General features: G+C 46.9%; 2 protein-coding genes and 1 non-coding gene across 3 annotated transcripts; all 3 read right to left on the minus strand.

Moving 5' to 3' along the window:
- Positions 1-874: 874 nt before the first annotated feature.
- On the minus strand, positions 875-72,759 carry LOC142591491 (neprilysin-2-like). Its single transcript, XM_075703820.1, has 6 exons — positions 72,756-72,759; positions 51,708-51,997; positions 42,108-42,242; positions 37,647-37,837; positions 36,674-36,869; positions 875-1,168 (listed from the first exon to the last, which is right to left on the minus strand). Exons 1-6 carry the CDS (start codon positions 72,757-72,759, stop codon positions 875-877), a joined length of 1,110 nt encoding a protein of 369 aa, XP_075559935.1.
- On the minus strand, positions 60,000-60,074 carry TRNAS-GGA (transfer RNA serine (anticodon GGA)). Its single transcript has one exon. It is a non-coding gene; the product is annotated as a tRNA-Ser (tRNA).
- A 5,241-nt stretch (positions 72,760-78,000) lies between the features above and the next one.
- Positions 78,001-118,107, minus strand: LOC142591492 (uncharacterized). The gene is made up of 6 exons (XM_075703821.1): positions 117,892-118,107; positions 112,569-112,817; positions 109,426-109,721; positions 104,517-104,754; positions 95,048-95,220; positions 78,001-78,358 (listed from the first exon to the last, which is right to left on the minus strand). The coding sequence occupies exons 1-6, from the start codon at positions 118,075-118,077 to the stop codon at positions 78,019-78,021; spliced, it is 1,482 nt and encodes a 493-aa protein (XP_075559936.1). The 5' UTR covers positions 118,078-118,107; the 3' UTR covers positions 78,001-78,018.
- Positions 118,108-144,179: the final 26,072 nt, after the last annotated feature.

Genomic DNA, 144,179 nt, shown 5'->3' on the forward strand with positions numbered 1-144,179 from the left:
TCAATCGTTAGTTTCACATGAATGCGTTCTTATACTGAAGCAGCATGTTGTTGCTTTTTTCGTATTAATGCCTAGTAAAGTAGTAGCTTTAGCGTGAAGGCAAAGCAGTAAGATTCCATAACCAAACGCCGAAGTGTACTTATAAGAACTGGCGGATTCCATAGAAACGCTGCCTATTTCACACGACACGCCAGCCGGGCAGTTAATATGTTGTTCCATTAGCCATAATTTGGATCAGGTGGATATAGAAGTAATGTCTCACCGAAGAGTGTAGATATGACTGTGGCTATATATTCATAAAAACTTAATCGTCGACCAAGACTATGTTCATTGTTTTGTTTCTGTAGCACTCACCACTCTCAGTTAATGCGATCACAAGGCTGGTTCAAAATCTAATAGGCGTAAATATCTTTTAATACAACGGGCCTTGCCAAAGTTACTTAAATTGGTGGAGGAAAATGCGGTTTGCTCGTTGCTGTTTATAGGTAGACGTATAGCTTGCCTATTTTCATTAAATAGTTGAATATATGTTTCGACTTCTCGTGCAAGTAATGCCTACCTCCATGAATAATCCAGCTCAACGACTGCAATTATGCTGTCTGCCACAGGCGACTTGTAAAACTTCCGTAAAATTTTAAAACAATCACCTGATATAGCAACAGGCCGCACCTCCCCCGCTTTTAGAAATAGTAGCACCTTGCCCATCCAAGGCGCCCTGCGGCCACTCTATGTATGTTCATGATTTCTTCCTACGCTACGTACAAAAACAGAGGGATAGGAAAACACGGGCAACCGAATGGTGCGCCAGATTTATTTGTCTGTGTTTTCTTGTCCCAGCATTCCTGCACATCGTAGAAGAAAGTATGAACAGTCCCTAGCTAGCCCCTTCGAAGCCGCTTTGCACTTCATGTACGCACCGGGGTCCATCCATATCCGCGGGCAGGCCACACAGAGGCTGACAGAAGCTTATGAAGAACACCTGCCACGGCGAATAGTCACGGTCAACGTGCAGTCCGATGTCCCCGCCCGTCCAATGCTTCGTTCGTTCGTAGCCTATCATGGCGGCCTTCAAGGCGGGCTGCCAACACCTGGCGCGATGGACGAACTGCTGTCGCACCGATTCCGAGAGCCAGACACTGTGGTTCTCGCCCGCACTCACGTCAAGGCCCTGCGCGGACGTTGTGTACTCTGAAATGACTTACAGGCGCGCAACTTTACTGGCCTAGTTGCTGTTTGGACACAAGATGAGAAACTATTCAAGGAATTTATGAAGCAACAGTAAGACAGAATGTATGGATATTTTTGTCAAGACTCAGCGGTTATTCTCCGGTAAACTGCCGATTACTAGTCGACGGGAAAATAAAGCCCGAGGTTTCCCATTTTGAACTTCACTCCCGAACAACACCATCAGTGCGTAGGTATGACGTCACGTATTTTGACATATCTTTTTCTCGTGTAAACCTATGTACAGATACAGTTACCTTTCAGATGCAGCGTAATTCTGCCATAACGACAAACAAATCCCCAGGAAACGATGTCCAAACCTACAAAATCAAGGGCAGCTAGTGCAGGATCTTACTTCTAGTGCAGGTCTGCCATATTGCGTATTTTTCGGTTTACGGGCCCTTCTCTCACCGTACGATTAGTTCATTTATCAAAGAAGCCAACCTTAACTGTAAAGAAAAACGGTGCAGGTTGGACATCCTTCTTTTGCCCTTCTCACAAATGGTGAAGAAAGGAAGACAAAGGGCCTCTCCCGACCTGTCTTGAAAATTGTGTAAAAATGAGAGAAAAGCTCATCGGTCACTTCTGAAACGTGCAATAAATCCGTCTGACCCGCTCCCTCGGAAGTGGTCTCGAGAGAAAAGCTCATCGGTCACTTCTGAAACGTGCAATAAATCCGTCTGACCCGCTCCCTCGGAAGTGGTCTGACTAGATAGCAGCCTGCCACTTACGTATTTATTTTTTCTTCAATTTAATCTCTTTTGACGACAGACCAGTTCATCTTCTTTAAGTTTGGTAGCATACGGTACCTTGCTGCAATAGGCCGGGCATACATTTTATTTTATTTACCTGGTTTATCATCGCCCACACTATTAGGTGTAATAGGTGGTACTACCAGCCAGCCACCCAGGGGAGCAATAGTAGGGAAGGGCTTTTCAAGTTTTCGTGCATAAAGCTCGAATACAGCCACGCAAGTTGATCGCAAACGTTGCAGAAGATCATCGCAATCACGAACATTGCAATTTGAGATCAATTACTGCAATTTTAATGTAATTATTAGATATTAACGAAAGTATATAAAATGAAATTCGTGAAGTAGAATACTGCTTTGTAATACTTCCCATGCATTCCAATTTCTGAGATTTTATTTTCTCCTAAATTTTCATTTTGGAATACGACACAAAAAAATTAATCTTCGTAGGTCAATAAGAGCCGGAATTATTGGTAGATTTGTAGAACACCCATTTCCCATTATTTTAGACAACTCACATAAGAAATTGGAAGTGGAATAAGAATAAGAAGTGGAAGATTAAGAAGGGGAATTGGCGATGGGTAAAATCAAAACAAAATGCACTATACTGATGGACGACTTCAATGCCAAGGTAGGCAAGAAGCGGGCTGGAGACAAGTCACTGGGGTCATATGGCATAGGCACTAGGAATAGCAGGGGAGAGCAATTAGTAGACTTTGCAGAACAGAATAATATGAGGAGAATTAGTACCTTCATCCGCAAGCGGTTAACCGAAAGTCGACGGGGAGGAGCACGAATGGCGAGACTAGAAATGAAATAGACTTTATACTTTGCGCTAACCCTTGCATCATACAAGATGTGGAGGTGCTCGGCAAGGTGCGCTACAGTGACCATATGATGGTAAGAACTCGAGTTAACCTAGACCTGAGGAGGGAACGGAAGAAACTGGTACATAAGACGCCGATCAATGAGTTACCGGTAAGAGGGAAAATAGAGGAATTCCGGATCAAGCTACACAACAGGTATTCGGCTTTCACTCAGGAAGAGGACCTTAGTGTTGAAGCAATGAACGACAATCTTATGGGCATCATTAAAGAGTGTCAATAGAAGTCGGTGGTAACTCCGTTAGACAGGATACCAGTAAGCTATCCCAGGAGACTAAAGATCTGACCAAGAAACGCCAATGTATGAGAGCCTCTAACCCTACAGCTAGAATAGAACTGGCAGAGCTTTCCAAATTATTCAACAAGGGTAAGACAGCTGACATAAGGAACTATATTGTGGATAAAATTAAGCATGCTCTCAGGAACGGAGGAAGCGTAAAAGCAGTGAATAAGTAAATATGAATTGGCAAGAATCAGATGTACGCGTTAAGAGACAAAGCCGACAATAATATGGATGAGATAGTTCAAGTGGCTGAGGAGTTCTGTAGAAATTTATACAGCACCAGTGGCACCCACGACGATAATGGAAGAGAAATTAGTCCAGAGGAATTCGAAATCCCACAAGTAACGACGGAAGAAGTAAAGAAAGCTTTAGAAGATATGCAAAGAGGGAAGGCAGCTGGGAAGGATCAGGTAACAGCAGATTTGTTGAAGGATGGTGGACAGATTGTTCTAGAGAAACTCGCTACCCTATATACGCAATGCCTCATGACCTCGAGCGTACCGGAATCTTGGAAGAACGCTAACATAATCCTAATCCATAAGAAAGGGGACACCAAAGACTTGAAAAATTATAGACCGATCAGCTTACTGTCCGTTGCCTACAAAATATTTACTAAGGTAATCGCAAATAGAATCAGGAACACCTTACACTTCTGTCAAGCAAAGGAGCAGGCAGGATTCCGTGAAGGCTACTCAACAATAGATCATATTCACACTATCAATCAGGTGATAGAGAAATGTGCGGAATATAACCAACCCTTATATATAGCTGTCATTGATTACGAGAAAGCGTTTGATTCTGTCGAAACCTCAGCAGTTATGGAGGCATTACGGAACCAGGGGGTAGACGAGCCGTATGTAAGAATACTGAAAGATATCTATAGCGGCTGCACAGCCACCGTAGTCCTCCATAAAGAAAGCAACAAAATCCCAATAAGGAAGGCACCAGGCAGGGAAATACGATCTCTCCAATGCTAGTCTCAGCGTGTTTACAGGAGGTATTCAGAGACCTGGATTGGGAAGAATTGGGGATAAGAGTTAATGGAGAATCATTTAGTAACTTGCGATTCGCTGATGATATTGCCTTGCTTAGTAAATCAGGGGACCAATTGCAATGCATGCTCACTGGCCTGGAGAGGGAAAGCAGAAGAGTGGGTCTAAAAATTAATCTGCAGAAAACTAAAGTAATGCTTAACAGTCTCGGGAGAGAACAGCAATTTACAATAGGCAGCGAGGCACTGGAAGTCGTAAGGGAATACATCTACTTAGGGCAGGTAGTGACGGCGGATCCGGATCATGAGACGGAAATAATCCGAAGAATAAGAATGGGCTGGGGTGCGTTTGGCAGGCAGTCTCAGGTCATGAACAGCAGGTTGCCATTATCCCACAAGAGAAAAGTGTATAATAGCTGTGTCTTACCAGTACTCACCTACGGGGAAGAAACCTGGAGGCTTACGAAAAGGGTTCAACTTAAATTGAGGACGACGCAACGAGCTATGGAAAGAATGATGGGTGTAACGTTAAGGAATAAGAAAAGAGCAGATTGGGTGAGCGAACAAACGCGAGTTAACGACATCTTAGTTTAAATCAAGAAAAAGGAATGGGCATAGGCAGGACATGTAATGAGGAGGGAGGAAAACCGAGGGTCATTAAGGGTTACGGACTGGATTCCATGGGATGGCAAGCGTAGCAAGGGGCAGAAAGTTCAGTGGGCGGATGAGATGAAGTTTGCAGGGACGACATGGACACAATTAGTACATGACCGGGGTAGTTGGAGAAATATGGGAGAGGCCTTTGCCCTATGGGCGTAACCAGGCTGATGATGATGATGACATAAGAAGAACTTGTCAGCTCCAGTCCATTTTAATAGTGCATAATCCATAGCCAAAAAGCTCACTGCGAGAATTACGATCTTGATTACATACTAGAGACCACTCTTATATAGATTATGTTTTCCATTTCTAACCGCGTAATAACATTCAGAAAACACACAAGAATGTAAAGAAAGATGGCCATTTCGTGGTAAGGTATTTACAAATTCATTAATATCACCCATACGGCCATAAACATAGTCTTTATTTCATAATACCGGACACAAATACGAGTACATAACAAGTACAATACAAGTACAAATACAAGTAATACATAATATCTTTAGAGAACTACCATTCATTTCATCAAAAATCATAAATCATAGCTTTCTTTAGCACTGCGCACAAGCAGGTGCAGAATCACAGCTACCTAACTGCATGCCGCATGGAACTAGCAAAGTGGGTCAAGCTATTGGCCCAGAAAATTGAATGGTGAGACGGAGTTAATCAACAGGACCGAGTTATGAGCAAAAAATATACCGACCTTTCACTTCGTGAACGCGGGTCACGCGCAAGCGCATGGCCGCTGTTCTAGTGGTTCTAAGATATGCCGTCTTGCCTGACACATTCGCATTGTGGCACGCCGCCTAGCATGCTCTTCAGGAGTTCCCTGGGCACGACAAGCCCGTGCCTTTTACCGGTCTTGTTTCAGCTAGTGCCTGCGCTTGCCCGCGACTCCAGGGTCGGTCGACTCGCGCACGACGTTCCGCTGCTTGCATTGCTGCGCAATTTGTCACGCATGGCGCTCGATCGCCAAACGAACCCGGTACATTCGTAGCGCGCACAGAGCCCGTAGCAACTGCCTGCGGAGTTGAACGCAGAACGCCTCCGGTTGAAACCTCTTTAACCTGCGTAAAGTAGGGACACTCTCCTCCGCCGCCTTCACTCCTCCTCGTTTATCCGCTCTTTCACTTTTCCTCCTCGACGCTAGGCAGCCTACACCGCTTGAGCGTAGCAACGACTCCAACATGCGCTCCTCGCCACTCCGTAGACGCTTTTCTAGCGAACATGGTCCTGAAACACCGACTCTAAAACAAACGAAGCCGGCGCGCCGGCCCACGAGATGCTTATAGGCCAGTAGCGACGCTGCGTAAGCCTCGGCCAGACCACGCGAGGAGGAGGCGGCATTCTTCAAAGCGTGTCGCTACTTTACGAAGTTTAACGGGCTTTAAAGGGAAGCTGAAGAGTCTGTCGAATTCAATAAGACGATCATATACGGATGCCGGAACCTTATAAACCATGAAGGTAAAATTTTTTTCTTTGGGGGGGGGGGGGGGGATTTTTCACTTAGGAGCGACGCAAAGGACGGTTAAAATTGCGCTGTAGCTCCGCCCCCCGTCGAGTGCCGCGCGCTGCTGCTGACGCTGACGATGCGAGCGGAGACCGGAAACCGCGGCGTAGTGACGTCAGAACTGGTGTTCCACTCCTTCGCAGTATCGGCGACCGTGCCTGACCGGGCTTATTTCTGCGTGCGTGCCGTCATAATCTGCTTCGCTCGTCCCTACATTCCTTTGTTTGTGTGTATATAGGAGTGGTAGTTGACGTGCGCAGCATCAATTGAACTTGTAGGCCGATCATGCCGGCGTTCTGTGCAGCCTACGCTTGCACGAACACCAGCGGCCGCGACGATGTTCCGATGTTCCACTAGTTCCTGCTAGACAACAGGCTTTCAGATAAGTGGGAGGCTGCTGTGAAGCGAAACAACTTCAAGCGCTCAAGAACAACAGTGTTGTGCTCTAACCACTGCCGTGACGATTACTACCGGAGTTTATCAATAACGCGTGCTTTGGGTTCTCCTAAAAAAACAATTAGCACGGTGAACGGAAGGTGCATGTTTATCTCCCACCCTTGACGCAGGTTTCATCGCCAAGCGCCGCGAATTTTCTATTCGCACGTGTGTAGTGAAACAGCCTGCATGCAGCTACCATAACGCAGTGCAAGCGTAAAGTTTGCATGTGTTGGAAAGCCTGCTCACACCAGGACGCTGCGCTTCCCTTTCTCTCGCAGACATAGAGAAACCGACCATCTCACGTAGCCGACGGACTTCGCCGGTTACGAGTAGCGTGCGGATGGAGCACTGATGAAAGTTCTATACTACACGTGCTACAACAGCCGGTAAACTTTTCCCGCGTTTAAGCCATCTGTATAGACTGTCGACAGCTTTGGGGCAGCGCACAAATGCCGAAGATCGCATCACCGCTTACGTTCTACGAGAAGGCATGCAGGAACATAACACTACAGTTGTTTGCCCGGAAACGTACTCACTGGAATGCTGAATGCAGCTTGGCAAAAGACATATTCGCCAAACATCATTTCCAACACAAGGAGATGCTAACACTTCGCCTTCGTTCGCGTGGAAAGCAATGCTTGCACCAGCATTTTTTGCTTCTTGGAGAGGCTGGCTTTTCGCAATCGGCTCGTACATGTAGGGAGTAAAGTATAAACCCCTTACAAGTGATATTGCACGCGACAGCGACAGCGCGATAAGCGAGGCGATGGCTGTCGCGTTCACTCGTCGCCTGCAAACCGAACTTCACCCGAGCGACGGCTTTGAGCGACGACTTCCCAGTATGAGAGCAGCAATATACTCGCCAAAACTAGCGTGACGCAGGCTTCATCAATTTAAGTTGATGTATTTTACTGAAGAGGGAGCATGAAATATTTTTGAAGGTCTTGCACCAGGTTCTTGCACGTGTAAAATTCAATAGTTCGCTCGTTCCGTGCGACAAACAGTAGTACTTGAGTTATGTACATCCAGTTTCGGCCTCGCACTATTGGTTAGTCGCTCATAGCATTTCCGGGCAACGAGCGACGAGTTCTAGGTTTCTAGAAATTAGCGATCGTTCAAGCGACGACCGGTTTTGTAGCTCGAAGCCGTCGCCCATCACCTCACGCGAAAATCGCTCTCGTGGAGTTTGGACTTAACGCCGAACTCCTCAGAGAAACGCAACCTCGAAATTTTCCACGACCTTCTCAGCAAAACAACACCAAACTACCTTGCACCGTGCTTCGTGCGTAGCGGCAGCAGTCGGTCCGGGCGAACACCATTCTTGACGTCACGAGGCGCCCGACCAATCACAGGCGGAAACGAGGCGCGCGAGCTGGGCGTGTCTGCTGCTGCACTGTTCGTCGAAATAAAATATGTTTGCGCTTTCTTTCGCTCAATTTCGGTGCGATATTTGAATTCAGAGGGTTGAAAACCACGACGTACTGCTGCTCTTCACTCATTTTTTCTTCCCTTTAACCCCGCCTACTTTACCTCCGCTACACTTCAGCTCTTCGTCCGTTTGTCCTTCCCAGCACCGCCGGGCGCTCCTGCGTACCTTCCCCAGCACACACCCCTCCTCTCCGCCTCCAGGCACGCTCCTCCTAGGGCGCTCGCTTCCCTCACCCAGCTTGGCGACATCCGACTTAGCTTCCCAGATTTCACAGACGGGGCTGGCGCGTCTTGTTGCACCACAATGGTAGCCAACAAAGAGGTAACAAGTAGAAAGAAGCTCGCCTTCAAGAGGAATTGACATTGATGACAGAAAGAAATGAGAAACCAGAAGCATGCAGTTATTCAGCAGAATTGTAAAGAGAAGGAGGAAAACGCATGAACGAAGTCCAGAGATAGATGAGAGGTTTCTAAATGCGTTGATCTGCATGAAACAGGAAGACACAAGCCAAAAGTTCTGAAAGCACCTTTGCACAAATTTCAAGTGAAAGCACTAGCACTTCGAACTCATTGAGAACACTTATCTCTCACTACTATTAAAGTTGTGAGAGACGAGGAACAGACAAGGAACAAGGTTTTAACAAGAGAGTGTAATGGTGCCTTCAAGAAGCCAAGTATCATTAGTGTAAAACTGCCTACATTGACAAATATTCCTTGTTTGCTCACTGCTGACCAGCTCAAGTCAGCGTCTTTATTTGATTGATTTCGTTGTGTAAGATTAACTGCAAAATGCTCACGTGCTAGCAGAAATGCCAGTAAATATTGTTAACAATTGCAGGACAGCTTCCTTGCAAAAGCCAAAGCGAAGAAGCCAGCATTCATGGAGAAGACGGGTAACATGTATCCCAGAGAGCGAGCATAAAGGCCCCGGCCAGGGCGCTGTGCCCTACTCTCATGGCTGCTTTCAGAAAGGAGTGGGAGACATGTGGCAGCAAGACTGCAGCTGAAGATTGGAGACTTCTATGCTGTGCAGCCTGCCGGGCTAAGGCCCATGTTAGCCGTCAGGGTGAAAGTATATTAAAAGATGCACAGCCCTAGAGATTCCAAACATTGAGTTCTTTGTTGAAAAAATCTTTCCAGGAAAGCCAACTTGCTGATTTTTGCAAACTGTCCAATCATTTCCATCGCCACGAGCGATGTTTCACGTGGCCTACGCCAGTTTGCGACAGAGAGAGATCCGAGAATGTATCCTGCAGTGGTATGCCAGTCCACTACAGAGAGCGCATGATGGCCGTCGCCTGTTCTTCGTCTATGGCTAATCGAAACTTGCTCCGTGGCTGCCTCATTGTCGAAAGCCAACTCAAATTTCTAAATGAGTCGTATTTGTGCTTAGGACTAAATTGTGCCACGTGCACATTTAGTTTTGGGGGCGCTTGCGCACCACGCTTGATCAAGGCAATGGAGCGGCTCAGACCGTGGCTAGACTTTATCGGCGTCTACGTCGGCGGTAAAGATATTGCCGCACCTGAAGCAGCAGACAAGATAGCGGACAACATTAGGCAGGTAATTCTTCGCATAGCATTCGCTGAACTAACTGTACGTCATATGTAGCGCCAATGAAATGTCTTCTTTAAACTGCGCGTAATTATTGCGTGTAGAGTGTACGTGTGCGTGAATTTATTGACTGTATTGTTAATTATCTATTGACTATCTAAATATTTCCATCAGCGTTTAAAGAAAAGCCACCTTGCAATTTAGATAAGCTGCAGCTAGGCGTCATTGCGACGTGCGTCATCGGCACTGCCGCTTTCAGCGTGCACGCATTGTTCGGTGCGCAGCATGGTCCCACGAACCTGTGGGCGTAGTCGCGTATTTTTTAAGAAGACTCACTTGGCGCGTCGTACAATTAATGGGGGAAATGCAACCTAAAAGCACTGTTTGAGCCAATGCACGTGTGGCCCGCGTTCATGTTTCGTTGTGCGGTGCGAGGCATGAGCAATCTTCCGCATACAGCCCCTTTATAAACCATTGTGTTTTCAGTGCAGTATTTTTTACCCCACGTCTCTTTTCATCAGAAACATGCCAAGAAGAATGTGCAACGTCGGTGCCATCATATTCTGCGACTTTTTTTTTAAATAGTGCAGCATGTCCTGGAATGTGCGCCCGGCTTAGCCAGAAAGGTATTCTGGTACTCCATTCCACCTGCCTCCATGAGGGCGAAAAATGAAGAAAGAGGCTACGCGTGAATGCAATCGCCACTCACCAATTGAAGCACGTGGCAGCTATGGCAAACATGGTTTGCATAAATTTGGAAATATGTCATGTATATGTCTGTTATATATATGATAGTATTACTGTGGGTATGCAAAAATTCGAAATTGCAAATTAAGATTGAGTAGACCTCGGTAATACTTTGTGTTATAAATAGTCAATTTTTAGAGATGACACAAATTGGTGTCATTAGCATATTAGCTTCTCACATCTAGACAGCCTTTCGTATAAACTGATGTGGGTGTTTTGATGACACTTTGATTACGTGTCATGCAGCCTTATAGCCGAGTCAGATGCGCAAATTTAGTGGCTCTTCGAGCGAGTGACCCTTCTCTTCACTGAGTCATTTCGGCGGTGTGGTGCTAGACGAACAAACAAAGTGTCATTTGGAATTGATCACAATGATGATCTATGAAGCCATAGGGGTTGACATTATTCTCAGCATTCTCAGTTTAAAGAATGGTTACTGTTTTATTACAAAAAGATACTCATGTAGAAGAACCTCTGCAATGAGAAATAGAAATGCTGTAATCCCATTAACATAGTCTATATATATTGAGCGCCACCCCCCCCCGCCAACACAAGCAAGAACATGTCCAAAATTCAGAGTAATTATTGCGAAATCTACCGAAAACAAACATTTCATGCATTCACTGATGTCTGAAAGACGCTCAAAACATTAGGAATCACGAAACATTTATCGTACTATTAGTGCCAACTTTTCTGTGAGCATTCATTTATTTGTTATTGACAAATTCCTCTTTAGGCTACACACTACAAAGCAGCGAACTGAGTTCCTAAAACACACTTGTCTGGAAGTTCATTCCACAGCGTCAATAAACCTTTCTATCTGGCAGCCTGCGAGTGACACTAATGGCGAAATGCGCTCACTCAAAATTTGCCGATCTAACCGAGGTATTAGTGTTATCGCGCTCACATTAGTGTGACCACACTCACTGAAGAATGAGCTCATCTGATGGTGCATTTGAAAAACACTTTGTCTACCTCCCTTAACGGTGGCGAGGAAAGCGCACGTCGCCTTGAAGAAGACAAGTCCATTTGTCGAAACGTTGGCTCCTGCATTCACCTTGTACACGTTTTGCTCATCTCTTAAACAGTGTGGTTTTAACAAACTTAACTGTAACAGTAAATAAATAAACATCCTTATGTGATAACTCTATAGATGTATGACGCTGCATTTCATTGAATGAACAAAAGCACTGTAGTGTTTACAGTGCGAACACAATTTCAGTTGGCGCCTGCCATAACTTTCCACTTGGAGAATTTATTATCAGAGAGTTGAACTATTACCCGAATGTGCACTGGTGCTGCAGCCAAAGCATTAGTGTAGTTATTTTTAAAGCTTTTTTTCTTTATAGTAATGAACCAGTGGCAATGACACTTTTCTTATCACCAAGGAAACCCCTGCATGTATATTCTTCGTGAAGCTTTAATGTACCAGTCATTGTTCTTGCTCTACGAGATAGGCTTAATCAAAGTGAAATGATGCTTTTGTATTATACTAGCAAGGTTTTTTAAGTAAAGAGATGTTTAAGAGGAAACAGAAGGAGAGAGCATGACCGTAATATTACTACACGTCACGAAATTATATTTGGCATGTTTATCATTTTTCGGAGTTGTGAAAATTACGTTTTTCAAAATAATAGGCACACAGTTCAAGCATATTGACGATGAAACTATCCATACGAACAACATGTCCAAATACTAATCCATTCACATCCCTTGCGGCGAGGATCCTAGGTAGCATTACAGTGGGCTAACAAGGAAAACCTCAGCATGGCGCCAAGGTTTTATCAAGGGTATATAATGCTGCTTTGAAGAAGCTAAGTACCATTATTACAAAGCCGCCTCCACTGACAAGCATTCCTTGTTCGCTGACTGTTGTCCAGCTCAAGTCAGCATCTTTATTTGATTCATTTCGTTGAGTAGGATTAGCTTCAATATGTTCATGTGCTAACAGAAGCGCTAATAAATACTGTTTACAATTGCAAGGCAGGTTCCTTGGAAAAGGCAAAGCGAGAAAGCAAACATTCTTTGGAGGAGAAGGGTATGATGCATCCAAGAGAGCGGGCATAAAGGCCCTAAAAGCAGGGCGCTGAGCCTTGCTGTCAGGGCTGCTTTCAGAGAGGAGCGGAAGTAATGTGGCAGCAAGACTGCAGCTAACTATTGCAAACTTCTATGCTGTGCAGCGTGCCAGGCTAAGGGTCATTTTAGCCGCCAGTCTGAAAGTTTTTTTAAAAGATGCACAGCCTTAGAGACCCCTGAGAGGAAGCTTGAGCTCAGGGCAAACTCCAGTTTCACTATTCAAATACATGTAAAACGCAGAAATGCTTTGATGAGATAAACACTGGATCAATTTGAATGACATTTTTGGCATGTGAGAAGCATAGGTAAACTGTAATGAACGAGCTTTTTTGTTGGCTTTCATCATATAGGTAAATTGTTGTAACTCGAGCAAGCAGACTATTTATTCATCTTGAATTCTTGCAAAAATTTCTAAAAACTTGTTTCTTTAGAAACAATCCAAGCACCAGGTTAACCAGCATCTATCTTTGCACCAAAAAAGACATGACAGTTCTGTGAACTGCATGCGTCAGAGCTCCTAGCTCAAACAAATTTGAATATGCTGCTCCTACTGCGTAAGTGAAACTGTTACGATTATGACGGTTTTGTCAAATTCTTGCTCACTAGCTAGATGTTCATCTCAGGGCAGTGTATAATAAATAAATTTTATTATCACTAGATATCTTATTGGGCGGATTTAAAAAAATGTGATTTCGGGTTTTATTGCCGAGTCATAGAGTTTTAACTTGGTACTCACGCTTTTTTCAGTTTCCTACCATTTTTCATGAAGTTCACGTCCTAAACAAAAAAGCAGCTTCTTTCTATTAGTGCATTTTTCCGCTTTCTTTTATGGGAACAAACCTATGCAGTGGTGGTCGAAAAAATTTTTTTTGTGAAGGTCTTGCAGAAATAGACGTAACTGTGATATTGAAACAGAAACCACCATTACTGCTTTAGGGAAATTGAGTACACCGCAGAATGTTGGGAGAAACATAGGTCTTTGGCATATCCAGCGAGATTGATTAGGTTTGCTTGCCGCATGCTGAAAGGTCTGGAAGGTAATATGCTTATATTTAGGTCATGTCTTCTAACCACAAGGTGCACACGTTGTCTGCATAGGTACTATTTCAAAGCTGCTTATGAGTATGTGAGACCATTAGTAGGACGGCAGGTGTACCAAGATTGCTTTAATGATATACACCGATTACCGCTAATACATGATTACTGTAGGAAAATGAAATTTTGTTGCAGTTGCTCTTTAATGGAATAGCAGAAGTAGACGAATGCTTTCAGCTTCGGTTTCTTGTAATTTAACTGTGGTTTATGCCAACGAGCCTAATTTTCTTGGCTTTTTAATGGCTCTGCTTCGGTAACATGTCAACTATTACAGAGAAATAGTGAAATATCTTTAACATGTTTAGATATAAATTGCAAATACCTTCTGCTTTTGTTAAGAAACATTCTTGATAAACTTTCTTTAGCTTTGCAACTGAGTTTGGTTTCGCTTAATTCAGACACAACGGGCTATTTGCCAATGAGACTATAAATGTAGTTATCATCATTGATTGGCAGAAAATTTTAGAAAATGAACGCCCGAGTTTCGATTGTGTTTCTTAAGTTCTTCTAAAAACATATTCTATGGGAAATATGTTTATTTTGCTTCAGCAGGCATGACAGACATTCAGCTTTGACGCACAAAAAGTTCTGCTTTTCTTTTATCGCTTACAGTATTGTATGGCCCTGCTCATCTTGGTATGCGCTTCTTATTGTGTAATGGCTTATGATAGCATATTACTTTTATCTGTATATGCATGCATGAAACACAGTCTTGAATTTTGCTATTTTGATCGTTAAATTAAAATAATGGTGATTTCAGAGCATTCTTTCTGTGTATTGTTTTGTTCTGTTTATGGCGCCGCTCTTGGAAATTACAGTGGGTTGTACTACTGAGTCAGAGAACTGTATATACAAGTTGGTTTCAGAACTTGGTTCGTGTCTGTAATTACTACCGCTGTGCTCCTGTGTATAAAGATAAGCTTTTTGACGAAAACTGAAGCTTCATCAGCTGGTGTGCTCCGCTGCGTAGCTTTAGTCTCCGCATAGCGAGTGAAGCCAGCACTGTCGTCTCAAACCACCCTTCGATGAAACAATGAAAAGGTCTAAAACACAGTTGTGAGTTTGTATTTGTGTGAACACGACAAACCCGCAAAGGGCTTGCAATACTCTCACTTTGTCCTAAAATAGCGGCTGCGCTTCTTCCCTTAGTAGGCGAATCGAATTGTTTAAATACTAAAAAACAGTGCACTTGCGACATCGCGAAACCATGCCACAGTGGAAAATGTCGACACGTATGCCAGCCATCCATTGCCCTGGCGTACAAAAAAAAACAATGGGCTTACAAAAAGTGCAAGCCAAACATGGTGTTTTGGGTATGCAATGATGCTTGGGCGCACTATTTCTAAGACTCCCCAAAATAATGAGCTGTTACATTCACTCCTGGGTGTAACGGCATAGGTGCATGCCTGTTTATGCGCCAGTCGGTGAGAAAATCTATATTCAAAATAATGTACCCCCCCAAGATGGCAAAACTACGAAAGACATTGCAAATACCTGCCATTCAAATGCAATGAGTTATGCTGGCTTTCCCTAACAGAGCTTGACTTATAAAAAAATCATTTACAAGCCCTAACATTATCAGGTACTTTTGCAAGAAATGCATAATCTGCCCCTGCGGTCGTGCAGCATAGCAAGTGATGCACATTGAGATATATTTTTCAAGTAGATGCGTAAGCTACAATATGCAATGCATGGCCAAAGTTAATCCAAGGCTTGTACACTGCATTACTAGTTGCGAAACAGAGCGCAATAAAAATATTCTTCGCATATCAGTGCCTATTACCAGTATGTGCATTTGACGGCAACTGTGGTGCCTTAGAAGCGTCTTTCACGGGGTTACCAGTTTAAAGGGACACCAAAGGTAACCTTTAAGCCAAGCTAAAGTGATAGACCAGGGCTCTAGAATCTCTAAGGCGTCAATAATATTGCGAACAGAGTCTTAATAATCGAGAAATTGAGGTAAAAGCAGGACACTATTAGAGACTCCCCAGGGAAATTCCAAGTACTTTCCCGATGACGAAAGCACTCCTCACTTAAATTCTGTCATTAGAATCAACCACTCCTTGGAGAAAACGTCCTTGTGTAGTATTATAAGACGAAATAAGGTGCTACTTGTCCACTCCTGTTTCATTTTTTAGACTGAACAACTCATTGAAATTACCCTTGACAACGATGCGGGCGGTCGAACGGTTTCGTTTACTCTCGACTCCGCGCCGCTCGCGCTTTCGCGTTTCAGTAGTCATCGCGTCGCGTAGTGTTGCGCTGGTTTTGCTGGCTCGCGAAACTCGCACAAACTGCGTGTAGCAGAAAATTCAACTTCCACGTGATGGCGCGGCATACCCGAACGGTATACGCCGCTTCACCAAAAGGTAGCTACAGCGGCGAATCCGCCCCTGTGTGCTGGCTCGGTACCGCGGTCTCTCGGGCGACGTTTAACCCAGCGACGGCAGCAAAGAGCGGTGATGGCGTATGGAACGTCACCACTCCTCCGGTTCGGTGGCGGTGCATTAGAATTTCGAAAAAGGTATTCGGACTCTTCAGATGCAATTTTCTCGTAAACGAAGTCTCTTTCTTTTTTTTTTTTTTTTTGCACGAAACAAGCGTTGCAAGGTTTCTGGAACGGTATTCAAACAGTGCAAGTCGACTTAATATTTGCATTTTATCACATCAGAAAAAAAGGAGAGATCGGCTGATACACCTGCTACGTGTGGATGACACATTAAGCGAAGTCGTGCCAGAGCCGTGCTGCAGCATTTCCGTAGAAAAAAAAAATGCCACAAGCGTTCCGCGTTTGTATTTTAATCTCTGTGTGTGGCACATACATTAAACAGAAAGGAAAACTGAAGTAAAAAGCTTCCAGCAACACAATTCAGAGCAATATAAGCTGAGAAGCAGGCAGCTAAGGTGCAGCAGGCTGCATAGCAGCTGCCAAGGTGTAGACATGCCCTAAAGAGCAAGCGGCAACCAGAACCGGCAGTTACCTTTGCTACCTTATTCCATGCAATGGCACGTACTGGTCACAATTATTACGCGGATAACTACTGTCGTCAAATAAAAATATGTAGTGGAGAGATAAAGAAGTGCAGGCAAGACGTCATTAGCATGGTGCACAGAAATTTTATTGGTTTTCGCGAGCTGTGCAGCAGCCACATGGCAGTGCTTACGTCACAAGCAACAGAACACAAGTTCAGGGAGCATGATTGCAGCACGTTTCTAACTCAACGATTTTCGCTGGTTCTGCAACCCAAAGTTCAGCTGAGCTACCTAAAGGAATCTGGAAAAAAAAGGAAAGGCTTATTGGTATGCGAGGTGCAAGCACCACTGCCGTGTTTGTAATGCGCAACAACAGGTCCCCCATCCGCCACCTGGAAACCGCGCTCTCTAGCAGGCAGGTGCTGCAGAGTGCTATTGCAATGGTCTGGTTCTGCAGCCGTTTGATCGAAGGAACTACATGCGAGTAAAACAGTACCAACACAATGATTGTAAAGCCACGCAATGAATCGATCAACTAAGCAGCAACTCCACGATCCCGTTTACTTGAGACTACAACAAAAAGAAAGCAAAACGCGAACAAGCAAGCAAAGAACAAACACACAACAAAAAATTTTCAACACACATGAAACATCCATGCACGAGTCAGACAATGGAGTAACTTCTGTTTCGCAGCATGAAATGATTTTGCAGCCTGATCCTGGAACAAAATATTTGGGACTAGCCCAGGTAGCACACAAAGTCTTGAAAACGTCGTATTAAGGGATTCAACGTCTGAAACGGATTTTTGACCAAAATCGACGCATCAAAGACGTTCCAAACAAGATAGCTTAAAAACGAGGGGTGAATACGTTTTGATAACGTTGGAAGCCAGACAGCTTAAAAACGAGGGGTGAATACGTTTTGCAAACGACTCAAAACGCCACCGCCACGCCACGGCGCGTCAGCCTCTTTAGCGGCTTCTACAATATTCAACAACCCATCAACACGATCCAACCTTGCGCAAGGTGGCGATACCGTCGTCAAATCATGTGACCAAGGTGGCCACGTGATTCGTGATGCCGGGCAGCCGGGCGAGCTGGGACATAGACGCGTCGTCATGGCGTCGTCACGTCACCGCACTCGCATTGCGCTGTGGTGTGTTTGCGGCTGTTCTGAACGTGCTGCCGCTGCCCTTTGCTATGTAAGTGTTGCAGTGTTTTGCTGTCAAGAAAACGATATTCTGTGATCAGTTTGGGTTATGCGATATGTTTGTGTGGTTTTAATTTGGAAATCAGTAGTGTTTTCAATTGTTATGTGATCAAGGCGGCCACGTTATTCGTGAAGCCGGGCATAGTTACGTTATCGCACTCGCATGGCACTATGGTCTGTTTGCGACTGTTCTGAATGTGCTACCGCTGCCTTTTGTCATGTAAGTGTTGCAGTGCTTTGCTGTCAAGAAAACGACATTCTGTGATTAGTTTGGGTTGTGCGATCTGTTTGTGTAGTTTAATTTGGAAATCAGTAGTGTTTTCAATTGGAGGGCGCGGAGTGGAGGGCACTAATCACCTCTTCAAGTTCATTGTCATGTTATGTGAGGCGCCTTTTCACTGACGCTGTAATTAAGGCGTTAAGGGCAGTATAAGGACGAAAGTTAGAGGGACGAAATCGTGCCTGTGTGTCCCTAGCGTCGGGGTCGGCCGCTATGCGTGATCCTAACAAGAAAGCATTTTGCAGAATGCGAAGAAAGGCGGCAAAATTTCTGTCTGTGCGCACCTTGCCGATCTCCGCAATAGAGCCATCATCGTGGTATTTTAGTCTCCCGTTTAGCAAGAGTGTTGCAGACAAGGGAACTGGTTCAAACAGGCTTTTTTTTAATGATTCACTACTAGTGCGGTATCCCAAAAGGTGAGGTCAAGTGCTCACCCTATTTTCTTCCCTCGCGCTACAGCGCACTGACAGAATTTTGCGTGCACCATACCGTGCTTTTATCGTTTGCGCTTCAGGTTCTCGATTGTGTTTTCGCCCCCTTTACCCACGTGATGGGTATTTCATGGTATTACCGTGTACCACATGTGTCCATATATTGTGTCCAATATATGAAACGGCCAAATTCGATTTTATTTGACGCCTCAAATGGTAGTAATGTATTGAGTCCCTTGTAGCTTTGTGCTTGTTATCAATTTTACTATTTGGCGAATGGATACAGCATGTACGCTGCATAACTCGCTTGTGCATACTGCATGCGTGAGTCGAGTATGCCCTTGGTATAAAATAACTTGTATGCTTTAGGTAGTACGATTATTTGCAGTTTGGGACATGTGTCGGAATGTACGCTGTGCGCCCTTCGCGCTTTACGGCGTCCTGCCGACTTCGTGCGGGTGCCATGTGTGCGCATGTAGTTCGCGAAGCGCTCTCGCAGTTTTTTTTAATATATATATATATATATACATGTGTTTTTTTCGCGCGCTTCGCACAACAGGGCATGTCGCAGTTCTTTGTCCTTGTGCAACACATTTTCCTAGCGTACGTCTGTGCATTATTTGGTACCGGTTTCACACGGGCCTCTTTTAGCCGCTATCCAGTCCGTTACAAATCGAATTTTTCGGTCGTGATGGCTCCTCTGCGCAAGCTACGAGAGTGAGCCAGTCGCATCGATAATTTCGATCCGGATCGGGCTTGATCGCGATCGAGAGTGGTCGTGTGACACCTGTTTTACACATGGCTCCCACATAGGGAACACTTTAAGTTCAATGCTACTGAGTGAAGAGCAAGTACATATATATGCCAGTGGTGGTATGTGGGCAAGTCTTTCTGGTGAAGCCAATACTTGTGCATTCAAAACATTTCATTTACCAGCGTAGTGCATTAATGTGTCTACTTCGACAAAATAGAGCACCAGTGCAGATATCTGAACATACCTGTCCAGGGCAGCAAGTGTGTCTAGATTGAAACCACTACCAGCATGTGCGGCAGTTCTATTTCCAGCAGCGGGACTGCACAATAATCAGTAGGGTGCTCTCAAGCTGTTTATGTGCCAACTTGTGTGCCAAACTGTGTGCCAAATATTTTTGGACGTGAAAGTGGGGGTGAATTGGTAAACATCAGTGGAACTGTGCCTGGACTTGTGGCAAATGTTTTTGGATGTGAAAGTGTGAGTGAGCTGGCAAAGAATTTGCTCTGGGCTACATGTGTTAAACGTTTTTCTCATTCAGAGTGCTTTTTTTTTACTTTAGGAGACTGGAGATGTGCGCAAAGTGTGACATGTCAGTGTGCTAATTAATGTATTTGCTGGTTTGCAAATTATTCGTTGCAACTTTATTTTTGCCAGAGAGGTACAACTTTGCCTCTTGTAAAGGGCTTTTTAGATAAAACACTTACTATATATTATGACCATTGCTTCCTTTGTTACACAAATGCAGCTTCCAGTGCATTCCAGTTTATTTCCATGTTTATGTAAGTTTCTAATATGAGGCTTGCATATTCATTTCTCACGTTCTGGAGTGGCAAGATGCAGCATTACTGTCTCATCGTTCGCTGTACTACAGTAGTGTTCACTTGTTACACTGAATCCCCCGTTTAAGTATTCTGTACTAATTTCACTTTATTGCTTTTTTGTTGTATGGTTATTTTTTCTCGCCATTACCTTCTTTGATTATCCTAAAGGCAATATTTCCAATTTTGCATTGTTCCCATTTTTTTTATTTCTGTCACAGGATTGTTTTATGATGGTATGCGGTGGTATTTCTTTTTGTGCAGTTTTCAAGCTTCTAGATGATTGGGAACATTGCTTGGAGGCAGTTACCATCCAATTCATACTCTTGCATTTTTCAGTCTACTTCTTCCATTCGCTCCGATGTCACTTCTGCATAACTCTAGTCCATCTAATAGCACGCGCACTTTACTATGATAAATTAGACACTTTATTACACTCCAGGTTTTTCTGTTCATTTTTGTATGTGTACTTGGAATTTTGTTTATGTGCTAGTGAATGTTCACTTTCGAGTTCATTACGAATCCTTTCTGCGACTTTTGTCATTGTTGATGTACTTTTATTTCTATTTGCATTTCTCACACAGTTTGTTCGAACCTTGCATAAGCATTACATTTTAATAAAGTGTTCTTGCTTTGTCACAATGTTCTCATTTCATGCACTCTTGGCATGAAGGGCTTGGTCTGGCCACCTGCCAAGACGTGGCCATTTGTTCTTTGCAGGATGTCATTCCCATTGTGGTTGTAAGCATCGTAGCTTACTAAAGGCGGTATTAAGGATTTATTATTCCTAACAGGCTCATTTTCGTGCGACTTGGTAGACGATGCGCCGGCCATGCGGGGAACAGTGCTTGGCACTGCGCCATGGCTCTTACAGTCAGCACCGACGCTTCTACTCATCTGGGGCGCGATTGGAGATCGTTGTTCGAAACGCCCGATCAGTTTCACCTCACGCGATTGGCCTAGGCCGTGCCAACGGGTGCGGCTGACGACGTCTGCGCGGCATAGGCCAGTCGCGTGAGGCGAAACTAAACGCGTGTTTTGAACAACGATGTCTCATCGCGCCCGTCACCCGCGAAAATTAGCTTCAGATGATCGTAAACCTTTCAAGACCGCTTCTAGACCAGCTTTTTGATAACGTCCTAAAAACGTTTAGAAATTGGTTACGAATAGTTTTGGCAAAGGGATTACTTGTGTCTTTCCCAATCCTATTTCTAGACCAGCTTTTCGAATACGTCTTGCAGACCTGTTCTAGATCGTCTCAAGAAAGTAATTAAGCCGGACATTAGCAGAGATATCCGACGTTTTCCCGCCGAAGTTCTCTCATTCGTGTCTTCTTTAACCCGTTTTTATCGTCTTGGATAAACGCTACGAAAACGTTACGTATCTCTTTTGTGCTACCTGGGAGGCTGTAACAGCACCTGTGCAACCACATGCATTTATCCTGTGGATACACGGATGCTGGCGCAGGAAGTGGCCCGGTGAGAGCACGCAGAATGGAATATTTTCTGTGCAAAGTTTCAAACTCACTACGCAGCATCCATTTTGTCGCTACATCATGCTCGGTATGGCCCTTTAGTATATGCAGAAGCACCAAAATGTAATAAGCACTGCATGCCTGTGCCATGGCAATCAGAATGTGCTTAAAAGCCTCTGTTTCTTGGCCTTCGTAATGTTGTTTATCGGTAAAGACATTACAAAGCTGTAATTCTGAAGGCAGTACAACGAACGGCAGCATTGCCATAAGGTCCACTCAACTCTTGGCAAATGAGAGCACGCTAGAGAGGCTGCACACTTCCACAAGCTTGCACTCAACACGTTCCTTTGCCATGGCACGCCCCTCAGGAGAGGAGTGGAAGGTCGTCTTGAAGGCATCTCGCACTAATATTGCATGGCCAGTGTAAATGCGACTCCCATGCGTGATTCTCTAAGAATACCTAGGTTCCCTGGAAGTCCTGATCTCCATTTACCAGGAACGGTTTGACCATCAGGTCCATCTCTATCAACGTCATCGTCGCTGATGATTGCGTTATCTACCGGCCTCTTACTAACGCCGATGACATTTTGTTTCTTCAGTCTGACATTCAGCACGTAATATATATATAAAACCTGGTGTAATTCATGGCTAATGTCCTTAAATGTGAAAAAAAAAACATCTCTGCTATCATTCCACCGACGTCACTCACAACCATCTTCAATATATCTAATCGGGAATGCACAAATCGCTTCAGTATCCACTTGCAAGTTTTTAGGCATCCGTTTGACGCCTGATCTAAATTGGTCTTTTCATATATCACAGGTTACTAACCAGGCAAATCGCGCCCTTGGTTACTTTCGACGAACCCTGCGACTGGCACCCCGATCAGTGAAATCCCTTGCTTAACTTCTCCGCCCGAAATTAGAATATGCATGCGCGATCCGGGACCCTCGTCAAAATAACGTTTCCACTACTCTTGAATCTGTACAAAATCGCTCAGCTCGTTTCATTTTCTCCGCCTATTCCTATCATGTAAGTGTAACTGAACTAAAACGTAATGCCCATCTCACAACTTTAGCGAACCGCCGAAAAATTCCCAGACTGTTTCATAAATTATTTTATCATCCATCTCTGAACTCCATTATCAGCCCCGCCCATCGCATTTTCAATCGCACAAATCACGGGAAGGCCGTCTACGCTCCCCCTGCCCGCACTTCTGCGCATCTGTCATTTTTCGTCCATACAGCGAGGGACTGGAATGACCTGCCAAACGCCATCGTGGATCAGATCGACTTATCGTCATTTTGATCATCCATAGAAAGAATGTACTGCTGAATTTCCACCCCCTATATAATATAGTACCCGTGTATCATATTATACCCCTTCAATGGGGCCTTTGAGGTACTAATAAATAAATAAATAAAATACTTAAAACAACTTAGGACCTCACCATCAGGTGTCTTGAGGTAGTTGTGCAGCAGTATTGTCGCCCACACAATGAGGTCGACGGTGCGTGCAGACGCAAGATGTCCCGACGTAGAATTTTCCATCAGTGAGCAAGGATGCCGAAGATGTTGCTTAGCTCGGCTCAACCTGTAGTTGAACACCCTACGTTCAGCATCAAGGCCGGAACCAGGGTATGGTCGCATGAGGTTTTTCAGTAAAGGTGATCTCTCGTCACCACCAAACACATACGGCAACTTCATTGGTGCACCTGGCACCTCGCTGTCTGGTGGAATACCGAGCTGTCCGTCGTTCAGCTTTTGCCTTATATGGCATTCTCCAAATAGGCGAGCATCACCACATGAATCATACTCGCCAATGTCCACCATGGTAAAACGATACCTGACATCACACACTGCAAGCAGGATCGTACTAAAATGACCTTTGTAGTTGTGAAACAATGTACCAGAGTTTGCTGGAGCTTCTATGCACAGATGCTTTCCATCCATAGTGCCAATGACATATGGAAATTGCCATAATGACTCAACATCATTAGCTATTTCCTGCCATTGGGCTGTTGACATAGCAAGGTAGATAGGCTGCAGCACGTGACGCAAGGCCAGGCATGTTTGCGTAACAAGTTGGCTGGTCGCAGAGCAGGAGTTGTCATACGACTTCGCAATGATTTTCATGTTAGACCCACGTGCAAGTTACCTGCAAAGGGGAAAATATGCATATATGTTTAACGCTAACAAAAGCGGGCACCATTCGCAGTTACGCGAGGCAACTAAAGGCCATGTATAGTAACCACAGAAAGTGGAGACACCAGCATGCAAGGAAATGTGCACATTTGAACACGATCAAGTGGTTTAAATGTAAAATTTAGAGAAATTTTGAAATTTTGAAAGGAATAAGAAAAGCATGAAAGAAGCAAGTTTTGCTTTGAAAATCTTCCAATAATGTGAACGAGAAAATAGAGTTACCTTCTATACTCTAACACCCAGCCAGCCGAGCCAGTGCATGGCACCTTCAGGCTCGAGTTGGAAACTTGCCAGAAAACAACGACTGTGCAGTCCCCACATTTCACGCCAAGAAATGCAACTACGTTGTAGCTATTCAACAATGTTGCCCAAATTTGTCAACGTGTCTTCTCCCGGCCATCATCCCATGACATGAAAAGGGCAAATTTTGTTTAATGTGTTGGCCCAAACATCCACAGTGACTAGTCTAGGCATTGGCCATGGCTTTTTCAGCCACTTTTTCCAGATCAGTGCATCAGAAAAGATTGACAGGCTGCCGTCCCTGTTTTTTTATTTCATGGGTTTGATCCAACTTCCACAATGATTGACGCGTATCGGGGTTGAGCTACTGAGAAAGCGACGATAGAGAAGTTCCAGTGTTACTTTTATTCACGCATGGGTAGAGATTTCGAGAGGAGCCTCGACCCTAACGTAATATGAACTGCACTTTGTGTTACCCCCCTGGTTAGTTTTTATCCATCAGCATTTTGACAGAGTATGCACAAATTATTACGAGCGATATTTTCTATCGTGTGGAGTTTTTACACACGCAAGAGAATGCAGTCAATTTCCCGCCAACGTTCGTGTGAAACCTGACTAGCAGTCCAATCTCTTACATTTTGAACACCGCCTGTGCAGGTGCCCTTATTCATAATTTTATAATGATGTACAAGACGCTAAATTACTGTACACTCTCTACAGAAATTTAAAGCACTTGGATACTCTAGCACGAGTTGAACATGCCCTAGACCAATTTGTATGCACAGGAAAGCTGACCGACTGCAATAATCAAGTATGAGCAGGCTCCTGCATGCTCCTTGACATGACCATTGCTTCGCGCACACAAGAATGAACCAGGTGCGCGGTGGAATGAGTAAAGACAAATGCTTGCTGCACCAGAGGAACTTACCCAATTTCTTTTGCAAAGGTGCTGATTTCCCGAATAGCATGGATATCACTATGGCTAGTACTGATGCCAATAAGTATGCGTATTTTGTTTAATGGCCTGGCTTGCGAAATTCGGTAACTAGGAATCCAGCCACATATTTTGTATATAACAGTTTTTTTTACTCTCTCCACTTATACGCAAAAACGCAGACTATTGCTTTCTTTCATGTTCCTTGAGATGTTTCTTTGAGGTCCCACATACCAATTCTCGAAAATCTGTCTGAGCTATTACTACTTTGCATCCATTCAATGCACCAGTGATCAGCCTATAATATTATGTATCACGGTATATGACAGCATAGCAGCCAGGGCTTGTTGGTCTTCCATCCTGGTGTTAACAGCGGAAAACGTAGACGGGAAACGAGACGAGAAGACGACACCACAAGCGCTGACTTTCAACAACATTTATTCGAAAGAAACACGGCTTCTTTATACCATTGCACACACGCGTCGCAGTCACGTGATTGCACATCATGTGAAACTCGCACTTTCTTGCACTCAAAATAGTGGCTGTACGTGCAAGAGTTCAAGTTCATTTTGTTTTGTTAGTAACGCGGACGGCGTGCTAACGCATTGATCACGAGGTCTGGCAATCTCGGCTGCCTCAATTATCTCCCGAACCAGCTAGTCATTGTGTTCTTTCAGCACGTACCAGCGTCCGAATTCTGCGGCACAAGCTTTACAGGGGCAATCCCTGACATGGATACCTAGATTCCTGTTAGCCTGCTCGACGCTAAGTTTATGTTCCTTTAGTCTCGTTTGTGCATCTTGAAGTTTTCCCTATATACTCTTTCCACATTTCAAAGCTATTGAATAGGCCACGGCTTCTGCGCAATCCACAAAACGGCTCTGGTGATTTATCGTGCACCCTTGCTGCTTTATCGGCTTTTCTGCATTAAGGCGTCAGCAGAGGCTTTTCAGTTTTTCCGGGGCAGTAAGGGCTCCATTAACTCCAGCTTTGCGCCCAATCTTTTTCAAGCGGCGAGATATGTTGTGCACGTATGGCAGGGCCACGGTCCTTCGCTTATGTTTCATTTTTGTCTTCTCGCCATCTTGCTCGCCATGGACACGCTCGAGTTTTAGGTTCTTGCTCATTTGTTCCGCAACAGACACAAGAAGGTGCGCTGGGTAACCAGCCCTAGTAAGGTGGTCAACCTGCCGACGAAAACTGTTTTATCGCGTGGATGCACGATTCCTTAAGCGCATTTGCTAGACAAAGGTTTGCAATGGTTATCTCCACTAGTTTTGAATGCGCTGATTGGAATGGCAGTGGCGCCTTGTCGCCTCTGGGTTCATAGGCCCAGCAGACTTGCCCCCTGGAGAGCTCGAGTCTGAGATCAAGGAATCTCAAAGGCCCTTGAGTAGGAACTTCGTGGGTAATGGCAAGAGGTTGAAGCGCATGACTAAAGCACGTTACTGCGTCCAAAACTGCGTCATCTTAATTTGCGCCAAAGCCATGACACAGAACTAAGTAGTCGTCAATATAAAGAAACACTGGGCCTCTTCCATTCTAGGAGTTCTGGGAGGCCGCTGGTAGCCAGACGGCAGCCAGCTAGTTCCTGTTCAGAGAGGACATGGCGTCATAGTCAGGTGGGCTGAAATTTCAAGGCGACCCGTACTTTGTAAAATGGAATGCCGGGGAAGAAGCGCCGGCGTTGTCTGACATACTGTTATGTTGCTTCACTACCCTATAATTTTTCTAGCGCTCGCCATTTATTTCCTATTTGCGAGAAAACCATTTCGCAATTAAAACTGATTAATTGCGTCGGCCAGCATTTCCCATACCTGTCGTTTCCATTTCTTCCAAGTTCTTAAATCGGATTGACATTTCTGGTACACTTAAATGAGGAACAAAACTTTGGGCTCGGACAACATCTCCTCTACCCTCTCCTTTGAGGGACCTGGGACTGGGACTGCATCTTCTGTTGCCTCAGTAAGAACTCGAACTTGCACGCCTTCTGCAACAATAAAACCAGGCTGCGCGAAGATTGAGAAGCTACATAAGCAATATCTCGATCATGAGAGGAATAGTTTACTGTACCTGCAGTAATGTAGACCGGGTGGCCGTTTTCTACGATAGGAAGTCCGTCATCATTGATTGAATTTCGGTTTCTTCGTCTCCGAGGAGCACTAGTAAAAATATCCTCCTACGTACGGAGCGAATCAAGCAAGGAATCAGAAGTTGTGACCGCGACGTCTTCGCTAATTGTAGCAAAATAGAGAGAAGTATACCACCCGTTAGATACCACCACAGAAGCCGCAAAAGGCGCCGCAACGTAGAAGCACTCAGCTCTAGCATGAGAGACACAAATACCATGTATGTGCACATAGGACGCGAATACGGAAGGAGACAAGCGCTGACTAGCAAGTTAAAAGTTCGCCGCCTCGCCTGTCGCACCATTACAAGTTGGAACACAGTTTAGAAGATAACGACAATACACGCGCAGTGAGAAAACTCTACACGTGAAAATGATCATACCTCCGAAAGCTCGCATCGACCGCGTCGCCCGCCGGCGTTAACGATGTTCGCTGTCTCTCATCATACACTTTGAGTAGACGCGGAAAAACAGGGTGACGGTAAATTTGCGGCACCGCACAGTATGAGAATGAACGTCTACAATCTGCGTGGAACACGACGACGATAACATGCATACATGAGAGCACGGCGGAGTGCAGGGATAAAAGCTTTACGGCACACACACACACACACACACACACACACACACACACACACACACACACACACACACACACACACACACACACACACACACACACACACACACACACACACACACACACACACACACACACACACACACACACACACACACACACACACACACACACACACACACAACCTCCATTGCTCGCCGCCTCTCGCATTGCACCGCCTCGCAAGGCGGTACGATGCATTAGAACGTTATAACAACCGAAGGTGACACTAGCCAACTTGCTGAGCGAGGTAAAAAGGCACTTAGCGCCTGCGCTGCGCTCCATCAAGTCCCCACAAAGATGGCAGCGAACGCTCATTGCCTCTTCTTGTGGTCTGCTAGCCAGAAAACTGCCAGAGAGCAGCCAGACCAAATCATCCTGGCAGGTTCTGGCAGCCCGCGGGTAGCCAGAACCATCCAGCCTCAGCAAAACGAACGCCCGGCGGAGGTGCGTGGCGTGGTGGGCGAAGCAACCCGCGAAAGACGAAGACGCTCTGGCTGGCTCTGGAAGCCCGCGGGTAGCCAGAAGTGGAAAATCGAAGAAGCCCACTTTCCGGACGCTTCTTCTGGTTAAGGCATACTGAAGTAACCTACCTTACTATACCTCCAGAAACGCGGCGTCGGTATAGGGTCATGTCTTGCGCCAGAACTTAGTGATTTGTATCTTGTCCAAACTGGAACTCTCCAAGGGGGAAGCCTGCTGGGCCCATGAACCCAAAGGCGGCAAGGCGCCACTGGCATTGCAATCACGCATTCAAAACTGGTGAAGAGAGCCATTGCGAACCTTTGTCTAGCAAATGCGCTTAAAAACCGTGCATCCACGCGATAAAACAAAGTTTTTGTCGGCAGGTTGACCGCCTTACTAGGGCTCGTTACCCGTCGCACCTTCTTGTGTGTTGCGGAACAAATTGTAAGAACCTAAAACTCGAGCGTGTCCATGGCGAGCAAGTTGGCGAGAAGACAAAAATGAAAGAAAAGCAAAGGACCGTCGCCCTGCCATACGTGCACAACTTATCTCACCGCTTGAAAAAGATTGGGCACAAATCTGGAGTTAATGTAGCGCTTACTGCTCCGGAAAAACTGAAAAGCCTCTGCCGACGCCTTAATGCAGAAAAGCCGATAAAGCAGCAAGGGTGCACGATAAATCACCAGAGCCGTTTTGTGGATTGCGCAGAAGCCGTGGTCTATTCAATAGCTTTGAAATGTGGAAAAAGTATATAGGGAAAACTTCAAGATGCACAAACGAAAGACTAAAGGAACATAAACTTAGCGTCGACCAGGCTAACAGGAATCTAGGTATCCATGTCAGGGATTGCCCCTCTAAGGCTTGTTCCGCAGAATTCGGACGCTGGTACGTGCTGAAAGAACACAATGACTAGCTGGTTCGGGAGATAATTGAGGCAGCCGAGATTGCCAGACCTCGTGATCAATGCGTTAGCACCCCGTCCGTGTTATTAACAAAAAAAGAACGAGCTTTTGCACGTACAACCACCATCTTGAGTGCAAGAAAGTGCGTGTTTCACATGATGTGCAATCACGTGACTGCAACACGTGTGGGCAATGGTATAAGAAGCCGTGTTTCTTTCAAATAAACGTTGTTGAAAGTCGCCGCTTGTGGTGTTGTCTTCTCGTCTCGTGCCCGTCTACGTTTTGCGCTGTTAACACCAGTACGGTATATGATGCGACCACTATATTTTGAAATGAAACGTTAAAACATAAAAGGTCCGAAGCTGATCACGTTCATATTGGGAAGACAATTCCGTCTCATGCTCTACTGATTGAGCTATACTATACCCACAAACAGCTCTTCTATGCCAGTGATAGTGGCAACATGTCGAACAAACATGCTTGAAGACGACAATCACAATTAGGCAGTGAATCTGGCAGTCACGAACATGACACCATGATATTATTTCCAGACAAAAAATGTTGAACTAATTATGGAATGACGGTTTGCGAGAGTAAGCACCTTGCGCATAATTTTTAGCCAGTAAGGCCGCACTTGTGTGCCTCTTTCTTTGTCGGTAGTTTTAAAACGAAAGCCCAGTTATATTGTTCTTATATAGCAAACGCATCTTCGGTAGCATGTGTTCGTTATATCCACACTGAAATTTACAATCTTAGGAAGTTGTCTACAGTTTCATTAACCACCAGACTACAGCTGCGCTTCACGGAGATTGAAACATGGCTGTCGGACGTGCACATATTTCCGATTTTTCCTGCCCAGAGAACATAACTTTTTTTCCGAAAAATTATATTTGGACATTTTTGCAACTATTCCACTTGTAGCCCACAAAGGAGAAATATACCATGATTCGTGCCACGCAATTTTTGACAATAATCGTCATGAAGAACATAAAAAATGCAAACATAAAGGAACGAAAGTTATCACGAATTCAATACGCCGAATACGCAATAACGCGGCTTGTACACACACACACACACACACACGTGTGTGTGTGTGTGTGTAAAAGGCCCTACATGTGTGACGCAACACCTACCGCAACGTGAATGCCATTTTCTCGCCGGACGACAAAGTGTTGCAGGTGAGCCTTTTTGGCCATATCAGTGGATCCGCCAGCCCCAGAAGATGATCAAACCTGTGGTTACAACGAGACGCTGAAACACATCCTCACAAAATATGCGAGTTAAAAACAGGCAGCGCCTGATAATAGGTGCAGGAAACGTTTGCTTATGCGGCTGACCGCGGGGGCTGAATGCGCGCGCGCTACGCCCACTAAATGCTGATTCTAACACGTGAAATGACATGTCATCTTCGCGACTCCTTGGTGATTTATTGGTCTGTGCTGTGCAATTAATGTAACGTACCAAATCAAGCCGCAAACTTACAGCGCCCAGCGCCGGTTCTTGCAAGCATCAGAGTTCTAGCTCACGGGCGGTACAAGCAGCGGTAGTACATCAACACAAACACACACACACACACACACACACACACACACACACACACACACACACACACACACACACACACACACACACACACACACACACACACACACACACACACAGACAGACAGACAGACAGACAGACAGACAGACAGACAGACACACACACACACACACACACACACACACACACACACACACACACACACACACACACACACACACACACACACACACTAAACGAAGCAGAAGATAAATGCTGGAATGTTCCTAATGCACTTACACACAATGGCTGACGAACATATGCATACCTTCCACTTTGATATTTGTTGCGATACTCCAATTTGACGCAAGGAAAGCGCGTAAACAGAACAAGCAGGCAAACTAAGAAAACACGAACATGAATGTTTACCTTTCGGCGGACATCCGGAAGTACTCGAAGAAGTAGATGCCGTCTGCAAGACGCACTTCACGGACAAGGGTGAAATATTCGCCCGACCTACGCCGTTGCTTCAAGGTCATTTAGATAGGCTTGCGATAGTTCGCCCGCCACTGCTCGTTCGGCATATTTGCGGCCACCATTAGAGATACCCGCATCCAGTTCGCCTCAGTCGTGTCGGAGATGTACGCGAATAAAAAGTGTTTTGTCGAGTTACTCATACGAAGAGCCATTCCCAACCGAAGAAGGTCCACTCGCTTTGCGTGCATCGCAGCCGACATCGCGACACCGCACTGAAAATACGCGGGCGCGATACTGATGCTGATGGCGCAGGTGCTGCCCGAGTCAAAACAGTCACTAGAGGGCAACAGGGAACAGAAATATTCTAAACATTTAGCTCGTTGCCAGGCCAAGGAGCTGCCACAGCCTTGAGTCGCGTTTTCACCTTGACGCGTAAACTTCATCTTGAATCTAGAAAAATACGCCAGTGTCGTCTGCTGTAAAAATAGTTGCCAACCTTGAACACGTTTCCTCCGCCGAATGGTTGCCAGCTTTCAACAGACCGCGTCGCCCAATAGGAGTGCGCGTGCGATCTGCTCGTGCGGATTCAGCGTTCACCTAATTTTGCGACACGGTCCGCCTTTTGGGCGTCCGCACGCGGGCTGACGAGGGCGGAACCACCATCATCATCATCATCATCATCATCATCAGCCTGGTTACGCCCACTGCAGGGCAAAGGCCTCTCCCATACTTCTCCAACAACCCCGGTCATGTACTAATTGTGGCCATGCCATGCCTGCAAACTTCTTAATCTCATCCGCCCACCTAACTTTCTGCTGCCCCCTGCTACGCTTCCCTTCCCTTGGGATCCAGTCCGTAACCCTTAATGACCATCGGTTATCTTCCCTCCTCATTACATGTCCTGCCCATGCCCATTTCTTTTTCTTGATTTCAACTAAGATGTCATTAACTCGCGTTTGTTCCCTCACCCAATCTGCTCTTTTCTTATCCCTTAACGTTACACCTATCAATCTTCTTTCCATAGCTCGTTGCGTCGTCCTCAATTTGAGTACAACCCTTTTCGTAAGCCTCCAGGTTTCTGCCCCGTAGGTGAGTACTGGTAAGACACAGCTATTATATACTTTCCTCTTGAGGGATAATGGCAACCTGCTGTTCATGATCTGAGAATGCCTGCCAAGCGCACCCCAGCCCATTCTTATTCTTCTGATTATTTCCGTCTCATGATCCGGATCCGCCGTCACTACCTGCCCTAAGTAGATGTATTCCCTTACGACTTCCAGTGCCTCGCTGCCTATTGTAAATTGCTGTTCTCTTCCGAGACTGTTAAGCATTAGTTTAGTTTTCTGCAGAATTATTTTTAGACCCACTCTTCTGCTTTGCCTCTCCAGGTCAGTGAGCATGCATTGCAATTGGTCCCCTGAGTTACTAAGCAAGGCAATATCATCAGCGATTCGCAAGTTACTAAGGTATTCTTCATTAACCTTTATCCCCAATTATCAGCACAGAACAGTTTACACCCTTTGGAGTGCCCCTGCTGATAACGCGCGTGCCGTTCGTTACTGGAAAATTCCGGGCTCGCAGCGTTAAACAAAGGAAACGCATCAAGGCAGATGGCGATTGTTGTGCTGTGGCGGAAGGGGCATGCCAAAGGGTGTAAACTGTTCTTAGAGTGGATGTTGCATGTGACGTCAGTTCCTGTCATGCGTGCGCCACTGCATTCTTAAGCAAAATTGCACCCTTTGGGTCGTATCTTGCCACACAACAATAAACGTCATCTGTCTTGTCCGCATTTGCTTTCTTTAACGCTGCGAGCCCGGTACTTTCAAGTCACGAACGGCATGCGCGTTATCACAATGACAGAGCATTCTCGACAGGAAAGTAGCGAGCGCAGCGTTTTCAAGAAAGGAAACGGAAGCAAGACAAATGGCGATTATTGCTGTATGGCAAGATACGACCCAAAGGGTGTGCAGTACATTTGTTTATTAGTGTGCCGAGCACCATCGCCCCGCTCACGGTGACTGTGATTGCATGACCGTGCGGTATATAGTGCCCTCTGTTTGCCTTGCGTTGTTGCCCGTGTGTGATATGGAGGATGAAATTTCTTAACTGTGTACCGCATGCCATGCGACCAGACTGGGCTGTTACGGCGTGAAAATTATAAGAGAAAGTTTTAGAATTGGGGACCCAAGCGGTTTGCGGAACCTAAGTAAATTGCGGGCTGCAAGTGTGAGTGCGCAGAATCCAAGCCCGTCTTGGATTCTTGCGTTTGTGTTGACCCAAGACCCGAACATCGAAAACTAACGTGGGTCCCCAGCCGTCTTGGGTCTTAAAACAGTATACTCAGCTCTTAGCACTACACAGTAATTACGCTGTTTACATGGTATTGTTTGCCCTGTTTGCTCGAAAATGCATTCTGTTTTCACTTGTAAGAAAATATTTTTTTTTCTTTTTTTGCTTCCAGGCACCTTTTAATTTTCCCAACTGCGGCGTCCTGAGTGCTCGACCCAAGGCTGTCTGCGCTTGACCCAATTCTCGACCTCTGCTGCTCCTCTAAACACAAGAGCAGCTGACGGTACGCGCCTCGGGGACCCAGAGTCTTGGGTCCCCAATTCTAAAACTCTAATATCTGAAGGCCTCGATCTATAAGCACCCGGACGCAAAGGCCGCGGCACATTAACGAGATACCTCTGCTAGGTGTCACGCACGTTGACATTTAAAATGATTTTGCCAACCACTTACGATTTTCATACCGGGGTGTTCGACTAGTAAAATCTCCGAATCAAATTGAACACAAATGCTTAAGAAAAAACGACCTCTGATTATGTAATCGAACATCGAGTATATTATGTCATTTCTAAACGGAGTGAAATATTACAGCGAAGCTGTTCCCCTCGCACGTTCTTTTCAGGGCGGGTGGACAGGAATGGGAAAATGTGTGACGATGGCTCTGCAGCAGTGGAGACGGATAGGGGAGAGGAGGGAAAGAGTGTGGCGACGGCGCTTGTCCACGCGCGTCCGACGTGCCGGCGCGGCTGCAGCAGCGGTTGCGGAAGATGCATTGAAGGTGCGGTGACCGCGGCGGCACTTGTGTCGGCGTAGTGTGGTGCCGTACGAAAAAAAAATATGCGTATGACTTCAGATTATTTGCAGTCTAAACAGCTTCGCTGGTAATCCGTCCCCATATGGATGATGCGGCCCCACGAATTCTTACGTTTGCGTGGAGCCCTTATTTAAAAAAAAAAACGCAGAGACGGTTATTTGGCTACGTAATGCCTGCATATAATGGTGTTGCGAACCGGGCGCCCAGTCCACTAACGAGCTTGTAAACAACTGCAGTCAGTCGGATGATGCGTGATCGTGCGTGATAAACACAATATTGAAACAGAGAAACAGCATGTCATTAAAGTATTCCTCAAAGGAAAGAAGCAAGATACTTACTACAGCCGCACCTCACATTTCTTAATGATATGCAAATGGAGTTAGTCTCGATTTAGGCATTTTGTTTGTGCGGTATAAAAATTCGCAATTACTATAAGGCCACATAAAATGAGCCATTCTTCTCGAGTGAATGTAAATTATTGAACAAAATTTGCCTGTACTGCACGGTCCTATACTGAAACTGTTGCCTCTGTGCGACGACCGTGGACACCGCGCATGAAATTCATTCGACAGAACCATATATTCTGTCCATCTCCCTCTCTCGAGACTCGTGCGTGCTTTTCGGAGACTCGAATATTCGAACCGACCGAAGATCCGACAATTTCGGATGCTAAATCCTGAACGAATCGAATAAGGAGCATTATATGTGTATTTGAAACTTCGGATATTCGCACACCCTTATCCTTGCGAACACGTCACCTTTGCGAACAGTCACTTCCGCAGAAACTGAGGTTGTTCAGCGTTGTTCGGTTTTGTTGATTCGTTTGGTCGCACTGCTTCGTTCTCGGCTTCGGCGACCAGTAGATTACCACGCTCGGTCTGGTTTCATTCTAACTGCACTTACTTCTCATTCGGCAGAAAAACATTGCATAAATGGCCATTCCGACGGCGCCACTGGGGAATGTGAAAGACGCACATGTCTATCGTGTGAGGATTTGAGCAGCCCGTCCTCTGCCATAATTTCATCGGTAACGTACACACCATATGGAAAAGTTCTGCGCAATTACGTGTGCGTAACTTACGTAACCGAAGTGACCTTTATGGGCACTTCACTGTGCCGTAGCCAACGCAGAGGAAGCCATTGAAGAAGGAACAAGTGAATCGAGGCGGGTGTGAAAGGCTCTCCGACGTTACGACCCCTTTCACGGAATGCGTTCAGTTACATTTTCCTCAAACGGCTCCTCACCAGGTCCTATAGCAAATTTCGGTTATGCGCTGGAAGTTCTTACGTGTCCTCTAGGCAGTGTTCTGTCGCAAGCAGTTTTGAAATCGGCTCCCATTATTAGCCGAGATATAAATATTTCAGTGCCGGGAACCCATGATTTCACAAGGCGAGCTACACTGCCATACCGAGACACTCTCTCCACTCGCACAGTCTGGCGTCCGCAAGCGAAACTCCATCCCTACGTTGTCCTACGCCGGACCTCTAGGATCGCGTGACGCCTTCACGGGCACCGCCTTCATTCTTGTTCTGCTCGGTTTTTTTTTTTTATAGCGCTGCGCACTTCAGCTGACAGCGTTGCGCGCGAGCTGTTGTGACGTCTCGTTTCGCGCCGCGCACGATTTTACACTCTGTGGGCAAGGACACATGACTAGCGGTATAATTCAGAGCTACACGAATACTGACGCAGAACAGGCGGATCGCAGAGCACGATCATGAGCTGGAACATGGTAGAAAATTGCATAGTTTCGGTACCTGCGCACGTGACTGCACGACCGTGCGAACAAGTAGACGAAGCGGAAGTGCGTACATCTCTCTTGTTTCGCTGTGAAGTAAAACAAGAAACAAGCAGACATTCCCCTTGCCATGTGTTATTATTGCTCTAAACTTCAATTCGTCAATTCAAGCAACAGATCACACAAATAACAGGTGTTGCCTTGAATAATTGTCGAAGTCACGTGTCACTACAAGCGACGTCACACTGCGGACACGACTAATAGGCCTACGGACGCGACTACGTGTCACCGTCCGGCTTGGAGCGCGATCGCCGCGAGGAGGAGGGAAAACAGCGTTCGGATTGAGGCGCGTGGCGATGTAATCCTTTGCAAACGCGATCGTTAGCGCGCATTGTATGCTCTGGGCTTGTCAGCTCAAAATGGCCATACCTGGTGAGGCTCCCTTTAAGATATGCTACTAAAAAGGTGTCCTCCAAAGGGCAGTACATCTAAGGATTTCATTAAACACTGCTGCATGGCCACTAGAAGGAGTAATGGGCAAGGTAAACAATGCGCTCGGCACATATGCGTTGCTGCCAGGACCTTTAAACTGCCTTCGACAATTGCACAAAGTGCATCACCTAGACTACAGTGCGTTCTCCGGTAAAAAAAAAGAAGCGGGGGGGGGGGGGGAGTGGCAGGGCCCTGTTTCATTAATTCGTAGGAAAGTCCTGCAAATATTCACAGCATTCATACATATGCGCGGCTTAAGAATGCTCTCACTGACCCGCTCGTCAAACGCCTTGGCCGCGAGCCGCGCCAGCGTGGCACCCAGGCCCGCGTACACCATGGCATTGGTGCCTCGGGCGTAGAACAGAGGCGCATACAGCGCCGCCGGGCTGAGCAGCACGCAGTTGGCCCAGTAGTCGTACTCGAAGGGCGGGTCGCGTGCGGCGTTTGAAAACCGTAGGATGTCGGCGCCCCTACGAAGAGAAATAAGAATGCGCGTTTGAGTGCGGCCCCGAGAAGCTAGGAGCTTCATAAGAAAGCTTGCTCGTCGTGGCGTGCCAATGCGTTACTTTATTTAGTACGACAGCTACAGACAAGGCAACCGAAAGTTTGCCCGCGCGGCACCAGCGCCGAATGCTCCCCTAGCGGACCGAGGGAAGTTTCGACGGTCGTGGCTGCGCTAGCGCGCGCCCATGTTCTGTGCGGCGGGAGCGCTCGTGCGCGTTGCTTTTGAGATGGCGGGTGCGACCTCATCAGCCAGGAAAGGCGGCACGCAACACTGCGGTGTTGTTGATTGCCGCAGCAGCCTCGAAAACGCGAAAGGTCGAACGCCGCCCGTGAAGTTCTGCAGAATCTCGGGGAAGTGGTACGAGAAGGACAGACGACAAGCATGGATAACTGCAGTGCGCCGAGGCAAGTAAGTCTCATACTCGCGCATTCGCGTGCGATATCACAAAAACTCTGGGCATGGTTTGTAGCGCTTTTCTTTGTAGTATAATCATAAGCACGATGATCAGACAAACTTATGGCACCACAGTGATAACCTCCCCAAAACAAGTTCTATAGCAACAGCCCTATATCATGAAGCACGAACTATTTCCGAACTCACTCGAAAAAAAGAAACACAAGAACGGGAATACTTTATAATATGCGAAATGGATCACATTGTCCGGTGGTATATCGAGAACTTTGTTCATAACCCTTTGTTTTATCCCTGAATAGTCCCGGTCTAGTGCATAAACGGTACGCACCGGTCAAATCTTACAGCATTGACGGTGGTGTTCGCGGCTGAAGCGTTCCGCGCAGAGCCCAGCTGCAGCCAGCGCTGCGCTTTGCCTGCGGCCAGCCAGAAGTCGACGTACGACGGTGCACGGTCGGGGAAATCAGCGTACAGCCGCGTTAACCACGCGTTGGTAATCCGGCTGCTTGGCCAGAGCTTTATCTGCAAACGAAGTGCATTTCTCTTCATGGTCTCAGTGCAAAGAAAACTATTACGGATAAGGCACTAAAAAAATTCGAGGACACCTATGCACTTCTTATCAGCTGTGAATGCGAAAGCATTAACGTCCAATTGAAGGCCGCTGAGTAATCTTTCGAATCGTGAACTCCTCGCGGGCAGGCGAACGCATTGAAGACGCTTGGCCAACGTCTCCCAGTAGCACAAGGCCGGTGCACTTCGATCTCTAAAGCAATGCCACCTTGCGTGACTGTCAGAGAATCTAATGGAGCCACCCCCGAGTAAGCTGCAGTGATTTTCGACGTCACCGCTCCCGTCACGCCAGGCTTGGCAATGGAAATTTCGGTCGACGTAGCATGATGTCATCAAACAGATTGTAATGGCGTTCTGCCTAGGAGGAGCTGGTTTAGTCTAACGGGCAAGACACTCGGCTTCTGTGTGTGTAGTCTTATGTTCGAAGTTCCCTACCATTAACGTTTTTCCGCTCGAATTCACTTTGTTTCTTTGTACAATAATTCTTTTTTATAGCGATTGCCGAGGCTTAGTTAGAATGCAGGCGAGAGGTAGCGCCCCAAGGAACGCGCGGATAACACAAGCTCCCTAGAGCGAGAGTGACGTGCGGTGCGGAGATGCCCTCATCAAACACCGGGCGCTCCAGCGTGGCAGCAGGTGTTCGCTTTCGCCAGTCTGCTGCGCCGAGCAGCGCTTGTGCTGTGGTGTCACCACCAATGGGAGTTTAGGTGCCGACTCCCTGCTACGGACGCCGGCTTTTGCGCTCAGTGGGCCATTTTAAATTTTCCAATCAAGAGCTAAGGCTGACTGTTCCGCATGACCGCAATTACATATGTAGCGCGGGTAGCTGTTTACGTCTCATGGTATTTAGGACGGCCAGGTATTATTAAAAAAATAACCGCCCAAGCACTCTGCAGACAGCGTCGACCAGCGAAGCAGAAACGTGCGGCCCTGGTGTTAATCACTGGATTATTCCCGAGGGTTGAATAAACGAAGGCTTGGTAGGCTGCCGGATTCTCGGTACGCCGTTGCTGCTTGCGCTCGGCTGCACGAGCCTGTCCTTGTGCACGGACTGGAGAAACGGCACGGTGTAGTCGAGCTCGTTCCCGGTTCTCCTCGCGGCGTTGCTGATCGAAAGCTGCCTGCTCCTAAGGAGTACGTGCGACACGCGGCCTACTCAATTTGGAACCGGGAGAGAAACTGCTGCGCGCGCTCAGCTGCGACAGAGAGCAGCGACGTCGCTACTGGCGCTGCTAATGCAACACTACCAACATAGCACAACGCCTTTTCACTCCGATGCATGAGCTAATGCTACCTGGCACGACTGACGTAGAATCTAATGGGGATGCTCCCCATTAGGCAACAGTTATTTTGACGTCACCGCTTTCATTAAGCTAGCCTTGCCAATGTAAATTTCGCGCCAGGGAGCGTAACGTCATGGATCTGGGTAAACAGGCCTTGTGCTAAATAGGTGGTGTTGGGTAATCGCGCGCCTGTATTTTTTTTTTTTTGCGCATGCGGTTGCGCCAGAGGATTTTTCGGCGTACAGGCGACCGACAGATGGACGGATGGGCGAATCGGCCAGCCAAAGTGATGGATTAAGAACTTTTGCAGCCAGGGGCTAAATTTTCCTCGGGACCCCAGTGAAGATGGCAAATATGCCAAATATTAAGACTGTTACAGGTTTCGCCTGCTGTCTCCGATTTTATTCTCAGACAAAAGGTTATATGCCTATGAACGTACATAAGAGGACATCTTGCATCTTGATATAACGTTTGCAACGTTTCTGCTTTGAGAAAACGTTCTTGCTTCTTTCTATTGGGTTGTTACCCAATGCTATTGTCTAAAACGCACGTCACTATCATTTAGCCATGCAGCTGATCACATATCCAGCAAGTACTCCACTGACATCACTTAGGAAAAGAGAGAACCACATGTTGTAAAACAAAACAAAATTTTTGTTGTGCATCGATACTTTAAACTGTTCTTACGTGTGACATACAATCCGGACGAATACCAGAAAGCGCGCGCACTGGCAGGTAAACCACTTTGCGTATGAGAGGGCGAGAGAGGAAGGTCAATCGCGGTCACTGGTCGACAAAAGGAAAAGTTCGTCTGTGTAGGAAAGGTAGATCACCTCGTCACAGCACAGATTGTTCGCTTCCATTTGGGCTATACTACTAAACCCTTTTTCAAGAATTCTTGTGGCACAATGTTCCCTGGACGAATTTTGTATAGCCAAATTTCCGACAGGCCCTGCTGAGGGACGTTTTAAAACTTCTTGAGGGACCCCTCGAGGAAACATTTTCCATGGGAGCCGCATTTGTTATGGCTGTCGGGGGGGACCCGGGGCTGCAGCCCCCCTTAGCTCAGGTTAATCCAGCCCTGGCTAGCGACGTACAGGTTCGCTGTACTATGAATGATTTTGTGCTTCGTAAAAACGCTAGGTTGCCATCATTCGCAGAAAGTCTGAACATTTCCCTCAAGTTTGAAGTTCAACCTATCTGCACATTCTGCCGTTCACCGCCAGGCTAAGACGCCTTGCCTCAAACTTCCCGCGAAGACACCAGCAATGAACAATCGAGAAACCTAGTCGGCAATGCGAAGTAAAAAAGGCGAAGCATATAGATAGCCAACAACAAAGTATTACACTATTATAGGAAACGTTTAAGTTGATCAGCATAAACTGCAAGTTACATTCCCTTACTGGCTGATCAAGCGAAATCCCACGCCCCCGTAGGCGCAATAAACTCAGTGTACTTGACCGCGAGCACTCGCGGTCACTATCAGGGTAAATATACCTGGTAGCGAAGTTTCCATAGAAGCCCATACGTTAAAACATGGCGGTTCATCGGCAGTTAATGGGCCTTAGCGCCATCTCTGAGGAGGGCGCACTTCAGGCGAAATAAAAACATTTGTGACGCCTTATCCCATCAAAAATAGCAGTTATGTCATTTTGTTCTCGAAGGCGCGAAATTTCTTTTGGTGGCCTGCCATCACAGCTGTATATTCAAATTCTCTGGCATTCGACTTGATCCGTGTCCCTAGCTTTCAGCTCGGAAATCAATGCAGCAAAAGGTCAGCCGTACTGATGTCGAAATCGTACCCCTGCAGAGAACATGCTTTCTTAGGAAGCTGACGAACGAAAGCTGTGGGTATCGAGTGCTAGTGCCATTGTTGGACTCCAAGCCTGTCGGACAGCGCTGTCGCATGAAAACAGCTACACAATTATCCGGGGGCCGTAACTCACTACTTTTGACTGAACAAGTCAAGACGCGATGAAACTACCCTCGTTATCAGACAAACGTCGACAAGCAAAACAACAGAACGTGCGAGAGGCGCATATTGTAAGAGGCGAACTTTACGAGCGCGTCTTTCTGCATACTTCAAGAGATGCATTGCATTGCAAGTGGTAGTGACGTCAAAGAACTGTTACAGTGGGCGCTGAAAAAAGATATTTATTCATAACGATAAAGTAAAATTGAGCTGTCTTTTCATGTCACGCGCATTTAAAGTTGAATAGGAAGTGTATTTTCCTTGAATTACTCTAAATAAGTGTCGTTCAATTTGCAAAACGCCTTTTTCCTTTCCGAATGTTTGTTCCCTCCTCACATAGTCGCGCCTCAATCGTTACTCCCATAACCACCCCTGCTGATGTTAGTGACAATTTGTTCTGAACAGCTTTTCGCCAGGAGCTTCGCGACCTATTGGATTTGACCTTGGTCACTATGTTAATGAGCTGGGCGCCTTGAATGAGGAGCGTGCGCGCCCGTCGCAACGCGAAGGCTCCGTGCATTCCAGCAGGCGCATGCCTCTACTTGCTGAGAATATTTGCTCCTGTATATTGCTTTTAAACTCGAGCAGTCAGTTCAGGCCCGAAACTTCGCGGATTTTTTTAAATTTTCTTTCTTTTCTTTTACTCGCGGTCTTCATGAAGCTCCATGGCATCTTGCGTTTCCAACCTACTGGTTGTTAGGGCATTGCAATGCCCGTCCATGTCACTGGACGCTGTTGTAGAGAGAGGCAAAATAAACAGACTTGCACTTCGAAACTAAGTACTTGAGCATATACTACCTATGTGTAAAGGGTATCTGCATCTGTTCCGAAAGCACAAAATAAATGAAAGAAGCGATATATATATATATATATATATATATATATATATATATATATATATATATATATATATATATATATATATATATATATATACATACAGCAAGAAAGCTCAACAGAGGCGCACCGTCATGTTGTCCAGCTTGGCGGCGATCTGCTTGGCTTCCCGAGGCACCCACGACTCGTTCGTCAGCATAGATTTCACGAGAGCCACGAGGCTGCTTGCCATGGCCTCGATTTCCTGCCGTTGACCGTCACTGAACTGCGAATGCACGCATTCGCGTATAGATTAGACCTCCCGGAATACAACGCCATGGTACTGATAAAGCTCTCACTCATCCACTCGCGAAGATCAGTGCCCATGGGCGTTCTCTTGTTGCACAGTCCAGTGCCGTCCTTCCGATAAATTTGACCACCCACGACGTAAGCACATGGCATTTCGGACGCTTCAAAAATCCACCTAGAAAGCTGCACTGACAGTTTCAGCTTCAGGTACGAATGCGAAATTCTATAGCAGTCGAAAAATACGGTTAATGCGACTGATATCGTAATGCTCTACCGCACTTTTTATTTCTTCCAGAAAGCCGAGATACTTCGATGGTAATGACCCTTGAAAAGTCGATGACTTTCGTCTGATATTTCCTAATCAAGCCATCATTCGATTGCTCGAAACTATCGCCCAAAATTAAGCTGTTCCAGTGGGTGCCATCTTGGCGCAAACCTTTTGATTGGCCCATTTGCCATATCATTGTTGTGACCAAAGGACTTTCCCAAACCGAGCGTTTCAGATTTGACCCAAGCGTTTGTGACAAGTCATTCGGCGCTCACTGAACCCGAAACAGAGAATAGATATTTACAAGTGACCTGCGCCCAGTGGATAAGACTTTGGTCTGCTGATCTCGAAGTAAGTGGTTCCATCCCGGCCGCATTTCAATGGGTTGCCAATGCAAAATGTTCGCCTGATTGGATTATGTTGAACTTTAAACAACCCGTGGTGGTCCTAATTAATCCGCATTTCTTTAGTACGGCATGCATCATAATGAGATCGTGTTCAAGCACGTCATGCAGCAAAATTTAGTTTATTTAGTACACCTTCGCGCGAGGTGTAGGAACGTAACGGTGTCTTTGTCGGTGTCCACACAGCCTTCCCAATACCGCTCAACATACTAGAACACAGTTGTTTGCTTTAGCGATTTGCTTTCCATAGGCATGTCACCCATCTGATGAATTACTCTTCCATTCGATTTGACAAGGACCTTTTTATCTGCTTTGTTACATCTATTTGGCGATCGTAATGGCGAACACAAAATATGGTGTGAAATACAAATGCACATTGTTCTGAATGGTCGTACATCAACACGGCGCTCAGTCGAGCTCATCGGCGAGTTTTGAAGCGCGTAGAGCCAGAAAGCAGCCCCGCCATTCGCTATCCCACATCTTTGCGGACTCGCAGCACGAACATATCGGGTAACGCACAAATATAATAAGCACTTCCCATTGCATGCTAAGCGCACAGCCACTAATTTGACTGAAGATCAATTTTAATCATATTCTTGTATCAGTTCAGCATCGATTCGCAATAGAAATGTGTTCGCCTGTCAACCTATCTGTCTTTCTCGTAAGAGGCTTCGATGATTTGGCGTGTTAGCATGCATTTCGCTTTGCTGATGTCGAGCGGGCTTTCAGCACCATCATTTTCAGTAGTCGTCGAAGCCCCGACTGCAATCGTTGCAGACATTCAGGTGCCGTTCTTTGACTTCAGTTCATAAAAGGGCAAACTGCCACTAGATGCGTTTTACGAACATCAGAGCATATTCGGTTCTACCACAATAGCACTTGTGACGACGTCGCTTATAGACCAGATGGATTCGACATGAATGGGGTCTAATGTATAACAAAGCTCGATTATATCTTTCAGGACTGGAGTATCGTCGCAATATATGTCACGTTTTATCTTTCTAGCGGATTTATAACGACTCTGTAGCGCTTCAGTGGTCGTGTGAAACGAACTCAACCAGTGTCGTGATAACAAATGGCGCGGCATCTCTGTGTTTATTTTCGCGTTTGTGTCCCCTCATCTTGCTTGCCCTACACTAGTACTCTAACACGTTGAACGACCATGAATCTGCCAGCAGTTCCCTGAAACACTTCAATTATCATCGCCTTTTTAAGCTCACTTTATGCTCGCTTCCTTAAGCTTCCAGAAAAACGTGTTAAATACGCATGCACTGCAGTTAACGATCCCGCACACGCACATAACACTAATGGGCTTCCACGTGCGCATCAAGGCTCCTCACATACCCTAACGCACTTCGTATGTATGTGCATAAGCACTTCTATGCCTACCCAAGGAGGCAACAGGGCTGTCCTTCTTCACGTAAGACGATCGCTTTATAGATAAGTCCCGCAGCAGCGAGCGAATTCAGCTTAGTGTGTGTGTGTGTGTGCGTGTGTGCGTGTGCGTGCGTGCGTGCGTGCGTGCGTGCGTGCGTGCGTGCGTGCGGGCGTGCGTGCGTGCGTGCGTGCGTGCGTGCGCGCGCGCGCGCGCGCGTGTGTGTGTGTGTGTGTGTGTGTGTGTGTGTGTGTGTGTGTGTGTGTGTGTGTGTGTGTGTGTGTGTGTGTGTGTGTGTGTGTGTGTGTGTGTGTGTGTGTGTGTGTGTGTGTGTGAAAACATTTATTCTAATGAGGTCCGGAAGCTCGACTTTTTAAGCCAAGGCGGGCCGCTCCCACGTTGGCACTGTCAGGCCAAGCCTTTCAGCGACATCATGGGCCCTCTGGACGGCCCTTAGTTGGTCTTGTAACAATGGGCTTTGAATCCTTTTCTCCCACTGTGTCCATTCTTCAACGAGGTTGGGGAGAGTCGCGGGACACCCCGCCAGCATATGTCTGATTCCAATGATGCCATTACATTCGTTGGAATCCATCTTAATCTCCCTCTCTGGATATACTTTATTAATAGTGTACGGTGTTGGATATGTACTTGTTTGCAATAAGCGCAGTGAGACTGCCTGAGCCCTGTTCAGTTTTGAATGTGGCAATGGAAATTGCCTGCGTCCTAAATAGCAGTGTTTGGTAATGTCATTGTATGTTATTAAATGATCTCTAGATTCCCTGGCTTGATGGTGAACGGCCAGGTTGTGACTGTCACGGTTAGCAAGTCCTCGTGCCAAGTCATGAGCAACCTCATTGAGGTTTATGCGAGTCTCGTCCACTTTCCCCATATGCGCAGGAAACCATCGGATTTCAGTTCTCATAATGCTGCCCCTCGCTTCAACGCGAACTAAGCGGCGAGAACATAGCGCACACGAAGCTACCAGCAGTCTGTGCATATCGCACGTCGCTTTCCGGATAGGCCCGCGCGGCCGGGCCATACGCTGCGGCTGCCGGAGTACGGTTGACCACGGTTGATAATGGTTCGACGCTGATGGATAAGGCGCTAATGACCGATAATGACGTCTAGTGATGGGAAAGTCATCAGCGCACCTGGCGCTGCCACCTGCGGTAGTTTGCGTCAACAGACTTTGCTCCGCCGACGGCAGCAGTTCGTAACATTGATAATACCACCAGGCTACGTGGACGTGAGGTAGTGGCACAATGCTTATGCAGAATTATACAACTAGTTCCCAAAGGAGTTTCTGCGTGAATTTCTTTCTCTTAGTTCTAAATGGATGCTTTCTTCAGCCCCAAAAGCGGATTGTCGATGCATTTCCTACTGCCACAGCACTTCCTCTTTTTTTTGATGCTACGAAATAAAGTTACACACGAACGCGCTTGGTTAATCAGATCTTTTCGTTAGACTTCCATTCCTAGTTGTAGTCGCGATCTGCACCGTGTCGACGCTGCGTGAAACAAGGAATGTTTGGCATCATGTTGTGGAGACGGCGACTCCATGAGTCTCACATGAATAAAGCATCTCCCTTTGTAAATTACGGTCGTATACCTTAGCCTTATCATTCTAAGACTGACAAAAGAGCGTAACACTTGAGAAGTGAATAAAATGTGACCACATGATTAACATGGGCTGCGAGACGATAAGGGTTCCGTAGGTTTCTGGCGCCCATGTTTAAATCTACGCGTTGTAACAGTGCCGTAGAACATTACTGAGTGTGACAAGCGAGCCTCTATAGCTACATTCTGAAGTTGCGAAGATTGGGGGAACGTAAGGTGCTAAAGGGTCTGTAGCAGCAACAACGAGGCAACACACCGAAAGACAGAGCCACTTCCGACGCCATTCACGTTTCCGCGCGTTCTCGCCGAAAGCGCGCAGTGTCCGTGACTAAGCCAGCGTCCCTGACGGCAGCCCGGCAAGTGCCGACATTGAAATAAGGGATGGGGTGACTCGACGTGTAGCGTGAAAAGTCGGTGCCTTCTCTTGCCTCGCAAGGTTTCCGATACAAGTTCCTGTTGTATATCAGTGTTTACTTCTGTTTACTTGCGTTGTTGCAACTGCATCACGTAAACAGATGCACGCTACATCTACAATACTGGTCACCACGGACTTTCGACACTTCGCGACTATTTGCTGACTACGGTGAGAATGGAATCCACCGGCGACTCCACACAAGCTTCCCCCGACCCCGCCGCGTTTCAAGGAGTCTCCGCTTTTTCGTTCCGCCTTCGGAAATGCTGGCCAGCTGATCCCCCCCTCTGGCTAGCACAAGTCAACATCCACTTCGTTGCGTCCAAACAACGCAGACAAACAACGCAGACTTCCAAACTTCATTCACCACGTTGGGTCTGCGCTTCCTCCGGAGGCTGCCGGGGAAATACGAGACCTTATTCTTACTCCGGCCGACACAAACCTGTATGGCATTTTGTCAGTTGAGCTATTCAAGAGTAGTTAGACGTCGGAAAGGCAACGACCCCAGCAGATACTCTCAGCTGAAGAACTATTCGACCGCAAGCCTTCACGGCTGTTTCGCCGCCTTCGGCAGCTCTTCGGTGATAAGGCTGCCTCCTTCGATCAAGACCTGCTCCGAGAACTCTGCTTGCAGCGCCTGGCTTCCACCGTCCGCATGGTGCTCGCCGATGCAGCTGGTTTACCTCTGGCGAATCTCGCGAAACTGCGTCCAACATCCTACACAACGCGTCCAGCTCCCTCCCTGTTCGACGTCGCCTCCTCACACATTTCTTGATCGCGGCGACTTCCGCAACAAATTAGTGCTCTTGGCTCTCCCCACCTGATCTGTAGGCACGTCGCAACGACTTCGGCCGCCAGATAGACCGTCTATCCGCGCAGATTGCCATCCTATCTGCATGCTCTCGAACCTCATCGTGCTGGCGCTCCTCGTCACGCCGACGTTCCTCATCTCGATCGCCACGTAGCGGCGAGTGCTGGTATAAGCAGAACTACGGCGCAGCCAGTCGAATTTGCGCGTCTCTCTCCACTTTCTCTGGAAACTCTGCGGTTCACCACAAGAAGCGGCAAGTCCAGCAAGGGGCTGCTTATTTTTCGTTTTTGACAAAGCGTCTGGGCTCCGTTTCCTAGTGGACACGGGAGCCGAAGTTAGCGTTGTTCCACCCTGGCCTGCATTTCCTAAGAATCGCCTATCTGCAGTTACGCTGCAAGCCGCCAACAAACCACACATCGTGAATTACAGTGAACGCGCCGTCACACTGCACATTGGACTCCGGCGCGATTTCCGATGGGTTTTTTTTTCGCAGCGGACATGGCTTACCGGTTTCTTGGTGCAGACTTTTTTCGTCGGGTTGACCTACTTGTGGATACGGCCCACAAGCGTCTCGTCGATACTGCGACACTCCTAACAGTGCAAGGTAACCCCGGCTGTTAACAGCCGGGGTTAGCACTGTTTACTAGTCACCTTGATCGGTCTATGAGTACTTATTCGACGAGTTTCCAAACATACATCTATGGTCCAATTTGACGTGTTATGTCAATCAAGCACGATGCCACGCACCATATTAACGCCACAGGACCACCTGTCCACAGTCGTTCACGACGCATCGCACCCGATCGACTCAAGATTGCCAGAGTCGAATTTGACCATATGCTCGAGCTTGGCATTGTGTGACAATCAGAAAGTCCTTGGGCATCTCCTCTGCACATTGTATCCAGGAAGTCCCGAGGTGACTGGCGGCCTTGCGGTGACTACTGCAAGAACGCCACTATTCCCGATCGCTCTACCCCCTGCCTAAGTTCGCGGACTTTAAAGCATAACTGCGTGGAGCAACCGTCTATTAAAAGATGGACATCGTCAAAGCGGATCGTCATATACCTGTCGATCCTCGGACATTCCCAAGACTGCGTCATGAGGTCTTTTGGATACCTGCGGATGCTCTTTGGTTTCCGCAACGCCGCTCAATGTTTCCAGCGTTCTGTGAACTCATTCAACCGATTTCTTCCCTTCTGCTTTGCCTACATTGTTGACCTCCTCAACTACAGAAGCGATGCAGACGAACACCTCTCACACCTTCAACAGCTTATCCAACGCCCTGCCTAGTACGACCTAATAGCCAAGAAACTAAAGTGTACGTTCGGCGTGCCTAATCTAGACTTTATTAGACATTATGTTGACCGCCGCGGCATTCGGCCGCTCCCTAACAAAGCGCAAGTCATTCGTGACTTTTCTCAGCCCATTTCCGTACGTAAACAACGCGAGTTCCTGGGAGGGATCGATTTCTATCGGTGTTTCATCCGCCGCTGTGGTCACCTGATTCGTCCATTTACTGATCTGCCCCAGGGAAACAACGACAACTCTACTCCCACCACGTGGCCTGAGAATGCGTCCAGCTCCTTCGAGGCTGCATGTCATATGGAGTGCAAATAAAGATGGATACAGCGGAAGAGACCACACAAACGACACCGGCTAAAAAAAGTTACCGTCAGTGTCGTTTTTAGGTCCTCTTCCGCTCTCCGCGTCTTTATTTCCGGTCAATATGATATGCAGTAAACACCAACTAGGCCAAACTCAAGTTCTTCTGAAGCATATCTTTCGAGGCTGTTAAGACACACCTAGCAGATGTCACCCTCCTTGTTCACCCAATACCTGACGCTCCGCTGTGTCTCATGATAGGCGCGAGAAACGTGGCAGTTGAAGCAGCTTTACAACACTGCGTTGACGGATCGTGGCAACCGCTAGCGTTTATTTCACGCAAGCTCCCCTGCACCGAAAGCAATTACATCACTTTCCGCCATCATCTGCTGGCTGCCTACATGGCTGTGCGTCACTTCAGACATTTCGTCGAAGCTCGAAGTTTATTCATCGCCACGTACCGCAAGCCGTTGAGGTGTGCCATCAAATGTGCCAGTAGCAAGTTTTGACCCCGTGAAAGTCGTCACCTCGCTTATATAGCGGAATTCGCGACCGATGTGCGGCACGTGCAAGGAGATGGGAACGTTGACGCCGATGCGCTCTCGCGCCTAGCACTGTCCGTAACTTGCACTGCAACACCAACAACTGTCCATTTCACCGCCCTGGCATCAGCACACGACAAGATGTAGGCCACAGGCCCCTGGAAGGCAACCAAAGTCCCCTGGAAGGCTCGAGTTTCGTGAAGTTACTCGTCCATCCTCCAGTGTTCCCATTCCTGCGATACGTCTAATGGCTATGCTACAACTCTTCTTCCCAGGGATTTCCGTCGCGCTGTTTTCGACACTCTGCAAAGGCTCTTCTATCTTGGCATCCGCGCCATGCAACACCTTATCACCTGGCGTTTTGGCTGGCTCGACATAGACAAGGACATGCGTGGGTGGACTCGGCGCTGTTTGGAATGATACCAATCGAAGGTGCATCGTCATACCTTGTCTACATACAGTTCCTTTCCACCACCTGCGGAGCATTTCTAAGGTCCATTTTGACATGCTAGGGCTGTGGACTCCACCAGTTGGAAACACCTACCTGCTGACGTGAATTGACCGCTTAGATGGCCAGAGGCTTTTCCCATTCCCGACATCAAAAGTGAAACTCTCGGTAAAGATTTCCTTTAAGGATGGCTGTCACGTTTCGTCGTTCCCTCTACCATCACCGCTGATTGAGGTGGAAAGTTCGAGTCGTGCCTTTGGAAAAGGATCATGGCCTTGCTAGGAAGCTCGCAGATTAGCACCACCGCATACCACCTCATCGCAGATGGCCTGGTCGAACGTTTCCACCCGACATTGAGGGCATCCTTGAGGCCGCAACCCGACACGGTCAGCTGGACAGTTCCCCGCTTCTTCTGTTGCTGAGCCTCAGAGCAACGTTAGAGCAGGACATAAAGTGTACGCCTGCTGAGCTAATAAAGTATGGCTCGTCACTCCGCCTTCCCGGAGACCTGTTCGGCCTAACATCTACCTCGCCGTTTCCCGGCCCGCCGGCGTGTTTGGTGCAGTTACGCTCCGTTCTGTGCAATCTTGGTGCCCCGCATCCTCGCCGACAACACCGTGGTTCCCCCTACATCCCTCCCGATTTCAAAACGACGACACATTTGTTTGTCCGTCATGACACAGCCTTTGGAGCGCCCATACGATGGCCCTTATCACATCATCCGGCGCAGTGAAAAGTTCCATACGCTCTATTTTCACGGTCACCACGATTCCGTCTACTGACCGCCTAAAAGCAGCCATCATTGAAGACCCGCTGCCCCATACAATTCCTGACCGCGCCATCCTTACGATCCCTGTTGCCGCTGTTCAGACTCCCCGCCGAGTTTCACCGGGCTTCTTGACTAGCTGGGGCCCTATGTAGCAGGACCAACGATACAACGCACCGAAAGACAGGACTACTGCCTTCGCCATCCGCGTTTCCCCGCGTCCAGGCTGAACACGCGCAGTGAGTGAATCTATGACGTGACTACAGCTAGCGCCTCTGACGGCGGCTCGGCAAGTTTCCGCCTTGGAAGAAGAGTTGGGTTCACTCGTCGTGTAGCGTCGGAAGTCGCTGCCTCTTTCTGCGTCATTCTGACACAAGTTCCTGTTGTAGATATGTGTACATGTACTTACGCAAGTGCATCACGTAAGCACATGCACGCTACATCTACAGGTCAATTTAAACTGACAAAGGATTCTTTCAAAACTCTACATCCTTTAATGTAGTAGTAACAGGTTGCATGTTCAAGACATAATAAATTGAAGTTTTTTTTTTCGCGCCGGAGCGGCAGCCCCTCAGCGTCAGGTTGCAGCGCTCAAAGTTCTACTTTTATTTATGCTTTTGTGCTTGAGCAAAAGTTCTTAGAAATTGCTAAGTTGGCTCTATGACTTCTTTAGAATACAACGCAGTCCATATTAATGACAAAAAATATAACTAGGCCATATCGTACGCCCTTAAAATTTATGAAATCACGGCAGGCTGTGTGGGAACATCAAAGCATTCTTTTCTGGCTTAGCAATAATTTGTCGCGGTTAGAGAGGCTCTGGCTTTGTACAAGGATGGTTTACCAATAAATTTCAGATTAGTATTCTCATTAGTGCACAATTTACTCATGATGCGGAATGCGATATCGTAAAAGTATAATGATTCTTTACCATGCACTCAAAGTTCAGTGAACACGCGCTCTTGTACCTCCCCCGCCCGCCCTAAAGCACCCGCAGGCAGCTGGAATCGACGCCCGATACTTGGTGTTTCGCTTATGCTTGTAAATGCAGCGCCGTTTTTCGGTTTTCATTTCGGGACTACACGCCCGCATTTCTCGTGTGGTAGCACTAAACAAATGGAAGTTAACACTATCCGGCCGCTCCGAAAACGACAGGTTTATGCGCAGTCGCACAAAACAGCGATCACCGCTTGCTTACCTGATTCGCCACGTGCTCGGCGCTCACGACGAGGCCGAAGCGCAGCTCGACGGCGGTGTGGCAGGCCAGCATCCTGTGCAGCCAGTCACGCGGAGGTATGGGCAGCAGGTCCGCGTGCAGCTGCAAGAACCACAGGGCCAGCTGGTCTAGCAGGCGGCCGCGCATGCTCACCACCAGATCGCCGAGCATCGACAGCAGCGCAGAGTTGTCGATGAACACCGTGTCGTTCTCACCAACGAGGACGCCTGTGCCCTTGAGCACGGACCGAAGGACTTTCTGCCATGTGGCGCCTGCGTGATCCGCCGCGCGAGCACAGGAGGTCTCCTTGCTTGCGAGACATGTGGCGCTAATCGCAAGCACGGCGAATGCTTTTTTGGATGTTTCTGGCGTTAGATTTCTAGTTAAAAAAAGCAAATATTGTTATTACAGGTTATAAAGATATTGATCTTGCCTGTTCTTGCCGGTGTTAAGAACGGCCCAGCTGAAGTGCAAGTGTTGCCAGCCAGTTGCGACAACGGGCGTCAACGTTTCCTAGAGGGCCGCCGCAAACTTCTAGCCACGGCGTCACTAAATTGCCATTGTGACTGAATGAGTTCGGCGGGCCAACTATTCTTACCGAACCCACCAACGCGGACCTGATCTGCTATGAATGGGGGAATTGCCGCGGGAACGTCGTCGAAGGCCCGTTACCACGCGCCGATCAAGACGCAAGACAATGGTTACCGGGGCGCACTGCGAGGGTCCTCTCCGAGTTCTACGAAATCCGTGTGATGTCGGTTTCGGACCGTGAACCTGTGTGTGTTTGCGTGCGCGCGTGTCTGTAAACCGTCCCGCGGAGAGGCGGCGTGTTTACGATGACTGGACGAACGTTTCCGCCACCTTGGAATCGGGGGAGGACCGAGTGTTTATAAGCGGCTGTTGTGCGGATGCTCAGTACGCTTTCTTAAGCAGTCATGTTAGACTGAGACACTCTCTCACGCAGTCGTGTTAGACTACATGCAGTTCATCAGTCTAGCATGACTGCGAGAGAAAGCACGTCAAATACTGTAAATAAACCCATATTCCTCGTTCTCGATGAGAAGCAGTACTTCCCTTCATCAACGTCCTCAGCGTGGATAAGTTGGACGACGGCATGGGCCAGCTACCTTCGAATTCATGCCGGACTCCACACTTGACAACGGATCACGAGCGATAGGATTGAGCCCCCAATCCTGACAACTGGCTGACAGCGGTGAGATGGACTTTGCGACGTGGTGCTGTGTTTTCGGTGATTGCTTGGTTCTTGCTTTGACTCTCTAGGCTTCATTTTGTGGTTGTTCTGTTTAGAACAGCAGGGAAGCTACATTGTTGAGTGTTAGCTAGGTTGTGTTTTCCTAGCTAGATTTAGCGAGCAGGACCAAGGCAGTAAAGCAGCAATCGTGGAGTTAAAGAAACTGCCGAGAGACGAATTGTTGATTGTTGGTGAGGAACTGGGCCTAGATGTACGCAACGAAATGCTAAAATCAGAATTATTGGAGCTAATTTCCGAACAGGCCAGTGAGGAAGAAATTGAAATGGGGTTTGAACTTCTGAAAAAAAAAAGAGAGAAACGGGGCAGAGAAAGAGAAGAACGGGAAAGAGAGAGAGAGAGGAACGCGATAAAGATCGCGAATTAAGAAAAATGCAACTGGAACTTGAAAGCAAACGTTTGGAGTTGTCTCAAGGAAGTGAAGGGGCTCCGGCACGATCAAGTGAGGCAAAATCATACTGCATGGACAGGCTGTTAAGGCCATTTGAGGTCAGGACCGACATAGGCTTGTTCCTAAGCAATTTTGAAAGGACTTGCGAGAAGATGAACTTTGGTCCGAGTACATGGCCACAGCGGCTGCTGTCTATGTTGCCGTGTGAGGCGGCGGAAGTAATCGCCAGACTCAGTACACAGGATGCATATGATTATGCGAAAGTTAAGGCTAGTCTCCTGAAGAAATACTGCCTTTCAGCCGAGGCTTTTCAGCAAAGGTTTAGAAGCACAGGCAAGAAAGATAGCGAGGGGTATCCGGAGCTTGCATGCGGCTTAAAGGCCAACCTAGTCGAGTGGCTGAAAAGCGCGGAAGCGTACGTCAGCAGAGACATGATCATTGAACGCATGTGTCTAGAGCAGTTTTAAAAAAGCATCCCCAAGCTGTGAAAGTGTGGGTGCAAGACAGAGGGAATGTAAACACTGTGGAAAGGGCGGCTGAATTAGCCGAAGAGTACGCAGCGCGTAGAAAGTTGAACGCCGAGGACCGTAATTGGGACAGTCGAAATGGACCGCGGAAACCATTTCCGTTCAAAAGGGGTTCCCAGACTAGACGATCGGAGCCTGTAGACATGGAGGAAAAGCCCGCAGCAAAGAGCGGAGAAACTTAACGGGGAAACCGCACAAAGGGAACAGAAAAGAAAATTCGAACCTTTTCGACCAATCCGCTGTTATAAATGCCATGAACTGGGACATATAGGTGTAAACTGCGGGAAGCCCAGTGTAGTTTTTTCCTACGTAGAGAAAAAAGACGAGAATATGGAACTTATAGGCCCATATCTTCACGACCTGCAAGTTAATGGCAAACCATGCCGAGTGCTAAGAGACAGTGCCGCCATGATGGACATTGTCCATCCGTCTTAAGTGACGGTAGATGACTTCACCGGAGAAGTAGCATGAATCAAACAGGTTCTAGAAGAACCCAGCGTGTCTGCCCATGGCCAAAGTCAAAATCAGTGGACCATTCGGGGAGCTAGAGACTGAGGCTGCAGTTTCCAAATTTTTGTCACTGCAGTACCGTTACATCTTTTCGAATCGTTCGAATCAGTTACTGCGTGACAAAGGGCTTAAACTGGGAGAGGGCATAGAACAGGCATTGACCCGAGGCCAAGCTCGTAAATTCGCGTCGCTTTCGGCTGAAAATCCACAAGCTGCTCCAGCAGAAGCAGAAAAGGGGGATAACTTCAATACCCGAATCCGAGCTAGGCCCGAGGGACAAAAACACAGTTGAGGAGAGCCTGCCAGCTGACCAGCTCAATGAGAGTGTAGCACTAGAGTGTCAAAGTTCAAGCCTGCAGGAAGAGCAAGCTGACGCAATCGCAAGCGAGACAGGGTCGTTATTATCGCCGGCCTTAAAGAACTTTGATCAGCTGTTACGTGTGGACAGAAAGTCACTGGCAGCCGAGCAAAAGAATGATGAGAGCTTAGCTAAATTGCAGCACAGAGCTAAAGAAGGCATTGCTAGGCGCAACGTGACGATGCAAGAGACAGGCGGATTGTTGTATCGGCACTACAGAGATCGAAAGGGTAGGATTCTAGATCAATTAGTCGTACCTACTACGTACAGGGAGGACCTTTTGAGTCTTTGTCATGGAAATCGGTGGTCCGGCCACCTAGGCATAAACAAATCAAAGGAAAGATTGCTTATGGAATACTACTGGCCTGGCTGTTTCAAAGACGTAGAAAACTTTGTAAGATCATGCGACGCCTGCCAGCGCTCGGGTAAACCAGGAGAGACATGGAAAGCTCCGCTAAAGGTAGTGCTCTTAATAACAGAGCCTTTCAGACGACTTGTAACAGACACGGTAGGGCCTCTACCAAAAACAAAATGAGGTTACAGGTACTTGTTTACCATGCTGTGTCCGGCTACAAAGTTTCCAGAAGCAATCCCTCTGAAAGAGCTCATCTCCACCGAAGTAGTAGACGCGCTTCTGACAGTGTTTGCTCGAGTTGGGTTTCCAGCCGAAATTCAGGCGGATCAAGGGTCAGTATTCACCAGCGCACTGACTTCCACATTCTTGCGAAAGTGCGGGGTAAAGTTAATACACAGTTCCCTCTATCACCCTTAGTCAAACAGTGTAGAGGTGGCATTCAGTGCTTAAGCGAGTTTTGCGTGCGCTCTGTTAAGAGCACAAGGAGGACTGAGAGAACTGTCTGCCGGCAACTTTGTTTGCTTTGCGAACGGTTCCACATGAAACGACAGGGTTCTCGCCAGCAGAACTAGTGTATGGGAGGACACTCCGTTCTCCACTAAGAATGTTAAGAGAGATGTGGGAGGAAAGAGGAGACAGTCCTACAGTGGGTGAATACGTGCTAAATCTGCTGGAACGGCTAAGCGCAACCCAAGAACTAGTCGGAAAGAATATGGGAGTAGCTCAAAAGAACGCCAAGTTCTATTACGACAAGAATGCGAGGCTTCGTACGTTTAACGCCGGAGACCAGGTAATGATCCTCAAACCTTCAAGAAATAACAAGCTTGAAGTTCACTGGGACCGGCCCGTTAAAGTGTTGCACAAACTCTCAGATACTAGCTATGCTCTGAAAATGCCCGGTCGCAGGAAGGAGGTGAGGATATATAACTGCAATTTGATGAAGCCGTATATAGAGCTGAGCGCAGTCGTTAACTGTACCATCAAAGACCAGGATGGCACTAGTATAAAGTTTAAGGAGGATAGGGCGACCTCCAACTCTCAAATCGACCTAGAAGTAGTAAAACATTCGGTAAGCTCGCACGCTCTAAGACCCGAGCGGCTAGATGAGCTAAAAGGGGTGTTAGGGGATTATATCGACAGGTTCAGCGATCGGCCAGGTAGAACCGAATTAATAACGCATGAAATAGAGCTGACATCAACCGAACCCGTAAGATCAAAGCCTTACAGGGTGTCTCCAAGACAGAGAGAAATTATGGAGGCAGAGATACAGCGCAAGCTAGAGTTGGGAGTTATTGAGCCCGCTGAGAGTGACTACATGTCACCGCTAATACTGGTAGAAACCCCTAACAAGGACCCTCGTCCGTGTGTTGACTACAGGAAGTTAAATGCAATCACTAGGGATCAGCTGTGCCCGATACCCAATATTAAGGAACGAATTGATGGAGTTAGCGCTGCTAAATACATTTCAACTATAGATCTCGTGCGGGGCTACTGGCAAGTTCCCCCTTCAGAAGGTGGCAGCCGCTACGCCGCATTCATCTCACCTGTAGGCACTTTTCGCCCTCTCGCACTCAGCTTCGGGCTCAAGAACGCGCCGTTTAGCTTCTCTAAGTTAATGGATATTGTCCGAAAAGACTTGCAGGAGTTCGCCCTGCCATATCTTAATGATGTAGCAATGTTTTCGGACAGCTGGGAACAACACGTATCGCACCTCAAACAGGTGTTTTCACGGTTGAGGGAAGCCGGCTTTACGATGAAAGCGGAAAAGTGCAGATTTGGTTGTTCAAGGTTACTTATCTGGGCCATGTTGTCAGCCAGGGCACGAGACAGCCGGCCAAGCTGAAGATAGCTACGACTGGAGAATTTTCTCAGCCGCGCACGAAAACAGACATTCGTTTACTTTTGGGACTTGTGGGGTACTATCAACGGTACATTCCGAATTACTCGCAAATGGCAAGTCCATTAACGGACGTCCTCCGAAAGGGAGCACCAAGCAGCGTACACTGGGATAAGGACAAAAAGAACGCTTTCCAAAGTTTGAAAACGCTATTGATTTCTCGTCCTGTGCTTTGAGCGCCAGACTACAAAAAGGAATTCATAGTTCAATGCGACGCAAGCGACAGAGGTATGGGCGTGGTACTTAGGTCGGCGACAATAACGAGAAGCATCCTATCCTCTATGCCAGCCGTAAACTAAATGTAAGAGAGGAAGCCTGCCTACAGCACTTCTGAGAAGGAATGCGCTTGTTTAGTTTGGGTCACCCAGAAGTTGTCGTGTTACTTGTACGGAGCGAAGTTCATTTTCGAGACCCGACCACTGTCCTCTGACGTGGCTCAATGAAATGTCACACAAAAATGGCCGTTTGCTCCGATGGAGCCTCACTCTCCAAGAGTACAACTACTCCGTTAGATGAATGAAAGTGTGTGGTTTAGTGGCGCAAGGGCCAGATATGGCCAAAGAGCGCCAAGACAGTGTTAGTGATTCCGCGGTGGAATGATGAGTTCTGTGAAGATGTCACTCGGCAGTAAAGGGGCCTAAAAATAGTCGCTGTAATGTGCGCAAAATCTACATGCTATAAAATTATGGCGATGACTAATGACGAATACTATAAACATTAAGATCCATCGTAGAAGAATGGTGCAAAATAGAAAATATATGAGGTGGTAAAATTGCCTGGAGCACTGCTGCCTCGCCAGAGCCCTTGAAACACAAGGGCCTAGAAGCTTGTGCTATACGAAAGAGCTATCACAGCAGCATCCTCTGAAGAGAGGACCCGCTACGAACATGTAGGGCTAATAACATGCAAGACAACATCTTCCAGAAAACTTAGGACTGCGTTGGTGTCAAATAGCGCTTTCGTACCGAGTAGCACTACAGGATGTAGGGGGATGTGCTGCCGGTATGCTAGGGAAAAATGTTTCCTTCCCTCAGATTCGCCTGCCCGACACTCCAGGAGGACGTGGAGGACGGTCAGCCTCTCCCCGCATCTACCACTGGTTGGAGGCTCGTTTCCCGTAAGTAAAACGTTATGTGTGCCAAATGTGTGTCCTATTCTTAGACGACAGAATAGGGCATCGGTCCGGTGTGATTTTGTTACAGGAGGCCAGAAGCCTAATTGTGGCTTTAATACACGCAGCTTATTATTTGTTTCCAGGTCCCACAAGCGTTGCCAGTAGTTTGGCAGTTTCCCTCTTAAGAAAGGCTTCAGGTCTGTGACAGGGACCGAAGAAGTAGGATTAACTGCATACAATGAAATTGATGTGGCCATCTGGTCCGCTGGAACGTTACCCTCGATGCCCCTATGTCCAGGCACCCAGCATATAATCACGTTGGTTAGATATATATGCTTTGCACAGGACAGAGTAGAGCTCATTAATTACCGGATTTTCGCGGTTACAGAATGACCCATCAAGGCCTTCACAACACTAAGGGAGTCCGTACATATAACTGATTTCTGGAGTTTTGATTTCTTTATACGCTTTACAACCGACAATAGTGGGTAGGCCTCAGCCGTAAACATACTGGTTTCCGGATGTAGTACATCGGATTCCGAGAAGGATGGACCGACGGCTGCATAGGACACACCGTCGCGTGACTTCGATGCATCTGTGTAGAACTCCGTGCAGGAGTATTTGTACTGGAGTTCCAGGAAATGCATTTGGATTTAAATCTCTGGAGCATGCTTTGTGACTTGCACGAAAGATATATCGCATTGTATCAGCTGCCACTCCCAAGGAGGTAGCAGTTTGGCTGGATGCATTAGGCGGAGCTCGAGGAGTGGGACATGCATTTCATCACTCAGCTCCCTCACACGCAGCGAGAAAGGCTGTCTTATGGCGGGACGATTATGAAAGAGTGTAGCATATGTCATATCGTTAAAGGTATTAAAACACGGATGTTGAGGATTAGAGTTGACTTTCAGAAAATATGTTTGGCTGATGTGTGTTCTCTGCAGATGAAGTGACCACTCATTTGATTCGGCATATAAACTTTCAATGGGACTTGTTCTGAAAGCTCCAGTGGCCCGTCGGATTCCCAGATGGTGGACCGGATCTAGCATCTTTAGCGCGCTCGGGGCTGCAGAATGAGGCTCTTGTAAAGATTCATTAAACATTTCCTGTCGCTGCCCCATGTTGTGTTGGATAAAACTTTAAGTAACTTCATTGTTTTTAAGCATTTGGCCTTGAGGTACTTTATGTGTGAAATAAAAGTTAATTTAGAATCAAGTATGATGCCTAAGAACCTGTGTTCTTTGTTCACAGGAATTCGCTGACCATACATTTCGATACTGGGTTCTGCAATGAGCCCTTCGTTTCTCGTGAAAAGCACGCAAGAACTCGTTGGGGTTTACTTTATATCCGTTTTCTTCTGCCCATTTGGACACTTTCTTCAAGCCCTGTTCTACTTGCCTCTCACATACTGTAAGGTTGCAGGGTTTAAAACCTATCTGTATGTCGTCTACGTAAACAGAATAAAAAATGGCTGGCGGTAATGAAGCACGAAGCTAGGTTGTTCATTTTCACGATGAAGAGCGTGCAGCTAAGTACACCTCATTGAGGTACACCAGTTTCCTGTATAAAAGGTCGCGACAATGAATTGCCGACTTTCACGCGGAATGTACGGTTGGACAAATAGCTTTGTATTAGGACGAGCATATTGCCACGGATGCCAATTCCCGAAAAGTCTCTCAAGATTCCATAGCGCCACGTTGTGTCGTGCGCCTTCTCCATATCGAGGAATACAGATAGGAAATATTGTGTATGAATAAAGGGAAAATGAGACATCCACCCGTTCGTAGCAATTGCTACAAAGGAAACCCATACGGGTTCCTCGAAAGAAAAGCCTCATAGTTGAAGAAAAATTCGTCCTGGTCCGGGACTCGAACCCGGGACCACCGCCTTTCCGGGGCAGCCGCTCTACCATCTGAGCTAACCAGGCGGCTAGCAGATGGCGGGGCGAAGTCGAATTTGTCGACAACACGAACGGGTGGATGTCTCATTTTCCCTTTATTCATTGCTTCTCTCCACCTTGCGGGTTTCCGCAGAACTAGTACGTCAAATATTGTGTATGTAGAAAGGCGTCGCTAACGTTTCCCTCAATGCGCACAAGGTGATTGGTTGTGGACCGCCCTTCTCTGAAGCCACACTGAAAGTGATGGAGCATATTGTTGAGTTCAAGGAAATGTACAAGCATGCGGTTAACCATTTTTTCAAAAAGCTTACAAAGAATTTGTCAGAGCTATCGGACGGTAACTTGCCGCCAAGGAAGGGTCTTTACCCTGCTTAAGAACAAGGACCACAATCGCTTCTTTCTATGTGGATGGGAGGTATACCGTAGCCCAAATAGCGTTGAAAAGTGTGAGTAGCGTAAGTTTGGTGTGAGTATGTAAGTTTCTGATCATGATATACATGACTCCATCAGGTCCCGGTGCAGTGCTTTTGCATGTTTTCAAGGCAGCTATCAGCTCAGCAATACTGAAAGGCCGGTTATAAAGTTCATTGTCAGGATTTTCGTATTATTGGCTTACATTCTTCTATTGGTTTGTATTTCAAAAAGGATTGCGAATAATGGTTTGAACTCGACACGCTCTCAAAGTGTTCCCCAAGTGAGTCTGCCTGATCTTTCAGTGTTTCACCTTGTGTGTTTACCAAATGAAGTGAATATGTTTGTCGCCCTTTTATCCTATTAACCCTGTGCCAGACTTTGGCCTCATCTGTATACGAGTTGATACCGGATAAAAACTTCTGCCAACTCTCTCTTCTAGCCTGTCGGCGTGTTCGCCTGCCTTGCGATTTCACTTTCTTAAAGTTGAACACATACTCCGCAGTGGGAGAGGCGCGTAGCAACCCCCACGCTTTGTTCTCTTTCTCACGAGCGATCCTACAGTCGTCGTTCCACCACGGGAGACGCCGTTTGCATGCCAAGCCATTTACTTGTGATATACATTTAGTTGCGGCATCTATTATGAAGACTGTAAAATTATCCACAGCAGCATCAATTCCTAACGAGGACATGTCATCCCATGAAATACTACTGAGAGTTCGGAATTTCTCCCAGTCAGCTGTATCAATCTTCCACTTAGGAGCCTGTGGTGGATATTCGTTTTCCTTAGGTGTTCGTAGCAGTATGGGGATATGGTCGCTTCTGTAAGGATTGTTTGTAACGTCCCATACGAGGTCAGGCAGAATAGAAGGAGAAACTATGCTGAGATCAATTGATGGAAAGGTTTTGTTGGCAAGACAGTAATATGTGGGTTCTTTCTTATTCAGAATGCACGCACCAGAAGAGAAAATGAATTGTTCAACAAGTTGTCCTCGTGCATATATACGAGGGTCGCCCCACAGGTACTTGTGTGCATTGAAATCGCCTAGAACAACATAAGGTTCTGGCGATTCATATATACAGGACTGAACTTCATGTTTAGTTAATTTGTAATGTGGGGATATGTAGAGCGAGCAGACAGTGATAAGTTTGTTTAGGAGAACAGCACGAACCGCCACTGCTTCAAGGGGCGTTTGTAGCTGCAAACGTTGACACGCTAGGCCTTTCTGAATAACAATGGCAACACTGCGTACTGTGTACTACGTGGTATTTTGGTTAGGTCTCTTTTGTGCGGGAGAAACATGTGCTCAGGTCTTCGGTGCGCCCCCTCTTCTGAGGGTCACGATCAAGTAGGCGGGGAAATGCGGGTGTTCCCATAGTATTTCAGCTTCTTTTCGGCAGCAATGGCGGCCACCCACCACGGAGCCCAACATGGGGACGCTGCAGGACTTAACGCGTAAGGCTGCAGGCGCCAACCGTTCATTGCCACTATAACCTAATATATTATACCTTGACCTTGAGGGCACATACTCCATAACCATAACCTTGAGGGCACATACTCAAGGTTAACCCTAGCCGCCTAGGAAAATTAGGAAGTGACGAAACAGAAGAGATGAAAGGACAGTAAAACAAAGAAGATAGGAAAGAAAAAGGTTGAAGAGGTGGACAGGAAAAGGCGACTGCCGATTTCCCCCGCGTGGGTCAGTCCGGGGGTGCCGTCTACGTGAAGCAGAGGCCAAAGAGGTGTGTTGCCTCCGCCGGGAGCCCTAAACGGTCCGAACACCCGGCATTGGCAGGGGGGGGACACTCCCCGGTTCCGGTGGCACAGGAAATTGGCGCCATCTCTGTAATGGGCGACGCAAAAATCCGTTTCCCTTGCACGGCCTCGTAGATCGTCGCGCGCACGCGCGCCGATCCAGGTGGCCAAGCCCTTCCCCCCGCTCAACTCCTCTCTCTACGCCCTCTCTCGTAATACCCTCTCAACTCCCTCTCCTTCGACTGTCTACGCGTCCGCGCCGCCGTGCCATCCCCGCCGGCCCGGCTGCTGCTTAGTCCGCTACGTAACGCTTTATTTTTTGTTATCTACTGTAATCGAGATGCGTGCGCTGCTGTGCGTTGACTGACGTGGCTAGTTTCGTCAGTTCTGTGGTCCTCGGTAGCTGTGTGCTTGTGCTCCGCGATGTTTCACCCGTTTCACGACTCGTACCGCTCGTGCATCGTGCAGTGGTGCACAAATACCTCAAAAACAAGTCCTGCAAGGTTGTTCCGGGTGCTTAAAGACAACAGGTGAGCGCTCAGACCCAAGGACATCAGAAGGCGCATGTACACGAATACAGCCCTGTCCATTTGTGTACTCCATGAGGCTCCGGACGTCGTTGCGCCTTGATTGTGCTACACTTGCCTATTCCCGGTAGAGAAAGCTGACAAATAGATGTTCCTCCTCATTGTCACCTGGTCTGTGACTTGTGTTTTTCTGTGCCAAGTCTCATTCTGCAACTTCAGTAACTTGCCCAGCTTTCCATACCGCCCTCAGTGCTTTTTCTGTGTATCACGTTCTACAAACCGACTAACAGCTGAAAAATTACTGTTAGTGTTTGTGTACTATCTCAGTAACCCCCGATGGGAAAACCGCGCGAACAACCTTCATGTGTAGGCATGATACGCTTTTTTTTTTTGCTCTGGAAAGCATGAGCATTGCAAGTGTCCTACGTGCAGATTTTTGCAGTGCGTGTTTATTATACAAGGGAGAGCCCAGTAGGTACGACTTAGTGCCTTAAGTGACGTAATTTTATTGCTAAGCATTGCATTCGGGTAGAAAGAAAAGTCGTGTTGGCCTGTTTTACCTGGTCTTTGATTGAGGAATAAGCCTTTCTGCGAATGTTTTCTATGTGCTGCTGCAAAAGCCGACTATCTTCTGTTCCCTTGCCACCGTTACTCAAGTTGTGGCCAAGTGCAAAATAATGTGATAATGTGTGTTTCAGTTTTTAGTACAATGTTATTTTTTTCTGCCATGTTTTTTTCAATTTGTTCAGCAGTAATGAACATGTCAAGCATTTCATATACTTTCGTGCAGATTTATAAGTAAGCTTTCTTTTGGTATGGCTCTCAATCAAACAATGTTAGCATTTTATTCTATCTTTCAGGTATTTTGCGTGTCATTGTTTTTGCCATTACTAGTGAGTTTTCCCTTTCTATAGTTGTCATGACTATGTCATACACGTCGTACAATTTTCTGCAATATCTTAGTGCACATATCAGGAGCTCGTCTACATTTAGGTCTTGAGGACGTTATATAAAAATCTTGTTTTATATGTGTGTACATGAAATGGCCTTCGCGTTTTCTAGCACTTTCTTTTGTTATTTCACCATCTGTGAACTCTTGTCTTTAGTACTCTTGTATATGTCATGCACCTCTCACTTTTGCTCATTTTTTGAGCGTGTATCACACCACGTTGTAAGAAAAATCTCTTTTCGGAAACGAAGTCAATAAAGCGAGACTAACCATCTGTTGTGTTGGAAGTGGAATTTTTTTTTATGTCCCGGCACATGCTGGTATAATATAAGTATGGGCAAGACTGCGTGCGTGCCAACGCATAGCCCACGGCGCACCACGCGCCAGCTCGCAAGCAATGCCAATGCGCGGCGTAGCGCGCGCATTGCTTGCGAGCTGGCGCGTGGCGCGCGGTAACAAGCGCGCTATAAAAAAGAAAAAACGCGCCGCTTACGGGTAAAAACAAAAAAAAAAGTAAGCGGCGCGCGCGGCATGGGGGAAAGGGAGTGGAGCGGGTCGGCATAATAAAAACAAAAAGGAAAGAAAAACGTTTGGGAGAGGAGGCGCCGCGCGGCTGCTGTTGCTGTTGCCATGCCAACGTAAACAATCATGTGCGCCGCCATTTTGCTTAATGCGTCGCCCATTGGTTAGGGCCGTAACTGAAGGGGACCTTGGCGCTAGCGTCGAAAGAGGGTCTGCTCGAAAACGGCCAATGGGATGTATACGGAGTGTCCCCCCCCCTGGCATTGGTTCAACCCCCAGGATCCCCCTTTCCCCGGACACGGCTAAGCCGCGCACGGCTACACGCGGGAGGGTCCGACCCTCGTGTGCTCGGGTACGTGGTGCCGCAAGACACCAAACGCCTGCTGACGCAGACGCCCCTGCGGGGCTCCGTTAGATATAAGGGAAAGTTGCATAGCAATGCGGATGGTTTGAGCAGGCTAACTTGAATTCTGCGTTTTACGGTCCCGCCTAAATTTTAGGGTTATTATTGTTAATTTTGTTAAGCCAAGAAGATCCCCTCTCATTTAGCAGGATTCCATCCATGATTGCTGAATTTGTCAGCACGAAATTGCTTCAAAAATTGGCATAGCGAAATGCAGCATTTTTTTTTTCTGCAATTATGTTTTGGTTTTTTTTTAAGCCTAGCGGGTCTAAAGTGAAAGCCAAGGTACGTCATCTCGGCGCAGAGCCGTGTTGTAGGGTTCATTTTGCAGTTGCTTGTCCTTGTTTGATGTTTTGGGGCGGCTACATCATTACACAAGTGGTTACTGCGAGCCAGGACATCACTCCCTAGCCACCAGCCCTTCTCTTCCTGCCCAGCGGTTATCAGCTCTGGACAGTCGAGACTTTCCGGGCCATGGAGGCGCTGTTAAGAACGGCCAGCTGAAGTGCAAGTGTTGCCAGCCAGTTGCGACAACGGGCGTCAACGTTTCCTAGAGTGCCGCCGCAAACCTCTAGCCACGGCGTCACTAAATTGCCATTGTGACTGAATAAGTTCGGCGGGCCAACTATTGTTACCGAACCCACCAACGCGGACCTGATCTGCTATGAGTGGGGGAGTTGCCGCGGGAACGTCGTCGAAGGTCCCTTCCCACGCGCGGACCAAGATGCAAGACAATGGCTACCCGGGCGCACTGCGAGTGCCCGCTCCGAGTTCTACAAAATCCGTGTGATGTCGGTTTCGGACCGTGAACCTGTGTGTGTGTGTGTGTGTGTGTGTGTGTGTGTGTGTGTGTGTGTGTGTGTGTGTGTGTGTGTGTGTGCGCGTGTGCGCGCGTGTGTGTGCGCGCGCGTGTGTGCGCGTGTGCGTGCGTGTGTGTGTGTGTGTGTGCGTGTGTGTGTGTGCGTGTGTGAGTGTGTGTGTAAACCGTCCCGCGGAGAGGCGGCGTGTTTGCGATGACTGGACGAACGTTTCCGCCGCTTTGGAATCGGGAGAGGACCGAGTGTTTATAAACGGCTGTTGTGCGGATGCTCAGTACACTTTCTTAAGCAGTCATGTTAGACTGAGACACTCTCTCAAGCGGTCGTGTTAGACTGACGTACTTTCTCTCGCAGTCATGCTAGACTGATGAACTGCATGTAAATACTCTAAATATACCCATATTCCTCGTTATCGATGAGAAGCAGTACTTACCTTCATCAACGTCCTCAGCGTGGATAAGTTTGACGACGGCATGAGCCAGCTACCTTCGAATTCATGCCGGACTCCAATCATGACAACGGATCACGAGCGATGGGATTGAGCCCCCAATCCTGACACCGGGTAGAGTTGCTGATTTGAAGTCCATGAGAATTATAAAACACAAACTAAGAGGAAAACAGCATAATTTCTGTTAAATGCTCCGTAAACGATCTGTAATTAGCGTTGTATGAAAACGTGTGTTATCAGTTGTCGCTGATGCCTCCTGGGGCACACTGTTGCTGTCCACCGAGGTAAACGTGTCTGAATGAGCAGTGAACGTGAGGCAACATATACGAAGGGAGAGAAATTGCATGGTTGCGTACTGTCGGTTGGTATAATAGCTTTTGTGTATATGAGCGTGCAGTGCTGGATCACAGGCAAGGTAATAGAGCTGAATTGAGCGTGTAGCGTCCGAACACCGAATTATGTCGTTGTAGTTGGGCCGATGAAGATGAGGTGTCAACGCAATGTCCATCCAGGCAAGTCCGCAGCTAGATCTTGCGCAAAATCCTTTGCTGGAACGCACGCCGCTAAATCCTCCGCTTACGCGCGTTATTGAACGAAAATACTGCTGACAGAAATCCCAAACTTGTTCGCTGCTTGCCTACGCCGGCTTCCCTCTACCTTCCACTGCTGCAGGCGAAGTAGTGTGAGCTATCGCTCCTAGGTGGCGCCGCCGTCCCACAGCCGATAAAATCCCTCAATAATTTAAAGGTACCGAAAGGCTTTGATCCAGCCGACGACGCCGGCGATAGGCTGATCGGTGACATCTGACCTTGCTCCGCCCCTTTGCCGCCATGAAAGTTCCGGCGCGCCGGGCAAAGTGCGTGCGTTTTGCCTGTTGTGCTATGCACATTGCTGCGATAATTTCGTTCCGGGAGGGCCGGAATGCCTTGTTGCTGTGCGGTTGGGTGCCGTCACCGGACGAAGGATGTGAAGTTATTTTGCATCCCGCACGGCAACGAGAACCTAACCACAAGAAAAGTATGGTTGCACAGAATTGGACGGACGGACTTTGAACCGTCGGTAACTGCACGACTACGCGAGGCAAGTAACATACAACGATACAGAGGTGCGATAGAAAATATACACGTGTGTGTGTCGAGCTGTGATGGTATTTCACTCGCCTGCATGATTGTTGATGGCCGGAGTTTGTGGAGATTATTTATTTTAGTTCGTTATGGGAGCCCGCTGAATAGCTCAGTATGGCCTAAGATGCGAGAGATAGAGAGAGAGAGATAAAACTTATGTCCTTGATGGGGTTCAGGGGTGGCGGGGGTCGGCATACTAACCCCAAATCCCCCCCCTCCTCAGACGGCGGCCAGTCTTTGCTTTCTGGCGGCGTCTTCAGCCATCCGGACGACCCAGAGCTGCTCCTCTAGGTCCAAGCTGAACAGCAATGTCTCCCACTGCTCGGCCGTAGTTATGATACGTTTGTTAGTGCGGGAGTGTTAGTGCGGTGGGTGAGGCTTTGGGGCATTGCCAGACAATATGATCGAGGTCAGCCCGGGCCTCGCACGCTTTGCAAAGAGGGGAGTATGCATCGGGGTAAATGCGGTTGTAAAGCACGGGGTTCGGAAAAGCTCGTGTCTGAAGGAGTCGCCAAGTGATGGATTGAGATTTATTCAGTGTTTTGTGTGCTGGGGGGTAGCATAACCGCTCTCTGCGGTAGTGCAGGAGAATTTCTCTGAACGTGACCATTCGGTCCCGCGCGTGACCGCGATGCAGAACAGAGGGCTGGTCGGGATCGGAAGACGCAGGAGAAGGATGATGCGCCAGGTGTGCGAGAGGTCGGGCGGAATCGTAGGCGGCTTCGTTTCCAGCCAGACCCGAGTGACCAGGGGCCCAGATGATCTGCACGAGGCGTTGCCTTGAGGGAGGAGTGTTAGAATCTTCTGCGCTTGGGGTGCTATCAGTCCTCTTGTGTAGTTACGAATGGCCGTTTTTGCATCGCTGATGATGCAGTGTGCATTGGTAGCCGCGTAGGCCATAGCGATGGCCGTTTCTTCTCCTATTTGGGGTTGCGTGGTTAATATTGATGCGGCCGCGGCGAGGCGGTACTGCGAACCCACGACTGCGACGACCGCCATGGCGTTTTGGTTGGGTTATTCTGCTGCGCCCACGTAGGTTACGTCAGCGGCTTGGTCGTAGCGCTATTGTAGTTGTTTAGCTCTTTCTGCAACATGCGAAGGACCGAAATGCCTTGTTGCTGTGCGGGTGGGTGGGTGCCGAGACCAGACGGAGGACGGCAAGAAGTTATTTTGCATCCCACGCGGCAAACAAAATCTAACCAGAAGACAAATGTGGTCGCATAGAAGTGGACGGAAAGACTGAACAGTCAGTAACTGCACAACTATGCGAGGAAAGTAACATAGAGCTATACGAAGGTGTGAGAGGTAGTATACACGTGTGTGTGCAGAGATGCGATAGTATTTCATTCGCGCGCATGAATGTTGACGGCCAAAGTTTGTGGAGATTATTGATTTTAATGCATTAGGAGCCTGTTGACTTAGCAAGTGCAGTATGACCTAGCATGCAATAGTGGGACAGAAGCACATTAACTCGCAGACAAATATCCGCATTGCGTTGCGTGCGATAATTAACAAATTTAGGCAGCGAATTCTACTTTTAGACTTTCCTGTGTTTGTGCGCGCGTTGTTAACTGCGCTTTACAATATGTCTAAAAATTCATTTCCAACTCTCAATATGTCTAAAAAGTCATTTCCAATATCCTAATCGTATTTTGTGCATTGCATATCTGAATAATATATTCCTAAGTGCCTGCATTACTATGCTTTTAAAAACAAATGCTGCATAGCCGCTGCTACTGGCCTACAAATAATAAAGTATAAAACAATATACCCAAGTACATTACATCCAACTGCGAGGTCGTTCCTTCCAGGTTTCCCTTACACTCGAAGATGTTTCAGTAATCGGCGATGCCATTTTACTGATGAAAAACACACAACTACAAATCAACATAAGAAAAACGCCACAAGCGATACACGGATTGCCAGCTAAACACAGTACAGTAATAGCTAGGCCAATCCGCGTGCGTTTCGTATAACGGCCCTCTAATCCTTACGGGCTTTAGCGGTGCACGGAGGCGAAAAGGCCTAAAGAAAACAATGCGCGTCATGATTCAAGTTTACGTGGCGACATCGCACGGTTCACGAGAGCAGTCAACCGCATTCACACACGCGCACACAACGCTCGATGTTGGTGTGCCGCGAGATTAGATCGTGCTGTCAGCCCGAACACGATCGAGGAAACACGCTGACACTATCCAAATCGCCGCTTCAGAATGTCACGACAGTTGCACTGGCTCTTAGCACTGAACCACAAAACACAACAGTCGCCGCGTAATCGTTACACGACAGACACACTCAGTGTACATGTTCTAGGCCGGCCCAAGTTCAGGTACCCCAAGTCCAGCAAGGAGGAGTGGGACTCGCGTTTGCGTAGCCTCGCGCTAGACAAGCAAACCCTGGCTGTCCGGCGTGTCCGTGACCGGGCCGGTGGGCTAGACCAATGCCTCCTTTACTAGATGCCAGCCGCGTTGTCCGTAAACTCGGTTCCTGGCCCTCTCCCTTTTCTCTCCTCCGCGAAAAGGCAACGAGCGCCACTTGTGGCGGACGTCTGCAGCCTAGATCACGTGCTTTGGCCTCTGAGATTACCATGGCGTCTGTTGCCATCTCGGAGGCCCGCGATAACGCTCGCTAACAGACGCCCGCGCATATAAAGCGCCGGCGGAGCATTCAGCCGCCGCTGCCACATCCGCCGGAAGTTGAAAAGGCAACGAGCGCCGCCTCACGGAATTTATGCTGAACTAACTTCAACTAAGGGAACCGCCGCCGCAATGGGAAAGCGAGCAACGCGGCTGGCATCTAGTAAAGGAGGCATTGGCTAGACCTTCCAGAACAACGTGGCACTAGCCGGCTGCGCGACGAGTTCGCTTCCCCGCCGGAACTGCAATAAAGTTCTTTCACACTAGTCAGCCTCGCCATTTTCGCAGCCACGCGCACAACGCCTTTCGAACTTTATTGCCATCGAAATACGGCGCGATGCCAATTTCGTGTCTCGTTTACGGCTGCACCTCCTATGACCATCCCAGCAGGGCAATGCGGATTCGCCGATTTCCGTCGGTAAAACGCGATCGACAGCGCCGTGCAGCTTAAATTAGGGCTGCACTTTGTGACAGGTATGTGTGGCATATGCAGTTTACCTCTCTGTTTTTGTCATTACTGACTCATACGAATAATCTAGACGAAGACGCAAATGTATGTTTGAGCTAGCGAAACAAACGATGTCCCAGCTCGCGCGACCTGGTTGAGTGAAACGTGAAGTGTCTATTTTTTTTCTATCGTCTCTGTGCGTCCGTCGCTAGAACGCCCGTCATTTCGCAACTTCACACCGTCCGCACTTGCAGCTTGTTAGGATCGGCCTGCAGCTATTTCAGCCCGCTGTAGGTGCGTCGATCAATCCGGGGTGGTGGCGCCCTTCAGAGAACCAGCGAGGACAGCGCTAACCAACCGTGAACTTCCTTTGGAGAACTGCGGACTACGGCAGCTCTGGAATGTAGAGGCGCCGGCTTGGTTCGGGGGTGACCACGTGATTACGCGGACGCAGGACAATGGATACCACGACGACAGCGCTGCAAAGGCCGTCTGCCCTCGAGAGAGCACTGAAACCTGTGCGGCACGTGTGTGTGAGCACTCCTCCAAAAGGCGGGTAGTCTACTATGACGTCGAACGATGACGTCGAATGGAGTGCTTATAAGCAGTGGTTGTCGGCTTCTAGCTGGTGCTCGTCGTCGTGCTCTGTGCTCGAAATGTACTCGTGAGCTTTGTGCTCGTAAGCTGTGTGCTGTATGTTCGTCTTGCGGGCTCCATTTGGGAGTCACGCATAGACTGTCTAAAAGTATCTCTTGTCTAAGATGTAAATACTGTAAATCCTGCTCGCCTAGTTCCTCGCAAGTTCCTCTCTATGACCTTCAACCCTTACAAATGGTGGCAGCGGCGACATAGTCCGACAACTCCTACTACTGTATGCCAGCGGTGGGATCGTCCGACGACTCTAATAAGCTTTATAAACGGTCAGCGAAAGCTCGTGATGTCGGTGTAGTTATCCGGCTGAGCCAAGCCCGCCTGCACTGCCGCGCTAACGTGGGAAACAGCGTGCACTGTGGAAGTAGCTGACAGTGCCAGTTAGCAATCGTTGCTGGTTGTCGTTTCGTCACTCTTGTCGGCAACAAGTAATATTTACTTTCAGAAGGCATTTATGTTCGTTTAGCGAATCGGGATGTAGTACGGTGTGTATTAGGCTCATTTTCCCATCCAGCTTCTTCTGTAGTCGAGTAGCGCTTCTGTAACTGACACATTTCAGGGGCGCCTTCGCTGTCGCCAAGGCATCTAAACTTCATACTGACACGTGTACTTGTTTATCTTTCTCGGGTGACCGCTTTTCACCGTCAAACAAATGTTCTCGCTCAGCGCGGGACACGCCCATGTGTATCGGAAGTTTCTAGAATATTATCGGTCGTTCTAGCCGCTGTGTGTCGTCGCCGAACCTTGTGTAATCTGATTACATGTATGCGCGACGCGAATGGTGTAGAACTTTCTGCAAGACACGCGGGCACCAGCGATTACTATCGAACCTTCGATAGCTCATGTATGAAAGACGACGCGCTTGTCACAAAGAGAAAGAAATTCAACAAGAGCGGATACTCCCACACAGCCTTGCGGCCGCATTTACTGTAGCGTACCGGGCGGATGATATTAACACCTTCCGGTTTTGGTTTTGGGCGCGCGCATTTTGAACGCCAGTTGGTGCACGCCAGGCCGGCTCCACTGATCGGCGCGGCATTTTTTTTATTTTCGCTTCTACTGCTAAACCACGCGCGGCCTTGGCGCGGAATCGTTGTTATTTAGTGAAAATGATTACGAACGATCTTTACAAGCCTCCACCGAATCTGTGTCAGTGCAATTTCATAAAGAAAACGCAAGACGTCTTCTGAAATGATAAAATGTTTATTTGGCTTCATATATATGCTCGTTCCGGGCTTTTTGTGCGTTCGACCAAAGTTGTGGCACCAGGTAAGCAGCAGTCGTTGCGGTACGAAGCTACACCGGATGCCATCAGCTGAAAAAAAGCAAATTACAAGCATGTATAATTTCGGTACACTGACCTAACGGGAATATTGCGTGTAGAGGCGAAACGTGGGTAAGTGGGGAATGAGCGAGATTACAGATGCATTCACTTGTACAGTACTCACGGATTGAAATAGGACATTCGGAGCGCGTGGCCGTCGCCACATGCAGCGCTGCTCGTGGGTGCCCATAGAACCAAAGTGCTGCTTTGTGGTATAGCACGCGGGGGAGAACATCCACGAAACAGAATTGCTCCTTCCGGTCGCCAACGAGCCGGCCTGTGGTTTAACACACTGCCAGTGTGGCGCTGCAAGGCTTGCGCGCCTTCGTGTGACGACCGAAATGGCTCGACGGACGATGCGCACCTGCTCGAGCAGACGACGCTCTCGTTACACGCGCTTTGGCGATGCGGCACGCATGCCGTGCGAACAAGACACGGGATTCAGCTACGAGATTGCGTCTTACGTGCCTTCGCAGATGTGATAAACATCTGCACAAAAGAATAGCTTATGTAGTGCGAACACCTGTGGAGTAGCCGACCAGAAACTGCCTTCTTTATTTCAGCCTCGAAGAGATAACTCCCGGCATTGTTGGTCGTACTGACGTCAGCAGAAGCCGAGCCACATGGAGTTATATATGGCGAACGCAAGACGCGCCTCTGTTTCAGACACGAGCAGCAATGCCAGGCATACCCATCTCGGAACGGATGCAGATTGTCTGCAGCTGCTTTAACGTAGCAACATATCGCCGATATGACCGGACGCCCCCGCTCGTCGGTGAGCAGGATTGTGCGGGCTTTCAGGATGGATGCTCGCTTGACAAATCTGCCCAGAGGACACCGACCGAAGGTGACGACCGACTCTGACGACGAGCGTGTAGTTGAAGCAGCGAGACGAAACCCAAAGATGACGGCGAAGGAAATTCGAAACGACATGGGGCTCGCAGCCAGCACACAAGTAGTACGCGAGCGCCTTTACAAGGGTGGCCTTCGTAGTTGTGTGGCGGCGATTAAGCCGTTCATCTCTTCAGAAAACGGAATCAAAAGACTGCTGTTTGCACAGGAGCATCGGTCCTGGACAGTGGAAGAGTGGCAGAATGTCATTTTTGAGGACTAGAGCACGTTCACATCAAAATGGGACCAGCAGCAGCGAGTGTGGAGGACACGAAGCACGAGTAGGTGGACTCGTTCACTAATTCGATGGTTACACAGCTTCTCTAAAAAAATCCACCAAGGTTTATCTTTCTTTACATTCCCGTAGCGCATGATAGATAGAATGTGGCGGCTAGGTATGCGTTTTCATCAAAAACTACGTTTTATATTCCGTGCACTCCGCTACCGCGAGGAGATGGCGCACGCCGAAAAACTTTTCACCGGCGCCTTGTTTCGTGCGTTGGACACAAGCAGTTCGTAGAAATGGTCACAAAAGACAGTGCATTCTGCCAACATTCAAGAGCAGGACCCCCTATCGTCGCGGTTATCAATCGCAGTGAAGTAAAATAATGTCTTCGGTTCTCTCCGCTTTCTTCACCCAGGTTCGACGCCCCTAATCTGCATCGTCTTGCAAGCAGCCCTCGATGTAGCGTCAACGTGTGGGGGTGTATTTCCAAAGACGGCTTGGGTCCGCTTGTACGCCTGGACGACCGCTTTAATGCCGCAGCATACTTAGAACTTCTCCACACCGTGCTTATGCCGTACGCCCTGGATGGCCCTCTTAAGGAACGGCTTGTTTTACTTCCACCACGACCGGAGCCCAGTTCACACCGCAGCACCCGTGGCTCGCCTGCTGGAAGACAGCTATGTGATGGTGTTGAACTGGCCTCCGCAAGGTGCGGACATGAATATTATTGAGAATGTATGGGCTGAAATAAAGAATGCTCTGTCTCGTCGGCCGCTCCACAGGTGTCCTTCGAACAACCTGTGGGCGGCTGTTCAAGAAGAATAGCTCGCGCGTTCTTTGGCCGATAGCCTCTACGAAAGCTTGCCACGCAGAATGGCCGCCGTATTCGCTGCTACGGGCGAACCAACAAAATACTGAGACTTCGTTTAAACGTTGCACGAGGGCAGGCCTGCGACGGCTTTATTTTTTTTTTTTTTTGTCGTTACAATACGGACGAAATAAACTTTATTTTCTTTTGTGCAAGTCTTGATCATGTCTACGAAGGCACGTACGGCGCTATCGCGTAGCTGAATCCTGCGTCTTAATTGCACAGCATGCGTGCCGCATCGCCAAAAAGTGTGTAACGAGAGCACTGCTCGGAAAAGGGCGGTGCGCACCGCCGAACCATTTCGGCCGGCACACGAATGCGCGCAAGCCTTGCAGAGCCACGCAGGCAGTGTGGTAAACCACAGGCCGGCTCGTTGGCCACCGGAAGGAGCAGCCCTGCTTCGTAGATGTTCTCCCCCTCGCGCTATACCACAATGCAGAACCTTGGTTGCATAAGCATCCACGGGCGGCGCTGCATGTAGCGACGGCCCATAGGGAAAGATTGGTGGCGCAAACCACCGCCCCGTTTCAAAGGGGACGCTCATAACATCCATCCATTCATTCAGCCACGCGCTTCTAATGTTCTATTGCAATCCGTGAGTACTGCACATACATTTCTTTACAAATAGACTACTCCCAAACAATGTCATAATATCTGGAGAAAACATCCGATTTTCAAGCATGCCTCCCTTCGCGGGCATTATTTCTTGGATTTGAAGAGCACAAATACAGGGGTGACTGCGCGTTTCCAAAAGAACTTTGCCTCAGTCGACGCGATGGTGCGCCAAGTACGCAGGGGTGGCTACAACAGAGGCTCTCGGACAGACAATGTTACACGCTCGCAGAAAGCCTTCTAGTCGCACTCAAGACACATTCGTGGGTGCAAAGCCTGTTTTCAGCAGCTCTGAAGACAGAAATGTGACGTTCTTGAGCTCCTCGGCGGTATCTTTTACGCGTCCTGCCGGCGCAAGCAACACACTCCCGCGTTCTTGCTCTCGGCAATCGCTCGTCGCGTTTTCGACAAGCGTGAGTGCCGAAATAAGGTATATGTTGTTGCTGGGGTATAAAAGGCGTCACAAGCTTGTCCCACTAAAATTCAGTACACGCAAAACTATAACGACGGCGGGCTTGCTTTCTTGCTAACAGCTTCACAACCCGAGGCGCGGCGAGCATGCCTCATAAGTACCCCAAAAAGTTAAGAAATGAATTACAATAATTTTTCGGGTCAGAGAATGCATCACGAACTTCTTTCTTCCAGTAAGATTTAGTACACGCGAAACTAACTGCGCCACACAGCTGAGCTGCTTTTCGCTAACTGCGCCACAACTCCGAGCGCGGCCACTGTGCTTGATCGCTTCTCGTCTTCACACCCTTAAAAAAAAAAGCACGCTTTTGCGAACTCTCTTTGTCCCACGGAACGTCGTGGAAGGCAGACGGCGGGCACGGCCGCAGCATGACGCAGGAGCGGAGCACTTCGAATACGGGACATTTTGTCTTCGTACCATCGCAACCAGGTGGGTACAGCTGAAACATATGCGGGTAACAGCGCAAACAGACGACCACAAGAAGAAAGTGCACCCCAAAAAGTAACAAAATTAGTTGCCATAATGTCCGGGGTCAGAGAAAGCGCCAAAACTTGTTCCGATAAGATTCAGTTCACGCGAAACTACGTCACGCGCCCGAGCTGCTTTACGTGACAAAGCCAGGTTCGGCGAGCGTGCCCAAAAACTACAGAAATATATTGTAATAATGCTTGGTCTCATATAAAGCGTCAAAAACATCTCCCAGTACGAGTAATTAACTCAAATTACCCAGGCCTGGACGGCGGAGCTGTTTTTCGACAACTGCCTCACTATATAGATAAGAGTTTTGTGCAGTACTGTAAGCCTAAATGTGCTTTAAGGGCCTCGCAGGCTGTCAAGCAATATTCCTCACCTTGCTGTAGTCCAGTAGTGCAGCGGTGCCATGTCGAAGTGCAGACGGAACGCAATAAAACGTCGGGAGCCCGAAAAAACGGGCTGCATCCGAACCAGACCAGTCGTCGAGCACGCGAGCTTCACATGCGCAGCCGGCCTCGCTCGCTCCTGTGGCATGTCTGGCGCATGACGTAGGCACGCGCGTCTGGCGTGCCGATAGCTTGTTGCACGGCCGTTGGATGAAAAATCCAGCGGCCGTGCTTGTTGCTAGACAACGCAAGAAAAATGAGTCGCGAAGTTCATTTATACGCAAAGCTTTTTATTTTTAGCGGGAAAGACTACAAAAAGATAAAACGTTGTCTGTAAATTCATTTCACAATCTTCTTTTTCCGATGTTCGCGTCAACTAACGGGTGCAATTGACACTAGGCGTGGCGTGTTTCCGCTTGCCAGTTTTTGCCGATAATAATATTTGGGGTTTTACGTGCCAAAACCACTTTCTGATTATGAGGCACGCCGTAGTGGAGGACTCCGGAAATTTTGACCACCTGGGGTTCTTTAACGTGCACCTAAATCTAAGCACACGGGTGTTTTCGCATTTCGCCCCCATCGAAATGCGGCCGCCGTGGCCGGGATTCGATCCCGCGACCTCGTGCTCAGCAGCCCAACACCATAGCCACTGAGCAACCACGGCGGGTAGTTTTTGCCGAGTGCCCCCACTTGTTGAATTTCTTTCTGCTTGACCCGCAGATCAGATTTCAACGATCGCCGACTGTGTTCGTCGTGCTTAAGTGTAGCCTGTTCTTGTGGGCACAAGTTCGGCCAATAAAAGTCAGTTTCATCATTCACAGTATTGCTACTGTGTTCTTTGCCGTCACTACTGCGTGACAATACCAACGCTGTTTGTGTACACGCACTAGTTCAAACAAACAAACAAAAATCCGCGGTCGACCGCTATGTTCGTACCGCGGAGTGCCCTGAGGAGATTACAGGCGCCCCACAAACGGGGGGTATCACGGATTTTGGTAATTCTGACCATTTTTTTTGTGCCTTTTTGTAGATGTAGAGACACTGTATGTGGGTAAATAACGTATGCAACTTGTCATTCTGTTGGCCTCTTCAATACCTGTGTATGTATGTACGCCTAGTACATGGCACATCATAAAGAAAAACATGCAGTGTTGAAACGAGATATTCGCTCTAAGAACTACACCTAATGCCCTATTCGAGTCTTGCGTTTTTGTGCGTACTCATACTCTTTTGTTATTTATTCATTTTACGCCACAGGTGCAGCGGTTTGGGGACGAGGAGCATGTAAAGCGTTGCCGAAGCTCCTTCTTCCAGCCGTTCGTCACGCTAAAGAAACCTCCGGATACAAAGCATTCACCAGCGGGCTCGACGGCTAGCTGACGATGACAAAATGTGAAGGCGCGTACACGTTGTTTCGGTCTTGTCTCACACGCTGCTTGTTCGGTCGCGAGTCTCGCGTGGGGGGAGACTGTCGCGGCGCGCAGCAGCGCCTGCCAGATTGTTTCTCGTGGCCACCGCACGATGGCACCACAATGCATCGCATAAGGTGGATTCTCGCGGGTTCCCGAAGCATCTCGAGAGAGCGCGAGAACTCTCTCCTTCTCGCCGCTCCCCGCGAATGCGCAGTGGTATGGCCTTCGGAACCCGGCGCGCGTAATGTAGCGACTCTCTCCTCGTCGCGGCGCTTTCCTCCTCTGTTCTCCTCGCCCGCCGGCTGCGTACGGCACGCTTTTTCTCCTGGGCTCCCGCGGACGGGCCGCAGCATTCTATGGAGGCGTATTATTTTTGCGCGCACTTATTTCCGCAAGTGAGGGCTTACCTTAAACACAGAGTTGAATAGCTTACTGTTATGGCGCCCCTGGCGCGTCCAGGTCTAGCAACGCGTATAGTGCGGCAGCAAACTTCACTAATGTCCGTGATAGCGTAACCCTAAAATGAAACATCAAATCTTGCTTCCGTGCTGCAAATATTCAGGAAAACAGCGCGAGCTGTACACATCATGTGAAAGTGTCACCTTTATAAATGTTACCGCGTTGCGAGCACATACGCGTACTTCGCCACAGCCAGGCGCTCACCAGGTAACGCGTCTGTTACCGACGCCATGAGCTTCAGGGGCAGCTTGTCGAGCCTGTTTCCCTCGTCCGGCGAACTTCGCATCGCTTCCTGAAGCTTCTCGAGCACACGGCTCTCATCCGTCAGCAGCCGCTCCACGAGGGCGTCGTCCTCTTCTTGCTGCTCGATGGCGCGGGACGCTTGGCTGGCGTTACGCAGCTGGTGTAGCGTGGAACGAATCCGCTCGCGGCCACCGCCCGGCCCGTCCTGCTGGCGTAGCTCTTTTATGGCCGTCACAAAAACGGTGGGTTCCCTGTGCGTAGACGACGGTGCAACGCACCACATGGAAACATCAATATACTCCTACGATATGAACAAACCACATTTCAGCGTGACCAAATTACGCGAACCAGAACCTACAATTGATGTTGCCTACTTATGCTTCTGCTACATCGATAGTACACGGTTTAATACAGCGCAAAATGATTGCGTGAGCTCGCGATGCAACACTAGCGTAAAGACAGACTGCACTGCGTGGCGCAGAACTAGTCTTTGAGAACAGCGAAACCGAGCAGAACGTTAACGCTAACATATACGGTGCCTTCTAGGTGCAAAAACATTAAAGTACTGGCAAGCCAAATGGACTCGAGATGTCGAGCTAATCCAAAGGTGAATGCACAACTGTGTCACTAGTGGGAAATTCGGGTGCTCGAACCGGTGCTCCAAATCGGATTGCAAGAAGCTCCAGACCTGAGCCAGAGAAAGCACGTGCCACCCGAAGGGCGGGTCGCCTTCCGCAGCAGTGAGAGTGAAGGAAGCGACGGTTCAAGGTAACTTTTGGTGAAGCCAGAGGGAACGCGGTTGTATTAGAATATACATCATAATATCCTAACAGGACTAACAGGACTATGGCTAGCCCTGTAAACATCGTTGCTGGAGCGTTGCGCAGCCGTCTCGGCGCGGTAGCGGTGGTTGGCGGAAACCGCATCCGCGTGCACGATTGAGACAGTCGCGCACCCTCTCATGTCTAGGGCAGGACTTCGTGCTTTATTTGCTCGTTTTTATTTTCGGCATTTGGTGCAATCATTCTTTTTCCTTCATTATCACCATTGTTTCATCCATCCTCCTTTTCTCTCCCACACTTTTGCACGCGCCTATACTGGATGGAATTGTGTGGTTTCTTTTTCCCTTTCTCTTTCTTACGCTTTTACTCCGCGGTCTCTGCCATCTCCTTTCTAGGTCTTATGTGCGCGTGCAAAGGGGAGCGTGGTTTTCCTTTAGAGAAGGCATTTGGTTCTCACGTATTAGTTCGCGGGTGTGGTATCAATTGCACGATATACTTTTCCGGATTGAGTGTATAGAAAACGATTATGGCTAGTACCAACGCACTCAAGTTCGTACAAGCCAACCTGGACCACACCCCCGATGCGACTAAGGTCCTTGTCGATTTCATGGTTCGGGGACGCTTTGCGTTTGCAATAGTATCCGAACCACACACAGGAGATGAACGTGCCTCGTACTATTAATAACTTCTATGCCCCAGCAAAACCAGGAGTAATGCTGCTGGCACGGGCTCCCGAATTTGACCTTTTTCCTTTGTATATCTCGCAGCACTTCATTGATATTAGCTGCGAGTGTCCAGGGCAGGCTTTTTTCATTCTGGCAACTTATGCCCCGTCTCACCGACTGCCCGACCCTATGTTGAAGCAGCTATGGCAGTGCTTTTCCCGATATTCATCGAGGACCTTTATACATGCTGGGGGACTTCACTGCCAAGCAAGCGCTCTGGGGCCCCGTTGCTGGCGATGTACGGGGGATACAGGTTGCACAGCTTGCAAGCGCCAACGGATTATACATCTTGAATGAGCCGGCGTCGCCTCCTACGTACGACGCGCCATACGCCAGTTCCTGGATCAACGTCGCGATGGTGTGCAATCGTTAGCCAAGAATGGACATTGCTGGTCGGTTTCGGATGCGGACACGGTCTCTGGTCATCGCCTACATTGAATTCCGGCTCTCCGACGCTGAAAGCGTAGTGGTGAAACGCTTAATAAATTTTGCACGCTGCCAGATCCTTCAATCTTTGCGGAGCTCCGTTTCGAGCTCCAAGTCGAGCTCCTCGGCCCTGTCGCTCGACTTGGTTGTAGCACAATTCAACCGCATTTATGAATTTTTGTGCAGAATGCATTTGCGTGTGGTCAGAGAGCGCGCTACCCGGGCGAACGCATGGTGGACTGCGCAGTTGAGCGAGGAGCGCTCGAGGCTACGCGCTATGCGCCGTCGTGTCCAGCGAGCGAGATATCCTAGGTATCGCGAGGTTTTCAGGCGTCAGCATGCCAATGCATTCGCGGTGTACAAGCGTAACATCCGACTGGCGAAGGATAGCTTTCACAAAACGCTCTGTCGCGACCTTACCGCGCAGAACATCTTGGGCAAGCCTTTCAAGCTGGCGTTAGGAAAATTCGTACCGGCGACGCATCTTCCCCCGTTCGATCTTTCACATGGAGAATCAACAGTCTCCGTACACGAAAAGTAACGTAAGGCAATATAAGTAAAAAACAAAGGACCGGAGCTAAAGCCAATGATTCAAGACGAAATGATGGGAGAACAAGTAGAACGGGACATAACGGCAGCGCTGAATGACCCAGTTTACCGCTCCTGTAGATTAAGTGTAAAGATATCCTTCGGCAGTGATTAGTATTCATGTTGATTCTGCATATTTATTTCCATATAGTCAAGATGAGGAGCAGGCAGCTCCACAGAATGAAGGGAACACAACCCGCGCTGGCTTCTTTATTGTTCCGAGGACAGTTTCTAGGCATCAGAGTGAAGTGAACCGGCCGAAAACACAAGTTACGGTCAGCAGGCCTCGAAGCGCATAGAGCGCGAGCACCAAGTGCAACGGCAGAGTGTATGCACAGTGTGGTTACGTGTCTTTGAAGACCGCAAAGCGATAGTAATCGTAATTGGTGAGGGAAAGTAAGAACGAGAGCAGGGAAGAGAAGGAAAAGGGAAGGGAAGGTAATGGAGATGAAGCATGCAGTTAACGCCGTGAGGCACGGGGTACAACCCCGCCACGATAGGCTTTGAGCGCAGGTGGCGACTAACAGATTCGCAAAAATAATATGAACGCAAGAGCAACGTGGCCGCACACGGCCACGTTGCTCTTGCGAGAGCATGTGGCCGTTGATCACCCTACTACTGACTGCCTTCCATCGGCGCATTATATAGGAGGCTTACAACATTCCCGTACCCATGGAAGAATAAGGACCTCGAGTTCACAACGACTGAAGTCGAACATGCTATCTCCTTAGGTAACTCTCGTGCAGCGCCGGGGCTGGACGGACTTACAGGCACGTTCATCAGACATTTGTTCCAGTTACACGCTCACTTCTTTTTGTCGCTATTTAATGGCGCTCTTAATTTGGACCACTTCCCCTCCTGTTGGAAGGTCGGCAGGATCATTTTCATACGGAAGCCTAGCCCTCCCCTTAACTTACCCTCTGCTTACAGACATACTGTGATGAATTCTCTTTGTGGCAAGGTTCTTGAACGATTAATAAATTCCGGGCTGTATTATTTTTTACACTCCCACAATCTCATTCATTCTCGACAATTTGGCTTTCCCCACGCGCATAGTGCTCTTCTGCCGTTTTGTGTGCTGAGTCAGCGGATGTGCGCACTCCAATCTATAATGACTCCCGCTGTACTGATTTCGGTTGATTTTATAGAATCCTTTGATAGCGGGTGGCACGACGCGGTCCTCTTCCGAAAACGTCTGAGCCCTGTCAACCTTTATCTCCTGTTTCAATCGTTCCTGACGGGTCGAAAAGTCCTGTTTCGCGCACATGCAGGAGAGGTGTCAGCATGCCCATCGATTGGCAGTCCTCACGGCCGACCTATCAGCCCTCTCCGGTGGAATGTCACTATTCATTCCCTGCTCGATCTCCCCTTCCCGCAGAGCGTCCACATACAAGCATATGCGGACGACACAATTCTTCTTATTACTGGCACTTCGCATTTTGCAACTTCAGGCTTTAGCGGAATCGGTCTTCACCTTGGTCTGCAATCGGACTCAGCAGAACAAGGTCAAAATCACACGTCAAGAATTGTTTTTTTGTCTTTTTCAATAATGACCACATTCGTACGTCAAAACGGCGGCCGTCCATTCGAATGGATGGCGTCTTTTTTTTAGTGCAACGACCACATCAAATCACTTCGTGTTTTTTTTTTTATAACAAGCCTAAGTTTTTCGCGCACGTCGATTATGTTAAAGCTAACTCTGAGGTACTGGTCGCTCGATTACTATATTTTATCCGCTTACATCGCACGCTTCATCCGGCAATTATTCGTCGGTTGTACAGACAGTTTTTGCTGCCTGCAGTTGCATAGGCGTCTCCAGTTTGGTGGCATTCGTTCTCCTGTGTCCACCTAACCCACACGCGTATTATCCGCCCAGCGGTCGCTCCTCGTAGCAATGAGAGGCGCGCATCACACGACGCGTACATCGGCGCTTCATATTTTAGCCAACTGCCCAACTTTGACTGTGGAATTGGATCGCTTGGCAGCGGAGTTTTGAGTTTTCCTTGCTGACTTCTTTGCAAGTGGCCTAATATAGCCCAGACACTGTCATGTCAAACCAAGTCGACTTCCCGTATGACCCATGGAATGACCACCCTAGAGAACAATTCCGCTTTAATTTCACACGCCTTACCCCTGATCAAGATCCCGTCCATCATGTTTATACTGACAGTGCGTTTACCACGACTTTTGTCGCTTTCGTCGCTGCTTTCGTCGCGTTTGACTTCTTTGGTCGCCTCATCCGGGTCGGCGAATTCAAAGTCGTATATGCCTCTAGCGCGTATGGCAAGGAGGTGTGTGCTTTTGATGGGGCACTTGACTACATTGCTACTTTGCACGGCACGCTTCCACTATATACACTGACCGCCTCTCGTTGCTGTTGTCTTTGTTGCGGTTACGCGGCGCGGATCAGCTGGTCCGGCAAGCACTCCTTTCCCTGCCAATGAACGGTCCTGGTCTTCTGTTATTTCATGTACCGAGACATCGGGGTGTGCCGGGGAATGAGCTTGTCGACGGGGCGGCATCGTCTGCGTGCACTACAGGTGCTCTTCGATCTGGCGCTCTATCGTAAAGATCGATCAGAACACGGTTTCATGCTATCGCTAAAAAAACCAGTGGCATCAGTACTGGCAGAGGGAGGGGAAGGGCACCTGCCTTTACAACTGGGTGAACAGTGTCCATTTCATACCTTGTTGGTTTCCCCCAAACCGACTACTTGAGCACTTTCTCACCGGGCATGGGCACTTCCTCTATTATTTCTTTATTTATTTCATACTGCGGACTTAGAACAGGTCCAAGCAGGGTGGTTAAACACAACAATACTACAATGCATTATTCAATCGAGTAGGGTGGTAAGACACAACAGTAGTACAATGAGTCAATCAATTGAAACAGGCAACAACGAGTTATTCCAGTCTGTTATAGTTCGGGGAAAAAAAGAATACTTGAATACATCCGTCCGTGCAAAATAAGGTGTTAGTGAATTCGAATGATGGTGTCGAGTAAGCCTAGACGTTGTACTGGACAGATACGATGCAGGATTAATTGGTAAGTCTCTATTAATAGGCATGGCAAGAAATCGAATACTTAAGTGTTGCCTTCGCTGCTCAAGGACTTCGATGCCATTATCACGCATTATTTGTGAGGGGGAATCATAGCGAGAGAATTCTAAATATATGAATCGTACGGATTTTTTCTGTATCCTTTCGAGACATTTAATATTTTGCTTAGTAAACGGGTCCCAAACAATACATGCATATTCATGTTTTGGTCTAATTATTGAATAATAAGCTAGCCGTTTTACGTTAGGCGGGGAGTTTCTAAGTTTATGTCGCAAGAAATATAATTTACGCAAGGCGGAAGAACAGATATTATCAATGTGTAAATTCCATGATAAGTTGTTAGTAATTGTGACGCCCAAATACTTATAATTTGTTTCTTCCTGCAACGGCAACGAACCTAACGTGTAACTAAAGGTTAGTGGAGTTTTCTGACGAGTGAAGCACAGAAAGACCGTCTTTTCAGCGTTAAGCCGCATTCCCCACGTTTTGCACCAAACAATAATAATGCCAGCTAGAGAAGCATTTAAATCAGTTTGATCGTTGGTTGAAGTAATTTCTCTAAAAAGCACACAGTCGCCTGCAAACAACCTAATTTGCACGCTGGGATGGATTGAAGTAGTAATATTATTTATATAGAGTAAAAAGAGCAGTGGCCCTAGGATACATCCTTAAGGAACTCCCGAGGTGACCGGAAAACAGCCAGACTGTTGCTTATTAACTTCCACGAACTGGCGGCGATTTGTTAGGTAGTTTGTTATTCATGCGATTAATATTTCAGGGAGCTCAAGATGTCTAAGTTTTAGTACTAATTTGTCATGTGGAAATGTATGACAGGCTTTGCTAAAATCAAGAAATACAGCATCAATTTGACCATTTTGATCGAGGCATGAGGCGAGTGCATGAATTACGGTGACAAGCTGTGTAACTGTTGAATAGCCCTTTCTAAATCCGTGTTGAAAATGAGACAGTATTGAATGTTTATCTAGAAATTCGTTAATCTGATTGGCAACAACATGTTCAATTAGTTTGCAACATGAGGATGTCAATGATATTGGCCGGTAATTTTCTAACAATGAACAGTCGCCCTTCTTGAATACGGGTACAACTCTGGCTACCCTACAGTCATCCAGTAAATTTCCAGCAAGCGACGAAGCATGAAATATAAGAAGAAGGAACCTTGCAATAGGTTCAGCATAACGTTTCAAAAAAGAAATGTTCGGAAGGTTGTCACGATCGCAAGAAGATTTAGTTTTTAAGTTAACTAGCATCGAAACTAAGCCAGGGTATGAAATAAAATTAGCTTCGGATGGGTATTATTACCTGCACAGACTCAACCTTACTGCCACGAATCCATGTGCGTGCGGTGCGGAGTGCGAGGGGAAGCACCACTATTTCCCCTCCTGGCCGCGTACCGCGCACAACGTGGCTGAGCTGTGCGCCCCCTCCTGCATTCACACTGTGACAACCTCGGAATATCCAATTTTTCTTCAGAACAAAAGGCAGCGAGTGTTGCTGTTCGGGCTAGTTCACGCCATAATAACATCTGTGCCGTTAAACCCTGAAAAGTCCGTTTTTCCGGACGCATACTCACTCCCTTTGTCCTCCCATGGCCGTTTTTCTGTCTCCCGTTGCCCCTTGCAGCTTTATTCATATTATTCATATTATTTTTGCAAGTCTGTTAGTCGCCACCTGCGCTCAAAGCCTGTCGTGGCGGGGTGTACCCCGTGCCTCATGGCGTTGTTAACTGCATGCTTCATCTCCATTACCTTCCCTTCCCTTTTCCTTCTCTTCCCTGCTCTCGTTCTTACTTGCCCTCACCAATTACGATTACTATCGCCTTGCGATCTTCAAAGATACCTAACCACACTGTGCATGCACTCTGCCGTTGCACTTGGTGCTCGCGCTCTATGCGCTTCGAGGCCTGCTGACCGTAACTTGCGTTTTCGGCCGGTTCACTCCACTCTGATGCCTAGAAACTGTCGTCGGAACAATAAAGAAGCCAGCGCGGGCTGTGTTCCCTTCATTTTGTGGAGCTGGCTGCTCCTCATCTTGACTATATGGAAATAAATATGCAGAATCAACATGAATGCTAATCACTGCCGAATGATATCGTTACACTTAATCTTCAGTAGCGGAAAACTGGGTCATTCAGCGTTGCCGTTATGTCCTGTTCTACTTGTTCTCCCACCATTTCGTCTTAAATCATTGGCTTTAGCTCCGGTCCTTTTTTTTTTACTTATATTGCCTTACGTTACCTAAGTTCTTTTGGATCGTCGGTAACGACGACCCCTTTTCTTTTATCTTTGATTGGCCTTCTGCGCCCGTTATACCTTTATGATGGTGCGGGCTTACACCCCCACAATTCTTTTCCCCTTTCTTTTTGTATCGGGCGAGAAAACAAAGCACTATGCTAAGATGCTGTCGCTGCTTGCCTCTCGTATTTGTTAGACGTACTGAAGGTATTACTAACAACTGTAAACGTTGCCGAGTCACCATTACCTTCGTGAGTGGTACAATTAAAGCACAACACAACTACGAAACAGCCAAGACATTCACCTAAATGGCGCGACCGCAAACAGCAGCGTTAGCGTATATCCTCCGACGTCGTCAGTGGGATCATTACGGGCGCTACAAGTCGGATTTCGCCTATCGGAAAGAACCAACCAAACGCAACCACAGCACTCTTTTTGGACTATACCCGAACAAGACGACTACTCCGAAACTGACTCCATCACACCACACCACTCGCTACACCTGCGCGAAGCTCCCGCTCCTGGCGACGCTCAACGGTGACAGCCAGTTGAAGCTACGAGCCCCAGTGTCTCTTTAATAATGGACCCCACTTACAAGCGGGGGCGCCCTCGACTAACCCCGCGACATGATAAAAATTGCTCCTGCGAAAACGTTATACATATTGTCATGCGACCCCTATCACCGACAACACTTCGCAATGTGTTTCCGCGCAAAAAAGTAACACGTCTAGGCTTGACTTCAGGCCATGTCATATGAAACGGGCGAATGAACAAAAAGACTAAGGCTCCGGCGCCGTGTCCACGCGGCTACAGCAAACAAGGGCAATCCATTTCGTCCAGCCTACTTCACAGCTAACCGAAAATGAAAATAGCGTACGTACGTAAGAGCACTAGCACCGTTTACGTACGGCGCATGCGCAGTCTCAAACACGCAACGCTATCGGAAACTTCATGCGTTTGCTACTAAAACTTTCTCCTATATCTCGTTTTGATGAATATGAGCCCGAACGAGGCCTTAAGCAAAAAAAAAAAAAGAAAGAGAAAGAAAAAAGACTATTTTTGAATGAGTCTGAGTGACTTGTGAAAATTTTTTCCCACCTATGGGCAATTTTCAAATCAGAACCATCGATAAAATTGTGCCGATGCCGACAACATGATAAATTTCTCCAACTGGCGCGCACCATATTTCGAACGGCTGTATATCAAGCAGAACAAGAAAAAGGGCCAGCAAACGCGCGGCCGCCGTGTTATTGGCACCACAAGGGCACAACGCTGGATTTGCGCTGCATCCCCTTGGTCACCGGACTTCCGCCTGAGTACTGCACTGGCCGTTACTTCAGGCGCAGTTTTTTCGTGCAATTTTAACCTACCTTCAAACTCGAATGTAGTAGAAAGCTACAAAGGAACTCCATATCAATTTCTCTGAAACAAAGCTCCACACTACCAACTCAAGTAAGTCATGGCCAGGCAGCCAAAGCCTATCACCTCGCTCGAGCGGGTTACTCACGCACCAGTAGCCGTACAGGCACACTTTGTTCCCCGGGCAACATTTTGCCTGCAGTAACCGCAACATCAAATGTAAGTGCGCCCGTCGACACGCTGCGATAGAAAAGAATAACTTTGTGCTAGCCCTCTTTTCAGACTTATACAATGCAGTTGATATGGTCGACCTTGCTTTGTTACTGGAAAAATCAGAGTTCTAGGATTTCGAGGTCAATTTAATAAGTTTTTTTGTTAATTATTTGAATAATAGGCTCTAGAGTGTTAAAATCCATGGCATATAGGGTAATCGCAGGTCAATTAAATTTGGTATACCACAAGGAAGTGCACTTGACCTTTTACTTTTTAACGTGTATGTGTCAGTTTTCTGGTTATGAGATATGCTGGAATTGACATCTAGACTAATACGCGGACGATACAGCGCTAGTACTTGAGGCTAGTAACTGTGATATAGGAACGGAAAACTTCCAGGCTGATATCAACCACGTCGTTTACTGGTCCTCACAGAATTCAATTACCAAAAACCTCAACAAACAAAACACGTATGTTTTAGGAATCCGTATAGAGCGAGTTCCAAACGTTTCCAAAACCATTATTCTTGCACTAATCGAATTGTTACCCTTGTAGATACGCTTATCTGCCAGTGGCACTAGTTATTAAGAACCTTGGTATTTTCTGGGATCAGCACTTGACGTGGAATCATCCCGTTATTCAGCTTGTTAGAGAGACAAGAGCCATGGCTGCCATGATGTACCATTTTAGAGGGAAATCGCCGCTTTATCTTAGGTGTTTATAAATCATTGGTAGAACCCCTTATTACCTATGGAATCACGCTATAAGGTAACTGCTCGGATTATACGGCTCAAGCTTTAAATTCTGCCATAAGCAGAACAGTTAACACTTTAACTTACGGCGCCTATTCGCAATAGGCCACAATAGAAGATAAACTAAGCGTGCTGGGAGTGTTGCCCACCCGTGAACGTTTTAGCTTCACGATAATTACACGCCATCACTACAAGACCACAGTGAATAAGGAGGTCACACTGCGCAAGCGAGTGCGCTATGTCAAACCGCGTGGTTTTACACACTACGGTAAGTGCACGAGAAGCTTCTATGTACCAGCTGTATTTGACAAGCTTGATGATGGCTTCTACTGTATTAACGGTAAAAAAGAATGTTAATAAGTATTCGAAACTTATGTGCGTCAACTGTAGTTTTTACATAAATCACCTGAACGTTTTCCTGAAATGATAAAATTTATGTTTTCTTCTCATTGTACATAAAACTCTGTCAGTATGCTCTGTATGTATCTCTGTTTCATTGCGCTATCTACAGTGCAGGAAGTTTTTTTTCGTTCTTTTAGTTTAAATATTCATATCTTATTTTCGGCGTATAAACTTGAACTGTATGCGCTAACACCGCCAGCTGCATGATCTGCCAAAGAAGAACATTGTGCTTAGGTGGATCAGCATAACTGAGTATGTATATACGCGAAGGAACAAAATTGTATCGTAAACCACGGCCCAACTTTGAGATATGGGCGAACCGGCCGTATCTCGAAGTTGAATTCCAGTCAACATCGTGAAGCTTGAGAGTCGAAGCCACTATCTTTGGTGTTAAGGTGAACTTAATTAGGGTACAGTTGATGATGGCACCAGAGTCCACGACCTTTGGCGGGAGTCGCGCCTGCGGCCTTTCGTGTTATTAGGGCGAATTAGGGCACAGTAAATTAATCTACAGTAAATTAAGGCACTCGAACCCACGACTTTTGGTGGGAGAAAACAAGTAATTCGAAATTCATTCGAATGAAACTCAAGTAATTTAGTGAATGTCTCGTGAGCGGGCAGGCTTTCGCCTTCATCCTCTTTAGCGTAAGCTAAAGTGCCTATGCCAACTTTTTTCATGTTCTTAATACTCGTTTTGCACGGGCAAACTTCAGTGCACTTTGAGCGAGCGCACTGCGTCGCTAGTGTCGTTCACAGGCTGCCACACTGGAACGCTTAGTGACACTTGCTGCAGAGCGCACTAGCCAGCGGGTGTGTTCAGCGGCGAAGGGTGTATGCAGCCTCCTTTGCAATGAGTAAAAAGTAAGTAAAGTAACATTGGAAGCAGAAAATAACATTGTTGCCAAATTCGTAACATTACAAGGTAATAGAATCTTTACAATAAAAACAGGAACAGCGAAGCACAGGACAAGCGAGTAAAGAGCACAGGACAGAGCGCTGTCCTGTGCACACTGCTAATAGTATCTGCCACACTGCAAGAAAAACAACTGCAAAAAACTACTCTCGTTCTGCGGCTGTTTACGACCCACGCCGGGTAATGGCCGCGCAGTCGCCAGGCGGAACACATCGCTTGGACTGGTACTGCCGTTGCTTGTTTGTGCAAAATGGACACGTCTTGAGCGTCCATAACTTGATTGTAAGGGCTGTTACTAACGATAACAAACTGTCTTCGGGCGCGCAATCTTAAGTTAACCGATATATGTTTAGCCTTCTGCCTCCCGATCGCTATCGCTACCAATTTGAAAGAACACGTTCTTGGGTAGCAGCGCACCGGCTAAAATGGCACTGAGCGCGCCATAGAGTTAGTAGAACAACTCTAGAGGAAAAGCTGGGCCGGAAAAGTGGGAACCTCTAGGGCGCCGCCCTGTTGCTACTGGTCAATGTGGCCAGCGCAATTACTATTGAAAGAGCTGAAAGCAAGTACAGGTCACCTTATGCTTTCTCATCTAAAAACGCATACCTGATGGCTTTATGAAGGTGGTACGTTAATATTAAGTTTACAAAAAGCGATCGCTAAGTCCGCGACTTATGTAAATCACGATGTACGCATTCTTGCAATAAAGTATGACGCGAATTTCGGTTTCGAATCTGTTTTTTGGATGCGCAGTAGTTTCGTACAGTTTAGGTTTGACATGCGATCGCGCGTCGACATCGGACGCTATGGCACACACACTCGTGCCTTGTGTGCCACCGAAGCCCCGAAGTGCTCTGGCATATACCTTCACATGTAAGTAAACAAATGTATCTCCTTGTTGAGAATATCACGCGAGTAGGCAGCTCTTGTGGTGCATCACAATCGTTTGAGAAGCGTCACAGTAGAGCATTTTTCTACATGCGGAGCGGTGTTTTTATTTGCAGGTTTCCCTTCAGTAGGAAATTGCTGGACAGGCGGACCAGCGCACCGGAATTGTACTGGCGAAGCCGCAAGCAACTCAAAGAATCTGTTTAATTGTTGCACTTTGAACAATCATGCTTCTACAAAGGCCACAGCAGACAAACAGCCTGATGCCGAGTATTTCTGTGCCACGAAGTAATCAAGAGGCAAGTGCATAATGCGGACGAAATCGAGTGCATCGAGACTTAGAACGGCAGAAAGCTCAGCTACTTGGTAAGGATTCATTATGCAAAACAGAGGTGAGGCGTGCAGACAGGACACAAGAGTAGAGAAGTGGGCGGCGCTCGTGTTGTTTGCTTGTAAATACTCTACTCTTGCGTCCTGTCTGCACGCCTCACCTCCGTTTTGCATAACGAGTGCATCAACCCACATATTAATAGCGTAGGCGTTTTATTAACTGTGCAATATTTTCAACACTTCCTTGCATGCCATTTCATATGGAATATCTTTTCTGGTCACAAATTTGTGCAGCGAATCTATTTGCATGATTGACTCCGGGCCTGCGGGAACGTTCACTTGCACTTGATGCTGAGTCTTTTACATGTATCCATAAACTGAAGATATGCACATCAGATCCCTGCGAGCATTTTCAAAATTCAATTATTTTAGACAACAGGCACATATGCAATACTGACATAATCCCGAGTACCACTAAGCAGCTGGGATACATTTTTGTTGACCATACTCGCAGGTAAAATAAGTAGATTATGTGGACAGCTCCAGCTCATTCTCCTTAAATCAGTGTGTACAAGGGGTATGCAAAGATAATTTTTTTCTCGCGCACCGATTATTTTGCTGTATAAGCAAGAGAACCCACCACGTTAGTGTAACGTATCTTGCACATCACACTAATATGTGCTTTAATTTACCAAGTGAGATGAGTTACTTTTATGGCTCATTCAGTCATATCACACTGCAAGCTGCATTCATCAATCTTCAATTGGATTTTGCAAATGTTTAATGAAACATGTTTCCCTTTTATGCAGATATGCAATGGCAAGCCCTTCCGTGTGTTCCAAAGGTAAAATTTAAGCTCTAAATTAAAGAAGATATTTTTAGTCAGAAACAAGCAAAAATGGTGAATGCAGAGTATCGAAGCCCAAGGTACAGAAATTATGAGAAGTGTCGAATGATTTTAAGGAAAGAGTCATATTTGAAAATGCAAGACTCTTTAGTGGAGGTCAAGTAAGTCAATATAGGTAGAATACTCTGCAAAATTATGCGAGTGAGGGGATGTCAAACAATGGGTCAGGAAATGCGTTGTTTTTCTGCAAAACAAAAGCTGATTGCCATTACATAAGACATTTTAGCATCATGAGACTGGTGCTTGATAAATTCAGAAATAAACCAAAAAACAAGACAAGCAAAAATAAAAAAACTATTTAATGATGCTCTCTCCACAGTGGGATAAATAAAAACAAACACATCACATCTAATGTGGACATATCAGACGTCTTGTGAAACACTAAAGGAAAAATTCAGTTTCGAGCTATGGAACTTGCCGCATAGTTGGGGGCCCTGCACTAATAGTGATAGTTACCACTGCATTTAGAAATTGAAAGCATTCGTGCAGACAAGGATGATTCTTTATATTTTTGGCTACCACTTCAAATGCCTCCACCAAGTGTTACAATGCTGCACGCAGCCATACTAAGGATCTCGCAGCAACACCTGCAGGTAAAAAGCAGAAGCAGTCGAAGTCCTGGTGTGTACTGGACACTATGTTTGAAAATTTTTGGGCAAGAAGAGTGCAAGAAGCAGACATAACTACCTTGATTTCAATAATTTCCCATTTGAATGGCCTTTTCTTTTTGCTTAGACAATGCCTACGCCTAGTCACAGCAGCTCCCTCATACAGACTCCGCAAGCCAAGAGGCCGTGGAGGCAAATGCAGGTAAGAGGCAAGAAGCAATAGCACTGGTATCGACATTCATCTAATTTCTTTCTTTTTCTTTCGTTTAGGCAGCCAGCACACCTCGAACAGCCACTTTGACTGCGGGTGTGTCACCCTAGTCGCCAAGGAAACATTTGAGGGAAAGCGGCAGGCAACGTGAACAGCCACTTCTCCATGTAAACGATACCCTTTCTCTTGGATGACTCCTTCACCACGCCAGCACACTTGTGCACAAAGATGCCGTGGAGGCACGTGCAGGTCAGAGGCAAGAAGCAGTGGCACTGGTGTCGACATTCACCCAATTTCTTTTTCTTACACTGAGGCAGCCAGCACACCTCGAACAGCCACCTTGACTGCGGGTGTGTTAGTAGATTCCTGTTGTACATATGCTCATAATAAACTTCAGTAAACTTGAACTTGATAATAAACTTGAAGGCAAATGGGACATTGATGCATTGTATTTTTGAACATTTATTGTACACATACAATATATGTTACACTTTGCAGTGCTACAGAGCGTATTTTGAAGCTTCCCCCTATATTTTGCACCTTTAATTACGTATGTGTTGTGTGGCCCTCAATGCAGTTCATGTTGTAGCAGCTGCTTTGTCTGTGTATCGCACATTGGCTTAAGCTCGTGATATCCACATACTTCTCTCACATATACAAAATAAAGTTCTATGTAGTCCTCAGTGTTACAACAAAAAATGAAAGTAAACAATCCAATCGTGGAATTGTGTTTAACACAGTGATTCCTATGACAGTTACTGACAAGTTGACAACTTGAACTGGTCAATTGGTCCATAGCCTCCTCTATTTTTCAAAAATAAAGGAGGCTATGGATCCGTCATGGCAAGGAATTGTATGTATACATAAAAAGAGGGGGGTATGTGTGTGTGTGTTTGTAGTAGGGGGTATAGGATTAGGGCGGTACGAAAAAATGTACCAACACCGTCCTCTAGACCCATTGCGTTAAGGTACCGTAACAAAGCGTATTGTGCATAAAGTTCACACAACCAACTCTGATATTACTGCACACGCCAGGCGACGCGAGCTACATTTGTCATGACGCATTCCGCGACTGCACCGGATGCCCTCCATATTATTCTCTTTAATCGTGCACACTGCACCGAGGCAAAAGAAAAATGATGGGCGCAGGTGCCGTTAAGGTATCTCGACCTTGCGAGGCTCTGCTGCGCCTGCCAGGGGAGCTGTCTGTGCGAACACTTCCTGGCACACACCTGCCTCGGCGGCCCCAACCTACGTACCGTTCTGCTTCGAGCTTTGATCCCCCCACTGTCCCTTGGGTGCCCTGGAGTTCCTGCGCCGCCTGCTTTATTATAATCTCAGGTGCTCTCCTGAGACTTCCGTTTGTAGGTTACATGTGCCCTACCCCAACTGGATCAGTGCTTATAATAATAAAAAAGCCCGATCTATCGTCGCGACGATAAATCGCGAAAGCGGCTTTTGCAACATACCGCGCCCGTGCGAAGAGAATTACGGAACGCCAACGAGGAATCTGACCACAGCTTCGAGCTCGTAACCTCGTCGAGTGACACTCCTGCAACAGGCGTGACCGCTGAAAACCGCATACCACCGGAAACTTCAACAGGATCATCCCTCGGTTGCATAACTGCCACCTGTACGGCCAACATGGACCACACCCGCACCGTCCCGCAACATAGAATAAAGAACCAACTTATAAAGCCCAAACACACGGCTGCACGCACACATCACGACAGTACAAGCGAGACGCCATGCTGCTACGCTGCTACTGTTGCCGGATTAAAACTGACTACTGTCACCAAGTCTAGCAAGCGTCTCAGGAGCTGGCAACCTCGGCGCGTAGCAACATGGCGGCGCTCTTGCGGTTCCCGATTTCAATGCATGGGCCCTATGGGTAGCTTGTCCTCTAGAGTCAGTATAGTAACTCTATGGAGCGCGCTGAAGTGCACTTTAGTTTGCCCGTGTGAGAGGAGCATAATAAAATGCGAAACAAAGAACTACGACGAGACCAAATGCGGCAAGAAAATGTTCTGTCCTTGTCGCAATTCGCCTTGGTTGGTGTCTTTACACATCGGAATAACGAGTCGGTATCTGCAACATTGCCTCTGAAATCTTGGGCCTAGCACGTTCCTCTACATTGGGTGTCTCGGAGGCTCACATATACTGTTTTAAACTCGCGCAGCACTCGCGAGATGTCACCACAATATTGCATACCGTATGGCCGAGAAAATAAGATGTTCAAATATCACCTCACCGCCCGTCCCTGGAATATCTATGACGTGTCTTCGGGCCGTCATAGAATATCGGAAAGAATTCATGATCCGAGTGAATAAATGTGACACTGGCAAGCGCTAGAGTGTAGTTAAGTATAGGTTAAGTTGATGCAAGCGGCATAGTATTGGGCACATGATTGGAGTCGCGTTCATTTCTTTTAATGGATATTGGTTGCAATACACGAAGTAGACGGTAATCCAATATTGAAATGAGAAGTACGCATGGTCCACAAAAAAAAGTTTGAGACCGGATACCTGAAGTAGAACTTGTTGCCGGTATGTTGCCTAAGGAAGGTCAAGCGGAACCATATGTCCACCGCCCAGTTGAGCGATAGATCCAGCAGCACTTGGAGGCCCTTGGACGTAGGAACAGAACCTGTCGGTTCGGGCCACGACAAGCCCCGTTCTCGCATGAATTCTATCAGGGCCTGCGAAGAGCGTACATTCGTGAAAGAGTATTGGCTTTTTTGAAACGTTGCGGCAGGATGTCGATGAGATGATATGTTATCCTTGAGAAGGCGGAACGTTCGCCGAGGGAACCATGCAACACAGGAGGTTTAAACGTTGTGCGAAAATTGTATTCATTCAGTGAGTTTCGGTATGTCGCAGCGGGCATCTAGCAAAAAAAAAACGAAAAAGAAAACTGCAACGCTGAATGTATCATCGCTGCTTCTGTGTTGCTGTTGGGAGCAAGACGACCACTTTATTCCAAGAATATCTATGCTTCATCGATTATGAAGTACTTAGATTTAGGTGCACGTTAAAGAACCCCAGGTGGTCTAAATTTCCGGAGTCCTCCACTACGGCGTGCCTCATAATCAGAAAGTGGTTTTGGCACGTAAAACCCCATATATTATTATTATTATTATTATTATTATTATTCGATTATGAAATAATTGTAAGAACGTAATGAGTGCTATCCAGAAACCATACATGCAGTTACGAGTATGTCGCCGAGAAAGGTAGACACGTAGATAAAAATAGCACCTTCAATGGCCAGAAAACGGCCACGTATATATAGTGCCAAGAACTTCTCGTGTAGTGAAGGTGGGCTTACGCTGAATCCTGCCAAATTACAAGAAATAAACAGCGAGTTTGGGAATCTACAAGGAAGCTTATCAAATGGGAAAAGCAGCCTCTACATGTTATTGAAAAAAATACATACCTTTATCAGACAGCGAGCTGTGTGCCACAGTCCAAGATTTTTACATAAGCAACGCTGTGCAGTAGTTTGAGTGTGAATATTTATTTCACCGCACATAGATATAAATTATTACGCCCTGCCATTCGACAAGCAGAAGGAGGTTGTCGGAAAGAGTTTGGGCCTCCTTGTATTGGTAGTGTTGCAAGACAACCGCCATCAGTACACAAGACAAGTGCGCGCATTACCGACGCAAATGCAAGCGTGTAACATTTACCACCATGAGGACGCTAGTTCCAAGCTAACAACAGGGCAAAGTACTCTAGTCATCAAAGGAAAGAATAATTTTATGATGGTGACATTTAGAGCAGGCAGTCGGTCAACTACTGATGACGCACCTTGTAAACCAGTTAAGTGTAAAAAAGAAAGGATTGAAGAAGCGAATGCCGGCTAGTTGGGACAAACGAGGACGACTCTCTATCGCTCTAGACATAAAACTTTAAACGCTCCACAAGCACAGAATGGAGCGTATTTCAACTCTCATGGTCGCTCACTTGCCATAGTATTGCTCAAGTTCCATAGTTACAGCGCTGGTAACCTCCTGCAGCGGGTTATATAGCACAGCTTAATGAGGTGAAAATGATCCAAAACAAAGTGATGTGAAGTAGTCGCCAAAACGTGTTGGCAGTACCTAAAGCGTCATCACGACACTTCCTGCAATCAGCAATCGATGAAATTTAGATAAGGTTTCTTTTTAGTATTGTTAAAAAAAGGTGTTTAAGCTTATTGCTTTTGAATGATTTTCAGTAGTTAGCAATAACGTTGATTATCTCGTTTATTAAGTGACAATGAAACTGCCAACTAATTTTCACATGCTAAATTTAGACCGCCATTAAATACCCGTCCATTCGTCTTTCTCTTTTATTTCTATTATCTTGACGCTGAAGGAAGTATAGACTTAGACAGCCAGTCCGAGACACATTTATACAGCCTGTTGGAGGATGTTGATGTCTGGCATGCCTGCGCAGCACCAGTAATGGCGGAATTAATTTTTGGGACAGCGCCCTTTGGAACTGCAACATAAGATATACCGCGCCAGTCAAAGATCCAAATTAGGGATACAAATATGCCGCTATAAAAGAATGTCCGAAGATAGAAGAGGATCGTGAGGGTTAAATGGAAAGAAAAAAACAACGGTAAGTTATCTGATATCGGACACAACGTCAGCCTAGAAAGGAGTAAGGGATGTGCGCACGGAATACGTAGAATAGGAGGCAGGGACACTGAATATCCCTAGAAGTCAACCTGATTCATTCCTTCGTGGCTTTATGCACCGTCACACCTTTGTGTCGCATTACCGTGGCGTTTCTTCTAAGACTAATAACACCGATAATGTAACAAACGCAGATGGTTTCTGGGAAGGAACGCATTCTCTCCTTCAGCACATCCTTCTTAGCCGGATTTGCTAATTCAAGGAACCGGACACTGCATATAAAATATATTGTGGCCAGAACAGTCGATGACATGGCGGTATCACTTTCTCATCAATTGAATAAGTCCTGAAGCAACGACAAGAACTCGAAGCAGCAGGCGAATGCCTCTAATATGCAGCTATCGCCAGGAGTCGGATTTTAGCTGTGGAAATCGCTTCAATAAACACAAAATGTTGAATCAGGTGGCAACGAACTATAAAATTTAAAGCCTGGATGTTGTTGGTTCAGCGTTGAGAGCATTATAAGATTTCCCAGCGAAAACACACTAAAGAAGGACGCAAATGGCGTTGATTGTCCAACGATAGCTTTCCTTCTGCCTTTCGTATTTTGCCCACCTTAAAAACATCAGTTGATAGACCAACGCCTTTCTGTCCGCTTGCTTCCGGCCTTAGAGTTCTTTCGCTAATTCTTATAATGTATGAAATTACTAACACTGACAGATAAGCCGGCACGGAATATTTAACCGAAAACCTTTAATACGGTGATGCATGAAAGAAAATATTTCTGTTCATAACGATGTGCCGAATTTATCACAGAAAAAGTAATACGGTAATATCTACCTCTATTGACACGCCTCACAAAACCTCGAATGGCAAGTCTACGAAAAGGTTGGTTTGAAAACCAGAGTTTATCTATAGTAAAGAAACAACACCCAGTCTGGTACGTCCAGCGCTCTTGACACGGAAAATAATAAAAAAAGTCAATGGAAACAAACGCTCATAGGTTGTTGACTCGGCGATTTACTTTTAAAAGCTCAGTGATGTCTTGCACCTCGCTGTGCGCGCCACTTCTGCCTCCTAATAAGCCGCATTGTGTACGTACCACCGGCTTTACTTCTAAGAGGTACGGGTTTCTATACGTTACTCACCCGCCATTTGCCTCAAAAGAAAGGTACGTCTACCCGTGGGAAATTGTGACAAAGTGACTGTTCAGAAGTTGCCGATTTCTCGCGCGGCCGATTTCGTGTTTCAAATCAAAAGCAAGCAGTTACCAACATAGGCTAGGTTACCTTAGGTTGTCAGACTGTGTTGCAAGACGCCAAAGTGTATCGATAGTGTTATCTGCACTGAAAGATCTGAACGTGCTGCGCTTGCATTGCAGATAACGGAAATCGAACCATGACGGACGGTGACGCACGCGCGCGCGCGCGCGCCGGATTTATAAAAAGTGGTCCACTGGAGGAATTTACAAGATTAATTGACATACGACGTATGTGTATAGGAAGAACAGGACGCCGCATGAATGATTGAGGAGGGAAACAAGTTGAAGGCATTGAAGCCCGGGTAATTCTTCATGTGAATAACTGTCACACTTTTGGAATGTGTGAATCTTAAGACGCCGCAAGGACATTTTAATTCCTGATATATCGGGAGCATGTTTATGTAAACACAAACGAGAAATTGTCTTACGATACGTCGCTATCACAGTCCAAAAGTGAAATAATGTATGTAGGCAGAACTCGCAGAACTTATAACCGAAAATGGTTTCGTCGTCGTTATGGGGCACTTGCTCATGTACCTGGATTGATGTGTTTTCTTAACTTCAAACGAATATTTCTCAGTAAGCAATTGCTCTATAAACGTTTGTAATCTGCGTGCTTCTCATTTTCGTGCAGAATAGTTCCTTCGCGATATTTATATTAGTTTCCACTATAAAATCGTAACTTTTGAATAACTCTGCATATATTTATAAAGTGTCAGATACTACATGCGTGACATACCAACAAGAAAGTATCCCGAATTTCATGTCGGTATAATATATATATATATATATATATATATATATATATATATATATATATATATATATATATATATATATATATATATATATATATATATATATATATATATAATATATATATATATATATTGTTACGGGAAGGAAGAAGCGTTCGTCTATTTACAGGTAGCTTTTAATGGCTGAGCCAACAAGCGTAGAGCATCGATCTTGCTAAAAACACTTCTTCGTCGTCTCCAAGACCACCATCAGCGTCGTCTTCTTTCCACATTACCGACTGTGACATCACCCCCGTCGGAAAAAGCACCTGATTGGTGCGGCTCATCGGTCGAAGAAAGGTAAGGTTTGAGACGGCTGACGTGGATGATGTCAGAGAGGGGTGAAGGCACCGTGGCATTCAGCGGAGACACTTCATATGTGACAGGGGTCACCTGGCGAAGGATGCGGTAAGGGCCATAGTATCGCGAGAGCAATTTCTCGGAAAGACCAACATGCCGAGCTGGATACCATACTAGCACAAGAGCGCCTGGTTCGTAGTTCACGTCGTGATGGCGCTTGTCGTAACGGTACTTCTGGCGTGTCTGGGAAGCAGACAGACGAATGCGGGCAATCTGGCGTGCTTGGGTCGCTGTGGCTATTACATCCCGAGTGTACTCTGTTGGCGAGTCGAGAGTGGTCGAGAGGAGTGTCTCGAAAGGCAAAGTCGGCTCACGGCCGAAGAGGAGAGAGAAGGGTGAATAGCCAGCTGTGTCGTGGCGCGAGGAATTGTAGGCGAACGTGACAAATGGTAGAGCAATGTCCCAGTCGCGGTGATCGGAGGAAACATACATTGCGAGCATGTCCGTTAATGTGCGGTTCAGGCGTTCGGTAAGACCGTTAGTTTGAGGATGGTAAGCGGTAGTAAGTTTATGTTTAGTCGCACATGATCGAAGTAGGTCGTCTATGACTTTGGCAAGAAAGTATCTGCCACGATCGGTGAGAAGTTGACGAGGTGCACCGTGGTGCAAGATAACGTCGTGAAGCAAGAAATCAGCGACGTCTGTAGCGCAGCTGGTCGGTAGGGCTCTAGTAATGGCATAGCGAGTTGTATAGTCCGTAGCGACGGCAATCCACCTATTTCCGTCCTCGGATATAGGGAATGGTCCAAGGAGATCAAGGCCAACGCGAAAAAAAGGGTCGGCCGGTATATCCAAAGGCTGCAGCAGTCCGGCAGGAGGCACAGCTGGTCTTTTTCGGCGTTGACACGACTCACACGCGGCAACATAGCGCCGGACGGAGCGGTTGAGACGCGGCCAGAAAAACCGTCGCCGAATTCGGTCATAGGTCCGCGTGACGCCAAGGTGTCCAGCGGTGGGAACGTCGTGCAGTTGCTGCAGTACAATCGTTTGCAGATGAGACGGAATGACGGTTAGGAGCTCGGGCCCATCGGGGTGCATGTTGCGGCGATACAGGATGCCATTTTGTAGTACGAACATGTGAAGGGATGGGTCAGACGGAGCAGAGAGCAGGCGTTCGATAATGGGGCGTAACGACTCGTCGCGTCGTTGTTCAGCGCCAATGTCTTGCAAGGCTGAGAGGGAAAGAACGCAGATCGGTGCGACATCCACTAAACCGTCCGGTACATCGACGGGATGACGAGACAGGCAGTCGGCGTCCTGATGTAGACGACCCGACTTGTAGACCACAGTGTAGGTGTATTCTTGCAGCCGTAGGGCCCAGCGACCGAGGCGGCCGGTGGGATCCTTAAGGGAGGAAAGCCAACAAAGGGCGTGGTGGTCGGTTGTAACTGTAAATGGTCGTCCATATATGTAGGGTCGGAACTTGCCCACCGCCCAAATGAGGGCGAGGCACTCGCGCTCAGTAATCGAGTAATTGCGCTCGGCGGGAGAGAGGAGGCGACTGGCGTAGGCGATAACGCGGTCGTGCCCACATTGGCGTTGAGCTAAAACTGCACCGATTCCGTAGCCACTGGCGTCAGTGCGAATTTCTGTCGGAGCGGAGGGGTCAAAATGGGCGAGAACAGGAGGTGTAGTAAGCAGCGTGATGAGCTGCGAGAAAGCAGACGCTTGTTCAGAGCCCCAATAGAAAGGAACGTCTTTCCGCAGGAGGTCAGTCAGGGGACGGGCAACATGGGCGAAATTTTCCACAAACCTGCGGAAATAAGAGCAAAGGCCCATAAAGCTGCGAACATCTTTGGCACAAGTTGGTACAGGGAAATTCTGCACAGCATGAACTTTAGCGGGGTCGGGGCGAATGCCTGACGAATCGACAAGGTGTCCGAGCATAGTTATTTGGCGGTGACCGAAGTGGCACTTGGACGAGTTGAGCTGTAAGCCAGCGGTGCGAAAAACAGAAAGAACAGATGAAAGTCTTTCAAGATGCGTCGCAAAAGTTGAAGAGAAGACGATGACGTCATCCAAGTAGCACAAACAGATGGACCATTTCAAACCACGCAAGAGCATGTCCATCATCCGTTCAAAGGTCGCCGGGGCATTGCACAAGCCAAATGGCATTACTCGGAACTGATATAGGCCGTCTGGTGTGACGAATGCGGTCTTTTCACGGTCCATGTCATCCACGGCAATTTGCCAATATCCAGAGCGAAGGTCTATAGATGAAAAATAAGTGGCACCGTGGAGACAATCCAGAGCATCGTCAATGCGGGGAAGTGGATACACATCTTTCTTGGTGATCGTGTTTAGATGACGATAGTCAACGCAGAATCGCCAGCTGTTATCCTTCTTTTTGACGAGAACAACAGGGGACGCCCACGGACTGGAAGAGTGTTCAATAATCCCTTTGGCAAGCATCTTGTCAACCTCGCTCTGGATAACTTGTCGTTCAGAGGGCGACACCCGGTATGGGCGTCTGCGAACAGGTGCTGCATCGCCGGTATTTATCCGATGCGTCACGACCGTAGTTTGACGCAAAGGGCGATCGTTCAGATCGAAAATGTCGGAGTAGGACTGGAGGAGGCCACGGAGCTGTGCGGCTTGTTGGGTGGAGAGGTCCGGTGCAATCATCTTTGTAAAGTCATCGGTCGGGGCTGATGCAGAAGGCGCAGAATGAGCAGTGGTCGAAGACGGCGCAACAGATAGAGCAGAAATGTGGCACTCGTGCGTTGGTGACAACGTGGCAAGAGACATGCCTCGAGGAACTACTTGCGGGCACTGTCCGAAATTTAGGATCGGAAGACATGTCTGATAGTCCGCAACAGAAACGATGGTGTGTGGGAAGGAGACATTGTGAGAGAGCAGGACTGACGTCGCGGGAGTGAGGACATAGTCTCCATCAGGTACAGGTGGGCTGGCTAAAACAGGGATGAAGGTTGCTGCAAGAGATGGCAGGCGTATAAAATCCGCGGAACAAAGCTGAGCTGGAGCTTGAGCAGGAAGGTCAATGGGAACAGGTAGGGGTAAGTCAAGTTGTACGACACCGGCGGAACAGTCAATCAGAGCAGAATGGGCGGACAAAAAGTCGAGTCCGAGGATCACATTGTGAGGGCAACGTTCAAGCACACTAAACAAAACGGACGTGTGGCGACCGGCGACACTGACACGAGCAGTACACATTCCAAGCACAGCCGGAGTTCCACCATCGGCGACCTGGAGCAGTCGAGTCGGAGCAGGGGTAAGTACCTTTTTCAAGCGCGTTCGAAGCTCCGCACTCATGATGGAAATTTGGGCTCCAGTGTCAATGAGTGCTGTAACGGGCAAACCATCCACGTCCACGTCCAGAAGGTTCCGATTAGTAGGCAGGGTCAGCAGAGGAATTTCAGGCCGGTGTTCTAGAGCAGCGTCACCTCCAGGAGCTGCCCCAGTTAGTTTCCCGTCGGAGAGCGGCGACGGTAAGCTGGGGATGGAGAGCGACGCAGCTGGGGCGAACGGGAGCGGCGACTATGTGGTGATGGCGATCGGCTGGTCGCGGTGGCTGGAGCGTTGTCAGGTGCGTCTTCAACTTCGGTGGAGAGTGATGGCGGGCGAGGATTCAGTGGGGAGCGGCGGTAGGCGGGAAAGCTTGGTCGTGAGTGGGCTGGCCAGGAACTTCGACAGTGGCGAGAGATGTGGCCCACACGTCCACAGTAAAAACAGATGGGTCTATCGTCATGGGTGCGCCATTCGGCCGGGTTGCGATAGCTCGGATACGGACCGTATTGGCTCCGGTGAACAGGGGCAGAGGCAGCAGACGAAGCAAAGTCAGGACGGCTGGCGGAGCAGATGGATGGAAGACCTACATTCGCAAGTTCTTGGCGAATGACCGACTGAATGAGTGACACAAGCGGCCGGGAATCGTCAAAGCACTGCGTCACAGGCGTGGCAGGAGACGCTGCTTCGATTTCTCGCCGAACGATACGGACGACGTTCTCGGAGGAGGTGGGCTCACGCGGTGGACAAATGTCTTCGCACGTCGACGAAGCTGCGGTATTAGGTAGGCGCATAAACTGTTGAACTATGCGGCGACTCTTCGCGTCTTCAAAGCGGCGACATTCGTTAATGATCTCATTCACCGTTGTGATGTTCTTATAAACAAGCAGGTTAAACGCGTCGTCCGCGATGCCCTTTAAGACGTGGCTGACCTTGTCTGCCTCTGCCATATTGTTATCTACTTTGCGGCAAAGAGCGAGGACGTCCTGGATATAGGCCACGTACGATTCAGTGGACGTCTGTACACGGGTCCCAAGGTCCCTCTTTGTAGCACGTTGGCGGCCGACGGGTTTGCCGAACAAATCCCTAAGCTTCTGTTTGCACTGGTCCCAACTCGTAATCTCTTCTTCATGTGTTTCAAACCAGACCCGTGCTGTTTTCTTGAGGTAGAATATTACATTAGCCAGCATAAGCGTGTTATCCCACCTGTTGTATGCGCTGACCCGTTCATAATTCTGTAACCAGTCATCGACGTCAATGTTGTCAATCCCGGAAAACATGCCAGGGTCGCGAGGCTGGGCCAGGATGACTGTCGGGGGCGACGACGGGGCCGCGGTTGAACTTTCTCCTTCGGAAGACATGGCGGCCAGGTTACGTCCGCTGCGGAGCTCCGTCTTGCTCGATTACCCCGCACGTCCACCAATGATGTTACGGGAAGGAAGAAGCGTTCGTCTATTTACAGGTAGCTTTTAATGGCTGAGCCAACAAGCGTAGAGCATCGATCTTGCTAAAAACACTTCTTCGTCGTCTCCAAGACCACCATCAGCGTCGTCTTCTTTCCACATTACCGACTGTGACAATATATATATATATATATATATATATATATATATATATATATATATATATATATATATATATATATATATATATATATATAGAGAGAGAGAGAGAGAGAGAGAGAGAGAAATGCATGTTGTACGAACCTGCCTTCCCAGTCGCCGTTCACGGAGGGAGCCTTGCCAGAGACAGGCTCGCAACATGGCGGTCGCCTTGCGCGACGCGGCGAAGCGCGGCGGCTGGTTGGGTCCCCTTGTGAGCATGAGGTTCGCGTCCACCACGTGCCAGTGGCGCTTCAGTCGCGTCTGGAAGCTGCGTAGCGCTGGCGGACGCTCGCGGCGGCCACAGGCGAACCCTTCGAAGTCGTCGCACGGTTGCACCGACCTTGTGGCAGACGGCACAGGGTTAAAGAGAAACTCTGAAGACGAAGACCACGATGCAGAGAATGTGATCGTATATGCGGGCTCGTAATCGCGAAGAGGAAAGAAACGCAACGCCCGGTGGCCACAAGCTGCGAGAAGCGCGGTGAACGTTACAGCCAGGAGCTGAAGCCCGAAACACGACACGTGTGAGCCATCGGCAGAGAGTGAGTGTCGTTTCTGGCTCTGCATTTTGTTCAGTAGGCACATGGTCATTGCTATGTAGAATAGCAGCCAACACAAGACAAGCCGATTGGTGTTCGCAGAAGAATGCGGCGATCTACGAGTAGCAGTGGTGAACCTCTATCAAGCAAAAGTGAGCCAAGGGTTAGGGGGGGGGGTAGCTTCTTTCTTAAAAGGTCATGTCCATGACTGCATGTATCTAAGTGTGCATTCGCGCACTCTGAAGCTGTTACCAAGATTCGGTGCATCTCCTTTATTCATACGCCCGTGTAACGGCGGCAGATTCTGCTAGTTGAACTGGCACCGACGATTACAAACACTGACTGACCGGTCAGGCGATGCGTAACGCGAATGAGAAGCTTGTACTGATTGGTGGTAGGTATGTGCAGTGCGAAAACCGACACGTGTTTCCCATCTAAAAAAACCAATTATCGATTTGTGTGAAGCTGAATCGGACGTTTCACACTTGTGTCGGACTTGTGCCATCGCGTTACAATGGCATAAGCATTGTATGCTTGTATTCGTGTTACATTTGCGTAGACATAAGACAGTTCTCTTTCTCTCTCTCTCTCTGTCTCTCTCTCTTTCTATATATATATATATATATATATATATATATATATATATATATATATATATATATATATATATATATATATAGTTTTCTTTAAAATTCAGCACGCAGCACCCGACGTACCAAAGGAAGGAAAGAGACGACGAACCTCTTGCCACTGTACTCTGACGAAGGCTGGTTCACCAGCCGAAAACGTTAAGTAAAAGAAGTCTTCCAAAAAGTTCGTGGTCTCTTTCCTGCATATGGCACGCATGCCACATATCCCATATTCTCCTATGATCCCATATTCTCGTATAAAGCGTATGAAACGTGTTCTCATATGACCATACGACACTAATGATATGTGGTATACGTCTCATGCGAGATTTTTCGGCACGGCTATGTACCACCACAGTGAGGATGTGTGGTATTTATTGGCGCAAGGGCCAGCCACGCCAAAAGAGCACCAAAAAACACCAAAATAACAAATGGCAGATTATGTGGAAACACTGCGCTTCGGCGTTTTATTTATTTCGCTGTTTTATAATTTCAGCATAACCTCAATATCCCTATTTTCAAAATGGATTGCAATGGTCGGAATATGGGTAAATATAGGTAGCACCACGTGTATTCAGTTCATTAATTTTGTGAATTAAATCTAGCCGGAAATGTGCCCAAGCGCAATGTGAGCAAGAAAGACTGTGGCTTCTCACCTTCTGGTTGCTCACTGGCTGTTGTGCTTCGACGTTTTGCATGCATGCACAGGTGCCTTCTTAATTTGGATTTCACTCCGAACACCGTTATCAGAATGGCTGAAATATTTCTCACTTTCGAATTGAACGCCTGTTGTGACACACCGCGAACACCAAACCTCCAACCAAGTGTCGTTGAAGTTGCTTTACAAAGAAGAATGGACGCAACCGGCCGCTACGACGACAAACATAGGCTTCTCTACAGAAGATGAAACTCGAACTGGCGTTCTTCGTCAGCGGTCTTGGCTCGTGCAGCTTTCATAAAGTGGCACTAGTCTTCGTGCCCAGGGATCCCGATGGTGAGATTCCCGAACCAGCAGGCACTTACGGGGCTGAGAACCTCTGATACACCTCCTTCATTCGAATTCCAGGCCTGAAAACTACTGCATGTCATACTCCGTTCGATTCAACCGGTTCCGGTTGACGCCATTTCACAGCAGCTGCACTGGTGAGGTCACGGTAAATGTGTCCTCCCTATACTAGCCCGTGGTACGTTATGTCTATGAGGCTACAGCTCACGCCATGAATGTCGCGCCATTTGTACGTGCTTTGCACCCATCGCAGAGCTGACGAAGTATCGCAGCGGTGTCACCAGAAAGGGGCATTCACTTTCAAGTCACGTTGGCCAATCAAAAAGGCGAAGGCAAATTTTTTGGCCACCCCTTTTTCCGAAGCAGCAGACTCTTGTGTTAATGTTTCGGCGAGTGGGAACATGAAACCGTGAGCTGCAGCAGTTGAATGTACTGCATCAAGTCTTCAGTCAGTCAGTCGAAGCCTCATCAGATGAAAAAAGCAGCCCCTCCTCTTTACAACGCAGGGCACCGATATCAGCGATTCCCAAACTGTTGTCACTATCCCGGCAACCTTAACACAGAAGGAAAACAGCTTGGTAGATGTGTTGAAGTAAGCAACCGCAGCCCTTTATCTAGGGCTTGCCATTAACTATAATAGCAATGACCTTAAGTCAACTGCAGAATATTCCACATCAACTTATCAGTCGTGGAAGACACTGCTTATCTTTGATAAAAAAAGCTCTTCCACCTCAATACGCTGAACCGCTACGACGAACCGATGCCTCGTCAAGCATCGTCGTTCGTTCTTTCTGAAGACCCATAGACCGTAACTCCGCTTCCAAGTATTCAACAGTGGAGAGTATGAGCGCGGTTAGGCGTCATTGACGATGTTGGTAGCCAAAAAAAGCAAACGTGGTCACAACGTTTACACAACGTAAAGTCGCTCTTTCGTCACAACCTGTCCTGAAGGCGCACCCCACCAAGCCTCCTATGCCAGCCGACAGCCTTTGGCACGCGAAAAGGCGCAGGTGCCGGTTCAACTCATACATTTGGTGCACCTTGAACACAGGAATGTCTTCGCCAACATCGGTGACATGTATATAAACCGATGTGATGACGCGAAATGATATGTAAATATTGCAAAAAATTATCATTGCGCCTCCTTCCAATTTTAGAATCCTAAATATACGAGTCTTTAGAATCTAATCTGTAAGATCTAAATTTCACTTTGACACGCTTAGCGAGAGTGTGTCGGACGCTTCCCTGTAAGGGCCCTAAACATGGTTTCGATGATATCAGCGAACCCAGGAGCACAAATTTTCGTGCTCAAAGCATTTGGTTAAAATTGGGAAGTTTAACGCTGTTCTTTCTTTGCTCCAACAGATATTATGACAAGGAATGCGCGAAAGCAAAAATAACGCAATAGTCACAAACTAATAGGGTTTTATCGAGGTCGCCATGCTCGAGGCGACGCGTCCTGCAGAGAAGCCACGTTAGGACGTTAACTTATACTATAATTGGTGCACTGAAAACTGACTGCTCGTGACTACATGTATCTGTACAGCAGCTGCACCGCATTTATGTAGACGTTATAGAAAAAAAATATGGTACCTAAACACTAACCCTTATGCACTTTAAGAACTTTTCCAGTAGAGTAATTTGAGTAAACAAGCCTATAAACTTTATAGTTTCTGCCGCAAGACTGACATGGCGCTGCTATTTGCGAGAAATGTTGAAAACAAAATCTGTCAGAAAATGGAGAATGCACAACGAAAACATATTCTTGAGATATTGCATTGCCGCTGAAAGCTAATATCCTCTTACATCGCATCGCTTTTTGGAATGACAAAATCCATGTGTTACGGTATTTTCGCACTCGACAGTCTAACTGAAGGAGCTACGAGTAATTTAGGCCCCTACATTATTCATAACTCGTAAATTTGTTGTATAATGACCACTAATGACCAGCGTACAGTACAACACAGCCGCAATAACTTTAGAAATGATGCGCAGTAGCAATGCTTAAGGTATTCGATGAAAGACTACGCCGCCGCTGCGCCATCGCGCTCGACTCCGTTACCTTCCACACAGGCGCTCTCTCCTCCTCGCCGCGTACTCTCACCAAATGCGTGCCGCGCCGCACAATAGCCTCCAATCACCCAACGTACAACGCCAACAGGATGGAAGATTCGCGGAATGATCAGTGGTGCATAGTGAGCTTCCGTGCTTATAGCACACAGACGCCTCTCGTCATGCTGGCGCTGTCATCACTCACCGACCGACCGACCAAGAGCTTCTGCAGTGGCGACGCGACGCGCATGGCCCTGGTGGCGTCAGGAAGAGTGAATTCGGGAGATGAAAAGCCCGCATGGCGAGTATGGGATTCCTTTTTCTTTTTGGTCGCTTTCCTTTGGCACTTAGTGCTGTCATGTTCGCCAAAAATGATCGACACAATATTCCGCACGCAATCCACCTGCTTACTTAAATAATGGTTCTCGAAGGTAGTTAATGGGCTACCTAAAGGTACACTCAGAAAGACTAAGTTAGGCCGTAATAGTAGAGCACGCTTGCGCAACAGCAAAAGAACAGCCACGACTAACGAGAGAGGTAGTTCCGTACGCCACAACAGGCGCACCAACAAAAAATAGGTGGCGACGACACCGTAAAGTTCCTGGCCTAGCTTGTCGTGACATGATAGATTTCCGTAGCAAATAATCTCGTTCTGCGAGTTCCTTACGCAGAACAAGTGTCTAGATTGCCTGTTTGCAATGTGGGATTCATTCATCGCGCGAGGCTGTTTCAGTGTTACCGTTTAGTCTCCATTTAAGCACCTAGAAAAAGGCGCATCCGGGTACCTGTCCATGGCGTCCAAGAGACTGATGGCGTGCAGGTTGCAGTCATCACTGCTGCACACCGTCATTGAGAAGCGCTGCTCCTTGCGGACGGCACGGACCCCGTTCAGTATCCACGCCGCGTACAGGAACATGATCGCCAGCAGCACCACCGAGGCCGCTGCTACAGCGACAGACCAGGTGCCATCCGAAAGCCACATCAGACTCAGGTGCGGCCAAGTCTTTGTCTTTTCGGAATCTCTGGCACTGGTAGCACAGCCGGCGGCAACGACATATCCAGTAGGCGACGATGGTGAGCTCTGCGCGCGGAGTCCTGTTAGCACCGAAGTATCCTAAAGCATTCTTCGGCAAAAGTGCTCAAGTTTATTTTGGTTGCATTTTCACAAATGACTGGTGTTCGGGGAAAACATTCCCTTGGGATTTGACTCAGATGGATAAAATGAATAATCAAGAGATTGAAAACAATATATTTCGGTATCTGTTACCGCAGGCAAGAGCCTGCGGTGTGTACCGATCCTACATAGAGTTCAATAAAAATGCTTCAGTATAGGTGAACTACGAGCATTCTTAAAAAATAATGATATACATATTCAGTTTCCGGCGATAGGACACACATGTGACTAATTTGTGTACGACAAAATATAAGGCGACAAAAATGCATTTAGTAAGCAGATTTAAAACGTACTCGGGGCGGAAGGCCTATCTTTCCCAAATTTGTACTAAACATTTAACAATAGGTTCTGCTCTGCCACTCAAATCTTGCAGACGCGATCGTACACAAATGTAAGTGAACAAACGAAGTGCGAGCTTTATCTCCTTTAAGCCGTTTATAAAGCTTTCCAGAATTATGTAGCCTAGGCACAATTGCACACGTTTTCCATATCTCAACCTGGTTTACATTTATCTAATCAATCACAAATCATTTGTAATCATTACAAAGGCAAGCGGAGGATGCGGCTGGAAAGCAAATTTGCAATTCACATAGAAGTGCGCCAACCAATCACTATATAAAGTATAGACATGATTATATATATATATATATATTGCAACGCACAGTTCAGTGGTGCTACTTCAATAACTGTACGTGTTGCCCGCTTCACTGCCGCTGTCTTTCGCGGGTAGCAGTAAACAACTGGACATACGCAGGAGGCTCTTTGCGCGCGTAATTTCAAATCATCTTGGGTGAATATATATATATATATATATATATATATATATATATATATATATATATATATATATATATATGCGTGTGTGTGTTACTGTTCAAGTAACGCCAAAGTTATAAAACTTGTCTGATAAGTATACTTTGACACAAACAATAAATACAGTAAAAGATGCTAGTGTGTGTCAGCGTCGCATTTTCTCACCACTCTACTTTTTTATTCGTCGGAAGTGAGTGCTGACCAATTAATAGGGAAAGTTAAGGCTAGAATCACTACCCTAAGTTGCACTTCCAAACCGCCTCACCCATGACGTCAGTGTAATATCAAAGGCCATGATCGTTACTGCGCAGTGAAAAGTCACAAAAACTGCTAGGTTCTATCTTCACTTTTAAATGGAACATAACTGGCGTCGATCCAAGAGAAAGCGTAATCGAAAACAGGAACCGTGAAAATTCAACGTACCATACGGAATAGTCTGCGACGCGCAAACAGAGGGGCTCAATTCGAAGAGACAACTGTCACGAAGGTCACTCTACCTAAATCTGATCCTGACAAGCTAAACTAATGGACTAAAGGGGCCAACGTCGAAGGTACCGTGGGAACAGGTTCGACCTCGGTTGCTCACGACTGTTACGCGCTTGCGCCATATGCGCGGGCGAAGGTGCAACATAGGAGGCGCAGCGGTGTGACATCATGGGAGGAATATCGCGACCGATTCGACCATTGCGGTTGGTCAAGATACAGTCATCAGATTCGCTAGTCTAGTCTCCTATGCTAGACGACTGTATTAAAAGCGCAGTCCTTTGGTGCAGTCAGAGAGGTGTACTGACGTGCCCTGGTGTGAACGCAGACGCTTAACATGGTGCTACACGAAGTGGGCATTCTGATCTGTAGCCAGTGTAAATAATGTAAAATATACCAATTTTACTTCATTTCTACTGCCGGCCGTACTCATCAATGTCCCGGGAAAATTCCTGGCCTAAACGCTACCTCGAGCCGCAACACGCCATGTATTACCCTTTAGCACAATTTTACTGCGAACGAGCGAGTCGACTATTCAGGGTATACGTACGGCTCCCATATTCACTAGGTACTACATATATTGTTCATTCTATTAAGACATCAGTTCGAAATTTAGCGCCAGAATTGTTGCTCTGCCCTCTTCTCTTACCCGTGTTTGTGTGCTCCTAGTCGCGGTTCATGCAGTTAAGTTCGCATTAGGTGAAGTCATGATAATCATTCCCGATATGTTCTGGAGGAGACTCGGTAAGGAGTTCTGGAAAATTCTCAGAAATGTCTGAGAACAGCACATGTGTACGACCAAATGCTACCTCCGGGATTGCCCATGCCTTCAAGGCGAAGGAGGCTTCGTCATACGCAGAAGCTATATTGTTGAGGTGCGAACTGCGAACAACACCCATATAAGCTCTCAACGGAACAAGCCTATTCCAAGACACTAGCAAGAGCCATCCTACGCCAGGAAATTTCATACTGTCCTTGCTTCTTTCTCTTGCCACTCGCGAGTACGTGCACCCATCTCCCGGTGATCCATTCTTCTACTTTCACTGACCACCGCTAAACTTATCTGCACCTTAATGACTTGCGGAACAGAACTTCTAAGTCTCACCTATACAGTCTCATTGCCAGCATTTCCCGGTGTTATCATACTTCAGCGTTGTATCTCTTAACACACAGCTTGTTCTTTTTATTACTATAAAGGGGGTCCTGCAATCTTCATTCTCCTTTCACGTTGCTGTCCTTCTGCTCTACAGGCTAGTACTGGTAGAGAGTACAGGCGAGTACTATACGTTTCGTTTAAGAATATGAGTATGGTTCAGGTAATGGGGGGGAGGGGGAGTAGTGGGTTAGTGTATTGTATTTCACGGGGTTATCAACCGGCTTACGGCCTATTATTGCAAACCGCTGTTCAACGAAATTCTGCATTCGCTGAGCCCTGCGCAAGTGCATGATGCAACGTACAAGCAGCGAAGTAGCGGTTGCTGGCTGCGTTGCTCGCCCGGGGCTCCAGCCACTGTGGTGCGGCGAGACCCACTGGGTCGAACTGGGGCTTTGCGCCGTGAAGCCCGTGGAGCTGGCCAGAAACACGCCTTCCAACTGAAGTGGTGACGCCACGATATCCGGCGTTCTTTCCGCTGTAGTGGCGCCTCCGGTACTGCTGGGTGACACCAAAGCCCGGGGCGACCTTGTGCCAGCCAACTTCGGTATGTCCTGCCAAATATGTGAATAAATTTATTTATTTATTTATTTATTTATTCATTCATTTCCTCAAAGGTCTCTGTTGAGACATTACATGAGGGAGTGGGGAGTTAGTGACAAAGAGATACTACAAATTACAAAGGGATATTTCCGATGAGTCGCTTGAATGCAAATGGTCCGCTACTTGGTGTGCAGTCGACGGGAAAAGAAGGACTGCACAGACGGACGAGTATAAAGAAAAGGTGCGTGCGCTGCGTCCTGACGTCTCATGCATCCCACCTGTGAATTCGTAATTTCCAGCAATAAAATTGCCTTTCGAAAATTCTCGATTTCGAACGGCAATGCAGTGGACACAGGCACGTGCTCATGCGGCAAATTCCATAATTAGCATCATGATCCTCATCACTATAATCCAAGTATATATCAACGCGCAACCAAGGCATCTTCAAGCGATCTCAAGTTAACCGCTTACTGCGCCAGTCTAGTCTATCTTTGGCCTACAGGTTCCTTACTCACGAGGTCACCTGTGCCGTGCAAGAAACCAAACTCAAACAGAATGAGTTTATAAGCTTTTGACGGTGCCGACACCTCAGGGCGTGGACACAAAGCGTGCTACATGCCTTAGATTTACCTTTACATACTCGCTTATAGTACATTCAACTGGTTCCTACTGCGTTCGATTGCCATGATGAGGAGCCCCGTGTAGATAGCAGCTACAGAAAGTGTACCCGAGCTCAGCGCAGAGCCGCTAGCTAGATTAACCGGTGACCGGAATCGGAAAGAGGAGTCAGTCCATTTTGCTTCTTAAGGAACATTACGGACAATCGAGGCGCCAACCAGGCACGGCAGATGCCGAAGACAATATTGGAAGTTGCCGCTGCCACATAATCTACCACCTCCAGATCTGGGTCACGTTGCCAGGGGAATTGTCATTTTATAACTTGAATGCAAAGCACGGCGTCAGAGCGGTTGAAAGCGACCAAAAGATTGCAGGAGTACCACCAGTGATATTGGTTGGCTCTCAGGCTGATGGATCTGCACATGCACCTGGCTCTAGGCTGCGCAATGATCATAAAAGGGGGCGCTTTATCGAGCCTTCCATTAACAGCGTTGCTTCCTGAAGCACACCTCAACTCCAAACCGTGCAAAAAAGAAAAGCCGCAGTTTCACCCGAAAGGCGAAGCATCGATTCCGACAGCAAATGGGTAGACGGCTACACGAAGTAAGCATAGCAGCTTTACGACCGCATAAGCTTGTGAACATTCACTTAGTAACTAAATTAACAAGCATGGTGTCACGCGCACAAAACATCAAGCGCGGCAACAGCGAGCGAACTGACCTTCGCGCTGCCTCTCCTTTCAGCGCGAACTAAGAGGTGAAAACACGGCGCACACGAAGCTATCGTCATTTGCCGCACTGTCCACATTGCAGATCTGTCGAGAGAGGGCCCGCGCGGCCCCACCGCACGCACCCGCCGCCAGAGTAGAACGCCGGTAAGTTAAACACTGCTTCCAGCAATTATTTCAAATTGAAACCGAATTACGTGGCGGGTGTCCACTAAATTAGGCGCGTTCTTGTTCAAGTTGAAGCGACACAGTCGGAGACTACAAAACAGGACAATGTGAAGATTTCAACGAAAATTGTTTGTCAGGCATCGTAATGTTACCCAGATTATTGACGTTTCAGAAACCATACGGTGTTCTTTTATTCGCAATGTTCTCGTTTAGTAGAACTTGGGTTGAGGCTCAGGTGATACTTGACTGCAGCTTCCACTGACCGCACGTACATAAATTGCAATATGAATTACAGTATGTTGTACAGACACGTTTACCGTCGACATTCCTGAACTTTACATAGTGGACATCGGTGAAAATTACGCCGGTGATGCTGCATGTTCTAAAATATAAAAAAAGACTTCTGGTCACTGACAACGTGAAAATCTTATTGACAATTACTCATCCGTGTTCCTCGTTCACACTGCCATTGTGGCATTGCGAACTATAAAACCATGGTGACCAAAATCGTCTTGTCACTGACCAAGGCCGCTACAACCAAAATTATTGGAGTCTAAAACGCGTGTTTTGCGAATAAGAGTTGCCAAAGCGATGTTTCATACGTGCCAGAAGGGCTCGACAACGAGGTAGTGCTACACGAAAATTTAAATTATGCGCAAATAGAAAAATTCATTCTACCCAGCAGCTCCGTATAGCAAGTGCCAGACCGATCGGTGGGCAGCCTTTTTCTCTTCCTTTCGCATTGAGACAGTCTCTGGCTATTAAGAAAAATATTCTATTTCGTTCGGCACAATCATGCATGTTTAATGTGTACATGTCAGTTTGACGTAGCGTGTTCTTGTGGTTTTTTGACGTCGCGTGAGAGACAGGCGAAGTGAGCGCCGCCCGAAGGCTTTTCACTAATAGCGGAGGCCTAATGCTGAAAAAGGCTTAGCATTGGAAATATTTTTTCTTTTGTTTGGTGTAATCGTGGTACTGAGTGTGTACACGTCATATCAGACTGAGAGCTTTCACGGATTTCGTCACGTCGCGTGACAGTCAGGTGAAGTGGCAGTGGCCCAAAAAATTGTTTGACCAATCATGGAGGGCTGACTGCGGAAACGGAATACAAACAGCTTGAAATGCCTTTACGGTATAGCGTTGCAAGGCAGGTGACTGCACTTTGTAGAACACGCAGAGAACTTGATACTACTTTAAAAACTCGTTTAGTTTGCTGTTTCCATCGTTTCATAGTAGAAAAATATGCTGAAACGCGTATTATCCGTTGCCGGCGCCTGTCTGAAAGGAGCCACTGGTGCTGCGAGCCTTCTCCAGACAAGTTAAGAACAGGCGCTATGAGTGAGCGGTTGTCTTGACTAAAAGCAACGAAAGGGCCCTAAAGCGTTTCCGTGTGTGAGCCTGCAAAGGCAATGGATGAAGGAAACAGTAAATTGAGGAAGTCTCTAACAATGTCAATGAAAAATAATGTTGCACGTAAGCTTGCTTGCGCAAGCTCTAACGCGGCATATAGCGCACAAAACCGAGGTAGATTTCGATAGGGAGCTAGGTTTCAATCCAAAGTACTTACTGAGCAGCTCCCTTGTGAACCGCTCGTTGAGTCAACTTGCCTCGTTAAGAGCATCTGCTGAAAGACCAGCCGTCGAATACGAGCAGCCAATAAATTACAACTGACTAGTTGGGGAAACGGGCTGCTAGCGCTTTCCAGAGGGACGCCCGACGGCTCCCTGTGGCCGAACGTGGGATAAGCTGAGGCAGATTATCGCCAGGGCCGAGTTGAGGCAGTGGATGTTCCTCCGGGACGGTGTCCTCATGCTCGCATCCGATTAAAATGTGCGCGGACAACTGGGTGGCCGTTGTTACACCAGCGCCTAAACTCGCGCCAATAGAAACAGTTAAACACGAGGAAAGCGCGTCTAAATCAAGGACGTCGACGAAAAAACCAAGAAAAGAGCCGATACAAGAAAAAACCTAATGGCACAGGCCTACATTTTGCACCTAAATCGGCATCGCTGCCGAGGCTCGCCCTATAGCGTATGCCTCCGCTGCGACGTCTCTCGCACGTGCCCCTCCACGTCGTCCCGCAGTGGATGCCCTTCGGCTGCCGGAACTCACTGGTGACTTCTGGGACAGTGGTATTTCACAACCATTCTGATTCGCGATGGTGATTATTTCTTCATGAAGCTGGTCCAGCTCAGAGTATTCTTCCTCGGTCCGGACTTTAAAGAGGTGGCACCAAGGAAAAGAAAAGTTTGCACTGTCCATTCCTGTTTGGATGTGGCGCTCTGCACTGACGTGAACCGACAAAGTGACTTACCTGCGGAAGCTTCTATCCCTGTCTGCATACTGCGCGAGCAGCAAGTCCTTGCGGTAGTTCAACACTTTTTGTCTGGCCTCTGACAAGCGCACAAAGATTTCCGCCAACCGCGCTGTATATTGCACGTTGTGCTCGAAGGCGTTGTGCTTTATCACGTCTCGCAACAAACGCAAGTCGTCGTTTTTTGGAAGAAAAAAAAAACGAAGGCGCGGAGCTGCCCTACTCATTCTGTCAACGCTTGGCTGCCATCTTGCAATGGCGATCTTGCCTGTTGCGAGATCTCGCGAGGCCTCCGCGCGGAGTTTTCTTTTTTTTTTTTTTTAGGTGCGACAGGAACACGCGCAAACTTTCGAGTATCACATACCCACGCAGGACTCAAGCAAGCCCGTTGCGTTCTGCGCATGCGCTTTGCTGGCAAGTGAGCGCTTCCATTTGCAAAGTGTTTAGGTACGTGGAAGTAAAACTTGCAGCCAAATACACTTCGCGTCTCTGTAGACCCTTGTCTGACGCGCGCGTACCTTGCATGCGCCGTAGATAGGGAACGGACGAAACCGCTAGACCTGAACGCGGCTTGAGTCTGTAACTTCTGTGGCAATGATAACGAACAGGCACAGCGTTCCAAGCAGGCACGATACCAATGGTGTCGTGTACTCATGAGGATACTGGTTTTGGCCGTATAATACATGACTTCCCGATGCAGCATAGGACAAGTAAGGCACGATGAAATGATCTAGTAGTGCGAACGGAATAATCTTGTGTCATGCCTATTTGTCATGCCCTGCCTCGTACTCCACTGTGTGGTCACGTTCATGCACTTTTAGAAGCATGCTTGTAAAGCTGGGCTAGCAGAGAAGTCAATTTTAGGCCATGTCCTCTAAACTTCTCCTAAGGCTCTATACATTATTTTTCATGTGCCGGCCACCAGCAAACTATCTAGCGTCTACTTTTCAATGCTGCATATCACGGAGAAACGAGGAAGGTGGTTACCTACGGAAAACATTGCGACACTGTAATTATACGACGGTCGCTTTCACATAAATGGAATCAGTAAAACTTTTTAGTTGGGAGCGGCCACTGCCTCGGCTTCACTCGGACTCGGCAGATCAACAACGGGCCTTAGCGGAGCAAGCGCTCGTCTTTACTGGGCCTTAGTGTTGACCTTAAGTAAAGTTTTTTCCTCCTCGGTACTTATCTAGCGTCGCGCCGTTTTCAAGTGAAGGTGAGTACACAGCCACTAGGTCCGTGTTGCGAGACTTACCAGCACCGGAGAACTCGCGACCGCATTGCCGGTGTCGGTGGGCAGGCCCTTTCCGAGCGCCAGGAACCGTCGCCAAGGGTTGTCATCGGCACTTGTCGAGGGTTGCGTCGGTTCAGAGGAGGGAACCTGAGGGAGGGCGCCCGCTGCTTCCCCCCCTGTGATAAGCGAGGGCCCCTGGGGCGACATCGCCCCGCTCTTTAGCAAAGGCCACTTGGTCTTCTGTTCTTTCTTGCGCATCGTCAAATGCAGTGAAGAGGCACAGGCTACAGCGTATCTGCTTCTTCTTCTTCTTCTTCTTCTTTGACATAGGATTGTGATGCAACCTGCACACCGAGTTCCTATGATGGCCACTTCGTGGGCGGCGCGCATCCGAGTTGCACACGAATTTGCGCTATGGCAGTTATTGAACGACGATAGTGCGGAAGTATTATTATTATTAGGTTTGCAAACGTAAAAACAATCAAAGGATATAACTCAGACTGTCATGGCTTGCAGGTGATAACAAATATCAACGATGGCAATGCTGCCCTCATCGGCCGTATTGCGTCGTAGTCTGAGGCAAAATATATTGGAACAATGATGGATAGTTAGAACCGCGTTATGCGGCATGATTCCAGTAGCAGAATCAACGTATCTTTGTGTTTGTAGTTCGTGATCGGGACTTCAGTTTGGCTACGAGTGTTTAGCGTCGACATATAAGTGTCATAGGGTCAAGGTTAGCTTGAAGCGGGTGCCATCATGAGCTACATTAACTAGGAAATGTATCACAAATAATATGGGGAATATCAAACGATCCCGCTCATTCTGTCCACGAAAGACAATGATTCTGCAGAGGAAAAAAAGCTGTTTCCTCAAACCTTTTATGAAGCAAAGCACAGCGCCGCTATCCCAGCTATTCGCGGCGCTCCGAAAGGAGTTTTGAGACACTTCTCAGACAACACGAATCATGTGCTTGACTGGGCGTTCTTGTCGGAGTTTCGTTCTGCCTTCGTTCTATCGCTGTAACCGTTCTGCTTCTGGCTCTGAGAGGAAATTTTCATCCGCTCTTACGACCAGCGCCACTTAGATAGCCTAGAGAAGGTTGGCAGAAGCCCGGAAATTCAGCCGCTTACGTCCGCCATTGCTCAAACTAGTGGCCTTAAATTTCCTGCTAGGGCGCTCTTGCCCTGCCGACGCCGGCCAGTACCGGCCCCAGGGCTAGTACACTCTCAAGTTCAACAAATGGCCACAGAGGGCGAAAAAATCGACCGCGCGCCACTGCTAACAAAACCAGCATAGTAGAACCCCTTCGGGATGCTTACGTTAGTTCCAACATTTCCCGCTAGAGGCACCGTATTAAGCGCAATTTTATCTTACAAACTTTGTCTTAGAATTACCGAAGCATTTTTGTTACATAAGCAGGGCAAAATTATCATTGTTAATTAGGTATTGTGCCATTTCTTAGTAAGTTTATTGTTTCTTCGTCATTATAAACGCAAATAGCGTTTAGCATCACCGAACTTTCACGTGACCTCTGGCCAGGATTTAACATTTTTAGCGATATTTTCGAGTGCACGGCGGCCGGCATTCATTCGTTCGTACACTCAGACTGTTTGCTTCTTTGTTTCTAAAACTAGTTTATTGCACTTCGATGTCTCACGTTATTTAACTTGGGGTGAAGTGACGTGTTTGCAAGCGGACATGTAAGCCCGAAAGTTGCGTTTCGGTCGTGGGCCATTCCGAACACGTCTGCATCGAAACGGGAGCTGGATTTTGCTGCGGCTGACAACGGCAATAACGGTGAGTCGTTTCACACCGCTGCTTGAATCGTTATATAATATTCGTCTCAGTAACTTGCAGGCGGGGACAAGTTCACGAACTAGATCCTGCATTACATATGGGCAGTCAGGTTCTCCAGTTGCTGTTTCCTAGATAAACCTTTACTTACGAGGCTGTCCTTATACACACACAATCAGGAAAGAAAGAGCCATATCGGAACGCGCGTCTCATTTTTCATCTTATTGTAGCTGTGGTCGTAGGTGACTGAGTAGCCTTATCAATATACATATAAAATTTTTTTCGAGTCCGCCGGCAACTTCTTTCGTCCACAAAACCGAATAATCATTTGGTAAAATGAAGTGAAAGTACAGAATTTAATGTATTAAACACTTGCAAGCATGATAATTCACCCATATTTCGTACTTGTTGGTTCCAAATGTTATTGCTGTTCAGTTTGGTTTACCGTAGGGCATTCATTTTTGCAGTAATGAAGCAGTGCATCACGTTCGTGCAGAAAAATAATGCATCAGTTCTAATAGCTTCATGACTTTCCTGCATTTGCTTGTGAAACCAGCAGTGTGATCTCTTCAAGTGTATAAATGAACGCACAAAGGTTCTCATTTGTTATCTTAATAATACTTAAGCTGTTGACATGCATTGTAGTTAGGCAGACATCAATTTTACGGACAATAGCAGTATTTACTCAACATGCTGCTTAAGCACCCTAGAACAGACAGTGTACATTTGCATGTGTTCTGCAGTCGCAAACCATTACAATATATATGTCACACCTTTCTGCATTTTATACTGCAAAATTGTGCTTTTTAAATATGTGATTCAGTCAAAATTTCTGTTCCAGACATGCAGTAATGAGGACGGCACCAGCATAAAGCAACACACTCCACGCACTAAAGAGAAGCTGCTGCCTGCTACATACAACAAGGCCATTGTGTGGACGTTGGCTGCTACTACAAGGTAAACAACACATTTGTTCAGAAATAAATGTGTTTGATATATGCTGTATTGGCTTGCTGTTCGCAGCAGATGTGAATATTTGTTCATATTTATGGTTCAGTATAATTGGTTCGAACATAAAAGAAAACAGACATGAGTTTGGCTAATCTGTGCTGTATCTCATGTGTCACCATTCTGCCCCAACAGAGTCTATGCCAAGCTTGGTCATCACAGGAGCTCCTATCTACACCAACAGGAAGGGGCTGGAGCCGAAGTTGCAAGGCTTTTACACCACGAAGAAAGAAACGCATGCAGAAGAATTTGGATGAGATATCAAGTGTGCAGAGGACTGTGTCAAAACTGAAAAGAGCTTCAGCCACCATTCCACCAGCACAGACATTTGACTGAGTCATCCAGGTAACTCAAAAAGGACTTTCTAGAATTTCTTCGTCTTCAGATGCACCTGCAACTTTTGACCAAGCACGGACGACGCTGGCCAAAAGAGTTCCGTCAGTTTGCCCTTAATCAGCTTCCTGGCCATGTCAATCCCATTTGTGCCAAGTGTAATTTTTCTTCTATAAATGCAAGATTTTTCATTGCCCATTCTGGTTAGAGATCATTCATCCTCATCGAAACATAAAGGTCAACCGATTCTTCGCTGATACTTAATACCAGTCACTGTCTAGTAGCCTAACATATCTGTAGCAGTATCTTCTAGCGTATGTTTTCATGCACAATTCCTCTCCTGAAATAGCTGATTCAGCATCGGCATGTGTCTTGCCTTACCTATGCACCATTTTACTTTTCTTGATGTTTTTAGCCTTCAATGCTTGTAGAGCAGAGTGGCTTCTCTCTTGAATGCAAGATTTCTCATTTTCCATATTCCTAGTCTCGTTGATGATTGCTCTTCTTCCTCGATAGCCTAGGTCTTTGCGCAAGCTACACTGAAGTGACTGATTGCAGAATCTGGCTTTGCTGCCCCACTTGGTTGTGGTAACCATGTTACGTTTCTCGGATGTGGGGGCCTGGTCAGTTGCATTGGTAAGCAGTCTCTCGAGGTAAGCATTTGCTCCTGCAGTCCGCACAGCGATATAGACTCCCAGAATACACACACCATAACTGGCGCTCCCCGTTCGTTCTTTCCTGCTGCAGCCATGGGCAAATTGTGCTTGTGGCCTACATCGGCCATGATTTGCTCAAAACGGAGACCAGCATATGTGCTTACATAGTTCGAAGTGTATGAAGTTGATACCTGCATGGGTGGAAAGGCCCGCAAAAATGGCTGCCGAAGGTGATGCCCACGGAAGCGACTTGTCCACATTGAAATAAAATGGGACACCAAGTGTGAGTCACACATTAGTGGCCCTCGAATGAAAATAAATGAGCAGGTTGCAAAGGAGCTAACGCAAGAATGCCGGGTAGTCCATGTCGCTGTGTTGGTTGCGGCAGCAGATGCCTGCGTCACCTGATTGCTTCGCAATGGAAGTTGCGCGTCTTCAACGGCAATTGTCGGTTCAAACAGGTGCGACTCTCTGCCCAATCTGTTTGTAATGGTTGTCGATCGTTACCAGACCACAACATGCCACGAAGGCAAGCATTATGCCTGTAAGTAGGCGGCTGAATATATCCTATGTGAATTCTCACGGTTGCCATGTGGTTCGTAGCCAATGTATAATGTATTGTCTGAACCTCATGGGGTGACTGATTGCTGTTTAATTTTGCTGTTATCTCGCTTGGTTACGGTCCCCGTGTTATGTTTTTCGAATATTGCGGCCTGGTAAGTTGCATTGGGAAGCAGTCTCTCGAAGTAAGCATTTGCTCCTGCAGTCTGCACAGCGACGTAAACTCCCAATTTACACACACCGTGATTCGTGCACCCCGTTCACCCTTTCCTGCTGAAGTCATGGGAAAATTGCGCCTGTGGCCTTTCTCGGCTGCGATTAAGCACGAACGGAGACCTGCATACGTGCTTACATAGGCTGACGACCCGCCGTGGTTGCTCAGTGGCTATGGTGTTGGGCTGCTGAGCACAAGGTCGCGGGATCGAATCCCGGCCACGGCGGCCGCATTTCGATGGGGGCGAAATGCGAAAACACCCGTGTACTTAGATTTAGGCGCACGTTAAAGAACCCCAGGTGGTCGAAATTTCCGGAGACCCTCACTACGGCGTGCCTCATAATCAGAACGTGGCTTTGGCACGTAAAACCCCATAATCAATCTACATGGGCTCACGTGTACGAAGTTGGGTGGAAAGGCCCGCAAAACTCGGCGATGAAGGCGATGCCCACGAAAGCGACTTGTCCATATTGAGACAATGTAGGACACCAAGTGTGTGCCACACATTAGCGGCCCCCGAAAGAAACGAAACGTGCAGATTGGAAAGGAGTCAACGCTAAAATTCCGCGCAGTCCATGTCGCTGTGTTGGCTGCGGCAGCAGATGCCTGCATCACCCGATAGCATCGCAATGCAAGTTGATCATCTTTAATGGCGACTGCCGCTGCAAATAGGTGGCACACTCTGACCCATCTGCTTGCGCCGCTGGTTGTCGCTCGTTACCAGACCGCCATGTGCGACGACGACGGTGACCCGCTTACGAGCTCGCGTCATTGATTCCAGCGTATTTCAAATGCAAATTGTATTGCACGAGAATGTACACAGCTTGTCTTCTGCCAATACAGTCGCACGTTCCGTTCACTCACTTGTGGCTTTTTGTATGGGCGTCAGTAGAGGCTATTTGGTCACCTGGCAATCAGAACGCACCAGCTACGCGGCAGCCAAGGCATTGACGCACGCCGCATAGCCGGCAGGGCAAGCACGGAGCGTACCAGCGTGCGCTACCGGCAGAAAGCGGCTGTATAGAAATTTGCTCTAAAAAAAAACACTTTCGGATGAATGGATGGATGTTATGAGCGTCTGCTTTGGGACGGGGCGGTGGGTTGTGCCACTAAGCTCTTGCTATTATGCTGCCTAATGTTCTACCTAAGTTAAACAATAAAAAAAAAATAAACACTATGAGCTCCCACACCCAAATTTTCTGATCCCCTATTGCTAACTGTGCTATTGTACGTCTCCGTTTTTTGTCGTTTCCTTACTTGTCGTCCACCAACTCTTACTAATGCCTATTGCGGACATGTTTACTTTTCCACTGCTCCCGCTGAACCCAAGGGCTTCAAGGAAGCCAGTGTTGCCTAAATCAACCGCTGGGTAGACGTCTTCACATTCTAATAAAACATCCGTATTGAAAATTTGCCCGATAGTGGGCATAGTGGAATCCATCATCATGGTGGATTATGGTGATGGGTGGCATGCCGGGTGACGGGTGGCACGGTGGGCGCTGGGTGACATGGTGGGTGACGTGTGGCACGGTGGGTGCTGGGCGGCATGGTGATTGCTGGGCACGGTGGATGCTGGGCGGCATGGTGGGCACTGGGTTGGATATCATGGTGGGCACAGCACGTCAAAGGCAAGTTGTGTGATGAATTGAAGGAGCAGCCATTGCTATTCGGAATATCATGATGGGCTATCTTTATGTGATGCTGAGTCTTGTGAAGTGTACAGTCTGTATATACATGTGGCCAAGTATGCGGCTATTTTCATGCCATAAAGAATCAATCTGTAAAGCACCATACTATGTAGCATATCACACTTTATTGAAAAAAGATCACTGGACTTATACTGTATTTGCTTTTGCACTTCCTTGCCCCAGCGACATGCTTCTGTAAAATAAAGCTGCGAAGGTGCTTCCGCAGAGAAGCAAGGTGGGTCTCCGGAGGTGGTGCTGGTGGCCCCATTGGATGGGCACCTATGTATTTCTCCAGGCAGCCTAAAAGAAGAGTGCAATATATGTAGAAGTAAATTGTTTTTGCAATGATTTGTAGCAATAAGTAAATGAAGGAAATCTGTTGCAATCACTTCAATAAAAAGATCGATTAAACAAAAGTTTCAGATAACAAAATGCAGCAAATGTTACACACAAACATGCTACCCAATGCGCAAGCCAGCACAGGTTTATTTGCAGTCAGAATGCATACAATGCATCACATTGTTTTGCAGATTTACATAGGATTTTTGTATGTTTTTTGCCAAAGCCATGCCTCTTATCATCGGGAGGTTGGCTTAACTGCAAAATTTAGTCACATGGCACCTGTACTCAAAGCCTTATAGGGTGGATATTTGGCTTCTCGTTTTGCATAATTTGTCTGCTCTTCTACCGCCCAAATTCCTGTCAGATTGGGAGAGCCACAATTTGGCTACACTGTCTCTAACACATGCAGGAGAGCTGCAAGGTGCAAGTTTGTCTGGTTTGTCCATTCTATCATTTGTTAGCGTTACTTGCTGCTCGTGCAGTTGGTGAGGAAGCAAGTCGTAACTTTAGCATTTGCCATATAGGCATAAAAAATTTTATGTAAGAGCTGTAGTGATGGCTGACTTGCAAGCTTTATTTAGCTGCAAATGATGGCAACCAATGTTTTAAAGTGAAGCTTTCTTTGCCTCTTCTCCCAACATTACGGGTGCTGCTGCTGCTATGGTGTTGTCGTGCGTGCCGCTGGATTTCTTGCAACATCACAAGATGGCGCTCACCTCCATAGCCTGACCGGTGCTGCAGCGCCAGCATTTCACAGTTTGTGTGTATTGCACGTGCTGTGCTTGTTTTAATTTCTATGCGAGAAAAATGCAGATGCTGGGCTGTGATAGTGTAAAACATTACAATAGTCCTTAACCTGAAGAGAGCGCTTTGAGCTGGAATCTCAACAGTGTGTTGGCCATGTATGTAGGAGCCCGTAAACACGCGCCAGCAAGATGGCTCCCAGGCCCCTAGGCCCAATAGAAGCGTTACATAGAACATGAGCGTCTTCGCTACGCAGTGAAATGTAGTGCAGACCGCGAACTTATGTATACATTGTATACATACAATTATAATAACTAATTGAAGTATGCAAAGCCTCATAATTCAATTAAAATTTAACATTTCTGCCATGATGCAGTGGGCCATGTGAGGCAATGACAACACTCAATTCCCTCTCAGAGATTATGAACAATGACTCGCAACAACGCCTCAAGCAAACACGTCTGCCAGTGGGGTCTGTGGACTATGCAGACTGACAGAAGTGGTGCACGCCAGGTAACACTTAACATCAACTCGCCATTCTCGTATTGGACTAAACGCTGAAAAAATTACGCATTTGCCACCAACATCCCCGTTAATTATTGTCAATCAAAGCAAACAGCATACAAAGCTTCGTGTACATCGATTCTCACAGTGCATGGGATCGGAAATTATTTTTTTTGTTCTACTTTACCATCTCCATATTGCTACTTTGCTAAGCTAACCTACATCTTCAATGTAAACAAGCCTAAAGAAGCGTCTTAACATAACACAGAGCAATATTTTACGCTCGTCTGTTTAAAAAAAAACATATTTCTGTAGGAAATGAAATCTGCGGCAGAGTGTTGATGCCAGTACAAGAGTTACCGGTACTTTGATCCATAAAACAATCGAATCTTAGCAGAAAAGCCAGCTACAGCCACATTATATAGTCGTCCATTCTAATCCAGGCTGGCGGAAAGCGCTGGAACTCTGCATGACGCACAGCACCTTGCTTTCTTTTGGCACCGACGAGAAGCCTCAAAATTTTAGGAAGCTTTGCGTAGAACAAGATCAGCTATCCAGGTCAGGGCGTACATGCGACTAATGTACGAAGTGCTTTCTTTGTGTAGCAGTTATTTCCTTATTATGCTTAAATAAAATGACATCACTGAAAGTATGCCAAAAGTGTTGATAGGCCATATCTTACAAATTTCAATAATCAGAACATCCAAAATCAAGAAAGGGGCTGACAGATGGAATAGCACACTATGGTATAAAGGTTATAAACAGGGAGGAGGTGCCTCAGAAAGGCTGGCAAAAGTTTCGATAGGAGGAACTATCTTCGTCAAAAGCGCCCTGGTCAGCCACTGCGTGTTAGTTTTACAGGGCTAGTAGAGTGACGACACGAGCGGTTGTTGTCAGTGAAAGCTGGTTGTAAAGGCAGAGAGTTCAAAGGGAATGAGCGCTGTCGCCTGTGCGCATGGTTCCTGAGATGAGGGCGCAAGACCTTGAGAGTGGGAAGGCGGCGAGAAAAGAAACGAAATAAAAGGGAAAAAAGATGCCAAGAGGAAAAAAAGGAAAGGCAAGAAAAAGAAGGGCATGGGAGGGTGTTGGCGAAGTGAGGGGTTTGGGAGAATTCAGGGGTGTCGTTGGCGGCATGTTTCTGGCGCTTTAGAAGAGCCAGACAGGCGGTCAGTGCGCGAGTAACACAAAAGACCTCAAACGACATCTGTTAAACGAATGACTTGAGTAGCGTAGCAGCAATGCGTCGGGTAATTTTGAAGGAGTTAAGATGACGACAAGGAGTCTGGGATGCAATGCTCGTGGTAGCTGGAAAGCAGAGACATGATTGTCTTTTAGGGATGTTAGCCTCAGTAGCTCAACGTAGGTGTCGTCACGGTGGTATACAGAACTGGTGATACCCTGTGTGGCTGATGCGCAGAAAAAGGTATCCTGGCGCCTGATTTTGGAATGTGTTTGTGAGGGTGTTAAAAATATAATAGAAAACAGACAAAAACATGGGGGAACTGAAACCGGAATAACAAATAGGAGGCTGACATGAGTAAAAGCGAGCGGAGGCAGGTGTACATGGGAAAAGGGGTCGTACAGTTGATATAAACGTTGAAACATGAAAGAATATATTAAATTGAGTAGTAGGCAGGTAAAAATTAGAAGCGGTGGAATAGGTGAGGTTAAGAATTAAGTTTAGCTGGTGGCACAATGTGTTTTGTGCCTTGGTTGATCACATGAGACTTTCAGATTTAGGTTACAGCTTTAAAGCTTTTAAAGACTCTAAGTTGCTATGTGTTAAATTCCCATTGAATGTAGGTATTTAAACTTGTGTATGAGGTATGATTCCATATATTTCCTCTAGCAAGGTGGGCGGAAACTTGTTTCTAGTATATAGAGCCTTGCTTTGTCACATATATGACATGTTCATTGAAGTGGCTGGCTACTGCTTTAGGTAAATTGTGTTTTGTATCTGCGCGGTAACCGTTGAGTCTTTTTTGAATGTGTTGTCCAGTCTCACCTATGTATTATTTGCTACAAGTGGCACATTCCAGACAGTAGACTACATTGCTTGATGTGCAGGTGAAACTCGAAGTTACCTTGTTTGAGTAATTTGATGCTGTACTTTTTACTGTAGTAATAGATTAAATATGTTTGCATTTAGAGCACCCGGGTGGCCAAAGGGACTGGTTCCTAACTTCGTCTTTGTCCTTAGTCTGGCATGTACAAGAATATCATTAATATTAGTGTTGTATCTCAAGACTACTCTGGGCAGGGCGGGAAAAATCTTATGTTTCTGGTTGCTGGTGAGAATTGGGCAGTATTTATTGAGGATGTTTTTCACATTTGGAAGTGTGTTTGAGAATTTAGTAGTAAGAAGAGGCGTTGATATTGTGATCCTAGGGTGGGGCTTGAGGACCTCGGCTCAGTCAAGTTTGGTTGCAACAGTGTAGGCTCTCTGAAGGGCACTCTTTGGGTGGTTCCTGTTTGATAGGGTTTCTCTAAGGTGATCAAGTCTATCTATGTAGTCTTGGTTTTCAACACACATCCGACGTAGCCGTGTGGCTTGGCCTTTAAAGATGCCTTCTTTGCAATGTGTGGGATGGCTGCTTGTATATTCTAAGTACTGTTGGTTGCCAAAGGTTTCCTATACAGTATTGTCTTTAGTCACCCATTGTCAATGTATATTGTTGTGTCCACAAAGTTTATGCGCTCCATTGATGATTTTGATGTGAACTTTATTGTTGGGTGAAAAGAATTTAGAAATCCTATACATTTATCTAGGCTGTATTGACCATGTCCCCATGTTATGAATATGTCGTCTATGTATTGTAGGTATGTGTGGGGCTTGTCAGTGCAGCGCGATAGGAAATCTGTTTCTAGAATCCCCATAAATATGTTTGCATAAATATGTTATCCCATGTACACCTGCTTCCGCCCGCTCTTGCTCATGTCGCCCTCTTATTTGTTATTCCAGTTTCGGTTCGCCCCCATATTTGTCTGTTCTTACCTTACCTTCTTTAGCGCCTCAGCCACAAAGGGTATCGCCACTTCTGCATACCGCTGTGACGAAACTACGTTGAGGTACTGGGACTAAAGTCCCTAGAAAGACCATGCCGCTGCCTTCCAGCTACCCCATGCACTGCATTCCAGACTCCTTGTCGCCATCTTAACTCTTAAGTTATCCGACGCATTGCTGCTATGCTACTGAAGTCATTCTTTGAACTGATGTCTTTTTTGTTACTCGAGCACTGACCGCCTGACCGGCTCTTTTAAAGCCATAAGAACATGCTGCCAAAGACACCCCTGAATGCTCCCTAACCTCTCGCTTCCCCAACACCCTCCCATGCCCTTATTTTTCTTTTCTTGTTCTTTCTTTCCCCCTCGGTATGGTATGGTATGGAGAACTTTATTGGGTCCTGAAGGTCAACCCTACGTTGACGCGGGCCGCTCCCACGTTGGGACTGTCAGGCCAAGCCCTTCAGCCAAATCGCGGGCCTTCTGGACTGCCCGTAATTGGTCAGAGAGTGATTCACTGTGTAGCATTTTGCGCCACCATTCTTGTTCCTTATCACAGTCTGTGAAGACTGCGGGGCACTGCCAAAGCATGTGGTCAAGAATAATTATGCCATTGCACTTATTACAGTTGGTTTGAGTTTCCCTCTCCGGATAGATCCTGTTAATAGAATCTGGACTTGGGTATGTTCTTGTCTGTAGCAAACGTAATGTGACCGCCTGGGCTCTGCAAAGCTTACCGTGTGGCAATGGGTATTCCCTTCTGCTTAAATAATAATGCTTCGTGATTTCGTTATATGTTAATAATCGATCCCTGTGTTCCCCGGGTGAAGTGTAAGTTGCTCGGCCTTGAAGAGCACGGCTAGAAAGTCCTCGTGCTGCTTCATTTGCCACCTCATTGAGGTTTCTACGAGCTCCGTCCACCACCCCCAGATGTGCAGGATCTCTTTCTTTAATTCTCCTTTTCACCCCGCCTTCCCACTCTCGCTCTCGTTCCCTCGTCTTAGGAATCATGCTTACAGACATCAGGTGACAGCGCTCATTCTCTTTCAAGTCTCTCCCTTTACAACCAGCCACTCCCGACAACCGCATGTGACGTCACTCTACTAACCCTTTAAAACTAACATGCCGAGGATGACGAGGTAGCCTTTGATGAAGATACGTCCTCCTATCGAAACGTTGGCCAGCCTTTCTGAGGCACTTTATCCCTGTTTATAACTTTTACATCACGATAATCAGAATGGTGTATTGAAATTGCACGGCTGTGAACGCTGCAGATTGTAAAGCAGCAAATCAGGTGACCACAGTCAGCACTTTGGAAAGGCAGTGGTTTAAAAAGCTTCTTTTAGACCTAAAATTTGCCAAGCTGTGTCGGAACCCAATTTTCTTGAGAAGCATTACTTCAAAAACCGTAAAATGAAAGCTGCAGCATGAAAAGCTACAACAAGACATGCTAAGTCTACTTTAGAATTTTCAGAGAATGAAGTGCTTAAATGTTCACTTCTGTTATTAAGACAATAAGCAGCAGGCAAATGCAAGCTGCCAAGGTCTTGTAAAAATTAACCGCTCGTGTAGCCACCCGACTTTCTTGAATGTTTTTCATTCAAACTGATTATGGAGGAAACCTTGTGGGTGGTTTTCGCCGGAAATCCATATCCCGAAATTATCTTGTGCTGCTTTTTATACCCACAGAGACATTTAAATTGTGCGCCGAGACACAGTGCATATACAGTAGAAGAAAAAAATATATATATAGACACTTGCCTCATTCTTGATCTGGCATTTCTTGTCGTTCTGTATAAATCATGCAATGATAACTCAATCAGATAACTTGTAGATATGCAGTTATGTTTCTTAAATGGGGTGACTGTTGACTTACTCTGCAAACAGCCACTTTCTCCGGTGTTGCCGGAAGCTTCCTGGATGCGCGGCACATGGTCCGGCAGGCCTGTCCAGTCAGGCTGCTTTCACCTGCTTGCACTGGTGTCCACAGGTGCCATGCCACATCTAATGCGCACTTTCCGTCGGAAGCAGACTTGAATATGTAATGCCACTTGTTGAGTGGCATCACAAATCCCACACCAATCTGTACCTGCAATAGATATGAAGTGTGTTTTTCCTGAGCAGTACTCTTAACACTAAAACACACTTGTATATAACAATATGATATAGGTTAATTAGGTCCGTCAATTTCTGATGCAACTCTATAATTTCCAATTTCTGCCCCTCGAACAAGTTTTAAAAAATGGCGTTAAACCCAACCTCGCCATGAAATTTATTTTTGTGTAAAGGATTAAACTAATAAAATTTTCCCATTTTAAGGGCAGCAAACACTCATATTTCGTACAGTCTAACCTTACAATAATGAAATTAACGGAGAAAGCGAAACAATTGATTCAAATAGGCACAGCGCCATGCGGAGAACAGTGCAAGAACGAGTGCCGTCAAGGTTTCCAAGATCGCAGTGTCACACGGAGAACAGCGCAGCACATGTTACTTACGCGTGCCAGTCTCCAAAGGCCACCGCCATCATCCACTACATCACCTTGTTCTAAAGCACACTGGCGACATGCCTTGAAAGTACGATTGCCCTTGCATGGTTGAAAACGAGTGAATTCCCTTGCGGCCTCTGAAAACCACTCGCACCACTCGCTCATCTCAGCAGTTATATTTTCGTCATGACTAAACTGCAGCGACGAATGCGCCAAGTCCCGTCCCAGCTTCAAACTTCAGAACTTGGTGTGCACTCTCCTTTTACTGCGACCAGGTTTGAAATGTTTGTTGTAACAGTACAGCGCTATTGAATATGCTCATATATGTAGACAGTTTGAACAAGCATGGTTATAAAATCGTAAATTGATGCAATGAAATACGGTGGTTTTAACCAATAATTCGTTATATGTGGGATTCGTATAAGTGAGAACTGTAGTGTATATGAATGTCAACTGCGAGAATTTTTTTTATTATGGTGCTCCAGTAACAGCAAAAGTAAAGACATTTCATAAACTGCTGAAAGCCATCACAGCTTCTCACTTCTTCGCTACACTTCTTACTCGCACCTTTTTTTCTACACTACAAAGTGCAGCTAAAGCTAAGAGTTGCATTGCACAGCAGAACCTCGATTCTCAGCCCCTAATCTCCCTCCCCATGAGGTTGGCTGAATGGTTGGTTTCATTGTGCATAATCCGCGAGCCCTCCACCACTGTCGGAACACAAAATTGTTTGAGATACCTTTAGCAGAGTTTGTACAACGTCTCAGGGAGAAAAATTAAAGCATATTCAAGGGCTTCTCAGGCCGTGCGAAAGATTTTTAAAAGGTTCAAGGTCCCATGCAAAAACAGGAGATAAGATCAGCATGCTGATCTCCTAAAGTTAATGTGCCTACAGTTTGAATAAAAGCCTTGACGTTCAGTGCTTGTGTTTAGCAGTATCTGTGCCTTTCCATACGCCCCCTTTTGTGCAGATGACAAGTTTCACACTTCAAACTAAACCATTAACGAGCTTTAACTATCTTCCAAATAACAAACATGAAGCTGACGTTTCTCTAGGCCGAAGTGTCTATTCGGAGGCAACAGTGTACAGTGAGACCTCGCTACTACGAACACCACATTAACAAACTTTTCAGAAATCTCCTCCTGACTTCTTATTGTTTCAATGTAAAACATTTCAGTACTACAAACTTCAGAATACCGAACTTTTCCGAATAACGATAGTTATTCGTTTCCGTGCGAGGTTAAACCTTTTCTACTGATGTAGTAGAACTTTTTTCATTCTATTCTGCAAAGCCAACGTTTTTGCGCTGGCCGTGAAAACATCGATGGCTTTGGACCTGTTGCATTTCAAAATTGTACTCAATTGAACATTGACAACTTTATGGAATTTTCAAGATTTTACCTGCGCTCTACAGCAGTCGCTTGTAATCACAGCCCTGTCCTTCAAAATGTGGGGATTTGTATTGAATCAATGTATTGCTCTTGTTTAAGTGATCTGTTCTTATTATTTTCTGACATACATAATTACACATGCCTTGACACAGCATGTGCATCTAAGATTTTACATATTTTCATACATATTGATGATTACGAAGTTATCCTAACGGATGTGCGGCCTCAGCATTCTGAAGAGCTTGCGAACCAAGTGCTTGGTGCTTTTGATTCTTGTGGCAGAAGATTCAAATTCACGTCTGAGTTACCTGAAGAGGGGTGCCTTCAGTGTATATCAATATTGTTTTTCATGACGGTCAGGTGCGTTCTTCATACCATCCACGGTCCAAAAGCTAGTCTTGAGCTACAGTTTAGCCCATTCCAAAATTCTGAAAAGGGGTATTGCAATATCATCATCATCATCATCATCATCATCATCAGCCGTGTTACGCCCACTGCAGGGCAAAGGCCTCTCCCATACTTCTCCAACTGCCCCGGTCATGTACTAATTGTGGACGTGTTGTCCCTGCAAACTTCTTAATCTCATCCGCCCACCTAACTTTCTGCCGCCCTCTGTTACGTTTCCCTTCCCTTGGAATCCATTCCGTAACTCTTAATGACCATCGGTTATCTTCGCTCCTCATTATGTGTCCTGCCCATGCCCCCCATTTCTTTTTCTTGATTTCAACTAAGATATTATTAACTCGCGTTTGTTCCCTACCCAATCTGCTCTTTTCTTATCCCTTAACGTTACACCTATCATTCTTATTTCCATAGCTCGTTGTGTCGTCCTCAATTTAAGTAGGACCCTTTTCGTAAGCCTCCAGGTTTCTGCCCCGTACGTGAGTACTGGTAAGACACAGCTGTTATAAACTTTTCTCTTGAGGGATAATGGCAACCTGCTGTTCATGATCTGAAAATGCCTGCCAAACGCACCCCAGCCCATTCTTATTCTTCTGATTATTTCAGTCTCATGATCCGGATCCGCAGTCACTACCTGTCCTAAGTAGATGTATTCCCTTACCACTTCCAGTGCCTCACTACCTATCGTTAACTGCTGTTCTCTTCCGAGACTGTTAAACATTACTTTAGTTTTCTGCAGATTAATTTTTAGACCCACCCTTCGGCTTTGCCTCTCCAGGTGAGTGAGCATGCATTGCAGTTGGTCCCCTGAGTTACTAAGCAAGGCAATATCATCAGCGAATCCCAAGTTACTAAGGTACTCTCTATTAACCCTGATCCCCAATTCTTCCCAATCCAGGTATCTGAATACCTCCTGTAAACACGCTGTGAATAGCATTTGAGAGATTGTATCTCCCTGCCTGACGCTTTTGTTTATTGGGATTTTGTTGCTTTCATTATGGAGGACTACGGTGGCTGTGGAGCCGCTATAGATATATTTCAGTATTGTTACATACGGCTCGTCTACACCCTGATTCCGCAGTGCCTCCATGACAGCTGAGGTTTCGATTGAATCAAACGCTTTCTCGTAATCAATGAAAGCTATATATAAAGGTTGGTTATATTCCGTACATTTTTCTATCACCTGATTGATAGTGTGAATATGGTCTATTGGTGAGTAGCCTTTACGGAATCCTGCCTGGTCCTTTGGTTGATGGAATGTAAGGTGTTCCTGATTATATTTGCAATTACCTTAGTAAATACTTTGTAGGCAACGGACAGTAAGCTGATCGGTCTATAATTTTTCAAGTATTCAAGTACTTGAAAAATTATAGAACTTGAAAATTACAAAATAGTGCACGCATAATCCTCACAAAAAGTTTTGTGACGATAAGTTTGCATGCAGCCTTCAGCTCCAAGTACTGTGCCTGCACAATGCTGGTTTTCCTGCAGAATTGTGTGCTTCTATAGCAGGAAGCCTGATTAACGAAGTGTATTGTGGGAGCCAGACATCTCCCCCTCCTACAATGAGCTTGAAACCAAAAAGGCATTGCCTGTTGTGCCACATATTCATGACTTCACCCAACGCCTCAAGAAAGTGGCTGGGAAATGCGCCACCCTGGTCATTTTTGCGGCACCTGGAGGGTTTGTACGCATGTGCAATATCGTGAATGGTGCTGCCAAGGCAGGCTGCAGATCACAGGACACTAGATGTTTTGGGAAGTGCAGAGTGGGTGTGGTGTGCAGAATGCCACTTTCACGTGGAAAATGTTATGCGAGCTAGACCAACCGATGCATCAGTGAAAGTCCGAGAGAGCACCGCACTGCTTTTAAGTCGGTGGCAGGGGGTGAACATAAGGCAGATCACGGCAGGCGATGCTTGTGCAAGCCTGACTTTCAGGGCACCCGTGTCATGCGCAGCTTTGCAAAGCAAGCTAGAAAAATATTTGAAACTTTGCGCATTAACAATGAAGCTGATAAACGAGTCCTTTCATGACAAGAAAAAAGCATGTCTCATGCGGCAGTGGAATTCTCTTGAGTGACAGTTGCTCCTTCTACATCTTTTTGTAGGTTTTTGCGCAATATGTGCGTAGCTGTTTTTTGTCATTAAGCCCTTCAGTTGACGTCTAGCGCCCGTTCAGTCTGTGTCTGTGTGTGTGTGTGCCCTTGCGCTTGTCATGATGTCAAAGTTCAGCTATCACCAACTAGCACTCACTTTTACATTAATCAGAAGTACTTATTAGCACGCTTTATAAAAGGCCAGAGGAGTAGCACTATGCTGACCGGAAATGAGAAATGGTAAGAATATTCTGGCTCGAAACACCATTTCAATTTTATCAACACTGACAGGCAAGTAACTGAGAAAGTTGGTGTACGTTAATATTTACCTTTTGAGTGATACAAGGGACAGAAAGAAGACAACAGGACACAAAAGCTACCAATTCAACATTAATTTTGATGCAAGAATAATAGACAATATTTATACAGCGTGTGCCCTTGTACTGCACAAGCGATCTTTTACGACAAATGGCACAAGGTGCAGTACAAATGTACAAAACCACGTAAACAGTACTTGCATAAAAATAGAACAAATAAGCACGGAGTGATCACTATTCCGTGTCAATTAGAGAGTATTCCTCTTTGTAATGCAATCATAATGAGCACTGGCTGACAGATGTCCCTCTTTTTTAAATGGTATGCCTAGTGATATTGTTGATCAACCGGTTGCCTTAAGTAAACAAAACAGATGAACAATCTAAATCTGGCGTGCATCACCAGTCGTGTCAATGCATCGTCAAGTGGGACGAGCATAATTGTCCCTTGAGTTAATAATGGTGCTCTCCTAGGCATATGCTTATACACTGGCCAGTCTGCCCCATGTAGAAGGTCGTCCATTCTTAGTACGAAGATGGTGCAGAGTGGCCGAACTCGGCGCATTGCCAGCGCGCATAGCATGGCTGTGTAACGAAGCTAAGCGGCGCAGGCGCACAGGCGCTTAGAGGTGGGACTTCATGTCCTGTGTCATCCGCTAAAGCACGGCATGCTCCCGCACTTTAGCAGATGACACGAAGCTCCACATCCCCCCTGCGCACCTGCGCCACTTAGCTTCGATGCACCACTGCGCCATGCACGATGGCACTCCGCGGGGCGTGGCCACGCTCAGCCGTGTTCGTGCCAAGAGTGGACGACCCTGTACATTTGACCAAATATACACATGAACAGATGCATAGACTACACTACTAATGACGGACACAAAACATATTTAGTGGTAATTTATACAAATCTCCCTTGCCTGGATGTCTTTCTAAATGCCCTTGTGAAATGCTATGCACACATATTTCCAGCGAAAAAATAAAGTAGGCAGGTATGCAGGACAGTCCACAAGTGAATTGAGAAAAGCGGGCAGGCAAGCGAGGTTCGCTTGGTTAAACATATCACCAAATATGTCCAATGTGTGTCAGGGGCAGTGTACTGCATTCCAAACACGTGTGGTCATATGTTAGGGAGCTGACAGGCCAGGAACTAAATATCTACCAAAGAAATTACCACATTTCACTGAGAAGACCAGCATGCTCGTCTGACTTGGCCGTGCATGGCCGCGATAGGGCTTTAGGCCAGATTAAATTATTTCGTCTGTTTCCACCCACGTTGAAAAATTGACAAGAGAAATCAGTGAGGCATACCACGAGATAAGACGTGTGAGCAAGCCTCCATTGTGTATGCATGAAAAACGACGTCCTCTCTAGATGACAAGGGATAGAAATTAGTCTGTGACTATTCACCTTTTTTTACGCAAATAATGTTTATTGTGACTTTTTGCCTTTGTATTACAACTCGCATTTTCCTTGTGAAGGAACTTGTGCACAATATAAGCACACATTCAGTTTCATTTTTAATCCTTCCATCAAAATAGTCAGTCCTTATAACTGGTCATGTTGTATGGTCTCCCTTCCCTCCCTGTGCAAATTTTGTCCTCAAGAGTTATATGAACTGACTGGCAAACTCAAAACTACACTACCAATTTTACCTAGAGGATAGGGCTGGTTCTCAGAAAATGCACAAATACGGCGACAGGTGTCTGTTGGCATACTGTAGCAATAATGGGTGCAAGCTACCTTTGACATTGCTGCAATACATCAGTTACCACATGGCTACAACCCTTAAGACACAACAGAAATGTAAGTGCACAGCAAAAACAAGCAGGTTCATCAACCACAAATTTGACTTCAGCAGCCACAACATAGGCAGTTTTATGTAGCTAAAGCATTAGCTAATACGTGGAAAATACATGCACAAGCACCCTTAGCTAGAGGTACCTGCATACCAACATATAACCATGGGTTGCAGTGCATGTGATGCTTGTTCTTGACACTAGTATTTTGTGAAAAATACTTTTTGGATTACGTACAATGCTTTCAATTCATTTGCCCAGTAATCAAAGGATTTTGACAGCATTGCAAGTTTGATTTGCTAGTTCAAAATATTCTCACCTGAATAGCACCAAGCAGAATAGATAGAAAGCTGACCACTGTGCTGACCAAATACGTGGAAAAAGACCCAAAGTAATAGAATTATTTCTGGAGAGCTGTAGACTTAGAGCTTGTTGGCTGATAATCGCTATTAAAATTACACCACTGCCAAGCAAATGTTCTGTGTGGTGCTGTTGAAATCAAGTTCACTTGATGAGCAACACAGCAATAACCAGCAAATGCTTAAGCAATAGCAAGCAGGCTATCTTGCATGCGAAAAATTGCATGCTTATTTAATGATAGTGCATCAATAGACAGAACTATGTACCAACTATGTGGTCTAGGCTGTGTAGACAGAAAGTCAAAAAGGATGCAACTGGACAAACTCTGCCACAAGGCCTACTTGCATGAATGAGTATAGCTTAAAAAGAATATAAAAAAGTAGAGAAAGAAAGCAAGCTTACTAGAAAACTCCTCACTACTGTAGTGCCTAGAGCACAGTGAATACTGGCCTTCATGTACCATTTAAAGAAATTCAAGCTCGTGGCCATTGTCCTGGGAACATGAGAAATAATTGTGAAATTAATGCAGACGGTTGGGCTAGTTGGCGTTGACACAGCTCCTGTGACATAGTTACTCGCACAAACAAGGTTAACGGAATAAAGGTCGGACAAGCCAAAGCGGTAGACCAACTGACAAGCTTTATTCAGAAGAAACATGCAAAGAGGCCACCACCGCATGCTCCATTAATGTGCAGACAGATGCATAAACGAACTTGCCACATAGGGGACCACCAAATGCACATAGAAGCTGATAAGCATCCACAAGAAGCCATTACAAAGCATTCACTAGATTCTTCTGAAGACACAACACTTATTTAAAAGCTAGTACCAGTGATGGAGTGCTTACGCATTCATCAGGAGCTTTCGAAATGCAAAACACCTCAAACATTTCCCTATCTAACTGCCTGGCGAACTCACTGAACACTTGTGTGTTATGAAAACACAGGGAGCATTTATGGGTACCTGAGCAGTGGTCAGCCAAGGGGCCAGCGCCTGTGAGAGCATTTACAGCGTTCCGGTACTCCCCAAGCCACTCATTCAGGCACCTGTTTGTTCAACATACCACTTTCCACGGGGAATTGGAATGTAGCATACCACCACTACATGTCAGGTAACAAAGCGGGTGACATGCTCCTTAGTGCGTGTACCTTGACTCCCGGCAATGTTTACTAACCTGCATATTCTTGTGAGTGTTAGCGGTAATGAAAAAACGCCTACACCACACTTGTTCACCTTTCTTCTAGGCGGTGGGACACCCTGTATACGTATGGCAGAGCTGCACGGCTACCACGGGGACATGCGCTACTGCACGTCCAGGAACAATGTGGTAGTGCCAATGACTTTCTTGTTGTGCTGGCTTTGCTGTTAAAAACATTGCGGGTGTTTTTGAACAGTGTTCAGTAGGACTCAAGTTTACACATGAGTTGCCAGAAGATGGTCGCCTGCAATCATTCGATATTCTTATAATTTTAAATCATACTTTCCTTTGTTATATGTACTCTCTTAAGAAAAAGAAGCCCTTGCTCGACTACCGTCTGGCACACTCCATTTTAAAAGATGCATAGCTCCTAGCTGCCCGAGAGCTGTTCTACTTAAATCTTGCGCACCAGGTTTCCTGCAGCACTCCGCAACACGCGAGCCATTTATGTAGGGCTGGGTATCTCGATAACCCCTTGGTGTCAGTTACTGGGAGTTTCATTAAAGAGGTAAAAACTGATCTGGCAGCCGCTCGGTGCAATAACGCACGTCCCAGTGGGCGCCCTGTGGCTGTACCATGTGTACACGGGGTGTCCCACCGCCTAAAATAAGTGGCAAACAAGTGCAGTGTACGTGTTTTCTTTAGCGCCACTAAAGCTCGCAAGAATGTGCAGGTTGGTAAGCAACGCCGGGAATCAGGGTAAATGAACTAAGGAGCATGTCACCCACTTCTTAACTGCAACGTGGGGGTGGTGTACAAGATTTCACTTTCCTGTAGAAAGTTCTGTATTCGACAAACGGGCAGGTGCCTGAATTAGAGGCTTAGGGAGCACCGGAACGCTATAAAAGCTCTGGCAGACACTGCCAATTTGGCTGACCACTGCCGAAGATGTGCCCGTAAATGCTACCTGTGTTTTCAAAACAAGGAAGTGCTCAGACGGTTTGCCAGGTAGTTAGATAAGAAAATATTTGGTGTTTGGCATTTCAAAAGCTCCTGATGAATGTGTAAGCACGTTTTCACTGGAACTCACTGATACAGGAGTGTTTGTTGTACCTTCAGAAGAACCTGGTGAATGCTTTGTAATGGCTGGTGTGGGCAGTATTGGCTTCGCTGCGCATTTGGTTTTCTCCCATGTGGCACATTCATTTATGCATCTGTCTGCAGATATTTTTGAGCATATGGTGGCCTCATTGCATGTTTTCTGAATAAAGCTTGTAAGTTGAAGTCTAGCGCACTGTCTTGTCCCACTTTCTTCAATTAGTCTTGTTCGTGCAAGTAACCATCACAATAATTGTAAATATCAATGTTAAACAATGGTAAGCATGCTGCATGCTTAGACCTTTGACATATTTGGCCCATTACACACTGAATTCTTACATGTGCAGAAACTGCACAAGCGTGTAGCATAAACGGAAAAAAGTGGATATAAAAGGTATAACATAAGAAAGTTTCAAATCAATAAAACAAAATAAGAAGAGGTAGATATAATGTGCACAAGGCAAAATAAAATGTACTGCGCAGCCAAGTGATTGATGCATGAAAAAATATACCTCAAGACATGTTAGGCCTAGTTTTAAAGTGAACAAGCTACTGTGTACATAATGTCTACAAACAAATAAGCAGCAAGTTGAATAAAGCTGAACAGATATTTATTCTATTTAGTAAGCAGTGCTGCGTAATATTTCCATAAACTTATCGATGCATGGTACCGAATTCCTACTTTTGCAAACACATACACTTCAGTCATACCTGACCTGACCATCCGATTACACACCGTGCTGCTGCAGCCATAGCTCCTTCCTGACGTGGACACTGTTATTGGTCACGGCCTCGCCACTGCAAGATAAGTTCTGTGTTAACTTATAGCAGTAGCACTTTTAAAAAGTCACATTGTGAACACATGCAAGGAGCACGTAAAAAGTCACAAAAACAATGTTTGCACCACTGCAGGGTGGGAACAGAGCACAAGGTAGAAGTTACTGATGAATATCGTGATAATAGGGACCCCTTCATGACAGTAAAATTTTTAAGACATGCAGCTAGAGTACATTACAAACAAATGTTTGTTTACGTAACAATTCATTTTTTTCTGTCACCTAGTTACAGCAACTTTCCCTTGTCATCTCTATTTATGTCAAAATTATGTCAAAACACCTTGTTTCAGACGACGCAACGAACAATGGAAAGAAGAATGATGGGTGTAACGTAAGGGATAAGAGTAGATTGGGTGAGGGAACAAACGCGAGTGAATGACATCTTAGTTCAAATCAACAAAAAGAAATGGGGGCATGGGCAGGACATATAATGAGGAGGGAAGATAACCGATGGTCATTAATGGTTACGGACTGGATTCCAAGGGAAGGAAAACTAGCAGGGGGAGGAAAGTTAGTGGGCGGTTGAAATTAGGAAGTTTGCAGGGTCAACGTGGCCACAATTAGTACATGACCGAGGTAGCTGGAGAAATATGGGAGAGGCCTTTGCCCTACAGTGGGCCTAACCAGGCTGATCATGATAAGACGACGAGAATGGCAAGCGTTGATCTCCTCCTGAGCTCCGTGATAAGAAGCAATACGTTAAACTGCCGAAACAAGTTTCCTTTGGGGAGACCCAACTAAGAGTAACCCCGCACCGTACTATGAACACCACCCGCGGCGTTGTTTCGGACGATGACTTGCTGGAGCTCGATGAGGCTGAACTCTTGGAGCGCTTCAGTGAACAGAATGTTATCAATGTCAAAAGAATTAAGATGAGGCGAGATGGCAAAGAAATCCAAACCAAGCACTTCATAATCACCTTCGGTTCAAGTCTCCTTCCCGAGTCAATCGAGGCAGGGTACATCAAGCTCCGCATTAGGCCAAACGTGCCTAATCCCTTCAGATGTTTAAAATGCCAACGTTTCTGCCACAGCTCGGAGAGCTGCCGAGGCCGTCAAACCTGAGCGAAATGCAGTGCGCATGAACATACTTATGAAGCTTGCGAGAAGACTCTCCATTGGGCAAACTGTGAAGGAGAGCACGCCGCATACACGCGGTCGTACCCATCCTGCGAAAAAGATAAAGAAATTTTTACTATAAAAGTAAAGGAAAACATAACTTTCAAGGAGGCACGCAGGCGGGTATCCTACCTGCTCAAGAACACGTTTGCCGAAGTGACGCGTCAGGGGGCGGCGACACAACGGTTCCCGGCGGCTGTCCGATCCACAAGCAGTGAGCCGGCAGTTACGCCATCTGCCCCCGCGGCGGTTGCTGCTAGCGCTGCTCCGCCACCCCAGCAGAAGGGGCCATCCACCTCCCGTCAGGTGGCCTCAAAGGCCTCGTCCAAGGTGCCGAGGCCTTCACGTCACACAAAGCGCTCGGAAGAGCGCGTGTCCAGCGCCTCGTAAGAGGCGATGGACACAACCACGAGCAAGACGGCGCCACCAGCGCCTAAGGAGCGGCAAGGCTTTCTCGATCGCTTCAGAAGAAACAAAACTCGCGTCACGGCGCCTGTAAAGGGCCCGTGTACTAATCTTAATCTCATAAACACACAGCACCCAACACATTTATCATAGTGGAAACACAATACTACAGTGGAATGTACGAGGACTTATACATAACCTGGACATTAGAGACATATTACACAAACATAATCCAAGGTTGCTGTGTGTTCAAGAGACACATCTGAAACCCACACAGACAAACTTTCTACGTCAGTACATAATCTATCGCAAATACCACAACGAGGCTAACGCCTCCTGTACCGTTGCAACAGTTGCGGACAAATCTGTAGCTTGTCAACAGATCGCCCTCCAGACGCCCCTTGTGGCCGTGTCAGTTCGGGCAATCCTTTTTAACAAACTGGTGACTGTGTGCTCTATATACATACCTCCTAACTATCACCTGATAAAAACCGATTTCTATAACCTAATTAATCAGCTTCCTGACCCCTACATACTTCTATGTGATTTGAATGCCCACAACACGATGTGGGGAGATTCGCGATGCGACGCGAGAGGCCGATTGACAGAAAATTTTCTTCTGACCTCTAGTGCCTGCCTGTTCAATAAGAAGGAGCCGACGTATTACAGTGTCCAACACAACACATATTCACCGATAGATCTAGCAGTCGGTTCTTCTTCTCTTATACCTCACCTAGAATGGTCCGTGATCAATAAATTCTATGGAAGTTACCGCTTTCCTGTAACTTTAAACCTGATAACTCTGCATATGAACGCTCCGCATATTCCTCGAAGGAAATTAGCATCGGCGGACTGGGAAAATTTCAAAGAATCATCTTGTTTACCACGAGACCTTATAAATGATTTTACTATAGATGATGCTGTTGCATATTTTACCGTTTTTATTAATGATGCAGCGGAAAAGTTTATCCCGCAGACGAATGGTGGTTCACTTAGAAGACGTGTTCCCTGGTGGAACGAAGACTGCAGAGAGGCGCGAGAGACAGAACAAGGCATGGGGCGTATTGAGCAGATCGCGTAATGCCGAAAATCTAATTCATTTTAAACCAATTCAATCACAGGGAAGGCGGACACGACGTCAGGCAAAGAGAGAACGCTGGGTGAGGTTCCTGTCCGGCATTAATTCATACACGCAGGAGACAAAAGTGTGGAATGGCTTGAAAAAGTTAAAGGGGCAACAAATCCACCCTTTGCCCTTAGTGGACGACCAACGGATTACCTTGGAAGACCAGGCCAACGCTCTGGGTGAACACTTCGAACATATATCAAGCTCCACACATTACACAAAATCATTCCTCAAATATAAACAATTAGCTGAACTTAAGGTGCTAGATCGTAAATATTGTCCGGATCAACCATACAACCGTCCTTTTAATATTGACACGTGTACTTGTCTTTATCGGGCGACACGTTTCACCGCCTAACAAATGTTATCGCACAGCGCAGGACGCGCCCGCATGTATCGGAAGTTTCTGGAATGTTATCGATGGTTCCGTCCGCTGTCTGTGACCGAACCTTGTGTGATCTGATTGCATGTGTGCGCAACGCGAATAATGTACAACTTTGTGGAAGGCACGCGGGTCCCAGCGATGACTCTGGAACATTCGACGACTGATGTATAAAAGCCGACACGCTTGACCCGCTCATCAGATTTTCGACGATCGCCGACCGTGCTCGCCGCTATCGTTGTGATATAAGTGTAGCCTGTTTTTGTGGGCACAGATTCGCCCAATAAAAGTTAATTTTGTCCTTCACAGTATTGCTACTGTGTACTTCAACGTCACCACCACGTGACAATATTCCTGATCTTAAAGCTGCATTGAACACATGTAGAAGCTCTGCACCGGGAGCTGATAGAATCATGTATGACATGAATAAGAACTTACACAAACACACACAAATGACACTTCTGGAACTTTTAAACTCTATCTAGGCTGCCGGATACTCCCAT

This window comes from Dermacentor variabilis, chromosome 8 (assembly GCF_050947875.1).
Source record: "Dermacentor variabilis isolate Ectoservices chromosome 8, ASM5094787v1, whole genome shotgun sequence".
Lineage (NCBI taxonomy): Eukaryota > Metazoa > Arthropoda > Arachnida > Ixodida > Ixodidae > Dermacentor > Dermacentor variabilis.

What these genes read in the sequence shown, in the direction of transcription:
- LOC142591491 (XM_075703820.1), bottom strand. An exon ending in CCGAGCACGTGGCGAATCAG is followed by an intron (nt 42,243 to 51,707) that starts GTAAGCAAGCGG and finishes GTGCATTCGCAG; the next exon opens with TTCAGTGACGGTCAACGGCA. An exon ending in AATGCTGTAAGATTTGACCG is followed by an intron (nt 36,870 to 37,646) that starts GTGCGTACCGTT and finishes TTCTCTTCGTAG; the next exon opens with GGGCGCCGACATCCTACGGT.
- LOC142591492 (XM_075703821.1), bottom strand. Translation starts at nt 118,077, where the DNA reads ATGTCGCCCCAGGGGCCCTCGCTTATCACAGGGGGGGAAGCAGCGGGC. An exon ending in CAACCGCTACTTCGCTGCTT is followed by an intron (nt 109,722 to 112,568) that starts GTACGTTGCATC and finishes CTCCGCGCGCAG; the next exon opens with AGCTCACCATCGTCGCCTAC. An exon ending in AACGGCGACTGGGAAGGCAG is followed by an intron (nt 95,221 to 104,516) that starts GTTCGTACAACA and finishes CGCTCTTCGCAG; the next exon opens with GCCCTGATAGAATTCATGCG.